At 41.2% G+C, this 144,179-nt stretch overlaps 4 protein-coding genes across 13 annotated transcripts in view; all 4 read left to right on the top strand.

The window, feature by feature from the left end:
* Window positions 1-1,601: 1,601 nt before the first annotated feature.
* Window positions 1,602-90,023, top strand: ATP13A3 (ATPase 13A3). 7 transcript variants are annotated; one of them, XM_042954810.1, is made up of 34 exons: window positions 1,602-1,684; window positions 2,449-2,492; window positions 27,143-27,241; window positions 28,659-28,832; window positions 29,827-30,009; window positions 30,298-30,368; window positions 32,032-32,112; window positions 33,289-33,358; window positions 35,626-35,760; window positions 36,218-36,290; window positions 39,017-39,148; window positions 40,431-40,610; window positions 40,749-40,906; window positions 41,853-42,041; window positions 43,753-43,814; window positions 47,333-47,483; window positions 50,165-50,281; window positions 50,908-50,925; window positions 51,018-51,171; window positions 51,266-51,386; window positions 60,481-60,605; window positions 62,169-62,344; window positions 63,339-63,461; window positions 63,545-63,624; window positions 64,441-64,483; window positions 64,571-64,680; window positions 64,978-65,074; window positions 65,995-66,067; window positions 67,887-68,064; window positions 69,684-69,871; window positions 74,786-74,874; window positions 78,269-78,349; window positions 79,849-79,938; window positions 86,540-90,023. In XM_042954810.1, exons 3-34 carry the CDS (start codon window positions 27,191-27,193, stop codon window positions 86,735-86,737), a joined length of 3,771 nt encoding a protein of 1,256 aa, XP_042810744.1. In that variant the 5' UTR covers window positions 1,602-1,684; window positions 2,449-2,492; window positions 27,143-27,190; the 3' UTR covers window positions 86,738-90,023. The 7 variants fall into 7 exon arrangements, 6 of the variants coding, with proteins under 6 accessions (XP_042810744.1, XP_042810748.1, XP_042810749.1 ...); XM_042954814.1 differs by lacking the exon at window positions 79,849-79,938; XM_042954815.1 differs by lacking the exon at window positions 40,431-40,610.
* A 3,563-nt stretch (window positions 90,024-93,586) lies between these two features.
* On the top strand, window positions 93,587-98,716 carry GP5 (glycoprotein V platelet). 3 transcript variants are annotated; one of them, XM_042903368.1, is made up of 3 exons: window positions 93,587-93,668; window positions 94,207-94,351; window positions 94,635-98,716. In XM_042903368.1, the coding sequence occupies exons 2-3, from the start codon at window positions 94,224-94,226 to the stop codon at window positions 96,346-96,348; spliced, it is 1,842 nt and encodes a 613-aa protein (XP_042759302.1). In that variant the 5' UTR covers window positions 93,587-93,668; window positions 94,207-94,223; the 3' UTR covers window positions 96,349-98,716. The 3 variants fall into 3 exon arrangements, with proteins under 3 accessions (XP_042759302.1, XP_042759301.1, XP_042759303.1); XM_042903367.1 differs by lacking the exon at window positions 93,587-93,668 and having other exon boundaries at window positions 94,142-94,351; XM_042903369.1 differs by lacking the exon at window positions 93,587-93,668 and having other exon boundaries at window positions 94,250-94,322.
* A 36,858-nt stretch (window positions 98,717-135,574) lies between these two features.
* LRRC15 (leucine rich repeat containing 15) lies at window positions 135,575-137,454 on the top strand. Its single transcript, XM_042956152.1, has one exon. It carries the CDS (start codon window positions 135,584-135,586, stop codon window positions 137,336-137,338), a length of 1,755 nt encoding a protein of 584 aa, XP_042812086.1. The 5' UTR covers window positions 135,575-135,583; the 3' UTR covers window positions 137,339-137,454.
* Window positions 137,455-143,594: 6,140 nt separating this feature from the next.
* The window catches only part of CPN2 (carboxypeptidase N subunit 2), a 9,919-nt gene continuing 9,334 nt past the window's right edge, over window positions 143,595-144,179 (top strand). For both annotated transcript variants that reach the window (XM_042955279.1, XM_042955280.1), the window contains exon 1: window positions 143,595-143,669. The gene's annotated coding sequence lies outside the window, so the exon portion shown is untranslated. The remainder of the gene's footprint in view (window positions 143,670-144,179) is intronic.

The raw sequence follows: 144,179 nt of genomic DNA on the forward strand, positions 1-144,179 counted from the left end.
GCCCAGGGGTTGTGAAGAGAGATGTGGACTCACTAGGTCCAGGGCGCTCTACACCACGTGAGGAAATTCGTGGAACCTGTCCAGCACCACACAATTTAGGGGGCCAGGAGTAGCGTGTTCCTGGCTCCCAGGGAGGTGACATCTGCGCCGTAAACTCGGGGGCAGTGTGCTGTCTCAGATGATGTGTCACCATATGTCGCGGAGGGAGCCGGGTAGTAAGTATCCCCTGAGAAGTGTCACCATGTGCTTCGAACCAGAGGCTGAATGCTTCCTGCGACGTATCCCGAAAGTGCGGTGGACCAGGGGTAGGGCGCGTGCCATCCCTTCCCTTTCTCGCGTTTAGGCACCTAAGAGTTCTGTTAGCCGCAGGGCGTAGTAACAATAGTGATGGCCCAGCTTCCCCGGCGCGGGCGCGGTAGGCTAGGGGCCGAGAGACTGCTGGAGCCCCAGGCAGCAGGTGGCGGGGCGCGCTCCCGGCGCGCGTCGCCGAAGGGACGCCGCGAAAACCAAACGCGCGATTTGTATATCCGGCCGGGGCTCTGCGCCGAGATAAAGCTTCTGCGGAGGGAAGTATTTAATTCGCTTCCAGCACCATCGGAAGAAACTCCTTCACGCCGGAGGCTGTGGGGTGGGCGCGTGGGAGCTTTCTTTTGGGTACGCTCCCCAGTCCTCCGCCCGAAGCCGGGTGCGCCGAGCCGGTTGTCAAAGGCGAATTACAGTATTTTGTTTGTTTTTCGATGGGGAGGTGTTGCTGTTAAGGAATGAAAGAGGCCTGGATTAGAGCTAGGATCTGGCTTCCTCTGCATTCTAGCACAAGTTTCCTGCTCGACCTTGACTCTGGCCAAGTCTATTCCAGGCCCCTCACTGGTCCTCAGTTTCCCTGTTCATTAAATGGGAATTTGGACTATGATCTTGTTTTTGCACAGCCAGGGTGGCAAATTCCATCTCCTCCAGGCCAAAAAAAACGCCGTCCTCTATGTGTAGCCTCCTCTCCCCTACACCCAGCTCTTTGGAAGGGTCCTCTTCTCCCCTTCTTTTCTTCGCCCGCCAAGGGGGCTGAAGGGGAGGTGGGCGGGGACTGCCCCATCGGCCCGCCCGCCTCCGCTGGCCCCGCCCCCTTACGTCCCCTCTGCGCCCCTCCGCCCTCGGCGCGGGGATGAGGCAATCACGTGACCTCACATCCGGCGCGGGAGTCCCGAGCTCGCAGCGCGCGCTCCCCCGCCCGCCTGCCCGCCTGCCCGCCGGCTCTCCCCGCAGCGTGATCCGGGCGCCACGGCGGAGGGGAGGGGGGGTTCGCGACGTCGCTGGCGGCGGGAGGCCGTTTCGGAGTGCAGACCGCCCCCCTCCCCTGCCAGCCTCCCCCGCCGCCCTCCCTTGTTCTCGCTCTGCCCCGGCAGCACGCCGCCGCCGCGGGCGCCGAGGAGGAGAGCGCGGACGCCCCTGTGCCCGGCGCGGCCCGGGCCTGCCCGCGGCGCCTCCCTCCCCTCACCCCGAGCCGCAGCGCGCGGCGGCGGCGGCGCCTCGAGCCCGAGCGACCCGCGGCCGCCGGCGCCGGCCGAGGGCGATGGGGCTGGGCTGAGGCGAGGCGGCGGCGGCGACAGCGGCGGGCCCGGGCCCCGGCTCCCCGCGGTCCCTCGGCTGCTTCGGCCGGGAGGCCGGCGAGGAGACGGCGCAGCGGCGGCGGGTGAGTGGTCGGGCTTTCCCGGGACGCAGGCTAGGGGTGTGGGTGGTGGTGATGGCGAGGGGTTGAGGGAGGTGAAGGGTGTTGTCGGGGGTGGCGGGTACAAGGAGGGCTTCTGGTCGGCTCCTCGGGCCGGAATCCGGCATCCCTTCCCGGGGGAGGTGAGTGGGGTGGGGAGCGGAGCGCTAAGACCGCGGAATGTGTGTCTGGGACAGGTGAGGCGAGGAGGAGACACCCACGTTGTGGGTGTGAAGGCCTGGGTTGGACACGCTGCCTGCGGGGCCGGCGAGTGTGTGCTGGGACTTGGGAGAGGGATGGTGGTCCAGCCCTTTTCGAAAGTCCCGGAGATGGTGTGGTCGAAGGGCTGGGCGCTTCATGTGTTTCTGCGGGTGCTGCCCGAAGGGCTCTTGAGTTTGTCCTTAGCCTCCGAGTAGTGGGAGCTTCTTGCCAGTCACCGCATTTTACAGGTAACTGAGTGAGGCCCAGAGAGGAAAAGTGACTTCTGAATTGCTCAAGGCTTCTCACTTTGACTCCGTAAGCGAGCCGCAGAAAAAGCCAGGGTCCTCTCGTCCAGTACTTGCGCGGCCGCGCTCTCTACGGCCTTAACATCTCCCCCATTACCTTCGCATAGTTAGGCTTGGTAGATGTTATGACTCTTTTGAGGGGGTTGTGGCGGAGGGAATGGATTGAAGATTGACAGCTCCGTGCGGGGCTTCCCATTTGGGAAAGCTTTTGTGACAGGTGTTTATCATTTCCTCTTCCCATAGATCTGACAGGAACATCCTTGGATCTTGGTGTCTGGACATAGGAGGTATGAATCACTCACGTAATTAACTCCTTTTAATCGTCAGTGTCTTAGAGCTATATTTAGTGGTTATATTAGTGCAAAATGAATGGGTATGGAGTTGTAAACCTAGAAACAGAATCCTGTGTTGCCTACGTATGATTCTGAACTGAATAAGTAGAACATTTGTGTACATGATGACTATTTTAGATCTATGAGTCAGGAAGTTAGACTTTTGTAAAAATCCAAGAAATGCAGGAAAGTTAAAGATTATTGCAAAATGAATACTGTCTTTCAAAGGCTTTGTTGCTAAAGTGAACGTGTTCTGATTCATTGTCTTTTAAAGAGTGATTTCATAGTTAAAAGTGTTTTACCATTGGTTACAACTCAGCCTCAGCCAAGGCACATATGTTAATTTTGTTTCACTGGAATATATGGGGCAGTCTTTTCTCAGGAGGATTGTTACTTTGCGGAATAGGCTACAGTTGCCAAAATAAATGCATGTGGGCATCCCATTCTGGTTTAGCAATCCTTTTTTTTTTTTTTTTTTTTTTTTTTTTTTTTTAGCAGATCAGTTACTGGAAGTTTCAGGTAGTAAGCCTATTATTAATAATTGTTGTTATGGAAGTTTACTTTTGCTACTCTCCTTGCCTTTGCATCATCCACTGTTAGATCAGGTGAGAGTGAGACAGTTGAGATTTTTGAATGTCGTTAGAACAGCAAAGCTTGTGTTTGCACAAGGCATTGGGTAGGAAAAGTGATGGCACTGGTTGTTTCAATTTATAAGCAGTAGAGTTATAAATGAACATATTGAGTAGCAGTTTATTTTGAAAATACAGTTGACAGGCTTTGATGCAGTGTTCAAATTATGTAGTAAGAGGGCTGATTTCTTTGTCTAGGTCAACCAGGATGCTTTATTTGGGGTATGCCAGATAATTAAAATTTTAATTTGTAGCTGATTTGAGATAAATAGGATAAACTACATAGATAGGAAAAATAGTTTTATAGTAATTAGAACAAAGCTCTGTAAGCCTGAATGTCTAAACATTATCTTCTGATGAGTTTCTACCTGGTTTTGCTTATTACATGTTAGAGCTAAAATACTTGTGTTGGTTTAGTTAACCTTTAATAGTTCTCTCATTTAGGTAGTATCAGTTTCCTGCCTATGTTATAGTTCGAATATGGATTCTTAGGTGGATAATAACTGTGTTGGCAGCTACAACATATTGTAGAGAAAGCATGGACATGGGAAATCATACTGGAGTTTGATTTTTGACTTTTCATAACTAGTTGTTTGACCAGTGCTGATAGTTACTGAGTAAGCTTATTGTATCGTAAACTTTGAATTTAACACTTGACATGAATTAATGCATTTAAACCCTGTTTTACAGATGAGGAAACTTGAGATTCAGAGATGTTAAGTTGCTTAGAGTCACGTACAGCTAGTATGGTGAACCTGGAAATAGAAACTGCTTGTTAAATACAGTAACAGAGTTAGGGTTCTGGCTGTCTTCAAAGTCCTTTGTATTCTAAGTTGCTTAACTTCCTGATCTTCTTCTTCTTCTTCTTCTTCATCATCATCATCATCATCATCATCATCTTCTACTTCTTTTTTTTTTTTTAATTAAAAATGAATACTCATACTTACCTTAACAGGTTTTGAGGATTAACTGAGCACTTGTATTCTCCATTTCCCTCTTGGCATTTCATATACTAAATCAGGTTATGCTTCTGTAACATGGTTTTGTAACCACTTGTGAATATAACGTTTTAAAATGTGAGCATACCTTATTCCCAAGATTAATAGTTGTCCTAGGAGATGGGCTACGATCAGTGATCTGGGGGCATCCTGTGAAACTGTCTTTGTTCTGTATTTTTTCCCAATGGTCTGGGTGATGGTGGAAGTAACTTTATACTTGTGAATGACAGCAAAATGGTTGTAGTTGCTAAAAAACCGAATTTTAAAAGGCTCTTGATTACGTGCTTTATCTCATGCTGGATTCTGTTCACTGGTAAACTTGATAACCTAAACTATAAGTAGTAAGTGGAAGACTTTGTGAATGGAACCTAAATTGAATAGCAGTTAGCAGCTTATCACTTGTTGAAGGCCCGTACTCTTAAACCAATTCACAGTGTTATGTTAGAAGAAGATAATCCAGTGCCTGACATGTACCTGATACATCACCAGAAAGTTTGTTCCAGTGATGGGATGCATTCTGAATGTACTGTAGAGCTCATCTAATTAAATCTGCATCCAAGAGATAGCTGATGGGATTTGATCTTTGGTTTTGGAACATAGTTTGTGTGAAATGAAGCTAACTGGCTTATGGAGAGAATAAATCTGTAGTCACCAAAACCATGTTCTAATTAACCCATCTCACTAGTCCAGGAAACATTCAAGAAACAAGGAAATAATTGTTAGAGTCTTACTTAAATTTTGTTGACTTCATATTTTAAGAGTAGAGAAATAAGAGAAGATCAGAATTAGAACACATCTTTTAAGATTTATTTAAAAAAGTAACAGGTTCTGGGCTTATTGAATGTGGAGAAAAGTAGGTGGTATCTGTAGGGTAGAATGTCCTGAACTTAATGGTAGCTAATGATTATATAAGTTATGAGTTAAAAACATTTGTGTTAGTAAGATTAAAAATAGAGAGGTGATGTGAAATGTCATGAATAAATGGTAATAAAAAACGAGCAGTTTGTAATCACGAGTTAAAAGATGTTATGGAATTAGTAAGGAGGGAGAAGAATGCAATGAAGGAAAGGGAGAGCTGTTCAAGGAAACTTGAGGGTGCGGATTGCTGAGTTTCCATAGAACAGGTCTCCAGAGAGAAATGTCCCAATACCGGATCTGGTAACATCTTAGACCCAAAAGGCTCATAATGGGGCCTTTGTTAGGTCTGAGTGGTAAAATATTAACTCAGGTAGCAAACTTTAAGACTGCCAAATTAAAGGAGTTATGTACCACGAGGCATCTCTCCCAGGAAAGAGGCCATATAGACTTGAAAACAGAGCTCCACAGAAGCAGGTTTCTTTGAAGGTACATCTTTTACCTCTTCCTGTCACCAAAGGCCACTAATGCTGGTATGAACTGAGAATGCAGGAAGAAGTACCCTGTGTTTAAAGTTGATTTGTGTGTGTGGGATGCGATGAATTAAGTGAGTTGTAATCAATCTCTTTTTTAAAACATTGTTTTAATGTTTATTTATTTTGAGAGAGAGACAGACAGTGTGAGCAGGGGAGGGGCAGAGAGAGAGGGAGACACAGAATCCAAAGCAGCCTCCAGGCTCTGAGCTGTGAGCACAGATCCTGATGCGGGGCTCAAACTCATGAGCTGTGAGACCATGACCTGAGCTGAAGTCGGACACTTAACTGACTGAGCTACCCAGGCGCCCCTGAGTTGTAATCAATCTCTGAATGGAAATTTCTCTCTCTTTTGTTGACTCTTTCACTTACTCCCTATGATCTGTTGACACCCAGATTCTAGTTAGGTAAGAAATTGAATTTCTGGGAAGAGTGAGTTTACGCAAAGTAGAATTTCCTGGTTATATGATGTGGAATTTGCTGATGTATGTAGTCTTTTTCTCAGCTTTATTTATTTATTTTTTATTAAAAAAATTTTTTTTAAGTCTATTGAGAGACAGAGCATGAGCATGGGAGGGACAGAGAGAGGGGGAGACACAGAATCTGAAGCAGGCTCCATGTTCTAAGCTGTCAACACAGAGCCCGACGCGGGGCTGAAACTCTCAAACCATGAGATCATGACCTGAGCCAAAGTGGGATGCCTAACTGACTGAGCTATCCAGGCGCCCCATTCTCGGGAATTTTAAATAAAAATATTTGGGTGCACCAGTTGGTGGAGCATGTGACTCTTGATCTTGGGGTTGTAAGTTCAAGCCTTGCTTTGGGTATACAGATTACTTAACAAAATCTTAAAAAAAAAAAAAAAAAAAGAATTGTACCTCTTGTTGGGTGGTGGTATAAAAGACAGTTCTATCTCTGATAGCAAGCTAGATTAATTGACTATTTTATTTAGTTTTTTCTGTTTTCTTCATAAGGCATTTGTGAGTTGGACAATGAAATAATGAAGTGTGAGATTGGAAAACATTAATGCTGAATGGTCACAGATAGGTCAAAGACTAGTCCCTTCTTTTTATAGAAAAGGAAACGTGTCTGGAGAGTAAGTGATAGCATCATAGTAAAGGATCTGGGCTTAGACGGTTTCTTTAGGTAGGGTATTCTTTCCACTCTTTCCTTTGTTCTAGTTACCGGCCCATCTCAAAACTCGATGTGCATTTTTTCTTTTTTCTATTGAGAACCAACGTTAAGGATTGCTTTTGATTACTTGACAGGCTTTTATTTTATTTTTATTTTATTTTAAAATAAGTCATGGAGTAGTTACTACATGTCTAGTGTGCCTTCTTCTAACAGCATCCTTGTTGCTCTGCTTTTTCCCATTTGTGAAAAAGGATGAATAATGCATTAGTTATTAACTTACTTTGATACACAAGACCAATGTTTTGGTTCCCAATTCTTTCTGATCTAAAGAGCTGAGTAAAATGAAATCACCCTTTATGTGGGGGCTTTGGGCCTAAATTCTCATTTAAAAGGTAAAAATCCAATATAGTCAAAATTACCCTTGAAAAAGTCCTTTAGGAAGGCATCAGTTTGAAAACTGATTGTTGACTGACATACCGTTTTTCACTTCCAACAGCCAGTTATTTCTCCAGCTTTTAGGTTATTTTTTTTGTGTGAGCTGGGTCATAATTGGTTATGTGAGATACCTTTGACAGGTGAATGGGACTTTAGATTGGCTGAGAAACAGCAAATTTATAGTCTCCATTGCATGCTCACTCTGGGACAAGGATGTAAAGGCAGGCATCCTGCCACCATTATTTAAAGTTATTTTTTCTCTTGTTTTTCTTTTTTTCCTATAGCACAGATAGTTGAATGAGTGTAATTAAAGGCATATATGATGTGAGTCCACAATGTAAATAATGGAGAAAGAAATTAGATATTTATGAAAATCTGTTCTCTCTCCACGGTTATATTGGGTGTTTTATAGCACACAAAGAACCTAGCATAATTAAAAGGCTCAATAATAACGTTGGAAATATTAGGGGACCATTTGTACTTTGTATAACTCTGGGTTGATATTCAGCTATATTCAGTGTTAGATAATGTCTTCCTTAACTACTAGTAAAATCTGCATTATTTTAAAAGAACTGTAGATGCACCTGGCTGGCTCAGTTGGTAGAGCGTGGAACTCTTGATCTTGGGATTATGAGTTTGAGCCCCATGTTGGATGCAGAGTTAACTTAAAAATAAACAAACAAACAATGTAAGTTGTTAATGTTTTCCTTGAAATTTAAAGTATCTGAACCTAAACATTACTCTTGGGATAGCACAGTAAGAAAATACCGGTCTGATGGCTAAAGATGCCTTGGGAGAGGGTGTTATACATATAGGGGTTAAAATGTGGGCACCAGAGCCACGTACAAGTGACTTTAAATTCCAGCCTCATCACTGATTAGCTCTGTGGTTGGGTTCAAGTCACTTAACCTTTTTTAGTTTCTTCATTTGACAAGTGGAGGTAATAAAAGCTACTGGAGAGAATTGTGAGGATAAGAGCCTCAGTAAATGGTAACACACTATTATTTGTTTAATGTAGTTATGGTTTAATAACATTTAGCATATTCGAAACAAATGTGTGTGTGTGTGAGAGAGAGAGAGAGAGAGAGAGAGGGAGGGAGGGAGAAAAGTGAAGAGAAGGGAACGTAGAGGGGGGATTGAGGATTGCTGCCTTTAGTATTTTAACTGGAGCAGCAGGCAATAATGACATAGTTTTGTATTCAGGCTTTTCATAGTAAAATACCATGATTTTGCATCTTTGGGAACAACATCCTAAAAAGCTCAAGCTGTTAATCTCATGTATCGCTAATGTACATTTTATGTATATTTTTATCTTTCCCTTTCTCTCTTTGGGTGTGTTTGTAGTCATTTCCCCCTATCCTCTGTGTTACTATTACCCATTGTCTGTCCCTGGCCATGTTATAAAATTTAAAAATATGTTTAATTAGGCTTATTTAGTGGAATTTTATGTGATTTATTTTCATTTAGAAATACTGATTAGTGAAATGTGTCTACATCTTTAAAAGGAAGGTTTGAAATTTTATTTTCTTTCTGTGGCCTTTGGATTGATTTCTTTAAATGTGGGTCACTGGTTCTTCAAAGACCAAAGATTTTTCATTCATCTCTAGATTATGCCTTAACTTTTTTTTTTTTCTTTTTAATGTTTACGTATTTTGAGAGAGGGCAGAAGCAGGGGAGGGGCAGAGAAAGAGGGAGACTGGATCTGAAGCATGCTCTGTGCTGACTGCAGAGAGCCTGATGAGGGTCTCGAACTCATGAACCAAACTGCGAGATCATATGTAACCTGAGCCAAAGAGGTGCCATCAAGTTGAGGTGAGCCATCAAGGTGCCCTAATTATGCTGTAACTTCTTAAGCCATCAGTTTTCTAAGCTCATTTGTAATTTATTTTGTCCATGATTTCCTAAAGTTTCTCTTAAAAAAAATTTTTTTTTGCCTTACTGTTTTTCCATGCATAAAAGATAGAATCCTTATTTACATGCCAATTATAATAATGTGTTTCAGTTTACTAAATAAAATGTAAAGTCCTACAGGCAAGTAGCCTAATTTTGTCTGGAGCACTTAATTATTTGAACGACTAGACTAACCTAACACGTTCTCAGTTAAAGTCGATTTTTACTTCAGGGATCCTTTTGATAGGAAAATATGCTTTTTATAGTGATTACTACTGCCTTAGAGTTCATTGATGGATAATTTTGAGCTAACCCATGCTTGTTTTCTGTTCAGTTTTTGGTGAGAAGAACAGGATAAACTGCTTAGTTAGGTTCAAAAGCATCTTAATGTGTTTTTGTCTTGAATCCTTTCTTATCTCTGATGCAGCCCATAGTGAATGACCCTTCCTCATGTTGCCTTAAAAGTATTGTGGCAATTACCAATTATTGTAGCACCTACGTGTTGTGATTTTTATAGGCAGGAAGGAAGGAAGGAAGCTTGGTTAGGGCCTTTTGGTTATGCTCTTAGGATTGTGTTGGCACATCTGATTATTCAGTGTGTTTTAGTCCTGTGTGTGCCAAGCACAGGGCTAGGTGCTGGATATATGTTGATGAATGAGTTCTGCCATCTTAGAGGTGAACAGTCTAGCAAGTGAACACAGTGCTGCTGTGCGGTACAAGCCCAGAAGACACCATTCACATTGTATTGGGAATGGGGCCCTGTGTCATGGCCTTTGGTCTCTTTCAGTAGAAAAAATTTCAGAATCTCCATCACCTGCAAGTTAATCCATATCTGTATCATATCAGACAAGGCCCTTCATCATAGAGACCACCCTGTGCCCCAGTCAGTTTAGGTAACTTGTATTCCTGACATTTTCTAGGATTTCTCACCTTAGTACTTCTTCTTTTTTTTTTTTTAAGTTTTTATTTTAATTCCAGTTACGTAACATACAGTGTTATGTCAGTTTTGGGTGTACAGTGTAGTGACTCAGCACTTCCATACGCCTCCTAGTGCTCCTCATGGCAAGCGATCACCTGTTGAACCCATCCCCAGCTGCCTCCTCTCACCTCAGTACTTCTGCATGTGGTGATTTCTCTGCTTGGATTCCATCCCTCTGTTATTTTCCCTCTTTTTACTGCCTGTTTGCTTGAGGAACTTCACACCGTTTAGGTCTTATATCAAGGGATAGTTCTTCTCTGAAGTCTTTTCTGTCCTTTGCCCTCCTCTCCCTGTTCCTCGTGCTCCCACGATACCTACTTTATAGCAGCACATAACCATTTTGTTTGATACATGTTTGCTTATCGTCTAGTTTACTAGACTTGGCTCCTTGAGGTTAGGAGTTTAATCTTTGTAATCTCCAGCATTTAGCACAGTACTTGGCACATGTGGGCAGTGACATCCTAAAACATGACTTTTTATGAAATCAGAAGTGGTGATAAGCCATAATGATTTGTGCTGGAATGTTACTTTAATATTTAGAGATTTATCCTGAAATGTTAGGATACTTGGGCAACATTGATTTTTTTCAATTAATGTGCCTTTTCCTAAATCAAGCAATGGTCTAGGGTAGATTTCAAGATACTACTGGCTAGGATAAAGACACTGTTTTAAGTTCATTGGAGAACATGTTGGTGAGCCTTTCTGTCTAGAATAATGAAAAATTGACCATAAGTGGTCTCTAAGACAAGCAAAGCTTTTCTTTTTTTAAAATTTATTACTATTTTTAAGTTAAATCCAAGTTAGTTAACATAGAGTGTAATAATGCTTTTAGAAGTAGAATGTAATGATTCATCACTTACGTATAGCACCCATTGCTCATCCCAACAAGTGCCCTCCTTAAGGTCCCTTGCCCATTTAGCCCATCCCGCCCCCCAGCACCCCTACAGCAGCCCTCAGTTTGTTCTCTGTATTTAAGAGTCTCATGGTTTCTGTCTCTCTGTTTTTATATTATTTTTGTTTCTCTTCCCTTACGTTCATCTGTTTTATATCTTAAATTCCACATGTGAGTGAAATTATATTTCTCTTTCTCTGGCTGACTTATTTCGCTAAGCATAATATACTCTAGTTCCATCCATGCTGTTGCAGCTGGCAAGATTTCATTCTTTTTGATTGCTGAGTAATATTCCACAAACAAAGCTTTTCGATCGAAGAATGGGTGACCCATAGGATTGCAGTGGCACTCTGTTTCTGCCGGTAGCACCCATGGCTGCTACCGTGGGAGTGGATGTGGTGATGAAATAAGAACACTTGTGGGAAGCCCAGTCAGGAATACTCTTAGACTTTTGCGTGGGCCAGCTTCTGAATGCTAGAACTACAATGCCCATTCCCTCTCTCTTCTACTTTTTTTTTTTTTAAGTTTTGTTAGAGATTTATCTTAGATTTTCAGCTTTGAGAAGCTATAACTAATTTACATATTAACTTCTGAACAGAATGACTGTTGATGAAGAGGAAGTTGTTGATACTGAAGAACACAGTGCTGTGGGTGGAAGGTGTATAGGGTTACATGAAGTCGGTAAGGGGCCTGGGAGAGGTTATTGGGAGAGTTGGAAAAGGACATTGGGATGAGTATAGGAGCATGCCAAAGACAAAATTTACTTGGTTGTGAAATTTTACCCTTTCTTCACACCCCTTGTCTTGCCCTGTCCCATTCATTCACCTATATTGCTTAGTGCTGGCCTCATTCTCAACCTTTAAGTTTTTAGTCTGTATGTCCAATGTTGTGGGACAAATGTTCTGACACATACAGAGGGACAAAGATGGGAGATGTCCTCTGCTGGAAGGTAAAGGGACACTCAAAGTATGGTGGAGAACATACTTGACCAGGGTCTGGAAAAACTTGTAGGAGTTCTTTAGCCAAACTGTTAGGAAAGGGCATGCTTGGCAGAAGGAACAATGTATGTAAAGGAATGGAGGCAGGAAACGGGCCCTTTGAGGGATTAAAATGTGTTCTATATAGATGGAAAGTAAGGTTTGTAAGAGGTGAATGATAACCTTTGGTGAAAGAAAGGCAGGTGGTGTTGATGGCTAGGCAGGGCCAGATTCTGAAGGATATTAACATGTTTTCCATTTAGTTGTGACTTTGTCCTTGGAGCCCAATTGGCTCTCTCCTCTACTTTACTTCCCCATGGTAGGGAAACACATAGTATTGTGCATTGTAAGACTTTTCAATTTTTTGCTAGTGAGAGGACTACTCAACTTTCTTAATCCAGTATATTTCTTCAAATGATACAAGCAGAGGAAGCTTTTTTTTTTTTTTTTTTTTTTTTTTAAAGTAGGCTCCATGCTCAGGGCAGAGCCCAGTGTGGGGCTTGAACTCATGACCCTGAGATGATATCAAGAGTCAAACGCAAAACCAGCTAAACCACCCAGATACCACAGGGATACCTCTTTTTTTTTTTTTTATTTCTTCTATAATTTATTTTTTATAATTTACATTCAAGTTAGCACATGGTGCAATAGTGATTTCAGGAGTAGATTCCTTAAGCCCCTTACCCATTTATCCCATCCCCCCTCCCACAACCCCTCCAGCAACCCTTTATTCATTCTTTATATTTAAGAGTCTCTTATGTTTTGTCCCCCTCCCTGTTTTTATATTATATTTGCTTCCCTTTTCTTCTGTTCATCTGTTCTGTATCTTAAAGTCCTCATATGAGTAAAGTCATATGATATTTGTCTTTCTCTAATTTCATTTAGCATAATACCTTCTAGTTCCATCCACATAGTTGCAAATGGCAACATTTCATCCTTTTTGATTGCCGAGTAATACTCCAGTGTGTGTGTGTGTGTGTGTGTGTGTGTGTGTGTGTGTGTGTTGTGTACACACACACACGCCACATCTTGTTTATCCATTCATCCATCAATGGACATTTGGGCTCTTTCCATACTTTGGCTATTGTTGATAGTGCTGCTATAAACCTTGGGGTGCATGTGTCCCTTCAAAACAGCATACTTGTATCCCTTGGATAAATAAATACCTAGTAGTGCAATTGCTGGGTCATAGGGTAGTTCTATTTTTATTGTTTTGAGGAACCTTCATACTGTTTTCCAGAGTGGCTGCACCAGTTTGCATTCCCAGGGGATGCCTCTTCAAATATTTTATTTTGGAGGGACTCTAACCAGTTTGGGAAATGCTTCTGCAGACCATGGGAAGCTATTGAAATTTTAAGCAGAAAGAAATAATCATGTCTGGTTTGTATATTGTTAAGAATGAGGAAGACCAGAGAGGGCGTCAGGACCTGAGTTGAGGCAATGTTGATGGAGATAGGGCATGGTGAGGTGGATGTGAGAAAGGTAGAAATGGTAAGACTTAGTGCCTAGTTGGATACAGGTATGGAATAGGAAGGAGTCTAGGATGACTTCCGAAATCCTGGCATGGAGCTTTATGCAAATCATATTCATTTTTTTCTTTTTATTTAAAATTTTTTTTTAACGTTTATTTATTTTTGAGACAGAGAGAGACAGAGCATGAACGGGGGGAGGGGCAGAGAGAGAGGGAGACACAGAATCGGAAGCAGGCTCCAGGCTCTGAGCCATCAGCCCAGAGCCTGACGCGGGGCTCAAACTCACGGACCGCGAGATCATGACCTGAGCCGAAGTCGGACGCTTAACCGACTGAGCCACCCAGGCGCCCTGCAAATCATATTCATTTAAGGAGTAGAAAGATACAATAAAGTTATTGAATTTTAGCTGTATGTAAACATGTATGGTTGATGTTTAAATCTGTGGATCTGGAGCTTGAGAGAGATTAGTGCTGAAAATACTGATTGGCAGCTCTTGGTAGTTTTCACCATAGATGGATCAGTGTTGCCACCCTTGGTCCTTGGGTTATTATAAAGAGAGAAGGCCGGAGAATATTAATTAAGAAGTGGGTAGAGGAAGTGGGGCCTCGGGGAATATTAATAATTAAGAAGTGAGCAGAGGAAGTAGAAACTTGGTAACCCGGCTACCTGCCCCATGACCCAGGCTAGTGTAATATGAAGTATAATTTAGAATTGTGGGAAGTAAAAGGTGTGGGCCATCTTGGGAACCTGGTCAGTATTTTCCTTATGAAAGAGTGTATTTCAGGTACATTTGGCTTTGAAATGAATTTTTGGAAACCAGACCCTTGAAAGATGATACTGTCTGCATGTTAATTCCTTAATTTGTTGGTAAGGTTCTTTGACAGAAGTCACCCCATGCTTGACTTTGTGGGAAAATAAAAAATGCTGATTTTGGTTAAGTGAAGTTTATTTTTTTCCTGTTTTTAAAAGACGATATTGACTGAAAACTGGTCAGTAAAGTAGATAAGGCCTGTAAAAGTGTTTTGTAAACTAAAAATCCCTGTACAGATGTCAGTTACTACTGTTATGGTTGGCATAGTGCCCAAATGCATTGGTCTTTTTTTTTTTTTTTTTAATCCTGAATAGTGGATTACAAAATGACCATAGGAAATGAGAAATTTCAGATTTCTATGATGGTTGTACCATGAGTAAGACCATTATTCTCTTCAACAGCAATTTAAAGTGTTTTTGGAATACTTGTTGAGTGCAGATGTTAAGGGCTTTGCACTTCCTTTCAATGCTGAGTCAACATGGGCAGGTTTCAAGTTGGGGAAAAGGAGTGAAGTGGAAGAAGACAAATTCACATTATTTTAAAAAGATGATCCAAGTACTTACCAATTATAATTGCAAATTAGCAGGATTGTACTTTTTGTACAGAATAGTTTCCTAGTGACTTTATGCTTCTTTTGTGGTCAGGTCTTCATAACGTCTGGAAAAATGAAATGTGAACTGTAGTGTTGCACAGATGATGAGTGAAACTAATTTTGCTTTCTTGCCAACATAATACAATAATCTTGAAGTGAACAACGCTGAGTTAATAAAGAAAAATTATTTTGGAGTTTGCTGTTAATAAGAAAAATGAACATCTCTGGGGTCTGTGTAACTCCTTAACATACTCCTTACAGACTTAGAATGTAATTTCCTGGAACTTTTTCTTCCCTCTGTTTTTCACTTTTTGACTATTCCCTACCCACCCTTGCCTCTTTTCCTCCCAGTTCTTCCTCTCCACTCTGCTCTGTTTAGGTACCTGTCTGTGCACACTATTACTTTTTGTTTCATTGTGCGGGTACAATGTAATCGTTTTGAATAGGTTCAGTCAACAGTTTAAACTCAGTGCTGTACTACCAACAATGTACTTTTGCTCAGCTGAAAGGACATAGTACTATGGAAAGTTGAGACCCACTTCAAGTAGTACATGCAGTGACCACTGCGTAATGATGGTTACCTGCCAATAGCAACTATAAGGTTTTATCTAAGCTACATGTTGGCTTCTGTGCAAAAATGTAGATAATATGAGTCTTAGAATTAAGGAATGTTTAAATTTTATTTTATTATTACTATTTTTTAAGGTAAGCTCTACACCCAGTGTGGGACTTGAACTTACGACCCCAAGATCGAGAACCACATGCTCTACTGACTGAGTCAGCCAGGTGCCCCTCAGTGTTTAGATTTTAAAGAATGAATGTTTAAATTTTAAGTTCACATTGCTGATTGAAATGTCATGCAAGTTTTTAGGGATTTGGATCAATAGCATTACATTTTAGAAGAAATAATCACTAATTTACATTAAAATGGAAGAAACATTCATATATTACTTAACTAAAGACCTTATCTTACCTCTGAATTTAAAAATGTAACTTTTAGTTTGGGCAGTTAGGCTCACTTAGTGTGTACAAACTGTAATTGGAACTCTAGATTTGTCAATTTGTATTGTATTAAATACCAAACAAGTTCTTTAGTGCTTGTTTTAGAATACTTGTTTCAGTTAGGTTTTTCTGCTTGTAAGTACCCCTAAAGCACAAAACTCATATACTCTATTTCCTGAGTTTGAAGAAACTGTTAATGGTAACATGTATGTATATGTACTTGTACATGTGACATGGATTTCTAATTGAGATTGGTGGATCCAAGTGTGGGAATATTAAATTCTGATGTACTCTTGGTTTTCCAAAACAGTAGTACAGATTCACTCTTAACAGCAGTCCATAGGGTGCTCCTTGTTTTTATTTATTTAGCCAGTTTAACGGGCAAGTAGTGTTTTACCACATAATTGTATGCTTTACCTCACCTTGTTCTCTAATAGGTTCGTGTACTTTTTAAAAAAAATTTTTTTTAACAGTTATTTATTTTTGAGACAGAGAGAGACAGAGCATGAACGGGGGAGGGTCAGAGAGAGAGGGAGACAGAATCTGAAACAGACTCCAGGCTCTGAGCAGTCAGCACAGAGCCCGACGCGGGGCTCGAACTCACATACCGCCAGATCGTGACCTGAGCCGAAGTCGGACGCTTAACCTACTGAGCCACCCAGGCGCCCCCGTGTACTTTTTAATTGTTACTGTAGTCCCTTCCCTTACTCCATAACATTGTAAGATCCCTAAATTCTGGTTTCAGACAATTGTGAATTCGGGAGTCATCTTTGTAAAGGCAGTAATAATACACCTGCCTTCTTTTCCCTTCACCACCATTATCATTTGTTTTATGTCTTATTTTTTCATGGAGACACATGAGACAGAAGTTATATATCTATAGAAAACTCTGCTTTCCCAGATTAGTATTTCCAGTGGCACTAAAAAAAAAAAATCTTACAACTTTTCATAATCACTTTTGATCAGCAGCTTCTCTATTAAGGCTAGTGAAAACTGTCAGCCTCTTTCCTTATCAATGTCGGAACATCACCTAGTGGTGAAAGAGTGCAACAGCAAGATGCGTATGGAGGCAATACTCGTGTAGGTCAAAGCTTTCATGGTTGGAATGTATTGTTCGGATTATTACAACTGCTTCATTTCAGTGGGGAAGTTGAAACCAAGACAGGTGAAGGAACTTGCAAAATAGTTCATGTTGAATTAATTGTCTTTTTTGGGGGGAGGGGGTAAAGTTGTATATCTCCTACAATTCCTAGTATAATAATGAACATGGCATATATGGTTACTTAATGCTTGTAGATGGACTAATTTGATTAAATAATTTAGGATTTGCTGCTGTTTATGTTGTGTCACTGGCTACTACTTTGCCTCAGTGGAGCCAAATTGTGGAGGGGACATCAAAATAAATACAAGCAACTCTAGCTTCCTAGAAATGTACTTGTTAAGGGGGCCTTCAAAATGACTACTTTTCTTGCCTGGGGTAAAAAACCTGATGAAGAGAGATCCAGAAAATCTGGAGAATGGTTTGGTAGAGCACCGTGAAGTGCTTTGCAGGTTTCTACAAGTTTCACACCCAAGGGTGGCCATGCATTGGAGAATTAGAACTTTGTACATATGCTCAGCCTTCCTTCTTTCCTTTAACCATATTTTACCATATTTTTATGGTAAAAGCATTAAAAAAGCACCGAAGTCTCTCCCACTCGCTCACCCTGCAATACAGTATCACCACTGGTGGCCACTGTGTCCAATTTATCGATCTATTTGGTTAGGGGTAGATGCCAGTTTTCTTTCTAGGCCTACTGATTCTGCCTATTTTAAATATTCACTCTGTAGGACTGGTCTTATTGCAGTGATCTTGTCTATTATTTACTATTGCCTGCTGCAGCATTTTTCCTAATAGATGGTAAGATTTTGAAATCAGTCTAGCAATTATAACACTTTTGTAAATCTCAGTCCTCGAATGTGAAGCTTTGAAAAGTCACATACGTGAAGATTTAAAGGGAGGTTTGAAAGTTTTAAGATCAAAGTAGCTTGAATAAATTAAAAAAAAAACCTCTCATATAAGTAGACATTTAAAAAATGTAAGCTCTTTATTATGTTGTATGTAAAAGAATTTTTACACATTTCCATTTTTTACAAAGCAAAAGTTAAAGCATAAATATCAATTGTCAGTCCAAAGCTACTTTTCCCCATTTTTACTAAATAAGTGTTTTGCAGTTGACCAATACTCAAAGCCACTATTTTATCTAATGATGACTCTTACCACATGGAATTTCTACAAATAAAAGGGTTGATTTAATGTATTTAATGAAAGTGATAAAAACATACATAGGTATGCTGTAGTGTGGGCTAAGCTGTAACTCTTCATGTTCCTAATACTAACCCGAAGGCAGATAATTACCTTATTTTTCGTAATTATAACTTATTTTGTTTTAGCTATCACATTGTTTTGTAACGTACAAAAAATATAATTATACAAAGACTGCACTTGACAAATGTAAATACAGTCTTGGTTTGGTGTGTTCTGGACACAATGGTCTTTCTTGAGCCTAAACACAGAAACAAAAGCATGTATTATAAGAGAAAGTTCAAGATGGGAAGTGATAAAACGGGTGTTCAGCAGAGCTTTGTTAAAATGTAGCTGGTATCCTTGTAAAATTTCCACGTATTCATTAAATTATATTATGTCATTCTTATTGTTGAGGGCTGACTTGAAGTGTTAGGTTTTGCCCTCATAGAGAGTTGTGGCAATTTGGTTCCTGTAGTTCAGAGATTGAGTTTAAAAAAATCTTTTTACACAAACATTTGTGTAGCTATTAAAATGGAGTAAAGTAAGGGCTTATATGTATTAAGGCTCTTTTTATTTCAAATGTAAAGGGAGAGCTGCTTTTGAGTTTCAGAAGGTTATCTTAGTTGCCGTGGATGCTATGGATTTGACAGTGAAATAATATTCAGAGTGCTGACTGAACTGTTTTTACTTCAGGATCTTTAAAACACCTTTTGCTGAGTGGGCCTTCAAGATGGGTTTATCAAATTTTTATTTAACATGGGTAGGTATGTTTAAGTCTCAGAAAAAAAAAAATACCTATAAGTACAAAGCCAATAGGATGATTCATTCTTTCAACAATGCAAGGTGACCCTTTTGAGTCTTAGTCTTAGTGCAGTTTTTAATTTTTAAAACTGCAGAGTGTATGTTACAAACTTATAAAAAATGTTATGTAAGCATTTCTTTTACTTTTAGAGTAATTCAGTTTTGTGAATTTTGAGTAATAATACATTTTTAACTTTAGTTTTTTTACTTCCATCTCTCTGAACTTGGCAAATACTGAAGTAGAAATTTAAAAATGTGTTCTTCAAAATTGCTTCACTTGAAGTTTTACTCGTTACAGGTCACTTTCTAAGTCACTTTGTGAAATTATATACTTAATAATTCTGGGCACATCTATGGAATATCCTTCAAACCCTCCACACATACTATTATAAAACTTTTGTTCCAACTAATAAATTCAGGTTTGAAGCAAAGATGGCTTAGAGGTTCGGGGATTTCTATGCCAGTTAAGGCCAACCCCTCTTGTTTTAGGAAATGAGATATGACTCTTATCCTAGAGTATTATACTTCAGATGGTTCTTAGTAATTATATAATGTGAAAAAAATCAGTAAACTTACAAGAACTAGCATTTGATTTAGTGAGATTTATTCCTGATAGCTTCACTTTGTCCTGTGCTGCTCTTTTTACTCACAAAAAATCAAGTTCATTGTAAATGCAAGGAAGGGTTTGGTTAAGCACAATAGCCTATAAGCTCCTTGCTATTTAGATAACATCAAGGCTGAGGCATGCACTGTGGAATTGGGAATTCAATGTGCTAGCTAGATATGACTTAATTCAAGAGGAGCTTTACCAGTGGCAGTTAGATGGCAGAAGGGTGTATCTTCCGAAAGTCCATTTAAAGTCCCTGAATATAAAAACCCTAAATTTTAATATCTTAGTCATCTTGAAAACAGTTCAGAAAGAATCAAAACAATATTTGGCAGAAAATTCTCACCTGAATGGATTTTTATGCTTAATTTTATTTTCATTATTAATAGCCAGATTTTGAAAGTGCTGCTGATACAGCAATTGGGAAGAATAATGATATAGTGCTTTTGGTAAGAAAAATTTCTTTAATTTGTTTTCTGTAATCTAAAAATTGACCTGATTAAAAACCATGTATGCACTCTTGCAAACTACCAAAGTTATATTCTGTAAGTTAAATGGATTTTAGAAGTTTGGTATTAATGCTTCAAATGTTCTAATTAGATATATGGTAGAATAGTATTTAATATATATTTTCATCCTTGTAAGCAATATAATTTAAAGTATATTTATAGATTTTTATTTTCATGGAGTCAAAGAAATGTTAGAGGCTTTGTATTATGTACCTGTTTTTAAAATGGAAATATACATTTATAATATGTATATGTTTTAAATGTAAGCTGCTGCAATTTTCTCACTGGATTTTATTAAAAGTTTATATGAAAGTCTTGGTGAAGTCTTGATAATTTCCTATGTGGGTATAGTATGTTTAAAGAGAATAATAATTGATGGTTAACTTTTTATTTAAATTAAATTATTTTTAATATCAACTTCAGTAAAATTGGTAAGACTTAAGAATTTTGCCTTAAAAAGTAAGCTAAATTTTAGAACAATAACAGTTATAAAAAAGAATAATGAGATACAATGGTTAAGAATTGTATTTTTAGATGATTATGAAAACTAGATTGTTATAGGCAACGTATGAAGATGAGATGATGTAGCTGAGTTAGACTGAGGTGAAGTCTGTCAAGATCCATTTGGGGAAAAGATTTTGAGTAGTTGTTAGTACGTGAAGTTAATGAAAACATTTAATATTAATGATAATTCTTTTTCTAAAATTATAAAAGCATGCTTATGCATCTGCTAATACATTCTACATTGAAAAATTAGGATTTCAAAAAGTGGGGAAGTACATCTGTATTTCTAGGCAATGGATAAAAGACAAAAATGAAGAAGAGTGAGAGTCAAAACTTAGCAGTAAGAGACTATGGATAATGCCTGGTACTTGATTGGTCGGGTCAGTGGATTTGAGATTTATAGAAATAGAGTTCTCAAGGTTTATGGCCTTTGGTTCCAGGAATGAATATCTTCTGAAATTTTTTTTCTTTCTAAAAGCTTCAGATGAGTGCCTTTTATTTTATTTATTTAAAAACACTTTCTATTACATTTTCTACACACTAAAAAAGTAGGAAGATTAGGATAATGAACTCTCATGTACCTGTTATGCAGCTTTTAACTCAGCTGTAGCAATTACTAACTCATGCGATCCCCTGATGAATAAGTATAGGTTTTTAAATTTTTACTTTTTTTAAATTTGGAAGTGAGTTCAAACCTGCAGAAAAGTTGATATATTGGTGTAAAGTTGTTCATTAAGTTCCTTGATTATCTTTCTGATATTTGCAGAATCTATAGTGATGGCTCCTTATTCCTAAAATTGGTAATTTGTGTCTTCCTCCTTACCCCTTTGAGTCCAACTAGAAAAATGATCAATTTCATTGATTTCTACTATCAGTTTTATTAATTTCCCTTCAGTGCTTACTGTGGGTGTAATTTGCTGTTCTTTTTCTACTTTCTTCTTCTTCTTCTTCTTTTTTAATGTTTATTTATATTCGAGAGACAGAGAGAGGGAGAGAGAGAGAAAGAGAGCTCTCAGCACAGAGCTTGACACGGGGCTCAAACTCATAAACTGTGAGATCATGACCTGAGTCAGATGCTTAACCAACCAATTGAGCCACCCAGGCGCCCTGTTCTTTGTCTGCTTTCTAAAGGTAGACATGAGGTCATGATTTTAGGGCTTTCTTTTCAGAATTTGAAATTTAGTGCTATAAATAATTTCTAAATACTCTTTTAGCTGCATCCCACAAATTTTGATATATCTTCATTTTTGTTCAGGATATTTCATATTTTCCCTATTGATTTCTGCCTCATGGATTTTTTTCTCTACTTATCTTTCTCTTTTGGTTTCTAATTTAATATAATTTTTTTAAAGAATTTATTTTGTATGACTTGAATTTATGTCTTGGAATATGGTCTTTCTTGGTAAATGTTTGTGCACATGTTCAAAGAATGTATACTTTGCAGCGGAGTAGAGTGTTCTGTAAATATCAGTTGGGACCAATTTGATTGATAGTGTTATTCGGATCTTCTAAGTCCTTTGTGTATTTTGAGGATCTGTTAAATGTATACATGTTTAGGATTAGTGTTTTATGTTAATCAGTTGACCCCTTTGTCATTACAAAATGACTTTATCCTTGGTAATATTCCTTGCTTTGAGATCTACTTTGATATTAATACACTTATTCCAGCTTTAATTTGAATAGTGCTTGCAGGGTATAGTTTAACTTTTAGTCTACTATGCCTTTATATTTAGGTTGCATTTCTTTTAGGCAACATATACTTGCTTATGGCCTTGCTTTTAAAACATAAAACCGTAATCTCCATCTTTTAATTGTTGTTTAGACCATTTATATTTAATGTGACTATTGATATGTTAGGTTTATCATTTTTTTAATGTTTATTTTGAGTGAGAGAGAGAGGGAGAGAATGAATGGGGGAGAGGCAGAAAGAGAGGAACAGAGAATCTTAAGCAGGCTCCGTGCTGTTAGTGAGAGCCCGACTTGGGCTCAGTCTCATCAACTGTGAGATCATAACCTGAGCCGAAATCAAGAGTTGGACACTTAACCAACTAAGTCATCCAGGTACCCTGCCATTGTTCAAATTTTTTAATTTTTTTATTTTAGAGAGAGAACATGTGTGAGTTGGGAGAGGGACAGAGGGAGGGAGAGAGAATCTTAGGCAGGCTCCATGCTCATCGTGGAGCCTGATGGGAGGCTCAATCCCGTAACCCTGGGATCATGACCTGAGCCAAAATCAGGAGTCAGGTGCTCAACCAACTGAGCCACCCAGGCACCCCAATTTTTAAAATTTATTTATTAAAATTTTTTTTAACCTTTATTTTTGAGAGAGAGAGAGAGAGAGAGAGAGAGAGAGAGAGAGAAAGATGAACAGAGAGAGAAGGAGAAACAGAATCCCAAGCAGGCTCCAGGCTCTGAGCTGTCAGCACAGAGCTCAGTGTGGGGTTCAAACGCGTGACCTAAGCTGAAGTCGGATGCTTACCTGACTCAGCCACCCAGGCACGCCCCCCCCTCCTTTTTTTTTAACTTTTAGAGAGAGAGTACGTACACACAAGCAGGGGAGGGGCAGAGGGAGAGAGAGAATCTCAAGTAGGCTCTACACCCAGCATAGAGCCCCATGTAGGGCTCCATCTCACAACTGTGTGAGATCATGACTTAAGCCAAAATCAAGAGTTGGATACTTAACTGACTGAGCCACCCAGCCGCCCCAATATAGTTAGGTTTAAATCAACCATCTTGCTGTTTGTTTTTTATTTGTCTCTCCTCTTGTTTCCATTTTCCTCCTTTTCTTTTTCTGTTACATCAGTTGAGTATTTTTTATGGTTCCACTTAATAACCTCTTGATTTTTTTTACTTGTGACTCATTTATTAAAATTTTTTTTTTTTTACGTTTATTCTTGAGGGAGAGAGAGACAGAGTGTGAGTGGGGGAGGGGCAGAGAGCGAGGGAGGCACAGAATCCGAAGCAGGCTCCAAGCTCTGAGTTGTCAGTGCAGAGCCTGATATGAGGCTTGAACTCATGAGCCATGAAATCATGACCTGAGCCCAAGTCGGATGCTTAACTGACTGAGCCACCCAGGCGCCCCATATTTATTAAAAACATTTTTTTAACGTTTATTTATTTTTGAGAGACAGACACAGATCATGAGCAGGGGAAGGGCAGAGAGAGAGGGGACACAGATTCCAAAGCAGGCTCCAGGCTCTGAGCTGTCAGCACAGAGCCCATTTCAGGGCTGAAACCCATGAACTGTGAGATCATGATCTGAGCCAAAGTTAGTCACTCAACTGACTGAGCCACCTAGGCACCCTATGACTCTTTTATTTTAATGGTTACTTTAGAGTTTAGAGTATACATCTCTAACTTATTACAGTTTACTTTCAAGTGATTAAACTCATGTCTGATGCTTTTCATTCCTTCGTGGAGATCCACGTTTCCATTTCCACTTTTCTACCTGAGGACTTCCTTTAACTTTTTTTTTTCAGGTTTTGTGTCTAAAAGTCTTATTTCACCTTTGATTTTGGAAGATATTTTTGCTGGGTATAGAATTCTCTAAATGGTTTCTTTTTCTCAGTACTTCAAGATGTTACTTAGTTGTTCTCACCTGTATTATTTTTAGTAAGAAATCTGTGTCATTCTTATCTATTTTTCTTTGTATGTAACAGATCTTCTTCCTCTGGCTCCTTTTAATATATTTTTTTAAATCACTGCTTTTGAGCAGTTTGATAGTGACATGCCTTGTTGTAATTATTCAGTGTTTATTTGCTTAGTATTAGTTGGACTTTTGGATCTGTAGGCTTATAATTTTTCATCTAATTTGGAAAAATTTTTGCCCTTATATCATTACATATTTTTGGTCTCTCCTACCTTACATGTGTATTAGGGCTTGAAGTTGTCTCATAACTTACTGATGTTGTTTTGTGCTTTTTTCTCTCTATTTTGTGTTCATTTTTCATTTTGGATATTTCTATTACTTTGTCTTCAGGTTCATTGATTTTTCTTTTGCAGCATTTAATCTGTTAATCCCATCTAGTAAATTTTTCATCTCCGATACTTTACTTTCTATCTTCTAGTCAGCTTGGTTCTTTTTTGTATCTTTCATGTCTCTACTTAATGTGTTCAATCTTTCCTTTTGCTTTTTGAACATAATGGACTAGAGTTACAGTAGCCATCTTATTGTTCTTGTCTTCCAGTTCTATTATTTGTGTCAGTTTTTGGTCTTTTTCTACTGATTGATTTTTCTTATTATGGGTTATATTTTTTTCTTTGCATACCTGTTAAGTTTTAACTGGATGTCGAATATTGTAACTTATTGGGACTAGATATTTTGTATTCTTATAAATCCCTTGAACTTTGTGAAGCTGTTAAATTATTTGGAAACACTTTATTCCTTTAGGTCTTAAGAGTTTTGTTAGGTAAGATCAGAATAGCTTTTAGTTTAGGGCTAATTTGATCCCACTGCTGAAGCAACACCCCTCTGAATACTCTTCCTGATTCCTTGTGAGTAATGAGGTTTTCCACTGTGGTTGGGAGGAACAGGCACTCTTCTCAGCCCTGTGTGAACCCTGATGATTTTTACTCTTAATTGTTTTGGGTGGTGCTTTCCCTGGTCTCCAGTAGTTTCCTCACACCTGATCGGTACTCAGCTTAAGACTTTAGGAGGACTGTCTTACAGATTTACATTGTTCTTTCTCTGTACAGATCTCTTCACTGATAATCTGCCCTGCAAACCTGCCTCATCCTCAGGGGATGCCTTTGATGCCTCCCCAACTCAGGGAGACTGTGGGCTCCCCCTGGGTTCCCTGCAGTATTGGACTATGCCTTATGCATTCAGTAACAATAGTTGATCTTTTCTGTAGGGAAAGAGGTTGGGCTTGCTCATTCTCCCAGTAGTCTATTAGCAGTAGGTTATGGCCCTTAAGAATAACTGCCACCTCAAGTCATATTGATGAATCAGTCTTACCATCGTGGAATGACTCCAGTAGTATGCTTCAAAGCTGTAACACTACCCTAGACTGAGAAGAAATTGTTACTAAATTGCCCACAGGGCTTTGTATGATAATGTGGCTTGTTTTGGAGATGTTGGGCCAGATACCTCTAAGACTTCATTTCCAAGATGGCAGAGTCTTTTTTGTGTATATTACATATTATCACGTATATATGTTACATATAGCATTAATATATGTAACATAACTTATACATAATATATAGTATATATATATGTATGTATAAATACATATATTTATATGTGTATTATGTATATGTATGTATATTTATACATAATATATAGTATATATATAATATATAGTATATATATTATATATATACTATATATTATATGTATATATTGTATATAGTGTATATAATGATATATTATAACCAAAAGTTCTGTGTTATATTTCTGTAGAAATCCCACTCTAGTTAGCCCTGACCCCATCTCCAGGGCTAGCAGAAAGTACAGAAACTCTGAGTGCTCGTGCAGGAGGCATCAGTATTTTTTATTGGTCATTTTGTTGATGACATAAATCAAGAGATTTCATTACTCTTATTTTTACATATGGGATTTGTTTTAAATTTTCCTGTTTAATCCATATCATGTAAACATCAAATAGCTGTTGCTATCTTAGCACAAAATCTTCCTTACATCATATTCAAGTATTTTTTGAGTGCTTGTCATGTGTCAGGCCTGTGTTTACACATTGAATAGATGAGTAGAGAAATGACATCTGGAATAGAGGTAATATTCCCACCGTGCTGTCCAGGGTTCAGCCTAGTCTAAAGCAGTGGCTATTTGGTCTCAAATATTTTTTACAGTTTTGAAAATTAATAACTCTGAAGAGCTTCTGTTTATGTGAGTTATGTCTGCTGATACCATGTTAATTAAAACTGATATCTTTAATAATAACTTAATGAAACATGACAGTAATAAGCTTATTTCATATTAAGTAACATTTTTCTGAAAAATATTTATTTTCCAGAAACAAAGATCACAAGAAAACTGGCATTGTTTTACATTTTGCACATCTCTTTAATGTGTGGCTGTCTGATATTTGAAATTAATATCCTTTCTCCATGCAGGGAAAAAATTTGTCAGTGAGCTCAATGAATTTTCTCCTAGACAGGCATCATAAGTAATCATATCATCAGAATGTTGCCTAGTGGACTTGGACTCAGAATGAGGGAGTGATCTCCAATAGGGGTACAGCTGCCTGAGGAATTGACTCTTGGCCAGGGATTACCATTCATTTAATAGGTGCTTAATAAATATTTGTTGGATGATTAATAATCTTGGGGAGGTGTTGGGGTTGGTTTCACTGCTGATGCTTTATGTCTTCACTATACTTGAAGCAATAAATTGAGTTGGTGTGAAGTACTTTTAGCTGAAGATGGTTAAACTAGATTAGTGCTGTGAGTCTGGGGAATGGAAAGATTCTGTGATTTCTTCTAGAACTTAATTGTTTTGTGCCATGGCTGTTGCTAGTATAAGTTAATTGATGAAATATGCCATGTTTAGTGATAATATGTATCACGAGGACCAGCACCCTATTGAAAATGTCATTAAAACCAGCTAGTACTTTAGTGAGTACTTAAATATCAGCTAAACTTTGATACACGTGTCATGACAAAAAATCTTACAGTATGAAGTTATATAGTCTGCTTAAGATACAGCAGAATCCCCAACATTTGGTTTTCCTTTCCTTCAGTTATCTTCAATTGTTCTGAAGCACAAGACCTCTCAAACCACCGTAGATATGGACAAAGAAGAAAGGAAGACTATCAACCAAGGTCAAGAAGATGAAATGGTAACCAATTTTTATAATTTACTTGTAAAGTGTGAAGAGTTTATCTGTAATTTATTATTCCAGGGAAGTAGAAAAGTACGTTAGAGAGAAGAAAAAAAAAACCAATGCTAAATCAACCTGCTTTCCTCATCCTGAATGTGCTTTTGACTTGGGATTATGTAACATCTCTATTTGTTGGTTTTAGTATAATGTCTGTTTCACTTGTGGATTGTTAATACTAGAGAAGTATGCTTTTTTTATTTAGTAATTTAAGAAGCTACATTAGCTAATACTTGTATATATTCCCAAATATAAGATTTCTAATTTTGATTTATAAAAAAGGCACTCTTAGGGTGCTGGCTGGCTTAGTTAGTATAGCATATGACTCTTGATCTTAGGGTCCTGAGTTCAAGCCCCACATTGGGCATGGAGCCTACTTAAAAAAAAAAAAAAAAAAAAAAAAAAAAAAGGTTTAAAATCAGCTTAATAATAAAAAGCACTTTTCAACTCTTTGTGTGTGGCGGGGGGTGGGGGATGGGATTAGGTTATCAGGTAAAATAAGACACTGTTAAATGTGAATTTCAGATAAATTAAGGAATAAATTTTTCATATGAGCGTGTCCCAAATATTGCATAGGGCAAACAAAAAAATTCATCAATTTTTTATTGAAATTTAAATTTAACTAGGCCCTCTGCATTTTCTTTTGCTAAATTTGGCAGCCCTTGTTAATTATGGTGGTGAGGGGAGTAAACTAGAACAATTTAAATAATTTGGGTCAGGAGGTCAGATTGATCAGTCACAGCAGTATTGAGACAATTAGCTAATTATTTGGGAGAAACATAAAGTTAAAACCTACTGTATCTAAATGCAGTGTGGTATTATGGCTTATATCCTGGAACAGAAATAAGACAGTGGAAAAACTAGTGAAATTCTAATTAGAGACTAGTTTTAGTTAATTGTAATGGGTCAGTGTCAATCTCTTGATTTTGACAAATGTATCAAGTTAATGGGAAACTAGATGGAGGGTATACAGGAACTTTTAATGTTTTTGTAACTCTTCTGCAAATCTAAAATTATTACAAAATTAGAAGTTTATTTAAACAAACCCTACCTTTTAGGGTGCCTGGATGGCTCAGTCAATTGAGCGTCCAACTTTGGCTCAGGTCATGATCTCATGGTTCATGAGTTCGAGCCCCGCTTCAGGCTTGCTGCTGTCAGCGCAGAGCCTGCTTTGGATTCTCTGCGCCACCCCCCACTCCCCCCCGCCCGTCCCCCCATCAAGCTTTCTCTCTCAAAAATAGATAAGGCATTAAAAAAAAAAACAAACCCTACCTTTTATGTGACAAAATAGCGAATATACATTTGGAAGACAAAGAACTTTGGCATTTTTCTCATACACCATGTGATATTTAATTGTGTGATCACTGTATCCTTGCAGGAGATATATGGCTATAATTTGTGTCGCTGGAAGCTTGCCATAGTTTCCCTAGGAGTGGTTTGCACTGGTGGCTTTCTCCTCCTCCTCCTCTACTGGATGCCCGAATGGCGGGTGAAGGCGACCTGTATTAGAGCTGCCATTAAAGACTGTGAAGTGGTGCTGCTGAGGACTACTGTAAGTCAACGTATTCACTTGTAGCTGATCATTTCAGGAGTGAAATAAACGCTTTTGTGTGTACTTCCTTCAAAACAATGTATGAGGAGAACATCACTGCTAGGATATAATCAGGAATACTAATCCTAAAAGCATTTGTGTTAGAAATGAGTTTTACCACAGTGATTAGAATGTGAAGGAATCTTAAAGATGATTATGCCAACCCCTTCCTTTTGTACTCCTTTCTTTTGTAGTTCTTGATGCACTGAGAGATTAAGATTAGATGCTTATCTGTCAGGGTCATCGGCCAGTTTAAGGGCTATGTCAGATCTGTTATTCACTAGGCCAGCTGCCTTTCTACTATGTGATGTTGCTGCATCTAGGGTTTTGTTTGTTTGTTTTTGTTTTTGTTTTGTTTGATTGGAAACATTTCATCAGAGGCTTTAATTTCTAGTCTCAGTATGTTGATGAGTACATTAAAAAATCACTCACGATCTTTCAGGGGATATTGTATTAGTGAAGTATATGGTAAAATGGTGAGCAATGGAAAGCACTTCACGTTGGAGTTTATACATCTTCATGAGCTGGTTTAACATTTAGTAGGAAGTGATGCTTTCTTAATTAGAGATGAGTAAATAATATGTAAAGAATGGGAATTTAAAAATATATTAAAAACTATGGGGCGCCTGGGTGGCTTGGTCGGTTAAGCATCCGACTTCGGCTCAGGTCATGATCTCACGGTCCGTGAGTTTGAGCCCCGCGTCGGGCTTTGTGCTGATAGCTCAGAGCCTGGAGCCTGTTTCCAATTCTGTGTGTCTCTCTCTCTCTCTCTCTCTCTCTCTCTCTCTCTCTCTCTCTGCCCCTCCCCTGTTCATGCTCTGTCTCTCTCTGTCTCAAAAATAAATAAATGTTAAAAAAAAAATTAAAAAAAAAAAACTATATAGGCATTATAGGTATAGGTGTTATGTAATACATGGAATCGACTTTTTATCTTTATCCCTTTCTGTCTTATAAGGATGAATTCAGAATGTGGTTTTGTGCAAAAATCCGCTTTCTTTCTCTGGAAACTCACCCATTTTTGAGTCCAAAATCTATGACTAATAAAGTTGCAAATGGCCATGCTGTTCATTTTACTGAAAATTTGGCTACAGAGAATAGGCATGAGATGAGCAAATATTCACAAACTCAACCACAGCAGGTATGGTGATCTTAGTGTTATAGTTTCTTTAAAAACCAGAATTACTACATTTTATTCTATCGCAGCCTGTAATTTTGTGCTTGCAGTTATTTTTGTTTGGGATGAATATATATGCATGTAAAATACTTATTACTATATATAACACAGTTTAGGTAATACTAGAAGAAGCAGATTGCATTTGCATGTGATCACTTTAATTTTAATACATAATAGATTTGTGTTAGTAAACTTAATGGTTAACAAGTGATGATAGTGCTTTTTGGTGTAACATTTATGTGTGTTCTACAGATTCGTTATTTTACCCACCACAGTGTAAAATACTTCTGGAATGATACCCTTCACAATTTTGATTTTTTAAAGTAAGTATTTTTCTTTTGTTTGGATGCTTTTACGAGTATCTTTAAAATCTTCTAGATGGAAAAGAATTCATTGTAGGGTTACAAAAAACTGAAGAGGTATTTATTGCGTAACTTTTATTCACTTATTAACTCCCTGGTGTTATTTGAATACTTGTTAACCATTTTAGGATAAATCCTACTTGCAACTTGTACCTTGGCAAAATTTACATAAAAGTTTGAAACAATGTGATTTTCCAAATCCACTCTGAGTCTGAGTTCTTTTCTTTTTGTGGGTTCATCTCAAAGTGAATTTTAGAGTACACTTTATAGTCCGTCAGAATATCTGAATTGTCATCTCCCAAACAGAAATTTAACTTTACTGTGTGGGTAAAGATTGAGACATTGTCCAATGTGTTAAGCCTTGAATAGGACAAATTGGAGGAATCCCTTAAAATTTATTTTTTGTGGAGGCTTGAAGTTATGTTAAGTACTGAATTAATTAGGATTCTATTTTTATTGCTATTGTTAAAGTGATTATTATAAACACTCATTAAGTATCATTACTTGAGAGTGCTAAAGGAATTCTTAATATTAGCAATACAAAGAGAATCGCCTTATGAACATTTAAAATATTCATGCCTGGATTTTTTTCCTCAGACACTAAAGAATTGGAATAATCTGGAATAGACTTGGGCATTTCCGCATGCCTAGTTCAGAAGACCATTTCTAGTTAAGAACTATTGCCTTACAGAACACTGCCAGTGAGCTGCCATTTTGTTTTGTTTTGTTTTTAAAAAGACTTGGAGCTGATCCCTGCTGCTTTTGGAGAAGTCATCAACTTCAGTGGAAAAAAGTGTCAAACCTATTTGCCTGGTGGCATTTGCCAGCTGTAGAAGCTTCTAGAATTTAAGCATCCCAATGATAGCAGTTAATTAGGGAGCTTGATTTTTTTCTATCTGAAAAAAATGGAAAAGGATTGGAGATAAATGATGTGTAGGGTTCTCTTTGGAGTTCTTTGACTAGTATCTCAGTCAACATAAGCATAATTAAGACATTTGGGGGGAAAATTAGGTCTGTTGGTTGAATCCAGTTAGAATTGTTACAGATTTTGGACATTGACTGTGACTCATAAATTCTGTACTTCTCTCCCAGGTTTGTATTAGAACAGGGACAGATTTGGATTGATGCTTTTGTAGAAAAAAAATCAGTGAATAGGATTGTTAGCATGAAGCTTAAAAAATTGAAGAGGGAAAATTATATCTATATAACTTAATAATTTAATAATTATAATTTAATTATTAAAAAGTAAAAAAAAATTAGTTTGGGATTCTCAAGTTAGTCATACTTTACCTATAATTTTATTAGTTTAATTAATAGCTCTTACAGCTTTGGTACAGCCTTAAAAGATAATAATATTGTCATACAAACTTGAGTATTAAGAGCCATCTTATCGTGTGATAGATACATTGGCTAATTTAGAATTTGGCACTTTTGAGACTTAGAACTTTCATTATTGGTTATCTTATGAATTTGAGATTTAAAAATTCTCATTCATTATTTCAGTTTTTGTTAGGTTTCTGTTTGTAAGGAAGTCACTTTAAAATCAGGAATATAGAAGAATAGGGCATTAAGACATTTGGATATTTTAAACTTTGTTTAAAGTAAAAACTTTGGATTTATTTAGGGGACTGGATGAAGGTGTTTCTTGTACGTCAATTTATGAAAAGCATAGTGCAGGACTGACAAAGGGGATGCATGCCTACAGGTAATTTTTATCCAACTAAAGTTAGATCTGTTATCAAAATTCCTAAATAAAGTAGTATGTATAGTCCACCCTCTTACCATATAGTTGTACATATTAATAGGTATTTAAACATTATAGACCTAGTAGTTGACAACTTACTGGTATTTAATTGAGTAAGACTGTCTCTCAGTTTAAGAATTATGAAAATGTTGAAACTGGAATTTTGAAGTTGGTTTCCCTGAAAATATACCATATTTTACCCATTCTAAGATACATATTTTCGACATTTTAACATTTCTAAAGTGGGGGATGTGTCATGCAGTGGGTGGAGTGTCATCCTTTACTTGACAAATGTTGTCAACATTTTTATCTTGATAGCACATAAAATGATGGGTATGTCTTATAATTGATAGCAGCTTAGATTTTCTGAAATGTATTGGGAATTGTAAGCATGAGCTCAAAATTTACCACAATGAATATTTGTAAATTGGGATGCATAACCTTTTTTATCATGTTATTCTTTGTTGAAGTATAAGATTATACCAGTGTATTGCAAATTTAAAGATAAATGCTATTTTCAAATTAAATTAGCAGTTTTCTTATACTTCTGTAGCATGTTTTTTTCAGTAGAATATTGAAAACTTGATTTCATTTAGACCCATACTTCATTAAAGGCAAGAATTACTCTATCACATAGAAAGGACTAATAGGAGTTTAAGTGGAAGGATTTAAGCAAGTTTTTAAAAGCATTTTTTAAAAAGTCAGATGTACAGTGTTTTGAAATAAACACTGTTAGTACAGTATTCTCATTAGAAAAATAGTATAGGACCCCTCAAATTTGTTTATTTAGTTTCTTGCAAAAATGAATTGCAATTCAAAATTGTTGAGGTGTATTGTGTTCAAGGATGAAAAAACATTTGCCGACATGGTTATTATAAACTAGTGGGAAAGATACTTGTCACACAAGAAGATCTGAGACAGAATGAAACAACAGTGTAGTTATCCAGTAGTGACTACTTCGATTTAAATACTGTAGGTAGAGAATTGAATTGTGGAAGACAAGTATGTAGAAACATGAATGTTGAAGTTCCAGATTTAAGAGCAATCTGTGGTTTGAGCTTTATCTAATGAAATGCTATCCCTAAATTATACTATTATTGTATAATGTGACACGATTATTATGTTTTCCTGTTGTAGAAAATTGCTTTATGGAGTAAATGAAATTACTGTGAAAGTGCCTTCTGTTTTTAAGCTTCTAATTAAGGAGGTAAGATAACATTTGTGATCAGTAGAGTTGTCAATTTGAAAAGAGCCATGATTTAAGTAATAAGATATTCTTGGTTTTCTGTTTCTTAATTTCTCTCTCACTAGCTCTCTTTCTTTTAACTTGGGAGGTAAAGGTAGTAACTTTGCTAGAGAAATAATTTGGGGGCATGAATTACCGTTTTATTACTTGTTTTGCTTTTTTTGTCTGTACATTTTTTTCAGTTTCAGTGAGTTGCACATCTAAATCTTGACCTGTTTTATAGTTATATACACCTGTCTTTTCTCTTTTCTCCAATTTTTAGATGATTTATCATGTTTATTCTTCACATGATTATTTTGTGGTGCATTTTTGGGAACTAGACATTGTACACTAACTTTGGAATACAAAACGTGACCTGTTGATTGACCATGAGGAGCTTGTACTTTATCCCAGGAGGGAAGTGTGTCAGTAGTTGTTGTAGTGACTGCCCAGTTGTAAGTGCCATTGAAGAGAGGTGAATAAAGGTTATACATGTAAAGGAAGAGAGCATGGGATTTTGCCTGGCAGAGTTAGGCTCTTTAGTCTTCCTTTTGATTTTTGGCTAAAGATCAGGGTTGGGTGAATACTTTTAATAGATATACAGATTGTTTTCCCTCAGTTCCTGAGAGCAGCTGTATTTTGCTTTAGAACATAGCAGAGTGGGGCCCCTGGGTGGCTCAGTTGGTTGAGTGTCCGACTTTGGCTCGGATCATGATCTCGCAGTCTGTGGGTTTAAGCCCCACATCAGGCTCTGTGCTGATAGCCCGGAGCCCGGAGCCTGCTTTGGATTCTGTGTCTCCCTCTCTCTCTCTGCCCCTCCCCGACTCATGCTATGTCTCTCTGTCTCAAAAATAAATAAACGTTAAAAAATTAAAAAAACAAAAACATAGCAGAGTGTAGTGATTGGAGGAGTTAGAAAGCCTGGTTTATAATATGGTTTTGTCAGTAATTAGCTTTGCTCATTAGAAAATCTTTCTTCTCCTTTATCTATAAAATTGGAGTAAGTCCTTTCAAATTATCTCATGTAATTTTGAAGTAAAATGGGACTATATATGTGAAAGTGCTTTGAAAAGTTCACAAGCATCAATTTTAAGACATTTGGGGGAAGTTATTAATGAAATTGATAAAATACTATGATATTTGACTAAATGAAGGCTATTGCCAGGACTGCTTTATCTCTTTTTTTCATTCAGGTTTTATTTATTTATTTACTTATTTAAGGTTTATTTATCTACTTTGAGAGAGACAGAGACAGTGTGAGCAGGAAAAGGGCAGAGGGAGGGAGGGAGGGAGGGAGGGAGGGAGGGAGAGAGAGAGAGAGAGAGAGAGAGAGAGAGAGAGAGAGAGAGAGAGAATATCCCAAGCAGGCTCTGCACCGTCAGCACAGAGCCCGATGCAGGTCTTGAATTCATGAAAACAGTGAGATTATGACCTGAGCTGAATCCGAGTCAGACGCTTAACTGACTGAGCCACCCAGGCACCCCTTTTCATTCAGGTTTTAATCCTTAATTATTTCCTTAGAGAATACAAAATAGTATAAGTTACTGTTTCCTATTTGTCTTCCCTTTAGTCTCCAGTGAACCTTTGACTTACGAGAAAATTGGTATTTGGAGTTCATAATAAGAAACACTTGTTCCTTTTAATTAAAAATTTTATATCCTTTAGTTGCCTAGTAATTATTGGAAGTAAATGTACTTTATTGTTGAAGCAGAATGAAGAATAGCTAAAGACACATTTTTGTCTGTTTCTGGCTGAATCTATATTTGGGTTTGGTATGGGTCCAGATGGATGCAAATAACTTAAATTAAGCTTCTTGAGGCAAACTCCAGTAGTTTAATGGTAAAAAAGTACTATGCTAACTCTTTGGGTTGTATATGTTGCCCTGGGGTATTACAGAGTTTATCCTCTAAGTATCTTGTTGGTTCTTTCTTTTTTTAAAAATGTTTCTTTATTTTTGAGACAGAGTGCTAGTGGGGGAGGGGCAGAGAGAGAGAAAGGGAGACTAAGGATCCAAAGTGGGCTTTGTGCTGAGAGCAGTGAGCCTGATGTGGGGCTCAAACTCCTGAGCTGTGAGGCCATGGAACTGTGAGGTCATGGAACTGTGAGGTCATGACCTGAGCTGAAGTCGGACACTTAATCAACTGAGCCATCCAGGCATCCCTTGTTGGTTATTTCTTAAATGCAAAGGTGGAGCATCTGTATGGTTATAAATACCTCATCCAATTTGACTTAAAAATCTTATTTTTTAGGTTCTCAACCCATTTTACATTTTCCAGCTGTTCAGTGTTATACTGTGGAGCACTGATGAATACTATTATTATGCTCTAGCCATTGTGATTATGTCTATAGTGTCAATTGTAAGCTCTCTATATTCCATTAGAAAGGTAAGTCCAGTTTATTATGGCTTTTACAACTGTGTATTTTGTAGTAACATGTAACGTGTAGAGTAGTACTTGGTACAAAGTAATACTCAATATAGTTATTCTTTTAGTTATATGAATATGTACTCCTTTCCCTCTCTTTTTGTGGTAGAGGAAGGCAGATGCTTTTTAGAGTTAGACTACCACCTGACTGTTTAGAGGCCATAGGGATCTATATGTGCTTATCACAGACTGAAATACTAGAGGGTTGATTCTACCATTCTCAGGACTGTCTCATTAAAATACTTCTTATTTTGTCTACAGCTAATTGAATAATCTTTGAACCTTTTAGTCTTGACATTTTTAATGGCACAGTAACATACATTTACCATATTAACTTATTTTATAACACCTTTGCTTTTAAATACCTTGAAGAGTGGGTTTATATTAGCTAATTTTCACGTCTTACCCTCTATTTTAGCAATATGTTATGTTGCATGACATGGTGGCAGCTCACAGTACTGTGAGAGTTTCAGTTTGCAGAGCGAATGGAGGTAAGTACTTTAGGTAACACTTAGACACATAAATCAATAAAAGATACCCATTAAGCACTAATGACTGAGCAAGACAATGTATTATAAATAAAAAGAAGTGTTTGGATTTGTACTCATCTCTGAGTTTGTATCAAATTCATTCACGTAAAATTGTATTTTTCTTTTTCTATTAATGTAACAGGTACTGTGATAGGCCCCAGAGATGCAGGGGTTACCAAGATGGATATAGTCCTTGCCATCATTTAACTTCAGTCTAGTTGGAAAGGCAGATGATAAATAGTAACAATAAAGTGTGATAAATGCTATGATAAGGAGAGGTCAGGGAATTTAGATATTAGAGCTCATTTACTGTAGGTGTCAGGGACGGCTTCTTGGGAAAAGTGTTTTTAAGTGGTTGAATTAGATAAGAGGTAGGTGAGAAGGTGGTATGATGGGAGTGAGAGAGGGAGAGAAGAGGGTTCTAAGTGCCCAACGTTCTGGAAATGAGAGGGAGCTTGGTCATTGTAATAACTGAAGGAAATTCAGTGTGACCAGTGCAGCAACTACATGATGGCAACTAGATGATGGATCTAAGGCATGTTAAGGAATTTGGCCTCATTCCAAAAGGCAATGGAAAGCCATCGAAAGGCTTAAAAGCAGGGGGGTGATCTGATGTTTGCATTTTTGAAAAAATCATTTTGGCTGCTGTGTTCAGACAGGTTCAGAAGGGAGTGATATCGAAGACACGAAATGGATCAAGGTGAGGGTTGTGGAGATGGATAGAAATGAGATAGGACTGAAAGATACTTAAATGTGGGCATTGAAAGAGATCTGATGATTCATTGGATACAAGGCGATAGAGTGGTGTCAAGCTTGAGGGGGTGGACATCGGTGCCACTTAAATAAGGAACACTGGAGGAGAAGCAGCATTGTAAGGAAGGATAATGGTTTGGACATGTTAGTTTGTCTGATGTGAAGAGGTGTAAAGGAGATAAAGGAGAGGTGGCAGTCTAGCAGCACAAGCCTTGGAGGCAATAGCCATTCTGATTGATTGAGAGTATCAAATCAGTTTCCATTCTCTTGGCTCAGTATACTAACTACATCCAAGCATAAACACAGTTTGGCCTGGCAGGTGCTTTCTTCCCTGTGCTTCCTGGTCACTTGTTGCTTTAGTTGGGAGTATCTGTCTTCTCTATTGGTGTTCATCCTCTTCCTGCTCTGCTGCTGCTGAAGACACTGGGATGTTAGGACATTGCATTCAACTTGGATCTTCCTTATCCCCTTTGTAAACTCTAAGAGATCATTGCTAGTTTGTTTTCTGGTATACCTGAGAGTAGAATTTCAAGTGGCATTAAAGCTTTGGAAGAGTCAGGTTTATTATGCCTAGTATGTGCTTAGTATTATTACAAAGTTGTTTCCTCATGGCTTAGTAAAGTACTCTCCATTTTTCTTTAGAAAGGAAAAGAGTTTTCTTCCTACAGACCAACATCACAAACAGTAGTTTCTCTTCACCCGTCTTTGTTTACAAACTAGCATAACTCTCTCCTGAGCCTAGTGTTAAACCAGAGGGAGGGAAAGAATGAAAGGGAGTCTAAATGTAAGGCAGTCTTCTAGAAAAACCTCCTTTTACTTGGGAAGATCTTGTAAAAAAGCGTTTAGCTAACTTGAACAGTGTACAGATTTCTAAGGAAATAATGAACTCGATAATGTATTACAATGTTTATTTTGTAAATTTGTTTAAAATCTATCTAAAATGTTAGGACTACTTCAGGAATATTGAGAAGGCATTGAAATGTTGAGTAATAAGTAGTGGCAGTGAGAAGAAGAATAGTGTAAAAAATGCTGTTAAAATGGAAAATATACTTGGGTTGTCTGGGTGGCTTAGTCGGTTAAACATTGACTTCAGCTCGGGTCATGATCTTGAGGTTTGTGAGTTCGAGCCCCGCATTGGGCTCTGTGCTGACAGCTCAGAGCCTGGAGCCTGCTTCAGATTCTGTCTCCCTCTCCCTCTCTGCCCCTCCTTTGCTTATGCTTTGTCTGTCTCTCAAAAATAAATATTAAAAAAATAATAAAAATAAAAGAAAATACATTTAAAAATTTCAATGCTTTCTACTATTTCCAAAGCATAATTAATAGAAATTTGAGCTTATTTACCTGTCGCGGGGGATATCATGTGTTGACTCACTATCTGTTCTTTAAGAGGGCTGTTGTTATGAGTGTTGAAGTCTAGCCACCTGTTTAGTAAGAGGGGACTTGGCATCACATGTGTGCAGCTGGCATCCTATCAGGGGTCAAACTACCTGACACACTTAAACACCATGCTTTGTTAGCCTAAGGAATAATAATCTTATTTGTCTTATTTTCTTTTATTGAGATTGGCCTATTTAACTCCATTATATTTTTAACTTATTGAGGTCAGGTTACCTTCAGACAGATCTTTTATTTACTGTATTTGAATTTCAAGTTCAATGATATTCCTTTTTGTTTTTTGCATTTTTTTAAATGTTTATTTTTGAGGAGAGAGAGCTCGCGCGCACATGAGCAGTGGAAGGGCAGAGAGAGAGGGGCACAGAGGATCCAAGCAGGCTCCACACTGTCAGTACAGAGCTCCATGTGTGAGGCTTGATCTCACAAACTGAGATCATGACCTGAGCTGAAGTCAGATGCTTTACTGACTGAGCCACCCAGGTACCCTTCAAGTTAAACAATATTCTATTCAGACTTTCTTCTTCTTTCTTTAAATCCAGAGATAGAAGAGATCTTTTCTACAGACCTTGTGCCAGGAGATGTTATGGTCATTCCATTGAATGGGACAGTGATGCCTTGTGATGCAGTTCTAATTAATGGTACTTGCATTGTAAATGAAAGCATGTTAACAGGTAAAAAAAATGAGTAAAAATCAGATCAGTTTATAATGATTTTAGGATTAAGTAGTTACCGATTAAGCTATTTAACTGTTTTATTGTATCTGTAACTGTAAAATATTGTTTGTTTTCTTTACTCATGTCATGAATGTGATGGATAATGAAGATTTTTTTTTTTTATTTGGAGGAGACTGAATTCTTCATTATACTCAGTTGTGAGACTAAATTATTATGCTGGTATTCGCTACATCTTTTGGCATACTTTTGACATGGGGAAATATTTTACAGTAAGGGAAGAGGAAATAAGTCCTTTGCCTACAGAGAATGGCAGCATATTTACTTCCCTATTTGATGTGTAATAAGTGGGAATGAAGATTTTATATTTTCCTTAAGCTGGTTGGGGCGGGGTCAGGGAGGGGAAGTAGACCTTGAAATGACTTCACTTTGGAAATTCATAATCTGAAGGTAGAACTTTATATCTTTTTATCACTTTACCTTTTTTTTTTCCTGGAAAGAAGTGATTCCTATATGTTTTCAAACTGTTAAGAGTTTTATCTTAAAACATAGTTGCACAAATATCCCTACATACTTGACACCTTTGAAACAAGAAATGTGAGTGGTACAGAGAATTAAGTTTTAATGTGAAAAAGAATTGGCAGTTTGTTGTTGTTTGAGAGAACTACCATACTACTTACTTCTTTTCTCCCTTCCCCAGAGGTCTTTTTTCTTCCCCGCGCGCGCGCGTGTGTGTGTGTGTGTGTGGTGGAGGTTAGGAGTAGGTCTTCACATCTTTGTGCTTTAGGTTGCAGAGTGCTTTCCAATTCATTTTTTAAGGATAAGAGAGCAGATGCTGGGCTATGGCAGCTACCTGGTCTTCTTATCTGAAACATTACAAAATCGTTTCCAAATTATTATGACTCATAACTGACTTTGAGGAATTATTGTGGGAGACAGGACGTGATATTTTTCAACAAGGAAATTGGTAGATAGAAAGCTAATTGAATAAGCTTTGTTATCCACATAAGGTAACTCTTTTTTAATTTTGTTTTTTTAAGTAGTTCTTACACCCCTACATGGGGCTTGAACTCACAACCATGAGATCAAGAGTTACATGTTCTACTGCCTGAGCCAGCCCGGCATGCCATGCATATGAGAACTCTTAATAACTATTGAAACAGTAGTATGATAACATTTAACTTATTTAACAATTCAAGATTTGTGTGTTTGATGGTAATTTCTATGCTTTATTTATTTATTTATTTATTTATTTATTTATTTATTTATTTATTTTTTAAAGGAGAGAGTGTTCCAGTAACAAAGACTAATTTGCCAAATCCTTCAGTGGACATAAAAGGAATGGGAGATGAATTCTATAGTCCAGAAATACATAAACGACATACTTTGTTTTGTGGGACTACTGTAATTCAAACTCGTTTCTACACTGGAGAACTTGTCAAAGCTGTAGTAGTTAGAACAGGTAGAAAACATTTCATCTCTTCTTGCATGGTTTAGCATGTTTGATGCCTACTGAATGTTTAAAAAGAGATTTTGGGAAATAATTCTCATTTTCTTATAAAAAATACAGTCATTTTCTTCTTTAAATTTTTTTTTAAAGGATTTAGTACTTCCAAAGGACAGCTTGTTCGTTCTATATTATATCCCAAACCAACTGATTTTAAACTCTACAGAGATGCCTACTTGTTTCTACTGTGTCTTGTGGCAGTGGCTGGCATTGGGTTTATCTACACTATTATCAATAGCATTTTAAACAAGGTATGTAAATGGGACTCTTAATAGGGTTTGATTCTTAATGATCACAATTCTTAATGGCTGCTAAGGATTTGAAATGAGATGAAGAACTTAACTTTTAATTTAATTTAATTATATGACCCTAGTAGCTGTTACTTTAGAGAGTACAGATATAGAACATTTTCATCTTAGAAAGTTCTTTGGGATAGCTCTGGTTTAGGCGATCTCTTTCTTGCTCTCTTGTGACTTAAAAAAGGGAGGGTGACCACAAACTTACCAAAACCTTTATTTTCTTTTTTTGTAACTTTTGGGATATATAGCATTCAAGTTATTTGTGAGCCCTTGTCAAACTTCTCTTTTCCATCCCTTTTGGAGATGGGCACAGTACAGTGCTTGTAGCAAGTCAGTATTTGATAGATATTGGTTGAATTTTGAAGTGTTGAAGTGTGTGGTGTGTGAAACGTGTAGAGCTCTTAAAATGAAGATTTCCTTTAAAAGTAGCTTATGTTCGGGGCGCCTGGGTGGCTCAGTCGGTTAGGCATCTGACTTCAGCTCAGGTCATGATCTCATGGTTTGTGCGTTCGAGCCCCACGTCAGGCTCTGTGCTGACACCTCAGAGCCCGGATCCTGCTTTGGATTTTCTGTCTCCTTCTCTCTGCCCCTCCCCCATTTGTGCTCTGTCTCTCAAAAATAAATAAATGTAAAAAATTAAAAATAAATTAAAATTTAAATTAAAAATAAAAAAAAGTAGCTTACATTCCATAGTCCATTGACAATTCATTGAGCTTTCTATTTTGCAGACTCAAAAGGGAAAAAAATTGTAAATACTTTTTGGATGTAAATACATACATACACACTTATATATAAAATTGAAAATGGTTTATAGATTCTTCACTAAAGAAATACACACATTAGATTAGTAAATATTTGATATTGGGGAGTCTGACATTTATTTTTGTGTTTATTGTAGGTAGAAATTGGGGTCATAATTATCGAGTCTCTGGATATCATTACCATTACTGTGCCACCTGCACTTCCAGCTGCAATGACAGCTGGTATTGTGTATGCCCAAAGAAGACTGAAAAAAATTGGTATTTTCTGTATCAGTCCTCAAAGGATAAATATCTGTGGACAGCTGAATCTTGTTTGCTTTGACAAGGTTGGTTCAGTTTTATAATCATTCTCAAAGGTTACTTTGGTAGCTTTTAAATATTTAGATTAAGGTTTTCTGTATTCTCTATCAACAAATTTGTACACATTGTATAATGTTCTTCGAATATTCCTCTTTTTCAGCTTATTTGACACATGAATCATTTTTGTACATTCTCATTGCTTTTTCAATTTTTAATACTTTGGGATTGCCCAAATCTGCAATTGTCTTATCATTCATATCCAGAATTATGCCTTATAATAGTAATAAAGATGATCTGATCTTTCTTGTTTTTAACAGAGTAAGCTCCATACAGATGTATTTACTGGAATTTTATTGCTATTAAGTATATATGTTTAGTTGAGGTTTGCTCTATGATTTTATTGAATATTTTTCAAAATTATTAAGGTCACTGATTTCACAATTTTATGTGAAAATGACCAGTTTTGTATACATATGAAATATTCCTTGCTTTGTCCTATAGAGAGTTTTCCTTTCCTCTGCTGAAATTAGTTTTCCTAAGAGTTTTAGGAATTAAATCTTGACCAAAAAACCTTCCATCAAGCTCTTGTTGGTAACTGATAGGATAGGAATAAGATTTTTGTGCATGATCACTATTAAAGGAAAAAATGTGAGACGTACTTTTGTTTTTAAAAAAAAGTCATATCCTGGGGCAACTGGCTGGCTCATTGGGCAGAGTGTGCAACTCTTGATCTTGGGGTCGTGAATTGAGCCCCACATTAGGCATGGAATTACTTAAAAAAAAAAAAAAAAAAAAAGGTCCTATCCCATGACTACATTTTATATTTATCTGTTTGGAAAATTTCACTTATGCTTGTCTTTTTTGGAAACCTTACAATTAAAATTTTTAAGCAGATAACAAAAGTAGAGGAAAGATACAAGTATAAAAAGTCCTCATTTACCCATCACTCAGCTTTGTCAGTTAATCAGCATTTTGTCATTCTTCACTTCATCTGTCCCCTCACTTTGAAGATGGCAGCATCAGACATTCTTTCACCCAATATACCTCAGTTTTATCTCTAGAAGGTGTTAAAAAAAAAAATTAACTGCAGTACCATTATCTTATTCCACTTAACAAATTAACAGTTCTTTAGTATTATCTAATATCCAGTTCATATTCAGCTTTCCCTGCCTTTCTCAAAAGTATCTCAAAATTTTACAGTTTGCTTTTTCTGTCAGAATCCAAATAATGATTGCATTGGTTACAATTAATCTGTAACAATTGTTTTTCTTGCCCCTTACCCTGAATCATCTTGTTGAAGAAACCAGGTCATGTACATCTTGGATTTGGCTGATTGCTTCCTCCTGGTGTCATTTAACGTGTTCCTCTTCCTTTTTTGGTTCCCTGTGTCCTAATGTCTCCTTCCTTTGTAGGGATCCTTGATTAATTGTTGCATTGTTCTGTTTTTTTCATAATACAAGTCCATAAACATATACTTCTACGTATATGCCCTCCGCCCCCCCACAGAGGAACCATATCACAAGGAATGTTCTGTACTCTTTCCCCACTTTAACTGTTTTTCTTGGAAGTTATTTTTTATCAATATACAGAGATCTTTACTAGTTTTCTTTATTTATAACTATATACTACTTTTATTATGTATATGTAGCATAGCTTTTCATGTTTTTCTTTTCTTTTTGGAGGCATTATACTTTGTATATATGTACTTTAATTAATTAATTAATTAATTTTTTTAAGACTGGAACTCTTACTGAAGATGGTTTAGATCTGTGGGGGATTCAACGAGTGGAAAATACACGGTAAATATTAGCTAGAGTTGATAATTTATTAGTTACTTCCTAATATTTTAATGTATGAGATATGCAAACATATACTGAGTAATATTACAGCTGTGTACCCACCACCACGATTAAACGGTTGATATCTTGTCATACTTGCTTCAAATCTCTTTTAAAAGATTTAAAATATTACAGATATTGCTAACATCTTAAATCTATCCCTTTCCATAGCCCTACCATCATTCTGAAGTTGTGTTCTGTTAACTGTCTTTGCATGTTTATATATTTAGTCTACAGACATCTCTCTCTCTAAACAGGACCTATTTGTAAACAAATGTATATGACTGATACAATGTACATGTGTTTTGCTGCTTTTTTTTTTTTTTTTTTTTTTTTTTTGGTGCCTCTTAACATTGTTTTCAAGATTTATCCAGGTTGGTATGTATGGGGTCTAATTTACTAATCTTAACTATTGTTTGGTATTCCATGATATGATCAAATCATATCTGTTCTAAGGGGCAGTTTCATCTTTTTTCTCCCTTTCCCCTTCCACTTTCACAAATGGTGCTGCAATTATAATTCTTACACACAACTCCTTGTGACCATGTAGTTGAAATTCAGTAAACAGCTTCTTGAAAATGTTGGTGCTGGGTTAGATAGTACATGCACGGCTACAGGTGTAGCAGGTACTGATCTCTAAGTGATGGTGCTCCCACTGCCTCCCTCAGTGGGTATGAGATCCTGTTGCTCCAGTTCTTGCCAGACTTGGTATTGTCAGGCTTCTCATTTTTGCCATGGACAGATATGAAATGGTCTTTCATTGTGGCTTTTTGCAGTTTCTTCATTACTTATAAAGCTGAGCTTATTTTCACATTTTTGGAGGGATGGTCATTTAGCATTCTTCTTGTATTGTCACTTTATATATTGACAATGTTTCTGTTGTGTTCTTAGTCTTACTCATTTATTTGAAGTCCTTTGTATTTATTGGGAGGTAATCTTTTTCAGTACTATGCATTGCAAAAATATTCCAGCAGTCTGTCTTGTCATTTTACTTCCTTGTTGCCTTTTGATGGCTTAGTAGTTGTATTTATGTCATTTTTTCCCCCTCAGAAGTCTGTGGGATTGAAGTTTATAGAGTTTGAGAGAGTATTGTTTGGTTCATATAATTTCACAGTTGTTACATCTTCTTGGTAGTTTGTCACATTGTGACCTTATTTAATGCATCCTGCCTTAAATTCCCTTCATCTTGTATTTTTGTAGTTACGTCCCACCTCTGTTACCCGAGGGTATCTTTTTCATCACTTTACTTTTTAATCTTTCTGTGCCATTGTGTTCACATTTATAATTCCAAGTAAATTGGAAATTATTTCTACCATTTCTCGCCCTAGTTCACACATTTTCTCAAATTTCTCTCTCATATTTTTGTACATTTTCTCAGAATTTATACATTTTCATCTTTTACTACTTGTCCTTAAATTATTAAGTCATAGAGTTTCAAGTTCATGGGTGTCTTTACTGGGTTTCTAGCCACCCCCCCCCCCCCCCCCGCCCCAAGAAAGCCATGGACTGTAGGATATTTTTTTGATTATTCTCCTCCCCTCTTATTTATATGTATTTGTTGCACAGTGTTTTATGATTAGGATCTGAGTTTTATGCCATCTGCATGCTAAGATTTACCTCGGTTTATGAACATCTTTGCTAACCATTGCTTCTTATATATCCCATTCTTCTGGAATAAATCACCATCTTCTGCAGCTACATTTGTTAGTGATTCTTTTGTTTCACTATGACTTTTTTTTTGGTTTTTTTTACTTATGTTTATTTACTTATTTTTAATATGAAATTTATTGTCAAATTGGTTTCCATACAACACCCAGTTCACTATGACTTTTGAAGAATGGCATAGCTGTCTAGATTTCCAGGCTGTCACTTGTGTTCTCTTAGTGCTTTGAAGGTGTTATTCCATTCCTCCTGACTCCTTTTTCTTTCTGTTTTTTAGGAATCCTTCTTTATCCTTGATTTCTGCAGTTTCACCATGATCTTTTTATTTGTGTAGGACTTACTTGCTTCTTGATTCCAAAGATTTATGCTTTTCATAAATTCTGGAAATTTTTCAGCTTTTTTTTTTTTTTTTTTAAATTATGACCTTTCCCCCATTCTTTGTTTTCTGTCCATCTGGGAATCCCAGACATAGGTTACATAGGAAATTGCACTTGTTTTTTTTCCAAGTCAGCCTGTCCTCCTCTCCCCCCATAGTGTCTTGTTCTTTTTGTAAGTCTTTAATTTAAAAGTGCCCTTTTTGCATTCTTTCAGATCGCCATTCTATTATCTCAAATTTATGGGATTCTAATTCTGTCTTTGTTATGTCTGTTGAGTCATGGGAATGTTTCCCAGTGCATTTTTAAATTACGGACTTATGCTTAGCAGGAATTTTCTGTGAGATTTCTTTGTGGCTGTGTTGTGGGAGCTCCTCTCTGGAGACTTTAGACTGTGCTTGGGCCAGAGTGGTATCAGTCGTGTCAGATGAGCTTTAATATTACTTTCATAACTTGAGGATCTCTGGACCAGCAGTAGCATGGATTCAAACCCAGATCCTATCCTGACTGGTGTTGTGATTCAGAGTTTATACCCTAAAACCAGACCTCCTGCGTTTGAATCTTTGCTCTGCCACTTGTGTGCTGTGTAACCTTGGCAGGTTACCTAACCCTCTGTTTCAGTATCTCTTCTATGAAATGAGGATAATAAAACCTCTTCCTGTGGTGAGGAGGACATGAGTCAGATATGTTTAAAGTTATTAGAACAGTGCCTAGTGCACGGTAAATATTTTACAGATATTAATGATTTTCTTGAGCTTTGGGTGAGAGAAAAAGAGATCAGCTTATTCTTAGTTTGGATATGTAGGTAAATTATTTTCAGTTTATTGTTTTTCCAAAGATGCTCTTCAAGAGCACTGGCTATCTTGGGTGAAAGGGATCCTCTCAGTTTGAACTCCCCACTTTGTATCTGGCCAGGACTTTGTCTTCCATTCCTATATGGGAATTAAAGCCTGGGTCCTTAGCATACTGGGATGACTCCCCTCCCTTCTTCCTTCTCTCACAGGCAGTCAGCATCACTCAGGTTCATATTCCTCTGGTTTTCCTTTCCTTCCATTTCTGACACTTGAAAATTTCCTTTTCATTCTTATGAGCTTGGTTTTGCATTTAAAGATGATGTGTTACACATTCATTTTGTGTTTTTACAAAAGAGATGTATTCTTACATGCCTATAGGCAGGAATTTTAATTATTATTTAGTATCTAGTATTTTCTATATTGTTATGTCTGGCATAGGTATTCAGAATCTTAGATAAGATGGTATTTTAGTTAATGTGTAATTTACATGGAAGAAAATGTTTTTGAATGCTAAAAACTGTAGTGAAAATTAATGTGCACAGAAATGCAAACGTTTTTATTTCATTTTTTAAAATTATAAAACCTGAGTATGATTAGAATATTTATAGTCTTAGATTTATGAATCTAATTCAGTGTATTTTCTATTTAGTTTTCTTTTGCCAGAAGAAAATGTTTGCAATGAGGTATTGGTAAAGTCTCAGTTTGTTGCTTGTATGGCTACCTGTCACTCACTCACAAAGATTGAAGGAGTGCTTTCTGGTGATCCACTTGATTTGAAAATGTTTGAAGCCATTGGATGGGTAAGTTCAATATTTTAAAGCACAAGTAACTTGAAGGAAAATAATCTTGCAGCAGAAAGATGGTTTCTGCTAGTTGTTTTGATGACCAGTTCATCTTGTACCATAAAGGAACTATGTAACATTGGAGAAACATTTATAATTGTGTAAAAAAGTGTCCGTTTTATTTAAATTAACTCACTCAAACACCCTTAATAGAAGATGATCTTCTCAGGTGCCTGCTTTATGTTTATAAGAGAAAGCAGCTGTTAGCAATTGGGGTAATAGGCCCGAGTCAGAAAGATGATCTTCAACAACAATAATCTGTTGACCATAGGTGAAAAGTATAGCCCTGTGTCTTCATTGTTCCCCATGTTCTACTTTCTGTGTCCACACACACACACACACACACACACACACAGTTTTGTTTGTTTACAGTTTGTTTGTTTTGGCATTGATCATTTTGAGTGCATGCAGTGTTTCCTGGTTACCATTTCACAGTATTGTGTCCTTTTACAGATGCAATAATAAGGTTGTTTTTAAAGTTCCTTCTGGCTTCTGAATTATTTTCTCTGGGTCAGTTTTCTTTCTCCCTCCCAACACTTAATCTTTTTCCTTCATGCCTTTTGTTTTCATGATATATCTTGATGGTACATTCATATTTAAGAATTAAGGTTTGCTTCGATAATTCTGGGTAGCTGCAGTCAGGTTTTTATCCTTGCCCGTATGTGTGTAAGTCTGTTTACTTGAGCTGTGTCTCTTCTGAATGGCAAGGCCGACCCAGGGGGAGCTCGCTGTGTGCTGAGGGTGAGTCCTCATCAGGGGGCATCCTCAGCCCAGAGCTGCAGAGCTGGCCTTGTAGGTTGCCCTCCTCACCCGCTCTGCTGACCCTCATGGTAGCAGCCTTCCCTCCTCTCAGGTAGGTCGTTCATGTCTCTAGACAGTCACCCCTGGTCTTGTGTTTTGTTTTTATTTCTGCTTAGCTCAGCTATTCGGGCTGGTGAAGAATGTCCCTCCCTTGTATGTCCTCTTGTGATTATTCTGGGCTACTGTTTCTTGCACTGCTGCATTCGTCAATACAGTAATCAGTTTGCCTTTTATCTTCATGTTTGAAATCCTTCTTTTTTAATTTCCTATTTACTTTGACAGGATTCTTTCTTTTTTTGTATTTTGTTGATTTTTTTTTGGATGTTTGTTTATTTATTTTTGAGAGAGAGAGAATATCCCAGGCAGGCTCCACGCTCTCAGTGGGACATGGAGCTCAATCCCACGAGCTGTGAGATCGTGACCTGAGCCAAAATCAAGAGCTGTACACTCAGCTGATTGTGCCACCCAGGTGCTCCTGTTTTGTTAATGTTTTGAAAGAGGCAGATGGATGTGTGCATTAGTGTTTGTCCATCTTCTGATAGCCCACAATAAATATTTGTCAAATCTAATTCCCAAAAGGCCTTTAGAGGATAATTTATCAGAGTAAAGCAAAATAAGACTGGTTCATCTTTGATGTTCTCTAAAACTTCTCTCTAGATGAACAGATTTTCAGTAGACTTAGTGTTCTGTTTGTGCATCTTTTAAAAATGGGTTAAATAAGTAAGTTTGTATAATAGCATGTTCCGTTGACACTGAGATGTCTTGATGCTTGATCTTATCACAAACTATCAATGGAATATTTCCACATAACCAGTCACTGCTGTTATTTGATGTGATCGATGCCATATAAGAACATCCCAATTTCAGAGATGTTAAAACGTACCTTAGAATTGTAGAAAATTGGCTTATTGGGCACAGTGCCCTTCCCCATCATTTTCCCATCGATTCCTTCACTTTGAGTCTAATTAATTTATTTTTTCTTGGGTATGTGTACTTCATACAAGTTTTTGTTGGAATTATTTCACCAAAAATAAGTGTTTTTAAATTAAATTTCAAGCACTTAGGGTTAGTAGTATCTTAACCAGAAATGTTCACTCTGAAACACTAAACTCAAGTCTTTGTACCTCAATGTGTGCTTCATCTGGTGGTTCTCCTAATTGTATCTGAGCTCCATATACTTTACAATTTTTTTTTTTTTTTTTTACATTTATCTATTTTTGAGAAACGGGGTGAAACAAAGCGTGAGCAGGGGAGGGGCAGAGAGAGAAGGAGACACAGAATCTGAAGCAGGCTCCACGCTCTGAGCAAGTGGTCAGCACAGAGCCTGATGCGGGGCTCGAACACACAAACTGTGAGATCATGACCTGAGCCAAAGTCGGATGCTCAACCAACTGAGCCACCCAGGCACCCCTGAGCTCCATATACTTTTGAATCCTCTCCTGTTAGCAGAAAAGAACCCTTGGATGATAGACTGAACATTTTTGGAACTGCAAGAATCTTCTATTTTTTTGCAGGAATAGTCTCTAAATCCTACGACAAGTCTTAGTTTTAGGAGCAAAATGAGAAAGATTTTCTCGTTTCTTTATTCCACTTCTCATCTCTGCTTCCCATCTCCCATGGATTGCCAGGACTTTAACTTTGTTTAAAATACATACAAGTTTACTTATACTAACATAAATATAAGTATGCTAATATATTAGTGGTCTCGTAGTGCTCGTTTATTCTTTGGGTACTGACTTTGTTGTCGTTATTACTGAAGATAGCTGTAATGTTTCTTTTAAAAGTAGAACCAGTGAATTGAATTTTATGAAGTAATGTGTTGAATATTTTCCTTTCAGATTCTGGAAGAAGCAACTGAAGAGGAAACGGCACTTCATAATCGAATTATGCCCACTGTGGTTCGTCCTCCAAAACAGCTGCTTCCTGAATCTACACATGCGGGAAACCAAGAAATGGTGCGAAATCACGTTAAGTTGGATAATACTTAACTTAATACTTAAGTTAATACTTAACTGTTAATGTTCATGTTCAGTCCTCATTTTGAACTCTTGCTAGAAGATGAAGTCACATGTCCTTTATTTAATTCTTAGGCAGATATGAATATTTTAGCTGCATTTATCCAAAACTACACATCTGGTGTGTGTCGCAGGCACTCTGTGTAAGACATTGAGATGTAATTCTAATTACCATTACTTTTCCTTACTATTTATTGAACAACTTAGGCCTTGTGATTTAAACAGTGATTAATCCTTTAAATTCCTATGATTTAGCAGAAAGAATATGTGAATGGCTTTATTTTTAGGTGAATTTTAAAATATGTTTCCCCTTAGTTTATTTTTAGTACTTAATATGTTAATATTTTAGGATAACAAAGTATTTGAAAATATTTAAGCACACATTAAAAAAAGAGATAGTAGAGAAGCAATCTTGAAACCTGACTTTGAAATACTCAAAGCTCTTTGCTATTTTTTAGATAATGTTTTGTGCATGTATAAAGTTTTTGTTTTTTTTTTTTAATAACTTGAGTATGTTGATGAATCTAATATGTGCTATTTCTTTATTCTCTTTGTTTTATTTTTAGGAGCTGTTCGAACTTCCAGTAAGTGAAGAATGTTTACTTGTTACTTAAGGATATGTGTTTTAATTCCAAAAAAATAACAAATGCTTTGTGCATCTTTTGAAATCATACAGGCTATTTATGAGATAGGAATTGTTCGTCAGTTTCCGTTTTCTTCTGCTTTGCAACGTATGAGTGTGGTTGCAAGGGTGCTAGGGGATAAGAAGATGGATGCCTACATGAAGGGAGCACCTGAGATCATTGCTAGTCTTTGTAAACCTGAAACAGGTAAGAAATCAACTAGGCTTTGAATGAAATTGTTATTTGTGTAAGCTTGTAGTTGCAATTTTAACAATGGCGTTTATTTTTTCCTTTTTGAAAGTTCCTACTGATTTTGAAAAAGTTCTAGAAGATTACACTAAACAGGGCTTCCGCGTAATTGCTCTTGCACACAGAAAATTGGAATCAAAACTGACTTGGCATAAAGTACAGAATATTAGCAGGTAAGGTGGATGAACAGTCATTCTACAGCTTTTCCGGTAATGTATAGTTTATATGTCATGTACAATAATTTATATGTTGTGAGTAGGTATTAAATATTTATTTTTTATTTAAATCCAAGTTAGTTAATATAGAGTGTAATAGTGTTTTCATAAATAGAATTTAGTGATTCATCACTTAACATATAACACGCAGTGCTCATCCCAACAAGTGCCTTTCTTAGTGCCCATCGCGCATTTAGTCCACCCCCCCCCCCACAACTCCTCCAGCAACCTCTATTTGTTCTTTATATTTAAGAGTCTTGTATGATTTGTCTCCCTGTTTTTATATTATTTTTGCTTCCCTTCCCTTATGTTCATCTGTTTTGTATCTTTAATTCCACACATGCAGAAGTCACATGATATTTGTCCTCTGACTTATTTCGCTTAGCATAATATACTCTAGTTCTATCCACATTGTTGCAAATGGCATGATTTCATTCTTTTTAATCGAGTAATACTCCATTGTATATATATGCTACATCTTCTTTATCCATTCATCTGTTGATGGACATTTGGGCTCTTTCCATACTTGGCTATTGTCGATAATGCTGCTATAAACATTGGAGTGCATGTGCCCCTTTGAAACAGCACACCTGTGTTCTTCGGATAAACACCTAGTAGTGCAAGTGCTGGATCATAGGGTAGTTCTATTTGTAATTTTTGAGGAATCTCCATACTGTTTTTCAGAGTGGCTGCACCAGTTTGCATTCCCACCAGCAAAGGGTTCCTTTTTCTCCGCATCCTCGCCAACATCTGTTGTTGCCTGAGTTGTTGATTTTAGACATTCTGACAGGTGTGAGTTGGTATCTCACTGTGGTTTGGATTTGTATTTCCCTGATGATGAGTGATGTTAAGCATTTTTTTCATGTGTCGGTTGGCCATCTGGATGTCTTTGGAGAAATGTCTATTTGTGTCTTTTGCCTGTTTCTTCACTGGATTATTTGTTTTTTGGATGTTGAGTTTGATAAGTTCTTTATAGATTTTAGATACTGACACTTTATCTGATATGTCATTTGCAAATATCTTCTCCCATTCAGTTGGTGACCTTTTAGTTTTGCTGATTGTTTCCTTTACTGTGCAGAGGCTTTTCATCTTAATGAGGTCCCAGTAGTTCATTTTTGCTTTTGTTTCCCTTGCCTCTGGAGATGTGTTGAGTAAGAAGTTGCTGTGGCTGAAGTCAAAGAGGTTTTTGCCTGCTTTCTCCTCGAGGATTTTGATGACTTCCTGTCTTACGTTTAAGTCTTTCATCCTTTTTGAGTTTATTTTTGTGTATGGTGTAAGAAAGTGGTCCGGGTTCATTCTTCTGCATGTCGCTGTCCAGTTTTCCCAGCACCACTTGCTGAAGAGACTGTCTTTATTCCATTGGATATTCTTTCCTGCTTTGTCAAAGATTAGTTGGCCATACGTTTGTGGGTCCATTTCTGGGTTCTCTGTTGTGTTTCATTGATCTGTGTGTCTGTTTTTGTGCCAGTGTTATACTGTCTTGATGACTACAGTTTTGTAATACATTTGAAGTCTGGGATTGTGATGCCTCCAGCTTTGGTTTTCTTTTTCAGGATTGCTTTGGCTATTTGGGGTCTTTTCTGATTCCATACAAATTTTAGGATTGTTCTAGCTCTGTGAAGAATGAGGGTGTTATTTTGATAGGGATTATATTGAATATGCAGATTGCTTTGGGTAGTATTGATATTTTAACAATATTTTTTTGTTCTTCCAGTCTGTGAGCATGGAATGTTTTTTCCATTTTTTGTGTCTTTGATTTCTTTCATAAGATTTCTATAGTTTTCAGTGAACAGCTTTTTCACCTCTTTGGCTAGGTTTATTCCTAGGTATTTTATGGTTTTTGGTACAATTGTAAACAGTATCAATTCCTTGATTTCTCTTTCTGCTACTTCATTATTGGTGTATGGGAATGCAACTGATTTCTGTGCATTATTAATATATCCTGCAACTTTGCTGAATTCATGGATCAGTTCAAGCAGTTTTTTTGGTGGAGTCTTTTGGGTTTTCCAATAGAGTGTCATGTCATCTGTGATGAGAAAGTTTAACTTCCTCCTTGCCAGTGTGTGCCTTTTCTTTTTGTTGTCTGATTGCTGAGGCTAGGACTTCCAGTACTGTGTTGAACAGCAGTGGTAAGATTGGACATCCCTGTCATGTTCCTGACCTTAGGGGGAAGCTTTCACTTTTCCCCCATTGAGGATGATATTAGCTGTGGTCTTTCATATATGGCCTTTATGATGTTGAGGTATGATCCTTGTAACGCTACGTTCTTGAGATTTTTTTTATCAAGAAAGGATGCTATATTTTGTCAAAATGCTTTCTCTGCATCTACTGAGAGAATCATGTGGTTCTTATCCTTTCTTTTATTAATGTGATGTATTACATTGATTGATTTGCAGATATTGAACCACCCCTACAGCCCAGAAATAAATCCCACTTGATCATGGTGAAGAATTTTTTAATATATTGTTGGATTTGATTTGCTGGTATCTTCTTGAGAATTTTTGCATCCATGTTCATAGGGAAATTGGTCTGTAATTCTCCTTTTTAGTGGAGTCTTTGTCTGGTTTTGGATCAAGGTAATGCTGGTTTCGTAGAATGAGTTTGGAAGTTTTCCTTCCATTTCTATTTTTTGGAACAGCTTCAGGAGAATAGGTATTAACTCTCCTTTAAATGTTTGGTAGAATTCCCCTGGGAGGCCATCTGGCCCCGGACTCTTGTTTGTGGGAGATTTTTGATTATTGATTCAGTTTCTTTACTGGTTATGGGTCTGTTGCAATTTTCTATTTCTTCCTATTTCAGTTTTGGTAGTTTATATGTTTCTAGGAATTTATCCATTTCTTCCAGATTGCCCAGTTTGTTGGCATATAATTTCTCATAATATTCTCTTGTTATTTGTATTTCTGAGGTGTTGGTTGTGATCTCTATTCTTTCATTCATGATTTTATTTATTTGGGTCCTTTCCTTTTCCTTTTTAATCAATCTGGCTACGGGTTTATCAATTTTGTTCATTCTTTTAGAGAACCAGCTCCTGGTTTCATTGTTCTGTTCTACTATAATTATTCTTCTTTTTTTCTTTCAATATCATTGATTTCTGCTTTAATCTTTATTATTTCCCTTCTTGCGCTCACTTTGGCTTTGTCTGCTGTTCTTTTTCCAGCTCCTTTAGGTGTAAGTGTAGATTGTGTATTTGAGACCTTTTCTTCCTTCTTTAGGAAGGCCTGGATTGCTATATACATCCCTCTTATCTCCTTTGCTGCATCCCAGAGATTTTGGGCTGTCATGTTTTCATTTTCATTGGCTTCCATGTACTTTTTATTTTTAATTAAAAAATTTTTTTAACCTTTATTTATTTTTGAGAGAGATGGGGGGCGGAGAGAGAGAGAGAGAGAGAGAGAGAGAGAGAGCGAGCAAGCAGGGGAGGGGCAGAGAGACTGAGACACAGAATCGAAGCAAGCTCCAGGCTCTGAGCTGTCAGCACAGAACCCAATGCAGGGCTTGAACTCATGGGTCTTGTGATCATGACCTGAGCCAAAGTTGGACGCTTAACCAACTGAGCCACCCAGGCACCCTGGCTTCTATGTACTTTTTAATTTCCTCTTTAATTTCTTGTTTAACCCATTCATTCTGTAGTAGGATGTTCTTTAGTCTCCAAGTATTCATAGTCTTTCCAAATTTTTTCTTGTGGTTGATTTCGAGTTTCATAGCATTGTGGTCTGAAAATATGCAAGGTGTGATCTCTGTCTTTTTGTACTTGTTGAGGGCTGATTTGTGTCCCAGTATGTGATCCATTCTGGAGAATGTTCCACGTGCACTCAAAAAGAAAGTATTCTGCTTTAGGATGAAATGTTCTGAATATATCTGTTAAGTCCATTCAGTCTAGTGTGTCATTCAAAGCCATTGTTCCTTGTTGACTTTCTGCTCAGATGATCTGTCCATTGCTGTAAGAAGGGTGTTGGAAGTCCCCTACTATTATGGTATCGTTATCAATGAGTTTCTTTAGGTTTGGGATTAATTGACTTATATATTTGGGTGCTTCCACGTTGGGGACATAAATATTTACAATTGTTAGATCTTCTTGGTGGATAGACCCCTTAATTATGACATAATGCCCTTCTTCATCTCTTGTTACAGTCTTTATTTTAAAATCTAGTTTGTCTGATAGAAGTATGGCTACTCTGGCTTTCTTTTGATGACCATTAGCATGATAGCTGGTTCTTCATCTCCTTATTTTCAAACTTCATGTGACTTTGGGTCTAAAATAGGTCTCTTGTAAGCAGTATATAGATCTCACCGACCTGCTATCAAGCACCCCTCCTTTGTCTCAGGCCTCCATCCACTCCCTGCCTCTACCCTGTCTGTGTCCAAGCCATTTGCCTGTCAGGCAGCACCTCCTTCCAGAGTTTTATCTCAGATGGGGTTGTGTTTCAAAACCCCACGCTTCATACACCACCACCACCACCACCATCACTACCACCAATACCCCCACCCCTGCCCTTCCCTGGCCTGGAGCCACGCTGACTCTTTGGGGGAGGGTCTCACTGAGCAATGGCTGTGTGCCTGCTTGCCCCAGAAAACATTTGTGGGATAGTGCAGTGGCAGAGGTTTAGAGATTGTGGCTGATCAGAACACACAGCCAGAGCCAGGGTTTGCTGTACTCTGGTGTCTCTGTCTCAGTACCAGCAAATGTGACTGCTCTCTGGGGTCCTCTGGGACCTTTGCCTTTGTGAAGGTTGTATGGCCTCTACTAAATGCTCTCCAAGCAAGGGAACCACTTCTCCCCGTGTGGCACACCGACCCCTCAGACCCTGCTGCCTACTCCTGGTGATTTGCCCTGCTTCCTCACCAGAGCACCACCAGGCACTGAGCTCCACTGTTCAATCCTGGTGGTATTGAAACCCTCTCCTTTCTTCCTGTCAGTGGTTTTGGCGGACAGATTTCTTGTTCAGTTTCCTGTGAGTGTTTTCACGCTTTCTCTTTCTCTCCAGCTACTTTCAGGGGAGTGTTTTTCCTACACTCTCCTGATGTGCCGCACACTCCCCCTTTCTTTTTCCTTTCTCTGCAAAAATAGCTCCCTACCCTCTGTGGCTTTTCTCTTTCTCAGTTCGCCTGTCCACACTGTGTACCTGCCGAGTTCTGTGGCTCAAGTTATGCAGATTGTTGTGTTAATCCTCAGATCAATTTCCTGGGTGTGCAAAATGGTTTGGTGCTGATCTAGCTGTGTTTCAGGGACGAGACAAGCTGAGGATCTCCATGCTGCTTAGCCATCTTTCCAAAAACCCTATTAAATATTTATTGAATGTATGGAACTGTACCTTATGCAGTGTTTGTTTTAGGTGATTGAGATACAAGTACAAATCTTTGAAACCCTTCTCAGTTTGTTAAATATTTATTTAGTGCCTGCTATGTGTCAGGTATGTTTTAGGAACATAATTATGTTTGAAAACATAAACATAATTCTATAGTAGTTTGTTTTTCCCAAATAAAATACTTGGTTTTGCCCAGTTGTTTGAACCAAGTATTATTTTGGCCAGAGTAGCATGAGTCCAAATAACTAATTACCACCATTCCCCACCTCCCTGCTTCCAAAGGTCGAATGACATAACCATCATCACGTTTACTTTTCTCCAGTCTTTTCCACTCTTTAATTTGTGTTTCATAGTGCCTCCAGAGAGCTTTTTAACACACCAGTCTCTAGTTGGAATTCTTTTTTTTTTTTTTTTTTTAATGTATATTATTTTATTTTTGAAAGAGACAGAGCACAAGCATGGGAGAGGCAGAGAGAGAGGAAGACACAGATTCCAAAGTGAGCTGCAGGCTCTGAACTGTCAGCACAGAGCCCAACATGGGACTCAAACCCACGAACCGAGAGATCCTGAGCCGAAGTCAGACACTTAATTGACTGAGCTGTCCAGGTGCTCCTCTAGTTGGAATTCTTGTAAATGGCTTCCCATCATCTACTGGAAGAGTTTACTGTTAGGAAAATGTATCAGGAAAGAAAGAAAACAAAACACGCAACACTTAATTTGAAAAAAAAAAAAAAAAAAAGATGAATTACACAAGCAGATAAGAATCAGAAAAGGGCATACAAATGGCCGATGAACACGTGAAAAGGGTAGTACACTTTATTTAGTTCTTTGAGGAACTATAAAATAAAACCACAGTGAGACATCACTTCTCTCCTAAGGTTGGAAAAGTTGAAAATTTTGACAATACCAAATGTTAGTGATGTCTTGGGAAAATTTTAACAACATACTGCTACTACACTATTGTAGATTCATAATAAACATGTGTAGTACCTATCAAAATTTGAATTTGCTTACACAGTTTGACCCAGCAAGTGCGGTTCTAAGAATCCAGATTAAAGAGCTATTTCTGTGTGTGCATAAGGGTCCTGTTTAAATAGTGCAAATAACATAATACCCATAGGGCAATGGCTAAACTATGGGCTGTTAACATTGCTGTTAATAACAACTCCTCCTGCTGTCAAAGTAGAGCATTCCTATAAAATCGTTCCTAAGCTGAAATGGCTTAAAGTGAAGAAACAGTTACAATTAATGTATGTGGAAAAATTTTTGCTTCCAGACGCCAAAAATAATCTCTTTGAAGCTTTTCTTATAGCGTAGGACACATCTTGCTAATTCAGGCACAGAATAAATCAAGGTAGAGTAAGAAGCTCACAGACACAGTTCAAAACTATGCGGCTTGATGCTGAGATGCAGATTATAATCCCCAGGGAAGGAACTGGGGGCACCTCTCTCTCTGCGTGGAAGTGCGCTGCTTCTAAAATGGCTTGCTGCAAAACACATGTTGGACGCTATATTTGCCTCTTACTTTTTTTTCTCGAAAGCAAAACATCTTCAGGTTTCTTTTGGTTAGTGAAAATGAGTAACGTAGGCCTTTCGTAAAAGTGAAATGGCCTAATGTGAACTTTGAAAAAGTGGGAGATCCCTGTATCTCAGGCACACTAAGTGAAAAGAGTAGGATGGTGTTTATATTTGTTGTGCAATCCTGTTTTACCGAATGAGAACTAAGGAGTGGAGTGGCTAGCCCAATAACTAAAAGGAAAAACGGCGTTAGGAATTCTGCCTATTGAAACAATATTTGGGGGTGAAGCATGTTTAAGCATGAACGTTTCAAAAAAAAAAGAAAAGCATTAGCCAGATCTGATGGATATGCATGGTTGGGAGCTACACATGTACAATGTTACGTTCTAATTCTGGTGAAGGGCACGTTAGGCTCTTTCTCTACAGCTTCACCTTTTGCTGGGACCTTTAAAACTACTGATTTGTCTGTAGTTCTTAAGCCTGTCATATTCAGACATCATTGCGTGCCCTTGAGTAGGCTGTTCCTTCTGCCCAGGATATCCTGTCCCTGTTTTTCTCTTTCTCTACTCTCCTTTCACTTGCTTCAACCAAGACCCTCTCTGTATTTCCATCTTATCTTACAAGAGCAGGTTTTGACATTTCTCTCATAGCTTGAACCTTTCTATCTTGAGTTGAATATTGGATTATTCATTCATTAGAGAACAATATTGCCATGACCTGTATCATTTGTTGGAGAGTAAGGAAACCAGTAGCAGCCAGAACCTAGCAGATCATGGGAACACAGCTTGTAGTGCTTTGACCCCAGAGTTTTCACATCAGTACAACTGTGCTCTTTGAAATGCATTTTCAGGCTTCAAGGCTTATTTTTCCTATCACCACCAGCAGTGTCATTTGTATTGCTTCTTAACTGTTCTTTGATACCTTTACCACCCATAGATAAATATAAATTATATTTCAGAGTGTTTTATGTTTTAGAGCTATGTGCTTAAAGCACCTTTATTGAATTTTGTGTAGAAAAACCAGTTGGTTATTGCCAGTCTGAAATTTTGGTTCCTAATCTCAGCCTTCTTTCTCCATTGAAAAAAAACAAAAAAACAAAACAAAACCTATTTCTGTGATACGGTTCTGGTAGTTTGAAATTTCTTAAGAATGCATCCATTTCCATGATAATACACATGTTATTTTTGCATGCATCTCATTGCTTGCATGTCTGTTTTCTCTCTCTCTCTCTCTCATACACACACACACACTCACACACACACACAAACACACACACACCACAACAAAAAAAACGCCTTGAAGAGTACAGATCATACCTTTTCATCTTTGACCTTCCAATGACCGGTAGTACTACTTGGTACAGAGTGGATACTCAACTTTTGAAGGAATTGTGTCCTGATAACTATTGAATATTTGTAAATATTCTCAGAGACCCATTTCCGGGGCCCAAATAGATCTCATTGTCAGACTGCTAATAGGTTTAATATCACACTTCTAGAATCAAGAATTTGATCAAAGGGCACATGGGTGGCTCAATCAGTTAAGCATCTGACTCTTGATTTTGGCTCAGGTCATGATCTCACAGTTCATGAACTCGAGCCCTGAGTTGGGCTCTGCTCACAGTGTGGAGCCTGCTTTGGATTCTCTTTCTCTCTCTTTCCCTCTCTCTCTGTCTCTCTGTCTCTGTCTCTCTCTCTCTCTCTCTCTCTCTCTGCTTGCATGTGCTATCTCGTTCTCTCTCAAAATAAATAAACTTGAAAGAATTTGATCAAGACTTTTCTAAAATTCTTCAAAGACTTGATCATAATACAATATAACCATTGAATGTGCTTATAGTCAAATTTTTTCCTTTTCTCTGGACATTTAAGTTAGGGTATGTCGCGTGGAGGTGGGGACAGTAAAGCATAGATTTATTTATGCTTATTCATTTTGCAGGTGGAATATAAGATGAACATTCCTTAGTACTACAAGTGTTTAGTATCTTACAAAGATAACATTTCCAAATTATCCTTATTCTCACATTTCCAAAGATGAAATTTAATTTCATTTATATCTCTTGGGAATTGTTTTTCCAGATATAAGTTTGAGATATTGAACTCAAACATATTTATGCTTTATTCAACATACAAAATGGTTTGATGTACAATTTATGGGTATTTTATATTGCTTTATCAGTATAAAGAGAACAGATACTGTTTCATTACGTGTTAAAATTTCTTTTTCTGCAGAGATGTCATTGAAAACAACATGGATTTTATGGGATTAATTATAATGCAGAACAAATTAAAGCAAGAAACCCCTGGAGTACTTGAAGATTTGCATAAAGCCAACATTCGCACGGTCATGGTCACAGGTTAGATTTTATAAAAGGACACAGGAAAAATTGAGTGTGACTCTTAGAGTTCAAGTTATATAATGTGGTGGAATGACCAGATAGTTATAAAAGCACATAGTGGCTTCATCCTCCCATGCCCCATTTCAGCTCAGAATATTCTTCAAAGTTATAACTTTGCAATACTCTTTTAAGGGCTAGCAAATTCTATTTATAGAAACAGTAAAATGGTGAAGGGCATACTGTAAAAATTTAGATACTGCTCCTTTTTTGTTACCTCTCTTTAATAATACATTATAGCAGTTATTATATCTTGTGCTATTTGCAGGTTTGTTTTCCCTATTAGAATATACGATTCTAGAGGGTGAAGACAATGTTTTGTTCATTTTGGGGTCTTCTGCAATTTCTAAAACTGCGCCAGATGCATGAAAAATGATTAACAGATATTTGTTAGAATTACATTTTGATGTATAAGAGTATGTTCGTTATCATTGCTTGAATGCATACTAGTGAAGATAGCCATTGTTTGATTTGTTTGTGATTTTTGACTATTCTAAGTGATTCTCCTGGTATTATGCTGTTGATAAATATTATGTAATTCCCATTCCTTAGCTTTGTGAAACTCTGGCAGCTCCTAAGTGTTTTTTCTTAGTAAATAATCATAATTAAGGTAGTCACTTTATGGCTTTATATATTCACTAAGCCTTATATGGAAAGGGCATGTGTACATTTTTGTTTTGTTTTGTTTTAGACTCTGAGATCCATCCAATAGTATACTTATTACTATGTAGCTCAAGTAGATACATTTATTAGCATCCCAGCAATTCCTTGCTTCTAATGATTCCTCCTTGAAAGCACTTTCCTCTTTCTCTGCTGTGACAAACTGTGGCTTTGGTTCCCAAGGGGAGTCACTCTTGTCATAGGAGGATGTCCTTGGAAATAATGTGTGGGAATTGGGGGAAGAAGTAATATTGCCCTTCCGTTCTGGCAGTAATGAACTTCTCATACCTTTGCTGGCTTTTCACATATGTTTATATTTTCTTCTCTTGAGCCTGTCCTTACAGGGCTTCTTTTCAGTTCTTGCCTTTTCACAACGGAGAGGTTCTCTTTATATCTTGTAAAGATTGCATTCTTGTTACCTTCTTTATCTTTTTGCTTTTGTAATCCATTCTTTTTTGTTTTTTTTTTTTTTCCCTGTGATCTTAGGCATTCTTGTACAGACTACCGATCACTCTTGAGTTATTTCAACAAATAGTTTTTGAGCACCTGCTGTGTGTGTGACACGGTGCCAGGCATTGGTGGGTGCTACCAGTGCATGACAAAAAGATTCAGAATGTATCTGACTTTAAAAAGTGTGGGTAAGAGTGGTCTGTTTAGCATATGTGTGCTGGAGTTATTTGAGGCTTCCTTTGAAAAGTATGTTTTGATTTTTGGTATTTTGAAGCTCCAAGTATAAGACTGTACAGGATCCTCATTTTGCCAAGCGTAGTCAGGGGGTAATAGAGATTCTGGATAAGTATTGTTGTCAAGTACATTTATGTTTCCATTTTAATTTTAACATATTGTCAATATTTTGAACATTAGGTGACAACATGTTGACTGCTGTCTCTGTGGCCAGAGACTGTGGAATGATACTACCTCAGGATAAAGTTATTATTGCTGAAGCATTACCTCCGAAGGATGGGAAAGTTGCCAAGATAAACTGGCATTATGCAGACACCCTAACACAGTGCAGTAATTCATCAGCCATTGACTCGGAGGTAATGTCAAGATGATTTTTTCCTTTTGAAGCTTGCTTGTTTGAATTTAGTCTGAAGAAATAAAAAGTGGTGCATTAAAATACAACACAACAAAACATAAATGAAAACAGACGCCTGGGCTGTCTCCTCAGAGATTGATTCATTAGGACTAGGTAAGACCCAGGTACCTCAAATTGTGGATAGTTAGCCAAAGCTGAGAAGCACCATTTTAAAGTATGAGAATCCCAGGTATTTATCCTATTTTAAAAGTAGCGATAAATGATACAAGTGGTCCATAATGTTTCATTCATGCATTATTTCAAACTGAAGCTGATATTTAGCCTTTCTTTATTTGTTTGAAATAAACATCACTGGATGATTACCTTAACATTGAGTTTCTTTTCACTTTCAAAAAATGTTAAACTTTGGTTGTTTTATGTAAAATATCAAATGAAAGAATTTAGTTTTAGATCTTATTTATTTGTTTATTTATTTATTTATATGTTTATTTTTGAGAGAGACAGAAAGAGCGAGCCTGAGTTGGGGAGGGGCAGAGAGAGAGGGAGACACAGAATCAGAAGCAGGCTCCAGGCTCCAGCAGAGAGCCTGAAATAGGGCTTGAACTCACGAACTGTGAGATCATGACCTGAGCTGAAATCGGACACTTAACTGACTGAGCCATCCAAGCACCCCAGAGATCAGATATATTTAAAATAGGATTGGGGCGCCTGGGTGGCTCAGTTGGTTGAGCATCTGACTTCGGCTCAGGTCATGATCTCACAGTTTGTGAGTTCAAGCCCCGTGTCGGGTTCTGTGCTGACAGCTCGGAGCCTGGAACCTGCTTCGGATTCTGTGTTTCCTTCTCCCTCTGCCCATCCCCCTCTTGTGCTCTATCTCTCTCTGTCTCTCAAAAATAAATAAATAAATGTAAAAAAAATTTTTTTTTAAATTAAAAAATAGGATTGTATTACTTGGTTTGGCTGCCTAAATATTGTTTTGAATGTCTTGTACATAGGCTATTCCAATTAAATTGGTCCATAATAGCTTAGAGAATCTTCAAGTGACTCGTTACCATTTTGCAATGAATGGAAAATCATTTTCAGTGATATTGGAACATTTTCAAGACCTTGCTCCTAAGGTTAGTGACTTGGGTTTATGTATGTTTGTGTTCACAAGAATACATTGCGAATAGTATTTTAAAGAAATTCATATTTTTTTCAGTTGATGTTGCATGGCACTGTTTTTGCTCGTATGGCACCTGATCAGAAGACACAATTAATAGAAGCATTGCAAAATGTAGAGTAAGTATTGGTGGTGTTTTATTTTTATGAATTGTAATTTCATTTTCAAACCCAGAAAAGTAACTGATATTTCATGTGTATAGAATTGTCACCTGCAAGATAGGTGATAACTCTAAGTGCCTCTTTACAAGAGGCTCATGTACTCATTTATTTAGCGAAAATAAATATCCACAATTCCTTTTCCAGGTAATATCTTTTAGATAGAGTTCATTTACTCAGCTTCTAGAAGTGACTTTATAGTTTCTGTAAATAATTATGTTTCCAGTTTTAAAGGGAGAAATCTTTGCTGATAACTTTAAAAGTAGGTTACTAAAGACTGTACAGGCCCAAGACCTTTGTTCAAATAATAAACTATTTGCCCAGCTTGTGACAGAAATGGGACAATAACCCAGGTCATTTGACTTGCAAGCTGGTGCTGTTTACAAAAGCAAAATGCCTGTGGTCAGTGTGGTAAAAAGATTCGTCAGTTTCAGTGGGGAGGTCTTGGTCTGTTAGCTGTTCATAATGTATTAGAAAATCGTTTTTTAAAAAAATTTTTTAGTGAAAAAATTTTTAATGTTTGTTTATTTTTGAGAGAAAGAGAGTGTGAGCATAGAAGAGGTAGAGAGAGAGGGAGACACAGAATCTGAAGCAGGCTCCAGGCTCTGAGCTGTCAGCACAGAGCCTGATACAGGGCTCAAACTCATGAAGTGCGGATCATGACCTGAGCTGAAGTCAGACACTTAACTGACTGAGCCACCCCGGTGCCCCTGAAGAAATATTAAGTTAAATGTTGTTTATTTTAAAAAATTAATCAACCTAATTTTTGTTTCTCAGTTACTTTGTTGGAATGTGCGGTGATGGGGCAAATGATTGTGGTGTAAGTATGGTTTTTGTGATTTATAATTCTTTCTCTACCCAAGTCCCATTCACAAAACTTAACTCCTTTTCTTCTTCAAACCATTAGGCTTTGAAGAGGGCACATGGAGGCATTTCGTTATCAGAGCTTGAGGCTTCAGTGGCATCTCCCTTTACCTCCAAAACTCCTAGTATTTCCTGTGTGCCAAACCTTATCAGGTAGCACAAATTGAAAATTTTCCCATTATCTCTTTGTGGCTTGCTCTAATAATGTAGAAAAAAATTATAGAAATGAGCATGAATTTGTTGTAATGGTGTATTAGTATATTCTATACCTTAGTTACCAACTGGTTGCTACTTTTCATCTCTTTCAGTTCTGCTTTGGTTTAGTTCTTTTGGTAGAAAAGTGCTTTGTTGTAGCTGTTGAATGTTGCTATTCATCTGTCAAGATATAATTGTGATTTGGAAGAGGAATTCAAAATGCTTTTATTCACATGCCAACATTTGTTTTCATAGGGAAGGCCGTGCTGCTTTAATGACTTCTTTCTGTGTGTTTAAATTTATGGCTTTGTACAGCATTATACAGTACTTCAGTGTTACTCTGCTATATTCTGTGAGTACCAACATTGCTTATAGAGATGCTGCTTAGTGTTAAGGCATTTAAGCTAAAAAATTGAGTATGTATGCATCTACTAATTATGAAACTTACATAACTAGCATCTGTAAGTTTTCCTTTGGTTTGTTATATTTTGAGTAGCAGATTGAAAATCTCATTGATCTAGAATAGCATTTTCTTTAAGGCTGACAACTGTGGCTAAAGCCTCGTGAATAAAAGATGATTGTATTCTTTTTTTTGCCTTTAGCTCAGATTGGGCGTCTTTCTTAGAACTCTTCAAAATGTCAAGCTGTGACATATTTCAGAATTGTAGTTAACCTTGCGATACATTTTCAGAAAAGGTCAGAATGACAAAAGATGTTTCAGCAGTAGTTTGTAGGACTTTATGCACTTGGAGAAAAAGTGTAAACAGTGATGTCCATAGGTAATCCACTGGATTTTATAATTGAAGTGAGATCACTTTAGAATTTTCTCAAAATTAACATTAGTGACATGCCAGGGAGTCTTTGTGAAAATATCCCTTCTACCTTGTAGAAAGTATCAGGAGGGATGGTGTTAGATATTAAGGAAGCTTTGAGATACTAATTTTCAAGAATGTTGAATATTGTGAGCAAAAGCTTGTGTTTCCTTTTTGCCAAAAGGTTTAAGATTTATATTGAATGAATTTTTAGGAGATGCCTTTTATATTAATAAATTGAATGTTTGCAAACGTATGTTCTATGTCACTAATATCAAAGGCAAATGTGTTTTAATTTTTAAGCAAGTCCAAGTGTCATTTTAAAGTTGTCTTTATCGGGGTTGAGGGGGAGTGCATGGAGGGGGGCAACTGAAACCAAGGGAGGAAAATCTAAAGCCAGGGAAAATGGTATAAAAATAATTTCTGAAAACTAATTATGTTTTAAAAATCACTTCTGTAGATCTTAAGTAACCTAGGAGACTTCCAGTTTCTCTTCATTGATCTGGCAATCATTTTGGTAGTGGTATTTACAAGTGAGTATTTTGCTTTACTATCGATTTAAAAGCATATGAAATTCTGATGTAACTCATTAAACTTTGGTAAATTTATATCAATAATTATAACAGTGCATACTTCTTCAGATTCCCTGTAAATATGTTCTTTTACTACTCATTGTTTTCATTTGCCCTATTTTATTGTTCTCTGTCCATGTTTTTCTGAAATATTTGAGAATAAGTTTGTGTTATCATGCCCCTTTGTCTCTGAATATTGTGTATATTGCCGTAAAACAAAGCCATTCTCTGACATAATTAAACATAGTTATGGTGCACCTGGGTGGTTCAGTCAGTTAAGCGTCCGATTTCGACTCAGGTCATGATCTCACAGTTTGTGGGTTTGAGCCCCGCATCAGGTTCCGTGCTGACAGCTCGGAGCCTAGAGCCTGCTTTGGATTCTGTGTCTCCCGTTCTGTCTGTTCCTCGCCTGCTCGTGCTCTGTCTCTCAAAAACTAAACATTAAAAAACAAAACAAAACAAACCATAGTTATAAAGATCAGGAAATTTAACACTCATACAATATTATCTAACCCACAGCCCATAATCAAGTGTTATCATATATCCAAATAATATCTTTTCTACTTATTTTGTTCCCCTAGTTCTCTAGACCAGGATCTAACCCAGGCTCACAAATTTCATTATCTTTTCTCTTTAGTCTTTTTTTAATCCAGAATATTACATCAGCCCTTTTGTGGGCATCTTGATGTTGACATTTACGAAAGAAGAGAAACCAAATATATGGATGTCTGATGTAGTCTCTTTAGACTTGGGCTATGAATTCTTGGCAGGAACATGGCAGAAGTGATGTTGTATCCTCAGTACAGCATATGAGGAGACACAAGATGTTGGTTTATTCTGGTCTTTGTGATTATATAAAAATAAGTAATGATGTAATGGGATATGACCCATTTAGTCAAATGAATATTCACAAGTTCATATTGGAAATAAATAGGGAGAGAAGGGAAAGCTCTTCCTGAGAGTAAAATGCAAACTAATAAATATAGAAGGAATGATGGGCTTAGACCATGAAAAGACCCTGATCTGATTGATCTGTTAAAACAGCTAATTCTATCCTGTGCATTAGACCAGCATCTCTGGCCTCTACCCCTACGTGCCAGTAACACAGCCACGGTTGTGACAACCAAGAATATCTCCAGACATCGCCAGATGTTCTCAGGGGTCAAAAGCATGTTGGTTGAGAACCACTGGATTAGATCGTCTTTAGTGGATACTAAAACTGGCGAGTGAAAGTTTAATGAGGAACAGGATTTTTACATAGTTTCAATATCTTTTTACAAATTACTTATCAATTATAAAGAGGAATGTTGTGGAGAAACTTGGGGGGCATCACCTTAATAAGTGATCAAAGCCTTTTTTGGTTACGGTTATGTTTATATAGCTTCCAACCTTTGTTAATGTCTTTTTAAGAGGAGAAAATATGTATTATTACTGTAGATTTGCAATTAAAGATTGAGAAATAAATAAATTTTTAGTTGAACATACAAGGATGGTGATTGAGGTTATAGTTTATGTTTAGTATTCTTTTTACCTATACTAGTGTTTCTCTGAATTTCAGTGGGGTAATGTAAAAGTACTCATGAAAAAAATAGTACACTTTTGAAAAAGCCTAAATTGTTTACTTTTACAGATTACTTAAATCTGTATGACATCTGGATTGGGTTTTGGACAATTTTTATAGTAAAGATTTGTTAGAAATAAATTTAAGTTCCTAAATGAATCTGAGTTTTATTGCAACTAATTTAGATAAAAACTCCTCCTGTTTTTCTTCTCAATATAGTGAGTTTAAATCCTGCCTGGAAGGAACTTGTGGCACAAAGACCACCCTCAGGTCTTATATCTGGGGCCCTTCTCTTCTCCGTTTTGTCTCAGATCATCATCTGCATTGGATTTCAATCTTTGGGGTTTTTTTGGGTCAAGCAGCAATCTTGGTATGAAGTATGGCATCCACAGTCAGAGTAAGTTGGTCAGTCCATTTAAAAAATGTGTGTAAGATATGTGTAACATGTATGCATGTAAAAATAAGTTTTAAAATTTATATAACAGTTCACAGGCAGCTTGATTAAATAGTTAAATTATTTGGCTTATATTTGATTATAAATATTATGGTAACTCCTTTTATCTGTAGAAAGATGGTCAGGCAAGGTCCTCATGGTCACTACCAAGATGAGGATATTGGACCAGTTTCTTAATTTGCTAGTGAACTTTGCTTTCCTTACCTGTAAAGTGAGAAAGTTGAAATTAATCACTAGAGTCTTTCCTAAACCCAGAATGTTTGTGTGTCGAACTTTTCTACCCTAAGTTTAGGAGATAGCATTTTAAAACAAACAATAGAAAAAAACTCGTAAAAAAAGTGCCAAGTGCTTCTCTTACTTATAGGTAGAGTGTTCTGTCAGTGACAAATTATGATAACATTATTTTAATTAATCAAACATGTAAGTCATTCACTAAGGTAATTTTGTAGAATTAAATTTTTAGATGCAAACATTTATTTATAGTTTGCTTATAATGAAAGGAGATTGTCTTTAAAAGTTTCAGGAAACTTGGGGCGCCTGGGTGGCTCAGTCGGTATAGCGTCCAACTTCGGCTCAGGTCATGATCTCGTGGTTTGTGAGTTCAAGTCCCACGTCGGGCTCTGTGCTGACAGCTCGGAGCCTGGAGCCTACTTCAGATTCTCTGTCTCCCCCACTCTCTGCTCCTCCCATGCTCATGCTCTGTCTGTCTCTGTCTCTCAATAATAAATAAATGTTAAAAAAAAAAATTTTTTTTTTTAAAGTTTCAGGAAACTTTAAGAAATTTAACATTACTGTTTGCTTATATGTACATATGGACACTGCACATAAAAAGAAATAGATGGAATTGTTCCGGAGTATCTTTCCAGAATTCATTTGTGGCAGATTAACATTTTGTTACTACTTGCCTGTGCTTATGTAGTTAGTGTTTTAGTAATGGGTATTACCTGTGTTTGACTGTCCTGCCCACCTGGGAGTAGAGCTCAAAGAGCACCATACATCGGTGAGAATATTGAGGGTCGTCTAGGTGCCAGGTGCTTTCCTAGGCGTTGACAGAGTCATCCTTCATTCCTTAACAGTAACCCTGTGATGGCACAGGTGGTATCCACACTTATAGGTCAGGAAATGGGCTCAGAAATAAAGTAATATTTCCTCGATTAAGCCAAAAAATTGGTAGAGCTAAGGTCAGACCTAAGGTCTGTTAACCTTTACTGTGTTAAAGTTACTCTCAAAATTTGATTTTTTAAAAAATTTTACCCCAGTATAATCCACATACAGTGTTATATTCGTATCATCCTTAAATTTAAACAATGAGTGGGGCTTATTTATTATGACGTTTCTTCTAGTTTTTTAAACTGATTGGAATGTGACTAAAGAGAAGAGACACTTAACGCTGGTGTTGCCTGTTCCATATATTTTACCTTGGTGTTGTTGGATCTCTTCCTCTAAGCACCACCTTATTTCTATTTATGTTATGATAGTGATTGAGGACAGTGAAGGTAAAATGGGTTACTTTTGGGAAGTGAGTATTGTGTTTAGTAATGTAAACATTTTTTGTGTTCTAGTGCTTGTAATACGACGAGAAGCCTGTATTGGAATTCTTCATACTTGGACAATGAAACCAAACCTGATACACATAATATACAAAATTATGAAAATACCACAGTGTTTTTTATCTCCAGTTTTCAGTACCTCATAGTGGCAATTGCCTTTTCAAAAGGAAAACCCTTCAGGCAACCTTGCTACAAGAATTGTAAGTTTGACATTTGTTGTGATTTCTTTTATCCTGCTTCCTTTCTTTAAAAATAATGTCAGAAGAGTAGAGTTGAAACTGTTCTTTCAATGTGAAATAGGTCTTCATGAATAGAATGAACCTAGTGATTTAGATGTTTACTGTCTTGTTTTGTTCTCATGGGAGCTGCCAGTCTAAAGTTTAAAATTGAAGCCACCCTGTTCTAAACATTCCTGGTTTTCACATCCTATTGCTTCTGGCTCCAGCTTTTATTTTTACAGCGCGTTGCAGACAGAGTTAGAATTAGAAGCAGGAACAGAGGATCTTCAGTTGGAACAGTGGGTATTGCTCTCTGCTGCTGGGCGGTCTGCACAGTGCCAACTGTCTTCCTGTCATTTTTGACACTGGTGCAGACAGTGTTCACCTGCAGTTCTTTCTTTCTGTCACCTCTGCATCCACTGCCGAAAGGGCCAGTAGAAGGGAGTCTTGTGCCAATGTCAAACTTGTCTACCTATGGCAGTAGGAGATAGCATTTTGATTAATCAAAATCGGAGCTTATAGGGAAAAACATCAATTGCCAATTTTTTTAAAAATTGAGAATATACTAATATCTGGGACAACTTAATTTTTTTCATATAAAACTTCAGATATTTGCAATATTATAGAATGAATAGTAGTTATTCTTTGTTGTAGATGTAAAGAAATGCTGTGTTCTACTTGGCAAACTGGTCACAGATTTCGGTAAATTATACCTGTCACGTTAGTTTACAGCGCATTTTCACATTATTTTATTCTTCTACCCTATGTGGTTTGTAGGTCAAGTTTTATTGCTTCATACATTTGGACAGGTTAAGATGATTCAAGTATCAATATTGTCATCTGTTTTTACTTTTTTTTTTTTTTTTTCACAAAAACTGATATTATCTAATAAGTAGAAAGTATATTACTGAGACCATATTGGAAGCATGCTTTGGGACAAAAAGCCTTCCATAGAAGGTCAATCACTTCTTCTAAGAGGACTTTGTAACTAAAGTTAGCTTTAGTTGAGGTGAACTTAGTGAAAGTTGATGTATGTGTTTTAGTTTTAGTTCCATATTTTTAAATTTCAAGGAAATATTTAGCATGCCCAAGGTTAGCTGAAACATCTGTCAGAGAATAATGCCTCCCCCCCCTTTTTTTAATTAAGAAAACTGGTGTTCAGACTGTTTGGTAAGCAAGACAGCTGTGTCAAGAAAGTTAATTTTAGAGGTCTGAGAAAATCCACCATATCCATGCTTCTCCAATTAAAAAAAAGATTGTTTTCCTATTTTAAACGCATCTTTTGTGTTATTTGGAAAACTTCAAAAAACTTAAAGGCTTTGTATTCCCATTTAATTTTGTATTAAGATATTTTATATTCCAATTTAATTTCAAATTCACGTGAATAAAAAATAATCCCAATTGTTGATCACTGGCCTATTTTTGTTAGAACATGTATTAAAAATTGTGGTTTGGCAGAAATATAGCCACAAAACTTTTGTCCTTAATATAAGCAGTTTGTGCATGTCTGTCAGTGGATAAACAGAAGTGCATGCTATCTTAAAACATGCCTGGTAGAAAATAAAATAGGAACACTAAAGTCAACATATACATATTTTGCTAATTTTCACATCTTGTCTCCCTGTCATTGGAGTCTCCTAATCTTGGAGTTACTGATGAATAAAGAAAGAAAAGTAGAAAATAGAAGTGACAGAAATAAAGTCTAACTTTATAAAGGAATATACAACGTAAAGTATAAATATAGTTGAAATGAATGGAGAAAAGGTTAAGGCTTTACTAGAGTTGACATTAGCTTTTCATTTTTTACTGTAGAATAGACAGTTAACAGTTCTTTGCCAGGACTTGCTAGTTGCTGTTCTCTGTATCTAAATAGTAAAATGTATGAAACCTATCTTGAGATTACTGTTTTTAAAAATTAATATCTGTCTTAGGCATTTAAGGCAGTCTCTTCAGAGTTGGGTTTTTTTTGGGTTTTTTTTTTGGTTTTTTTTGTTTTGTTTTGTTCTCTTCTACTGGTTGGATTCTAAATAAAACCAAATTTCAGTCTGTGGTGACCCATTTTCAACTTTAGCTTAGCCCACTTATATTTTCTCCTTTGACCATGCTATCATTTCGAGGGCCATGATGATACAGACTTAATTCTTATACTCTCATTTAACTAGATGTGATTTCTTGGGATTTGGCTTCAGTTTTTGCTCCGGTTTCTTGACCTTTATAACTCCTGCTTGTGACATCCAAGTCCTTTCTCAGTCTGTGAAGACATCACTACTGAACTGCCAGGATCTCTCTTCCTCAGGGTATATGCATTTTTTCCTGTTCATCTGCCAGGCCTGAATTGGTTGGAGCAGATACTTAGAGGCCCTGCAGGATAAGCTGGCCTTTCAAAGATAAGAAGCTGAATAAGAAAGGGCGAGGGGGTGGGGGGAGAGGAGGGAGAATTAGGAATAAAAAGACTTGAAATTTGTGCTTGTGGGTCAGAAGATCCCAGTTCATATTTTTTGAGGAAGGAACAGCTAGAGAAGTAGATATCAGAGTCGTAAACAAGTTTGTAGGCTTATTTATCCTATGTAAGGGTTTATTTTTGAGTCACCATACCAAGGGGAACATAAAAGAAATCCTTCTGGTGCTTGATTTTGTTGCCACATTCCATCAAAATGGTCTGGTATCATCAACAACAAATCTGTGATGCCCTAAGCTGGGACATATTTAATAACTTTAATTTACTTATTGCTTTGCCTTTTAAGGACTAAGTCTGCTCTTTCCTATGGTATCCTCATCATGTTAGTTAAAATACCTTGACTCCAAAGGACTTGTTCCCTGTTCACACAGCTTTGTGGTAGAATCTAAATCTTTAACTTACGGAACATTGTTCCCTGATCTCCAGTTACCACCAACACAGAATTTGTTTTGATTGCTGTCTTCTGGTGAAGAGCATTACTTGTACTTCAGTAGCAATGCCGGCGGAGTCCAGGAGCAGAGAGCACAGTTTACTAGAAACTCTGTACCTCTCAAAAACGAATACCTGATTTTCTCGTTCTTGGTTTCCCTATTGATCTTTCCATTGCGGTGGTTATATACATCTGCCAACCATGCACCTCCCCGTCACATTTCTTTGAATAGTGCCTCTTTTTCTCCCCTGGCTAAACAGAGGAGAGGTTCAACTGCTCATTTTCTGCTTCACATGGAAAATCTTGGCAGATTTTTAGAGGTGTGATCAAAGGTGTGTCTTTCTAGGAGAAAGACAGGAACGTTTGAGAAACACTGTTGAGGTAGATGTAAGACATTTGTGAGCCTGAGTAAAGGAAAACAAAAAAAATTTTTTTTTTTCTGGCAACATGTCAGGAAGTAGATTGCAAATCTGTTTTGCTTATGGCTGTAAAAATGCATTCGAATTTGGAAAACATTCAATATGAGCTATTACTATTTTGAACCAGCTTTCTTTTCTGTCTCCATATCTCTCTGGCATTTGTATTCTGACCATTTCTTGTCCTTTTTCTGAATTTGTCTTTTGTGTGCTTCTGTACTTGAAATTAGTACTGTCCAAACACTTTAACTGACCACAATAACTGTTTGAGTGACTGTGCAACTTATATATTACTTTAGTTGCTATGTTTATTGAATAGAATGTTATGGTTCCTGTTTATAGCTTAGTAGTATGTTTTAAAAATAAAGATCTAGAAAAAAAATTTTTTTTTAATCTAGCATGGACCCAAATTTTTCAGCCTGTTGGTCAGTGACTTATAATAAAAAAAGTGTCCCCACTTTGACATGAATGTTAATAAAACTTCCAGCCCAAGTTGTTAGAACAGTAAATCTAGATATTAATACATGCAAACAATAAATACATATATATAGAACATAATGTTATTTCTACAAAACAATAAATATTGGCTTATAGTTTTGAACTGACATATTAACAGTGTTTGTAAATGGCTCCCACATTTAAAAATAGTATGAGATTCCTCATTTAAAGTCCATAAAATAGGATATTAACTTCTTTACCCAATCTGAAGGCTTCGTGATAAAATTTTGGTTTTACATGGTGTTAGTAAAATTTGAGTTTCAAGATGACCTCAAATAAGAACTTGTAAGTAAATATCCAAACCAAAGAAACAAGGGGAAAAAGTTGGGGGGGGGGTAGCAATATAATGGGGAAAGTTCTGAGCCTTAAGGCTCATTATATGAGAGTATGTTTGTATATTTGCAGGTGTATGCATGTATGTACACGGTTAACAAAATGACCACAAGCAGGGAGTTTTATTTTGGAGTTAGGAAAGTAATGCAAAGTACTCTGAGACTGAATTTACCGCTCCTAGCTACTGCAGCAAGTGGATTAACCCACATTTAAAATAGTAGATACTCAGTTTCTGGGTTTTAGCGTACATTTTCTGTAGAAATATTTCATGGAGGAAGTCATTAAGAAAGTGGGATACACTTAACAGAAATATACTTACAGTCAAATTAGAATGTCTCCATTTAGGATTATAACATACTTAATACTGGGAATAAATGTTATTCAGTATTTTTATATTCAACAATAATTATTACATACATGTTTTAAATGATAATTTCATTTTGCTCTACATAATCTAGTCTTCTATCTGTGAATTATATATTGACTTGGTTATCTTATAAATTAGCTGTCTATCTAGGAGAACTACAAAATGTCTCCTATTTTTATAAATGCTGATTATTTCTATGTCACATAATGAATCCTTTGGGCCTGAATGTTGTGCCGTACTCTAGGAAATAACATAAAACACACATTTTATGTACTTCATCAACCTAAATAGATGTATCCAAAACCAAATTTAGGATTGCCAGTATACCAGTTGTTATTATATGCTTTTTTATTTAAAGGAACTTCTAATTTAATTGTTTTACTTTCTTTTTCAGATTTTTTTGTTGTGTCTGTGATTATTTTGTATGTTTTCATATTACTCATCATGTTGCATCCAGTTGCCTCTATTGACCAGGTTCTTCAGGTAAGGGTTCAGCACATCAATTACTACTGGTTGTCTGAGGGTGATAATACCTAGGATAGCAGTAGTAAGACAGTAATAGAAGATGACACACTAATAGTTCATGAAAGTTACACAGCCAAATAGGACTTCTGGATGTTTGCTAGGGCTTATGATCTACCCCCTCCTTTGTTCTCGGGTTACTGGGGACAGAGACTCAACTCTGAAGGTCTTCCCCCCCGCCCCAGGATCTCTTCTTTCTGAATTTTCTAAAATGCAGTTAAAGTGACCCAAAAATACCCTAGAAAGAATAAAGAACATAATTGGAACATCAGCTTTTATTGCTCTACGTGTTATTTTATGTTTCTTTCCTGTTCCTTCAGTCTTTGCTTCTGGTTCCATTTCCCTGTCTACAAACAAATGTTGCTTGGTCTTTAAAAATAAAAAAACTTTGACCCTGTTATTTGATCTGTCCCTTATCGATCCACTTCTTGAGTAGTCTATACCTACTGCCTCTTCTTCACTGTCCACTGAGTTCTTTTTTTCATTAAAAACTTTATGAATGCTGAAATACCTGTTTTATATAGAAGAAAATGCATACCTATTTAAGTTGTTAAGCGTAATAGTAATAAAATAACACCCATGAGTTCATCATCCAACCTAAAAAGGTAACACTACCAGCATCAGTAAGGCACTATCATGTACCTTTTTCCAAACATTCTGAGGGAACCACTATTCTAATTTTTTGTCTCATTGGCTTGCTTTTCATTATACAATTACCATACTGTATGAAGCCATAGAAGTTTTGCTTGCTTTTGACCTATATGACAATGTTATCTTACTATTTGTATTTTTCTGTGACTTGCTTTTTCCCATTAGCATTATTTTTAAGAGGCATCCATGTTGATACATGCATTTCATTTTCACTACTATATAGAATTCCATTGTAGGAATATATTTTCATGCATTTCTCCATTCTCCATTGGTAAATAATTAGGTTGTTTGTAGTCTTTTCCTGTGTTAACAGTGCCAGTATGAACGTGCAGTACAGGTCCCGTAGTGTATGGGAGTGAGTGTTGACATACCACAGAGTGGGAATGGAGTGGTTTATCCCAGGTACAAGCAGCTGTGTTATTCAACTTGGAAAAGATTGATGATTTATAGTCCTTACCAGCAGTGTATGAGTGTCTGTTTCCCCACATGCTTCATGGAGGGATTTAGATAAGCACTTTAAGCAAAAGAAGAAAACAAAAACCACTTATGTTTCTCCTGCCACATGTGTCTTTCTGCTGCTTCACATCTGTCTTCTTAAGTTCAGTGGACTTGTCCTTTTAATTATTTTGTTCCCAACCTTACTTGACTCTTCAGCAGTATTTGAAAAGTTAGCCATGTGATTATTCTTGAGACTCCCTCTACAGTTTTGTGATGCTGTGCCCCCTTCTGATTTTTTCCTACCCTTATGACTAGTTCTCATTCTCTGTGATGGATTCAGACTCTTCCTGTTCCTTAAACGTTAGTGTTCCACACGTTCTTGTTCTTCTCGCTCGTGTTACTCTGTACATTTGGGTGAGCTGCTCTATAGTGCCAGCTTCACCCATGGTGCCATCTGTGTTGGTCTAGCTCTCACAACTGAGCCTTAGGATTGAATATGCACTGACATACTGAATATTATATGCGTGGTTCACCCATCAATTCTCTGATTCAGCATTTTTATAACTAAGCTTATCATCATATTCTTCCTCAACCCTGCTTTGTCTTGGTTTTTTTAGTACCACCATTTATCCAAGTCAGAAGTGTGTATATGTGTCCTTGTCTTCTCCTTTTCTTTTTAAAGCCAGTCTTTTCCTAGATTCTCTCCATTTTCTTACTCGGAATCTTTTAGCTTTAATCCATCCCATTTGCCACCTAAAAAGAAACCGTTGTTTCCTCTATTCACAAAACTTCTGACACCAGTTGTGTGGGGGTTTTTCCCACACTCGTCTCCAACTCTGGACTCCAACTCAGTATCTTACAGTTCAGTTCTGGCACTACCTGGAATTAGCCAGACCCTACAGGTTAAGGGCTGTGTCCCACAAGAGTGCTCCCCAACGAATTGCAAGTCCCAAGTCATCACCTGTACTTCTGACTAATTAGCTATGAACCAGAGTTCCCAGAACCCACTTCTTAGGTTTGAGAATTTGCTGTAAAACTCAGGGAAACACTTATGTTTATTGGTTTATAATAAAGATTATAATAAAGGTACAAATGTACAACCTGGTTAAAAGGCAGATAGGCCGAGGTCTAGAAAGGTCTCGAGCATAAGAGCTTCTGTTCCTGTGGAGTTGGGGCTGCACCACCCTCCCAGCACATGCATGTGTTGACCGAACCAGAAGCTCTCCAAACCCTGAAGTTGAGGGACATTTTTTTTAAATGGAGGCTTCATTATGTAGTCATTGTCTATTATTAACTCAATCTCTAGTCCCTCTCCCTTCTGTGGAGGATGGGAGAGCGGGGCTGAAAGTTCTGAGCTTCTAATCATGGCTTAGTCTTTCTGATGACCAACCCCCACCCTCAAGCTATCCAGAGCCCACCAAGAGTAGCCTCATTAGAATAAAAAACATGATACCAGGATATTCCAGGAGATTTAGAAACTCTAGGTAAGATATTTCTATTGCCAACATCACTTGGGAAATTAAAAGAGTTTTAAAAGCTCTGTGTTACACAGAAACCACATATATATTTCTTATTTTGTGGCCCCATCACTAGTTTCAGCTTCCATCATCTCTTGCCTTGATCACTATAGCAGTCTCCACCCCTGAAATCTTTCTTGCTGGAGTCATAGGGGGTTTTTCTAAAACCTCTTAGATCATATCAACTCCACAGCACCTAGCATAGTATCTTAGGTGCTCAGTAAATATTTGCTAGTTGACTAAAAGGTGAATGCGTGAATGGAATTTTTTTTCTTTTTCTTTTTTAGACCTTAGAAATTAAACATAGATTTTAAAGTGAAAACGTAGACTGTTTGTTAAATTGATTTGGATAGTCCTTTTATGAATTTGTCTTTATATCAATATGTAGAGTTTTGAATGATACTTCATTATTAGATTGGTATCTGCCTCATTGTTGAAAGACAAGACTTTACTTTAAAAATAGGGACTTGTTAGAAGTTCATGAACCAGTAGAAAGTATGGGCTTTTGAGTCTTAGTGATTAGGATTTGACTCTAAGCTCAGCCGCTTTACTGTATTCTTTTAATCTTGAGTTACACTTTTGTCATCGGAAAAGTGGATATACCTTGTGGCATTGTTAAGGATAGAGTAGATAATGTATGTGAAGGTACTTGGTATATAATAGGAATTCGGTAAATGTAGAAATTATTATATAATGCAGTAATGTTAATTGCGTACTACAATTTTAACTTAAAAATTTTTGTCTTACAGATAGTGTGTGTACCATATCAGTGGCGTATAACTATGCTTATGATTGTTCTTGTCAATGCCCTTGTATCTATCATGGTGGAGGTAAGCACTTCAGATGATCAAATGACTATGTTGCTGTTTTGGGATTCTTGGTGATTTAATACTCCTGGAGGAAGAGGACAGGTGGCAGCATGGAAATCTACCAAGAATCTCAGTTTCATTTTAGTTAAAATCATTTAGCTTTTTCTTCTTGACCTTTTCCATGAACTGAATGTAGTCGTGTTAAGGGATATAACTTAGCTGCACTCATACAGATAGGAGAAAGTAACCAGTGAGATAGCAAAAAGCAGTGATCTTTAGAAGGGAGAGAAGATTGGTGCTCATAGTAAACCAGTGATCATGAAATCACAGTGGGCATGTACCACCAGTGACCTGCGATATACAGTAAAATCTCCCATTGAAGGAAAGAAAGGAGGGAGGGGCTTTCTCCATGAATTGTAGTGAATTTTAATAACAGTTTATCAAAAGTATAAAATAACGACCACTGTGAACTTACCAGCACTGATTGCTGGAACTTCGTACTTGGTAGTTACTTCTAAGTTTCCTCTAGAGGTCTTAAGTCCTCTTTGATCCATTGTATATTTTATAGTTACTCTCCTAGTAGGATTGCCTTTAATTTGGCTCCTATAAAGGGAGCGAGTAAGTTCTCATTTGCTCTTTTTAATAAGATTTTGTCTGTTCTCAGAACTACTATTCTAATTCACTCCTCTAGTAGCAATAGGTGAAATGGAAGAAGGAGATGCAGTTGTGATTTTTAAGTTAAGGGCTTGTTTATGAGGCAGGCTTTTGAACTAAAATTAGGTAATTTGTGGGGAACTGTGTGTGCCTTGGTGATAATTGTTCTCAACTTGGAAATTATGTTTAATTTGTTATCTTTCTAAAAGATGACTTGGTATTTAAATTTGGGCCATAGTGGGCAGCATGGATATTATGGTACTGATCTTTTTAAATTGCCCAGTGAAAATGATTTTCTCTGTTTTATGGACACCAGAAAGTATATCCAAGATACTATATTTTAAAAGCTTTCCTTTTTCTATAGAAGTTCATCTGTTCATATAAATGTTATTTAAAATAAAATTAAAAAAAAATTTTTAAGGGAATCCTCTCATAATTTCTCTTAATTTATTATTCTTGCTCACCGTCAAGAATTATTTATGTTGGACTCTGATGAAGTCATACACATTTATACATATTATGTTTAACTCAGTGAAAATAATTCATTGTTAACTCAGATTATAACCATTATTTTAATATGGGAAAGGCCTGAGGATTCAAATAAAAGCCATATTTTGTGGGAAGTTTAGAGGTCCCATTTTATCAAGAATTTTATGATGATTTATATTTGTTACAAAAGTTCTGTTGTGTAAAACAAAAAAGTTCTATTATACTTTATCCTTTTTCAATATTAACTGAAATTGTATGAAAACCAAGTCATGTTTTTCACTAATGATGCAGCATTGTGTGAGCCTTTTAAAAATGTGCGCATTAATAAAGAATGACTTAGTCATTTTTAATTCTTAACTCACTGGAATATCTCTCAGAACTTCTTCCTTGACATGGTCCTTTGGAAAGTTGTGTTCAATCGAGACAAACAAGGAGAATACCGCTTCACCACCACACAGCCGCCACAGGTTGGAAATCAGCACTTGCTCTCCATTCTTCACGTGCATCTAGGCTCCTTTAGTTGTGTGCTCTGCCTTCTGTAGGGTGGTATTCTGTTGTGTGTCACCTCCACCTTTCCCCTGCGCCTGGCATTCCATTTCCTGTAAGGAGTCCTAGAAAATTCTTGGCAAACATTTGTTACAGGCTTTTCAGGACTTCAGGAATTTCATAAGTCTCTTTTCCATTCCAATCCTTATCTTCTCTGTGTCTGAAGATCTTTTTCTCAGTAGTGAGAGTTCATTTTTCCATTTCTCTCTGGCTTACATGTTTACAGTTTTCATGAGTCCCATTAGAAGCTAAATGAGATTCATGTAAACAAAGTTATGAAATGGGAATTGTTCATGAATCAGAGTCCAGAGAACAAAATTTTGAGGAATTAATTCTGATTGCTTGTCAGCAGTTACTGTGCCTTAATTTTGGGCAGCTCTTTGGCTTTTCCAGACGTATGTCTCTCTTCATTCAGAAAAAATCTCAGAGAGACTGTGCAGATCTTTATATAAATCATCGCTTAGGACTTTTGAGTTTTTAGATCCATTAAGCAGCTTACTATTTGAAAGATACACAAGCTCCATGGTAAAAAGAGAAGAGAAAGAGATGAATAAAACCCATTTCCTAGTGTTTGGATGCTGTAGTCATATACTGTAACCTCTAGTCATGTAGTATATGACTAATACACATGTATGTACTTCTACAACACATAAGGAAACATATAAGGTCCGTCTTAGTTTTTTTAAACTGGTAACCATCGAATCAGCTCTGATCCACTTGTTTAGCTGTAGAGAACTTGACAATACAGTGTCTCCTTGCCTCATGATCTGACCCATTGCTGTTTGTAGGTGCGTGATGGGCTTTTTACATATGCCAAGTCCTAAATCTTCTGCTCATCCTCAGGCAAGAGGAAAGCTGTCAGAGTTCAAGAGGATTCCCTGGCATTTCTGAGTTGGGTCACTCACTTATTTTTAGCCTTCTTTTACCTAAGTAGCAACTTCCTGAACTTTATTTTGGTAGTTTAGTAGGCTCGATGCCCAGAGTAATATCACAGATTGCTTTCTTTTTAAGAGGTCCTGTGGAGTGCCATTTCCTTTTTTAATGCTTTATGACGAAGAGTGAAAGTTTGGTACTAATGGCATGCGTCTGGCTTCACCTTTAGTTCCTTTTTCTCAAAACAGTATAGTGATATGGCTAGAACTGTATCAGGGCTCACGTCCATTAGCGAAATCTCCTCTGTGTCTGAGTTTTTTTTTCCTTTGGGTTACCTCACTACATTACTTCAAGGGGTGGATTTCGGCTCCTATCATCAGTCCTCATATGACATGTTTGCATTGGCAAGGCCCAGGCCAAGGAAAACATTTACATTGAGTTTTCAGCTCTCACTGTTGATCCAGAAAATGCAGGGGTGCCTGGCTGGCTCAGTTGGTGGAGCGTGCGACTCTTGATCTCAGGGTCATGAGTTCAAGCCCCACATTGGGTGTAGAGATTACTTTAAAAAAATAAATAAAATTTTTAAATAAGAAATGCAGATTCTGAGGAGGCATTATATATCCCTATTTAGTCAAAAGTGGGGGGTCATAAGCCTCCTTTAAAATATTTGAATTGGACATTTCTCCTCACTTTTCAAACAAAATTAAATGAGAGACAATTCTATTATTTGCTAAGTCTCTGTTTCCTAGAAATTTGTTAGTATCTGTCCTCCTTATTTTATTTTATTTTATTTTATTTTTTTAATGAATTTTTAAAATGTTTATTTATTTTGAGAGAGACAGAGTGTGAGCAGGAGAGGGGCAGAGAGAGAGAGAGAGGGAGACACAGAATCCGAAGCAGGCTCCAGGCTCTGAGCTGTCAGCACAGAGCCCGATGTGGGGCTTGAACTCACCGTGAGATCATGACCTGAGCCGAAGTCGGATACTTAACTGACTGAGCCACCCAGGGGCCCCTCCTCCTTATTTTAAAAGTCTGTGTCTCTCATGTGGCTTCCTATCTCTGAAGTGTTCAGAGGAGAGAGTGAAAGCAGAAAGTGGTCTAGAATAGACAAGTCCAGCATCCCCTGTGTGTTTGCCACCTTGTTCTGAGAATCACTGAACAGACAACAATTTTAGTCTTCAGTTTCTGTGATTGTGATTAAGAAAGCATTTTTAAAATTGCTGGCTTTAGAAAAGAGTTCTTATAATGTGTTAGCACAGAATGATACACTTTCATCTTCTGACACTTTCAGAATGTGTAATGTGGCTTCACTGTTCATATTTGTGACCCTTCAAGAACCAGTCAGCTAGTTATATTACCATAAGGTCTCAATCAGAGACCACTCTGTTGCTCGCCACCCCCTGTCCCCAGACATTTGATGGTGTCTGGAGACATTTTTGGTTATCACAATTGGAGGGGAAGAGGGGTTGCTACTGGCATGTAGTGGGCAGAGGCCAAGGATGCTGCTAAATGAACATCCTATGGTAGTACGCAGGACAAACCCCTCCCAACAGAGAATTTTTAGTCCAAGATGTCACTGGTGTCAAGGTTGAAGGTGAAAAGAGACTAGAGGTGAGAGTGGCCTGCTGCATCAGGGACTTCTGTGGCTGCCGTAATTCTCCTGTGCCACAAACTGTTGTTCGTGTCTGCCTGCTCTGTGCTCTTTTCTACCAAGAATCACAGGAGATCTTCTCAGACTGCAAGTCCCAACTGTCTATATTATTTCTGGGGGATGAAAAGCCCTATTTCTTCTTTGTCTTCCTAACCATATAGACCCATATAGGTTGAAAGTTTCAAAACCAGAGGCCCTGGACTAGGCTCCGGGTCTTAGACAGTTGGATTGGGAAGTCAAGAGCCTCATCTGGAAATCTCTGATAACCTTTTCTAAAATACCTGATAATCTGTAAGGTACTGTGCAACACCTCCAGGATCCTCCCAAAATCTTAAGGTATTTCTCACTTCACTATATACGTAAAGAAGCAACATTCAGTCAACTTGCCATGGTTAAGCCATCTACTGAGTGACAGAGTTGGGCGTTGAAACCAGGGTTTCTGATTTTAAGAAGAGTTTTCTATAGAGCTTTACCCTGTTTGGGAAGATCTGTGCAGCACATTCTCTTGCTAAGAAGCACTGGTGCATATCCCGTGTCTGGTAAACTGAGGCCACTTAGTGGTAGATGTGGAACTAGGATTACATCATCATGTAGTTTGATCCTGCCTGAGGATTTGTGCCTGATTGTTTTCCTTTTGCGGGGGAAAGCAAGTATTAGTTGTAGTCCTTATGCCACTGAAACATTGTTTGAGCTTACTTAGATAGAATGCTAATTCTGGTTGTCTTTATTTTTATATTCGGGATTGGTATGGAAGAAGACTATTATGAAAACCACAGTATCATTACAGCATTTTTCCCACAAGCATGGCTTTATTCCTTTACATGCTACTCATGAAAACATTTTGTAAAAGACACTGCTGAAAGTAAACTGGCATTGGGGTTCTAGAACCAACAGCTTGGAATGGTCTAAGAAGCAGGAGAATTTTAGCTGTAGATCTTTTTGCAAGTTCCTTGTGGTTTCTCTGTTGGACTGTGGCAGCTTCTTTCCCATCCTTGAGGGATACACTTGGTTGTTTAACCACTCCTTCCAGTTGCTATGGCTACTGTGTTCTCCTGCTTCAGGGACTTATGCCTAGGTGTTTGGGGAGACCCGAGTGCTCATTCTGAGCCCTGTGCTGCTCCACATCTGCCTTCTTGGTGCACAGAGCTGCTTTCTCTTCTTGCTGCCATCATCTCTCCCTTGGTTCATTTCTCATTCTAGCATGCCTGTAGCACCTGTTATTTTCTCTACCAGTGAATTCTGTTGTATTTGAGGATGCATGTGGTATGTTTGTTTCAACTAACAAACCTGTGCTTGCCTATAGTGTACTTCATGCGTATGATATTTGGGGGAGGGGAGGGTACAGGAACAAAATGTTTCCAATTTAAGCAGAAGGGGGATCCCCTAGTGTTTCTTGTGACTTAATTTATTTTTTCTAAATTATAACAAGCGTACTTGTTTTTAATAAGGAAATAGGATTTTTTAAAAAAATATTCACCTTAATGTGGAAGGAGTTCTATTTAATTGTGATTCTATTTGCAATGAAATTTGTTTTAATTTTATTGCTTGCCACACTTTCTACAGGTAGGAAACAGTGGATATAGGTATATATGTGTCTATTTGTGTGTAGTGTATGTGTGTGTGTCTCTTAAATTTGGAGACCCTGGGCTATGATTTTCCTTAACTCAGCGTGCTATGCTTGCCACATTGCCCTTTAACCTGGACGGCTCATCTGGACAGACAAGGCCTATCTTTTCTTGCTTTTTTTTTTTTTAGTCTTTTCTTGTGGTCCTTTAACAGTGCTGTAGGCTGTAAAATAAAAAGTGACAGCTTTTGGATTGATTTAGGAACAATGATCTTTCCTACAATTACATTGAAGAATTAAACACCTTTGGGAAAAGATAGATCCAAGTAGTGAGCCTCACCTCAGGTTAAATGTCAAGGGTTATTGTATATGTGCTTGCATGACATGTGTATGTGGAAAGGAATTACAGTTGACCCTTTAACAACACACGTGTGAGAGGTGCTAACCACCCCCCTCACTGCGCGGTCCAGAATCTGTGTATAACTTTTGACTTCTCAAAAACTTAACTACTGATAGATAGCCTACTGTTGGCCTTACTGATAAAATAAAGTTAACACATATTTTGTGTGTTGTATGTATCATATTTAGATAAAACTTGTGACTACAGAAATCATAAGGAAGTACTGTATTTATCAAAATGTGCATAATCGGACCTACACAGTTCAAACCCATGTCGTTCAAGGGTCATCCGTATTTGTTATTTGGATCACCTTGAGAATCCTATATCTAGTCTCTTCTGTATCTTAATGCCAAATATTTTCTTGTAGACTTGTTTTAAGATGATGATGATAAACTCTTTTTAGCTATGACAGTAAAGACGCTACTAGATAAATGATCTCCAGCATCTACCTGCCCCCCAATCCCCTGCACCTTACTTGTGACCACAGTTTGTGCCTGTGAATTCCTGGTACCAGTGCAGCAACAAACCATGTTTGTTGACAAAATAAACTAGAAGACCTTTAAAAATTTTTTTAAAGTTTTTATTTAAAAAAATTTTTTTTTACTGTTTATTTTTTATTTTTGAGACAGAGACAGAGCATGAACAGGGGAGGGGCAGAGAGGGAGAGGAGACACAGAATCTGAAACGGGCTCCAGGCTCTGAGCTGTCGGAACAGAGCCCGACGTGGGGCTCGAACCCACGAACTGTGAGATCATGACCTGAGCCGAAGTCGGACGCTTAACTGACTGAGCCACCCAGGCACCCCATTAAAGTTTTTATTTTAAAGTCTTTTTGCTGCTCTCCACTGGCCAATTTAGAAACATATGTTTCAAAACCTGTGTTATAGCAAATTTGCCTCTCTCAATGTTGAAGCCATTTGGGTGTTAAAATTAGAATGTTGTCTACCTCCGTTATGTTACACTTGCATTTTGTGAGATTACCTCTGTTGAGATTAAACCTACTCGTAGTTTGATGGCAAAACAAAACAACCTGGGATTTAGATTTTGCTTTGGAGAAGCAACAGCCAAAATAATTAGAAATTGACTGTTGATCTTCAGAGGTGAATATGACCACAGGTCTCTGAATAGTCATTTTAGTTACCTGATTTCAGGTTTAGTTATTTATCTCAAATTTCAATTAAGACCAGTTCTGAGGGCCTATATTGAATTTACATTTTTGTACAATTACTAGGGACTGCTTTCTTGTTCTTCAGAGACTGTTTATCTAAGATCACATTCATTAAAAACATCAGGATTGATCCAGAAGGATTTCAGTGCCAGCAGAGCTTTTTATTACGAAATAATTCTAAGAAGTAGTACTCAGTTTACCTTTTCAGAAGTAATTTTCTGCGTACTTCTTTCCCATAGTGGAACACCAGGGGACACTATAATTATAAAATGAAATTTTTTTTTATGTTAATGAAAGTGTGTTAAGTGATTGACAATAAACATGATATAAATTCTAATTTTGACCTAACAATATTTTCATCGTGCTTCATTTTTTGAAAGGTGACATTCACTAACAGTAACAATAATATTTAACAATGCTTTCTTCCAAAAAATGATCAGGGGCTAAGTTGCCAGGAGGAATGGTATTAGATAATTTGGGATAGAATATGAGGGTCTCTATATTAAATATGAAAAATGTTTTCTTTCTGAATAGTTTAAAGTTATTCTTCATACACTTGATGTTTTATGTGTTATAGAATTATAAAACCCAGATTTGCAATTTTTTAAAAAAATTTATCTGCACACAAGAGGATAGGTACATAAAACTAAATAAAATGAAATTGCATTGATAATTTAAAAAATCTTAAAAAATATGTTCCTAAATAATTGAAAGCTGACCTTTTTTACTTGAGTTTTTTTCATTTGTCATATGCAGAAGTCATTTCCTCTTACTTTTCTGTGTTGATGTACTGTGCTTTAAAAAACTTGTTAAAAACAAGCAGCCCTTAATCTACTAGTGTGTTTTTCCCCCCCCTTATTTTCTTAGGCGTCAGTGGATCGGTGGGGAAAATGCTGCTTGTCCTGGGCCCTGGGCTGTAGAAAGAAGATACCAAAGGCAAAGTACATGTATCTGGCTCAGGAGCTCTTGGTTGATCCAGAATGGCCACCCAAACCTCAAACAACAACAGAGGCTAAAGCTTTAGTTAAGGAGAATGGATCATGTCAAATCATCACCATAACGTAGCGCTGCGTCATTCTCAGTGGTATGCTGGTAGCAGGAGAATGTAATTTCCGGACTTTCCGATCCTGTGCGTCAGAATGGCACCATTTCAATTTATGTCTCTTCTAGTATAGCTGATTTGAGAGGGTTTTTGTTTTTGTTTTTGTTTTTTAAATAAGACAGTTGGCCTTCCAGTTAAATTCTTAATCAGTCTGTAAAGTCTTATGTCTGTATTCAGGAACTACATATTACATATATTTCCAGAATTTTCTTGTTACCCTCAGTGATGCTGTTTAAATAGGGTACAGAAGAAAGTTGATATTTGATAGGTTTTTAGACATCAGCTTCTGAGACTTGGTTAATGCGTTTAAATATATTTTCACAAACCCTTGTCAGAAAAAGCCCTCATTTATTTACCACCCCTAAATTTGTGATTGATAAATAAAATGGGTGTTAATTAGCCTCCAGTGAAAATAGGTAGAAAGCCTGTTTTCATTTGATTCCAATATTTCTTCCAAAGAATTCCATATATACACAGACCAGTTCCCTTTGATAGCCTAGGGGTGAGTTTTATGATGTTGCTTATAGAACAACTCAGGTAATTTCCATTTACGGTTTTATAATTTCTGTACAAACTGCCTGGGTTTTATTTTTCTAATCAGCAAGGTGCTTCACTGCCTTCTTCAGATGTCCCTCAAAGCTATTGAATGGATCTTGTGATCTGTCTGCTGTCAATAGTACGATTTACTTCAGTTAAATGTTGTAGAACCATAGAACCATTTTCACTAGGAAAAAAAGATTATTTCCTTTGGCAATAGATATAGATCTGTCTTTCTAATCTCTCTTCATAGCTGTTTTTTCTCTCAGGTTTTATCATTTTAAAGATTTTTCTTTTCTTCTAGGTTTTTAATTACTTAAAGACAAGATAATAGTGAGTTGTTTGGTTTTTTTTTTTTTTTGAGTTTTTTGAGTTAGACTTTTACCTCCTAAAAATTTTAAGGGTTGATATAAGTCTCCTATCAATAATGAGGCTTAAAAATGAGTGGTTTTGAATGACTGCTACTTTTTCAAAGCAGGATGAACTTGGTGAATTTGTTTTATGCCATTAGATGGCGCCAGAGCGCCATCTGATGGGGTCAGAGCTTATTTTGGATTGGATGTTTACAAAGGAGCATTTTTTGGTTGTAAAAATTTCTGGGGGGAAAAATTGAAATAAAGTTAAGACTAGACATTAATTGAGCCAAAAGAAATGTGAAAAAGATTTTTCGCCTGTTTTATCTGGTTAATGTTTAAATTTTAAACAAAATTAAAGTAACTTTAAAAATGCCTTTCTAGGTAAGATCCAGCAGCTTGGCAAAAGCCCACAGTTACAATAAACAAGGAAACTGATATTGCTATAAAATGGACACTAAACTGCTAAAACTGTGGGACGTTATCCTATGTTCTTCCTTAACTGGTAGCATGCTTGTGCTTTCCACTTCTAGCTAATCATTATTTTCCTGATAGATACGTACCAATTTATCAAATGTTAGCTGGAACTGTAGAACCACACGGTTCTCATTTCTTATGCTGCAGAGACCTGAATGATGTTTGGTAACTATAGGAAAATGTAAGTTACACTCAGGATCACTGTTATTGCTTATTGCCACTGATGAATGATTCTTATAAAAATACAATCGAAGTTTTCCATCAAAAAGTATGATATTAATACACCTTAGGTAAGAACAGTTGTTCCATGAATGATTTTATGAAGCTATGCATCTTAGACCTCTTGAGCTGTGATTTAGCACTGTTTTCTATAGTTACTTATCTCGATCATTTTTTAATTTCCACATTCATTTCTGATATGTATAAGTGTTATTCTTAAGTGATTTCCCAGAATTGTAAATTTTATTATTTGATTTAAATACTGAAGCATATAATTAAAGTAATTGCTAAGTAGCAGCTTAAAAATCCAGTTATCGGATTGTATTTAACATCTTTAAGAGCATGATCATAAAAAGCTATATTTTTTACACCCTTCTTTTTTTAACATTTAGATTTTATAAGGGTTTTATATCTCATTTGTCCATATTGTTTTCAAAGGAATGAGGTTTTTAGGTAGGTGGAAAAGCATTTGTAGGAAGTTACATTTCAACATAGACAAGGTGGGTTGCTCAAGTTGTAATTGATGGTTTCCAGAATGTTATTTGAAGAATGTCTGTGAATCCAGGTGTGGGTCCTACTCAGTGCCATCGATAGACTGAGTTCTCTCTCTGTAGATCACCATGACATAGTAATTTTGATTCTGAATTTCACATTAAATTATTTGAGTGTATACAGACCTAAATTTAAAAATCTGTACATATATTATTTTGATGTATTAAAGATTAATAAATATTGCCGATTTAAATTTTATTTATGCACATACTTAAAGGACAGAAATGTCCAGGAAAGTAATTGTTAAATAATGATATGTAACTTTTTAACTTTTTAAATAAATAACAAGATTTTTAATGTGTGTCTCCCTCAGGGTTGTTTAAAGTTTTTTGTTCTTTTTTTCCTCCCTCAAATATAAATAGTGGTAACTATATGTTTTGTATCTTCTAGCACCAACTGCTGTAAAGCAATGCTGCAAATAATGCTTGAAGAAAAGTGGCTAAGCCAACAACAAAAGAAATACTTTTTATATTAGTTTTATAATTCTTACATTTGAGAGCTTTCCAAATTGCACTTGGATTTAAACAGAACTGTTGCAGTCTTGACTCTTATTTATTTTGTCTCCCGTGTTTGTGAAGATACTGCACAGTTTCAGAGGCATGGTAAATAACATATCATGGTCTATGTATTCTGTTCCCCAGCTGGCTATAGATCCACTATCCAGAGAAGAGCAAAATTCAAGCTTTAGAAAACATTCTATAAGATCTCACGCATGCAATTTTGACATATCTGAAAATAGGTTTTTGTATATTTATGGTGGGAGGTGGTTGGGAACTTTTGACAAAATGTGGGGTGTTAATTTTTGTACAGTCTGTGGGCATTTACACATATTTTTAATGTAATAAAATTTGGTAATTATGTGCACATTAAATTAATAAGATAGTTACTTCCTGTTATGATTTGTGAATTCCCTAAGACTTTGGATTTTTTTAAGTAACTTTATATCAGAAATGATACTGCATCTTTATATTTTTTAAATTGTATTGCTGCTCAAGAATGGTACCCTGATGTCAAAAAGGCATACATTCATAATTGTACATTCAGCACTGTAAATAACCTTATGAAATCTTTTTTGGATTGAAAGCTATTCAAAATAAAAATTTAAATGATTGAAATGACATTTTTTTTCCTGCGTCCTTCTACATTTGTGTGCCATTTAGCTATACAAGTACTGCCCTCTCTGGATCTACTTTCCTACTTAATACTTCTCCATCCCCCCCCCCCCTTTTTTTTAACTTTGGATTTTTGAAGGGAATAAATACCACATCCCACATATTTACCACATCGTGTGTGTGACCATCCTGTGGAAACCCATCTGTCAGATACAATGTAGAATCAAATGTTAACAGCGTAAGAAGGTCTGAGGGAAATAGTGAAATACAAGACTGGAGGCTTATAATCTATTAACAGTTGGGAAGATCAAACCCAGAGCTAATGCCACGTAAAACATGGTAAGTTTGAAGCAAAATGGCAGCTGTGGGTGCAAAAAGAGCATTCCAGGGAGAGAGAAACTGTGGAATTAATTACTTGGTGCTAGAAACCCCAGAGAAGGCAGGGTTTGTGCTGGGCCAGGAGGTCTCTCCAGACGTCATGGGTCCTACAGGAGGTGTGCGTCCTCTGCTGTGGCCCGTGTGGCTGGCTGCGGTGTGATGGATTGAATGGATGGTGTGAAGGTTTAGTTTGAGTCCACATTCTTTCCATTCACTATGGTTTGTGTAGCAAATGACATGTCCCCACAGCCTGTGTGTGGGCACCACCGTCCTGCATGTCTCTATCTTCCCTGTGCGTTGCTTCCAGTTGCCATATTTCGAGTATGTATTGCAGGGAAGGAGGGAGTTGTAGGAGTCTGGATGAGACTGTCAGCGTTCAGAGTGCCCTGGTCTCTGAGTCACCATCCACCGAGGAGAAAAGCCTATCTCATCCAGGTAGACAGAAAGGCCAAATCTTACAGGCCAGGGTGACTTTTATACAGGAGTTGCCTCTTAGGATAGCAGATTTCTAACCTGTTCCTGAATCCAAAATACAAAGGACGCAAAACACTTGAGCCATCAACTTCATTCGTTGTTCAAAATAACTTCTCGGGGCATCTGGGTGGCTCAGTCGAGCGTCTGACTTCAGCTCAGGTCATGATCTCATGGCTTGGGGGATCTCTGTTGTCAGCCTGTCGTCGCAGAGCCTGCTTCAGATCCTCTGTCCCCTCCCCCGCCTGCACTCTCCCCAAATACATATTTAAAAAATACTTCTCAATATCCCATCCAGATTTTCAACGAATGGACTCACAATTTTCCTCTACCGTCTGCAACTTCCATACCCTTCTTGGGCATTCGAATGTCCTGCTCTCTTCAAAGAATTAACACTTGGAGGTCATTCTGATTGGAGTGCTTCCTGGGGAAGTAGGCCACAGAAGCCTACCAGAGTTTGACACGAAGTCTTATGCTGTTTAAAATCTATACAAATCATGTATATATACTATGTTGCCCTTGTTATACATCATTCTGTTAGACATCAGCACTTGCAGCTCTGATTTTTTCAAAGTCCACATGGCATTCCATTGCATGGGTATTTTCATAATTTAGATGACTACTTCCCTGTTGATGGTCATTTAATTTTCTTTTTCTGTTACAAACAACCTTGCAGTGTTTTTGTGCACAGTTTTTTTTTAAGTAGGCTCCACACCCAATGTGGGGCTTGAACTCATGACCCTGAGATCAAGAGTTGCATACTCTACTGACTAAGCCCATAGGTGCCCCATTTTGTGCACAAATCTTAATGAGCATAGACACAGGGTGTATTTTTAGCAGTAGAACTGCTGGACAGAGGATGTATATGTATATTTGTAATTGGTTGATACCGCTAAATTTTCCCCCAAAAGTTTGCTCCAATTTATAGTTCTACCACTGTAGTATGAGAATGTGTGTTTCTTCACACTTCATAAAGTGCTAGGTATTTGCAGTTTTTTAAAAAGGTTATTTCAGTATGGTATTGGTACAGGGGTTATTAAATAGCCCAGAAACAGACCCACACATTCATGAGATGGTTGGTTCATGACTGTGGTAACATTGTTGTTCTAATGGCAGAAGGAATTGATTTAATTATATATAAATGGGGCTAGGCCAGCAGATTATTTTAGTGGGGGGAAAAAAATGGACTCAACTCACACATCATACACAAAAATTAATTCTAGATGGATTAAGGATCTAAAAAGACAAAACTATAAAACTCAGGCATTATAGGAGATTTGGTGGGGGGGGGGAGGAGTGGAGGATTTATTTCAATACAAAAAAAAATCATAAAAGATTGATAACTTTGGCTATATTAAGACTTAATATCTGGGGCACCTGGGTGGTTCAGTTGGTTAAGCATCTGACTTTGGCTCAGGTCATGATCTCATGGTCTGTGAGTTCAAGCCCCACATCAGGCTCTGTGCTGACAGCTCGGAGCCTGGAGCCTGCTTTGGATTCTGTGACTCCCTCTCTCTCAGCAACCCCCCCCCCCCCAACTCATGCGCTTGCGCGCACTCGCTCTCTCTCAAAAACATCAAATTAAAAAAAAAAAAGACAACATCCATAAAAAGACATCATGAAGAAGATGAAAAAGCAAACTACCAACTAATTGAAGATAATTGACATCTATAACTGACAAAGGATTAGTATCCAGATAAAGAATGCCTACAGTTCAGTTTTCTGAAAGACATAAACATACATATTTGCATATAGGAAAATGGGCAAAAGAAAAGCACCCAAATTTTTTAGAAGATGAAGCACAAGTGAGCATTAAAAATATGAAAAGATGGGGCACCTGGGTGGCTCAGTGGGTTACATGCATGACTCTTGGTCTCCGCTCAGGTCATGATCCCATGGTTTGTGGGATCCAGCCCAGTGTCAGGCTCTGCGCTGACAGTGGGAAGCCTGCTTGGGATTCCCTCTCTCTCCCTCTGTGTCCCTCCCCCCGTTCTGTCTCTGTCTCTCTCTCTGTCTCAAAAGTAAATAAACTTTAAAAAAATATGAAAAGATGCCCAAGTTCATCATTAAATGGGGGAAATGAAAAAAACCACCCGGAGACGATTACTTCCTATGAATGGTAAAAATTAAATTAAAAAAATCAATTCCAGGTATGGGCAGAGGTAGGTATGAAGCACAGGAACTGCCACACACTAGGCATCATATATTGGTACAACTACTTTGAAATGCAGTTGGACATTCCTAAATTAAATTGAACATGTGAACACCCTTCAACTCAGTAATGCCACTTTTTAACATATTCTAGAATGTTTTTAGCCTTATTATTTCTAAGAAGAAGAAAAAAATGAGTGGAGCATTGGAGAATGTTCTTAGCTTTATTATTCCTAAATGGGGAAGAGAAGAACTGGAATAAAGAATTGGGACAACATGGCAAGAAAAGGAAGACTCGAAGTGTGGTCCATTTGGGGCATGGCTGCCACAATGAGCCCACCATGTCACTAAATTTTCCTAGCATCACAGAGTCATAATGTGCTATTTTATGGAGAAACTTCTCTCCTGCTCTTATCATTCCTTTGACAGTAAGACTCAGGTTACAAATGGTCTCTTCCGTTTGAAGATATCTGTCATTAAAAACCAGAATATGCCCTCTGAGATAAAGTCCTTTCCATGACTTTTATTCTGGTAAAGTCTTTATCCTCAGGATGCAAGGATACTTCCCTCTTCCTTTGGAAAGTGTTGAATCACAGGCAAAGCCCTAAGCCTTTCAGTTGCTTTGGGGTGCAGCACCATTTCAGGTAAGGCCAAATACTTTAAAAATTAGGGATGGGCAACTGGAGGGCTTGGTTAGTCTCTATACGCACAAGATATATAAAATTTAGTACAAGAAATGATTTGTGTACAATTCCACTTGCGAAACATTGTTTTGGCAGATTAGTACTACTGTGCATATTTCACATGTACTTCAACGCCACGAGTTGGTATTAATTTTTTGTTAAGCATCTTAGGAATGATAGCTCCCTGTCAACAATTCTAGCTCTATGACCCTGGGTCAGTTACGTACCCTTTCTGTGTCTTAGCTTCATCATCCTTTAGCTGGGGTTAAGAATAATAGCTACCTCATAGGGTTAACGTAAGGAGTGAATGAATCAATGTAAATCAAGTGCTGAGAACCATGTATGGCATAACGCGATATATATTACCTGTTTTTCTCACTGTGGCTAAATAGAGGTGTTCACTATTCGAGGGTGTTATTGTTTTAGTAGAATAAGTACCGTGCATACAGCATGAGTGTGGTAAAAGGAATCAGGTGGTGGTTGCTGTTGTTTTTTACAGACTTTGCTGTTCCCTTCATGACTGCTGGTTATAGCCACCCCTGGGTAAAGGCGAGAAGATCAAGGCTCTCTTCGCCTTGGGCACTGCTCAGTGATGCATGTGAGACATTCTTGAATGTGAGAAGAATTATTTTCATCAGTTCTATGTAAGGATTTTAAAGTATTGGCTTTGAAAACGCTTTAATTTTAAGGCTTTAAACTGAGAGTAGAAAATCGGTAGAACAAAAGGATGAGACCTCGCAGTGTAGAATGAAAGTCTTTTCACCACCACCCCCCCCCCCCCGCCCCAGGAAAATCTGCATTTCTAAGAAAAGAGGGATACTTAGTTGTATCTGGGTAACACTTAAAGCCAGTGATAATCCTGGTGGAAGGCTCATGCCTCCTCAGGGTTGCAAGATCCAATGTGAGCGTTTTGTGTGTCGCCTCCAGACCTCCCGCTGCGGCCCTTGCAGACATGCTGAGAAGCGCCCTGCTGTGCGCGGCGCTGGGGCTCCTGCGCGCCCAGCCTCTCCCCTGTCCCCCCGCCTGCAAGTGTGTGTTCCGGGACGCCGCGCAGTGCACCGGGAGCAGCGTAGCGCGCATCGCCGAGCTCGGCCTGCCCGTCAACCTCACGCACATCCTGCTCTTCCAAATGGGCCGCGGCACCTTACAGAACCACAGCTTCAGTGGCATGACCATCCTGCAGCGCCTGATGCTGTCGGACAGCCACATTTCCGCCATTGCCCCCGGCACCTTCGACGACCTGATAAAACTTAAAACCCTGAGGCTGTCGCGCAACAAGATCACTCATCTTCCAGGTGCGCTGTTGGATAAGACGGTGCTCCTGGAACAGTTGTTTCTGGACCGCAACGAACTAAAGGACATTGACCAAAACATGTTTCAGAAACTGGTTAACCTGCAGGAGCTCTTTTTGAACCAAAATCAACTCGCTTTTCTTCCCGCTCGCCTCTTCACAAACCTGGGGAACTTGAAAGTGTTGGATTTATCGAGAAATAATTTGACCCACCTGCCCCGGGGATTGTTTGGCGCACAGGCTAAGCTGGAGAAACTCGTGCTGCACTCGAACCAGCTCGTCTCTCTGGATTCGGGGCTGTTGAGTAGCCTGCGTGCCCTGGTGGAGCTGCAGCTGGACAGAAACCGCATCCGCTCCATCGCACCGGGGGCCTTCGACCGGCTCCGGAGCCTGAGCTCCTTGACGCTTTCCAGAAACCACCTGGAGTTCCTGCCCCCGGCCCTCTTCCTTTATTCGCACAATTTGACTTTCCTGACCCTGTTCGAGAACCCGCTGGAGGAGCTCCCGGAGGTGCTCTTCGGGGAGCTGGCCGGCCTGCAGGAGCTGTGGCTGAACTGCACGCGGCTGCGCACCCTGCCGGCCGCCGCCTTCCGCAACCTGAGCCGCCTGCGGGCGTTCGGGGCGACCCTGAGCCCGCGTCTGAGCGCGCTCCCCGAGGACGCCTTCCGGGGCCTGGGCGAGCTCCAGGTACTCGCCCTGCACTCCAACAGCCTGGCCGCGCTCCCCGGCGGCTTGCTGCGCGGCCTCGGCCGGCTGCGCCGCGTGTCGCTGAGCCACAACCGGCTGCGGGCCCTGCCCCGCGGGCTCTTCCGCAACCTCGGCAGCCTGGAGGGAGTCCGGCTCGAGCACAACCTGCTGGAGACCCTGCCCGGAGACGTGTTCGCGGATCTGCCCCGGCTGGCGGAGGTCCTGCTGGGGCACAATCCCTGGCGCTGCGACTGCGACCTGGGGCCGTTCCTGGCGTGGCTGCGGCGGCACCCGGGCCTCGTGGGCCGAGCCGAGCCCCCGCGGTGCCGCGGCCCCGGACCCCGCGCCGGCCTGCCGCTCTGGGCCCTGCCCGACGACGACCCCGAGTGCCGGAGCGCCCGCGGCCCGCCTCCCCGCTCCGCCGCAGCCCCCGCGGCCCCGGGCCACACAGCCTCGGTGCCCGACAGCTGGAAACCCCGGGCCCCGGCGCAGCTCGTGGCCGACGGCAGTCGCCAAGACCACAGCCTGTTCTGGGGTCTTTACTTCCTGCTTTTGGCTGCTCAGGCCGTAGTAACGGGGGTCATTGTGTTTGCTATGATTAAACTCGGCGGGCTCTTTCGAAAATTAATCAGAGAGCGAGCGAGCGAGCGAGCTTTTGTTTGAGTCAATGGGACAACCTCGCCGCTAATTAAAACGTGGCCAGAGTACTGTCAGAGGTGGCTCGGGGGAGAATCCGGACGGGCTGCAGCCGTCTTCCTCTCCCCTCTCCCTCCCCTCCTTCCCTCCTCCCTTCCTTCTTCCCCCCTCTCTCCTCAATCCCACCTCCCCGTCTCCCTCCTCCGTCCCTCCCCTCAGCAGGCATCCTTGTCTGCCTTACAGGGTGGATTGTTCTCTTAAGCTACTTTTGAAAAACAGAACTCTTGCAGTTCTTTCCTTTGTCCTGTCTTTTTCTCACGTTGTGTGTCTCAGACCCGTGCACTATTTGGGGGAGCGCTGGGTTTCCTTCCTTCAGCGTTTATTTTCGGAGGAGGCCTCCTCTGTGATAGGCGGGAGACAAAGAACACAAAGCCTTCCCACCAGGAGCTCGGCCCCCAGGGACAGAAGCCACGAGGGTCAGTGGTGCCGGCTAAGTGAGGGGCGGCAGGAGGAGGGGACTGGAGCTGAGGGTTGCAGGAGGAGGAGCAGCTCCCCAGAGGTCTAAGTGCCCAGGGAGTAGGGGCCCTGGATCCTCGGAGTCCCTGTCCGTGCCCGGCGACCACTGCTCTGCCCGCCTGTTTGCCTTCTCTGTTTCTCCTTGCTTCCTGCATGGGTGAAGCGTGTCATTGTGACACTGGGTTGGTTTCCATTTCCTGGCACTAAATGCTACCTCATTTCACAAGCATTTATGGAACACCTAACATGTGACAGGTGTTCATGAATTTTAATGATAAGCTTGGTTTCTAGTTTATTATGGTGGCATCACGTTCTCAATTAGTCTTCCAACTGAGGGCCATAAAGCTCTTATTGCTTTAATTGGATGTCTGTGCTCTTGAGAAGCAGTGGTTTAAACATGGGCCGGACAGTGGACAATCGTGGTGTCAAATCCCACCCCCACCAACTGCACAGGGCTTTGGGCAAGACACCTAAACTCCCTAAGCCTCCGGTGTCCTCCTGCCTGGCAAGGGATAAATAGTGCCTGCCTCACAGAGTTGTTGTGAGAGTTAAGGGCAATAAAGCGTGTGCTGACTTCGCCCAGTGCCCCGCATACAGTCAATGCTCAATAAATGTTAGCTCTTATTATTAAAGAGCAAGCAATTATTACTGCTGTCATGATCGCTAAAGAAAAGCTATGAGCTGGTTTCTTCTCTGTGCATTTAAAGGTGAGAGCAAACTTTCTCAGATGGGAGATTACATTCAATCACTTTGTCTTCCCCTTGGTTGGTCTTGGCCCTGGGTAGTCGGACTCTGTGCTCACAGTCCTGAGCAGTAGGTCCTCTGAACACCAACTGTTGTGGAGCCGGAAGGGCTGGGTTCCTGGCGTTGGTAGGCAGACTTCTCCTTCAAGACCAAGTTCAACTGGTAAAGCCTTCCATGACTGCCCAGGCAGACTCAAGTGTTCCCTGTTGTGTCGTGTACTCTCCTCCCGACTACCATGCACTAAGCACCCTCAGCACCCCTGTCCGGCCTGGCTCACCCTTCCCTCTAGGGCATGTGTGTGTTAATGTGACCCCTGCACTGTAGGCTTCTTGGCCCAACCTTGTCTTATTTATTTCGACTGCTCCAAAAACAGAAACTTATCCAAATCATGAAACCCAGACTTTTTGATGGAATGTGAACTCTAGTCCTAACCACTGTGTTCTTGGGCAAGCTACCTAGCTCTCAAAGCCTCTGTTTCTTCACCTGGGGAGTGAGGATAATAATGGCCCATACCATTGTGGCAAGGATGAAATGACCTAATCAAATAGTAAAGCCGGTGACTGGTGCGTATGGAGCTCAACAGAAGTTGGCTATCCTTATGATTAGCTCTTTCAGAACACACAGTGTTCTAACATGCCTCAGGGCCTTTGCATATGTTCATTCATTCAGCAGCTATTTGTGGAGTACCTCCTCTGCACCAGGCACTCTTCTAAGTGCAGGGAGAGAGCAGAGCGTAGAGCAAAGTACACGCTTTACATTTCGGTGTCCCCTCCAACGAAAACATCTCCCTGGAACTCCTGGCCATTACCTTCAAACATTCAGAAGAGTATGGAGAGCAACTTTGGATACCTCAACCAGCTTTATAAAAAGCTGCTATATTTGCTTCAGATATTTTTTTTTAACACAATAAAATATGACAAAGTTGCAAGTGCCTGCCTGTATCTCTTCTCTGTGCTTGTTCCTCTGACCCTCCTTAGAGGTAAGCTACTTAATACATTTGGTGTTTTACATTCTCAGTCGTGTTTTTATACTCTTTACACCTGTCTACAACCTTGAACAGAGGAAAGTAACGCTTTGCCTTTTTAAAAAGTTTTCTATAAATGATGAGACTCGGCATGTTGCATTCTTCAAACTTTTTTCTCTGGGCTCACAGTTTTTTAAACAAGTTTGTTTATTTAATCTCTACACCCAACCTGGGGCTCAAGCTCATGACCCTGAGATCAACAGTCGCATGCTCTTCTGACTGAGCCAACCAGGCGCCCCTCACGTATTTCTGAGATTTATCCATAAGAAACATTTGGCTTTCGTTCATTCATCTTAATAAATGCATAATATTCTGTTGAATGAATTTTCCACAACTTACTTGTTCTATCTTTGATGGACATGTATTCCCGTTGTGTTTTCTTTTTTCTTTTATTCCCCTTATTCCACATCCTCCTCAACGCATGATAATACCATAATTTTGAATTTTTGTAAATCTGATAGGTGTGGAATGGTATCTCATTGTTGATTTATCTTACATTTCCCTGATAACTGGTGAAGTTAACTTACTTTTTTTAATGTTTATTTATTTATTTATTTTTGAGAGAGAGAGAGCACAAGCAGGGGAGGGGCAGAGAGAGGGGGAGACACAGAATCCGAAGCAGGCTCCAGGCTCTGAGCTCTCAGCGCAGGGCCTGACACAGGGCTTGAACCCAAGAACTGTGAGATCATGACCTGAGCCGAAGCCAGATGCATAACTGACTGAGCCACCCTGGTGCCCAAGAAGTTGAACTTATTTTTAAATGTTTAAACTTAAATATTTAGATTCCTTCTTCTGAAAATTATCTGTGCATATACATTGACCAATTTATAATGGGGCATTTTGTCTCTTTTTTTTAATTGATTTGTAGGATTCTTTACATATTCTGGGCACTAATCCTCTGTAAATTGTATGCTTTGGAACTCTCCTTTTGCGGTTTTTGGCTTTTTTCACAGTAGTTATGTTGTCTTTTGTGGAACAGAAGCTTTAATTCTAATCTAGTCAAACTTAGCAGTATAACTTTATGGTTTGTGCTTTTAAAAGAAATTGTTTAAGAAATTCTTCCTACTCTCAAGTCATAAAAGTAGCCTCCTATATTTTCTTCTAAAAGTTGTAAAGGTTTGCTTTTCACATTCAGGTCTTTAGTCCACGTGGATTTTTTTTTTAATGTTTACTTATTTATTTTGAGAGACAGAAAGAGAGAGAGAGAGAGAGAGAGAGCACGGGAGAGGGACAGAGAGACAGGGAGAGACAGAATCCCAAGCAGGTTCTCAGTTCCTTGCTCAGCGAGGATCCCCATGCGGGGCGTGCCATGAGGCTCAGTCTCACAACCGTAAGTAAGATCATGACCTGAGCCTGTATCAAGAGTCTGATGCTTAACCAACTAAGCCAGCCAGGCACCCGGGAATTTGTGTTTTTTTATATGGTGTGACATAGGGAACGAACTGTATTTTTTCCAAACGTGCACGCCATTGCCCCAGCCCATTTGTCACATAATCCATCCTTTCCGCGCCGGTTTGCAAAGCTACCTCTGTCATTTGTCAAGTTTCCCGATGTGCATGGGTTGGTCCCTGGCTTTTGCATGGATCAACCACTGGCCTATGGATCTCATCTTATACTCACTGTATTTATCATCATAGCTTTCATAATTCTTGGTACGGGGTCACCACTCCACCCTGTTCTTCCTTAGAAAAAGTCTCATCCATTCTGGACCCTTTGCAATTCTAAACACATTTTAAGATTAGCATGCCAAGCTCCACTGAGACACCTGCTGGAATTCTGATAGGGATAGCAGTGAATTAATTTGTAAACCAGTCTGGGGGAGGATTTGCATTCTGTACATGGTCTAGTGCAATTGTCTGTAAACATGGTTTGTCTTTCTATTTATTTGGGTCTTTTCTAATCTTTCAGTGAGGTTTCAGAATGTTTTGCATAAGAATCCTGCACAGGGCACCCACGTGGGTCAGTCTGTTAAGCATCTGACTCTTGATTTCAGCTCAGGTCATGATCTCATGGTTGTGAGATTGAGCCCCACATCAGGCATGGAGTCTGCTTAGGATTTTCTCTCTCCCTCTATCCTGCCACCCTGCTCTCTCTCTCTCAAAAAAAAAAAAAAAAAAAAAAAAAAACTTGCACAGATTTTGTTAGATTTATTCCTAATTCTTCTCCCCTTGTTTTGTTTAAAAAATTTTTTTAACGTTTATTTATTTTTGAGACAGAGAGAGACAGAGCATGAATGGGGGAGGGGCAGAGAGAGAGGGAGACACAGAATCTGAAGCAGGCTCCAGACTCTGAGCTGTCAGCACAGAGCCCAACGCGGGGCTTGAACTCACGAGCTGTGAGATCATGACCTGAGTTGAAATCGGATGCTTAATGGACTGAGCCACCCAGGCGCCTGCAATTGGAATACTTTGAATGTTTCATCAATAAATGTGACTTTTATAGCTTTAGTTTACTAAGAAGTTTTTTTTTAATTGTGAGTAGGTGTTGAATTTTAATTTTTTCATCGATTAAGATCTCATATAGTTTTTCTCCACCAATGTGTTAAAGTGGTGAATAAAATTTATAGATTTTGAAAAATAAATTCACCCTTACAATCCTATAAAGTAAACCCAAGCCAAGTCATGCATTTAAAAAATACATGTTGGATTCAGTTTGCTAATGACTTTTATTATCTGTTCATTAATGAGATTCCCTTGTAAAATTTTAAAAAATAACTCTGGGCTGATGGCTCGGAGCCTGGAGCCTGCTTCGGATTCTGTGTCTCCCTCTCTCTCTGCCCCTCCCCCATTCATGCTCTGTCTCTCTCTGTCTCAAAAATAAATAAACATTAAAAAAAAAATTAAAAAAAAATAATATCTTGGACTGATTTTGACTGTATAATCCAAATTATACAGCCTCATAAAGTGGGTGGGGACAATCTCCCTGGGAACAGTTTGTAGAAAATAAGATTACATTTCAGGGCACCTAGGTGGCTCAGTGGGTTAAGTGCACAACTTAGGCTAAAGTCATGACCTCGCCGTTTGTGAGTTCCAGCCCTGCCATGGGCTCTGTGCTGACAGCTCAGAGCCTGCAGCCTGCTTCGGATTCTGTGTCTCCCTCTCTCTCCCTCTCTGCCCCTCCCCATTTGTGCGCTCACTCTCTCAAAAATATACTTAAAAAAAACCAAACTGTTGTATCTGCGATTGTCCTCTTTTTTTTTTAATTTTTTTTTTTAACGTTTATTTATTTTTGAGACAGAGAGAGACAGAGCATGAACGGGGGAGGGTCAGAGAGAGCGGGAGACACAGAATCGGAAGCAGGCTCCAGGCTCTGAGCAGTCAGCACAGAGCCCGACGCGGGGCTCGAACTCACGGACCGTGAGATCATGACCTGAGCCGAAGTCGGCCGCTTAACCGATTGAGCCACCCAGGCGCCCCTGTTCTCTATCTCTCTTTTTTTTTTTTTTTTTCATGCCTACTATTGTTTATATCCACCTTCCTCTTTCTTGATCCAAACTGCAATATTTTTTCTATTTTATTAGCTTTTCCTAAGAACAAACTGGGCTTCGGGACAGCCCTCTATGGTCTGATTGTTTCCTATCACATTCGTTGGCGGCGTTCATCTTTATTATGTCCTTCTTCTGTTTTCTTTGGGTCTGTTTAGTTTTTTCTTCATGACTCCGTAGGTCGGATTCTCAGCCCATTCGTTTTCATCCTTTCTTCCTCGGCTCTCCACCCCTCCCCCTCCCCCCCCCCCCCCCCCCCCCCCCCAAGTACCGCTTTAGCAGCAGCTCCTGTTTTAGGCTGGGGTATTATTAACACTTGGCCTCCATTTTCGTCCACTTCTGCATTTTCTCATTTCCATTATGAGTTGCTCTTTGAACGGAGTTATTTGGAAGTGTGCTTTTTATTCCAATATTTAAATAACTTTCCTGTATTGATTTCTAACTCACTTGTGGTCTGTATGATGCCAATTCTTTGTGTCGAGTTGTTGTTTTTTTAAGATATTTTTTCTTATTTATTTATTTGAGAGAGAGAGTGCGTGCACATGCATGCATGAGCAGGGAAGGGGCAGAGAGAGAGGGAGGGAATCTTAAGCAGGCTCTATGCTCAGCATGGAGGCTGAGGAGGGCTTGATGTGGGGCTCTAACTTACTACCCTCAGATCATCACCTGAGCCTAAATCAAGAGTCAATTGCTTAACCGACTGAGCCACCCAGGCGTCCTTGGAGGTTTTATTGTTAAGTAATCTCTATGTCTAATGTGGGACTCAAACTCATGACCTGAGATCAAGGGTCACACGCTCCCTCTACTGAGCCAGCCAAGCGCCCCTATGATCTCAGTTCTTTGAACGTTTTTGAGACTCATTTTCTGGCCTAGTACATAGGCAGTTTTTGTAAATGTTTCTATGTGCTTGAGGAAAAAAAAATTCTCTTTTAAATCAGGTTCATGGAGTGCCTGGCTGGCTTAGTCGGTGGAGTATGTGACTGTTGATCTTGGGGTCCTGGGTTCAAGCCCCATGTTGGTTGTAGAGATTACTTAAAAAAAAAAAAATAAATAAATAAATAAATAGGGTTCAGGTTATTAAACATCCCTTAAATAAAGCTTATTAATTGTGTTGTTTGACACTTCTATAACCTTACTAAGTTTTAATTTGCTTACCTACAGAAAAAAGTTTGTGAATTTCTTAAGTTCCTATTACAATTCTATCATGTATCTGTCTATCATCTATCTATCATCTAACAGTATATAGCCACATGGAAATTTTAAATTCCTGGTTAACTTAATATTTTGTAAGGTTATTTATATTGTTTTGTCTTTTTAAGGTTCTAAGGTTATTAGGTTTTAAAAAATGTTTTATTATGTAGTGTTAGTTTTTGTCCCTATAGCATTTTCCTTTTAAAGACTATTTTATGTGGGATTGGTTTGGTTTTTTAGCCATAGCAGTTTATTTTGGTTACCATCTCTATGACACATGTTTTTTCATTCTTTATTTTTACCTTTTCTCTTTGGTTTTACTTTAGGTGTACATTTTGTAGGCAGCATATAGTTGGATTTTTCTAAATTTTATTTAGATAATATCTTTCTGTCCATAACTGAAGCTAATCTGTTTACATTTATTTTAGCTGCTCACTGATGTATTGTTACTAAGGAGTTATTCTGTGTTTTCTATTTCCCATTTTCTCTCTTTGCTTTATTGTCCCCCTCTCTTCACACCCTCTGGTGGATTGATAAATTTATATTACTCCCTCTCTCTCTCTCATATACATTGGGTTTTTTTGTTTGTTTGCTGTCTTTCTTTTAGTGGTTATTTTAATGTGCGTAATCAATTATAAAATTAAATTATATAAATTATAAAATTTTCCAACAAATTTTAAAGTATTCAGTCTTCCTTTTCTCTTTCTAAACATGGCGTGGATTTTACTGTCTTCGCTCCCCAGTGAACACACAATTTAACTTTGGGTTTGACCTTTACAAACTTGATTAAAGCTTTAAAAAAATTTTTTTTTAATGTTTATTTATTTTTGAAAGAGCGAGAGAGAGGCAGAGTGCAAGCGGGGGAGGGACAGAGAGAGAGGAAGACACAGAATCTGAAGCAGGCTCCAGGTTCCGAGCTGTCAGCACAGAGCCTGATGTGGGGCTCGAACCCACAAACCGCAAGATCATGAGCTGAAGTCAGATGCTTAACCAACTAAGCCACCCAGGCACCCTGAAGGCTTTTTTTTGGTGTGTGTAATTGAACTTAACCTTCTGATGTATTATGCTTTTTTTTTTTGTAATTGAACTTAATCTTCTGATGCATTATGCATTTATGCTCATATACATTAGTGTGAAACAAATGAAATTTCTGATATTCAACCATTTTAGCCTTAAAAAAAACCACACACACAGCTTTGTGTGATTCAGCTGTATAGTTCCAGCACCATGTAGTTGTTCCAAAGGTTACTTTTGTACTTACATTGCAACTTTCCCGTCTTGGTCCATCAGCTACAGTCTCTCTTGACACCTCTTTCCATAAGTCGCCATCAGTGCTCCAACTTGTCCCACGCCAACTTTTCCTTTCCGCCTGCCAATTGCTGTTAAGAGTGGTGACTTTTAGGGGTGCCTGGGTGGCCAGTTGGTTAAGTGTCCAACTCTTGATTTTGGCTCAAGTCATGATCTCACGGTTTATGAATTCAAGTTCTGCGTGGGGCTCTGAGCTGACCCCAAGGAGCCTTCTTGGGATTCTCTGTCTCCCTCTCTCTCTGTCCCTCCACCCCCAATTCAAAATAAATAAACATTTTTTTAAAAAGTGATGACTTTTATATTCTCTTATTGTAATTAAATTTTTGCTGACTGTTAAAAAACTTGAACATGAATAAAAAAGAATTGATGTTATTGCTTCTTTGTAAAGATTGTTTACTACGGTGTCGGGTAGTACATCGTAATTACACTTCCTTTCTAGCAATTCCTTCGTTTTTCTCGAATTTTGAGAAATCGCTTTAGGCCTGCTACCCAGCTGTTTCCTGGAGCTCCTCTTCATGGCTTTCCTCAGTTGCTTCCACTGTTTCCTAAATTCCACATCTTCCTCTTTCAAGTTTACTCCCTTATTTTGTAACTTCTTAAGAAAGGGGATACAGAAAGTATCCTCTTTTCTGAGTCCTTGTGTAAAACTTTATTCTCCATTCACACTTGATTGCTAGTTTAGCTGGAAATAGAATTCTGAATTCAAATTATCTTCTTCCCCCAAGGTTGCTGGTGAGCATTTGTTATTATTTATAGTTGACTCATTGTTTCTTTTTAGAAGACTTTAGTATCTTCTCTATGTCCTTTATGTTCTGGTTTCAGTATCATGTGCCATGTGTTGCTCTTTATTTCATTCACACTGCTGGAAACATCCAGGTTCTTGGGAGACTGGTGTCCTTAAGTTTTGTGAAATTCTTTTCTAATATTTCTATCTACTAATTATATTATCTATAATTTTTTGTCCTCTCTTTTAATTTTTCTTCTCTTATTTCTTCTCTTTTTAATCTCTCTTGTACTTTCTGGAAACTTCTCAACTCTATCTTCTAACACTTTAATTAAAATTTTAAGTTCTGCAATTGTATTCTTAATTTCCATGATTCTTATTCTTTAATTGTTCCTTTTCATAGACTCATATTCTTGTTTTATGAATGCAGTCTCTTTTGGGTTTTTCTTAGGATACTAGAGTTTACATTTTATAGTTTTTAAAGTTCCCTTTTATTTTCTGAACAGTATGTTTTCTCTGGGATTTGTTGTTGCACTTCTTTGTTGTTTGCTTCCCTTAAATCCTTGTTTGTTGGTTCATATTTTAAAAGTGAGGCAATAGGGGTAGCCAACTTTGAGACTTTTGTACACACAGGCAAGTGTTGTTGACTGGCAAGCTTCACTTTAGGGCCCTGGGGTAGCAAGCTGAGTACTATGCTGGGAATCTCTACAAGCAGGGATGTTTGTGGAGGGTTGTTTTCTCCAGGACCTTATTCTTTAAATAACTTTTTTGTTTGTTTTCTTAGGGATGGGAGTAGAGGCAACTGTTCCACATACTAGCTTTCAAATAACTTCCTGGTTTTTACTTCCACAGTTCATCTCACCTGTCCTGCACTGTACCTGGTGTGGTCAGTCTTTAGGCCTCCATGGGGCTCTGTTAAGGAAAATGGCTCACGCTGGCCGTGGCTTCCTCCTCCTCACCTACAACTGTTCAGTTCAATAAACTTGCTGAGTTCTCCAGTCCACTGATACTCCTCTCCCATTCTCTCTGATGTTGTGGGTTTATACCATTTCAACTCCTTTACGCCCATCTAAGTAGGATCCAAGGAGGGAGAGGAGACAACTGGGTATGATAAATTCACACATTTAACTGAAAGCCCATCCATTTCTAGTTTATAAGTTTCTAGCCCTGGAGCATCTTTGACTGCCCCTGGGCAAAACTGGGTCTTCCTTGTCCTGGGTCCTGGGCTCCTCCTATACTTTGGGGTCCCATAATCCCTCCTACCCCCCTCCCCCCCCCCCCCCCCCCCCCCCGTTATCAATGGCTTCTCTTCCTGGAACCATTGCAGGTTGGGCTCTGAATCTCTACTGACATTGGGACTGACCAAGTCTGTTTGGGGAGAAGTCACTCTGGGCTTCCCAGCCTTTAAAAATCACCATTACTGCTAGGGCGTGCCGAAGGCAGGGAGATTCCAGGACTCACTGCCCAGTAGCTGCACACACCCTCATTAGGCATCTGGAATGTTACAAGATGATTTCATCAACATCATAAAGAGACAAGCATTAATTGCATTCAGTGGCTGGATCCAGAGTACCGGGAGCCTGAGATGCCTTGGGGGAAGAGCAATGAACAGCCTCTGCTTCGTGACACCCTTCCCTCCATCACTTTCTACCCCTCTGTTGGTCCTTCCTGGCTCTTATTACCCCAACACAGATATTGATATTTCCAAGTCCCTCAGGAGACTTCTGTACTCCAGCTACTGACGCATTCTACCAACCTTTATTAAATATCGAATACATTCCTGGCACCATGAAATCAATTTTTCAAGCCCTCACACTGCCTTGGAAGGTAGGTATTATTATCCTACTTTACTGATGAGGAAACTGAGGTCCAGGGTGGGGCAGTAACATATCTGAGGTTATGACTGGCAGATCTGTCATGTGAACCCCTCTCCTAGCTTCAGGCCTAGAGCTTTCCAAGATCCTGACCCTACTGCTGCTTCTGGTAGGGATGGACTCAGCTACTCAACAGGAACCTGTTGACTTGGGGACGCAGGCACTGGGAGCACACTCAAGTTCTTGGTTGTAGGCATCCTGATTCAGGGGTTCTAGTCCCTCCAACCTAGCAGGGGCCCCTGAGAACTGAACATCATTTGTGGCACTCTTGGCTGGTGAGAAGGAGAAAAAAAGAGAAAATGAAGAGAGGAATACAGATACAGAAGAAAAAGACATGGGGAGAGAGGTGGAGGAGAGGGGAGGAATGAGAGAAAGGAACTGGAAATCTTTTTCTTTTCCTTTTTAAGTTTATTTATTCATTTTGAGAGAGACAGAGAGCTCATGTGCTTGGGGAAGGGGCAGAGAGAGGAAGAGAGAGGATCCCAAGCAGGCTCTGCGCTGTCAGTGCAGAGCCTGATACGGGGCTTGTTCCCACAAACCATGACATCATGACCTGAGCCAAAATCTGACACTCAAGTGACTGAGCCACCCAGGCGCCCCAGGAGCGGGAAACCTTAAGTGTAAGCCATCGTTGACAATTGCTGCAGGCCTGGCCCTGACCCAGCAGGAGCGATCCAGAGTCCACAGGAGGCATCCACATGTGGTGGGAACAGAGGAGAGTTGGTCTCAGATGTGGGTCCCAGCCATGCCACCGACTCAGTTTCCCTCACTGGGGTGTTACAACAGTCAAGGACGATAATGGATATATAAATGCACTGTAAACTAAAGCTCTGTTCAGCACTGAGGGCAAGGTGGCTGCCGCTCCATTGCCTCACACCCCAGAGCATCACCAGGAACAGTACTGCCTGACATAGAGGAGACCCAGGGACAAAGGACATCAACAGAGGATGTAGAGAGATACCAAGGATATAGGATGTGTCTTGTCAGCCAGCCTCTTTGTGGCACTGTCCTCCCTCCACAGGCCCCACAGCCCAGAGTTCCTGCCCACCCCTATCCGCTCAATGGCCACAGCAAAGACTACCTGGACGGAGGCTGCCAGAACTCAAGGTCATCTCAGGCAGAAGGCAGAAAGCTGGGCTTCCTTCCTGGCTGCAAACCTCTAGCAATTTATGTTTGCAGGGACACCGAAAGAGAAGCGGAATATGTCAGCACTTCTGCGTTATTGTCTTTTCACGCTCAAGTTCCAATTCAGCCTCAGCTCAAATTCTTCTCAGTTGACTTGTAGCACAGGAGTAGAGGAGGTGGCCTCAGTGGAATTCTGGAGACCATCCATCTTTGGGACTGATATTGTTCTAATAAGCTATTGGCCTCATGACCTGTTCTGAGGCATTTAGGTGGAACAAGGATGAACCTCAGAGAATCTTCTGGATGTATCCAACCCCTGTGTACCATGACCCTCCCACTGCCCAGTACCCATTTCTGGTCCAACTAAGGTAACTCTTGGGCACTGAGAGATCTATTAATGTTTCCAGTGATGACAAAGACAGGAGGGTTCAATTTAAGGACGGTTCTTCTCTGGAGCTGTCAACGGGAAGACAGGAGCTGCCTTGAAGGGTAATGAGTGAGTCTCTAAACCTTAGTGGCAATCAGGCAGAGGCTGGGTCTTTTAGAAAATAAATCAAATAAAGGAAAAAACTCTCTGTGCTTTCTTGTCTCCAGGCCTTGTAGGAGCACATTCTTTGTGTAAGTCCCTTTTCCCTTTTGTGCCAGGGTTGTCCTTGAAGAGCCTTAAAGGATCCATTCAAGTGTAACACGTCTTCCCCCAGGTGGAGTTAGTTGTTTCTGGGGCTGCAAAGATGTCCTGGTCCTAGTCCCCAGAAGCCACGAATACATTTTACCTAACAGGGCAAAGGGACTTTCAGAAGTGGTCGGGTTAAGACCCTTGGGATGGGAAGGTTATCATGAATTACCCAGGGGAGCCCAATGTAATCACATGGGCCCTCCTAAGTGAAAGGAAGGGGCAGGAGGTTAGAGAGAGAGAGAGATTCGAAGAAGCAGCAACACTGCTGGCTTTGAACGTGGAGAAAGTGCCATGAGCCAAGAAAGGCAGGCAGCCTCCAGAAGCTGGCAAAGAAGATCCGCGCATCTCCGGAAAGAACCCAGTCCCACTGACACCTTGATTTGAGGTCAGTGAGACCCATTTTGGGTTTGTGGTCATTTGTTATAGCAGTAATAGGATTGACCTCTCGCGGTTCTCATGCCTCCACGATAGCTTCTAGCACACTTTTTTGTACTTCTACATGTGCTGATCTCCCCAGTTGGGCTCCTTGGGATAAAAGTTATATACTAAATAGTCTTTCTACCCTGGAGCTCTGGGTGCAGGCATCAGCTGGCCTCCAGAATGGGACCTGACAGATTAGCCTCAGCACACACTGTGCTATTGGGGGATTTCACCCCGGACCTCGCGGCCTTTTGCAGAGTTAAATACTCTTCCTTACTGGTGTTTTGGAAAATCAGGGTTTGCCACACGTGTGCAAGTATGAGCCACGGGGTGCCCGTAACTCTGCTTTCTCTGAGCAAGTATGGCCTCCCCGTCTGGGTCTCGGAAGCTTGGATCAGGGTTTAAACACCAGATAACAGCAAACAGAAGGGGCACATGTGTAACGCTTTGAGGTGCTGGCCTTCAACTTCAACGTCATGTTCAATCCTGGGGATCCACAATCCGTCGAGTGGAGAGAGTGGAGTCAGAAATAAGTAGGATGGAGAGGGGCTGGAAGAAGGGCTGAATGCAGTCCTGTGGGAACAGGTTTAGAGAGCCAAGGGGATTCAGCCTGGAAAGGGGAGGATTTGGGGGTCCTGGTCACTGTGTTTAACCAATTAGAGGGTTGGTATAGGGAAGAGGAAGGGATGTGTTCCATATGGTTTCAAGGGATAGGATGAGGATCGATTAGGAAATACAGAGTGAGCAGGGGAGGAGATTTGGGGTGAGTCCAAGAACTTGGCCGGCTGCCATCAAGGGTTGGAGTGGCCCACCACCTGGGGCTGTGAGCTGTCTTTGGAGGAGTTCAGACGGTGTCTGAGCAACCCCAAGATGGAAAGAATCCCAGTGTTTGATAGAGATAGGTGTGAGGCTGGTAAATGCTCATTAAGGTCCCTTTTCCCTCCACACGGTCTGTGATTAATCGACCCAGCCCTGGGTTGAACTGGGTGGATATGGGTGTAACCCTCTGCCCGGGCACTGGCCACTGGAGACGTTGGTCACGGCCTTGTTGAGCTGACCTGTGCTGAGTGGAAGACCAATTTGTAGGCATTGTGTTGGCGTGGGTGCTTAGTACCCTGGGATCCATCCATGTTCTCAAACAAACACGCGTAAAACCAGCTGCCCCAACAGCAGGCTTTTTGCAGCTGGCTGCTCTGGGAAGGGGGCTTCTCACTGGCCCACAGAGGCTTCCTTGGGTTTTGTATTCCCAGATTGCTTTGAAAAATCTCAATCTTGGGTTCCCACATGATCCTGTGCAGGGCTGGCCCCTAGCCAAAGCATGTGTCTGGCTTTCTCACATCTCCTTTTGCCCTCCCTCAAGATACCCAGGATTGCCTTCCCAGGGATCAAATCTTCGCTCTGCTCTTGACCAGCTTGCGTAGCTTTGAGTCCATTTTTCCCCCTCCTTGGGCCTTAGACCCCCATCCATAAAATGGAGGTCTGGACCAGAAAGTCCTTCCCACTCTGATGCTACAGGAACCCCAAATCTACGTCTTGAATCGAATCACTTTCCCTCCCTTGTCCATCCATCTACCTCTGTCCTTTCAAAGACATATCCCTGTCACCTGACCCTCCCTCCCACCCTCAGGCCGTACTTGAATGGCTGACCTTGCTCATCACCTAACACTTAAGCGGCTACCGAAAGGGCCTTTCCTGGGACATGGGAAATCAGGGTAAGTGCCCACTCCTGTGTCCCTGTCCCCATACGCATTCCCACTGCCCTCACCATGCTTTGCAGGAATGCACTTTGGCTGGTTCTCATGACTCCTTGTTGTGGGGAACCCTGGCGAGGTTCTGTCGGAGTCACTCACTCAGTCTGTGCTGGGGCTGGGCCCAAGGCTCCCTGCTGCCTGGGAGAGAAGACGCATCCTCTGCCATTGAGCATGGAGTGTCACTTTTCCTACTGCGACAGCAGGAAACGTCCCGGTTGCTGCAACCCTGCTCTTAACCCCCACAGATGGCCGGGAATAGGCGTTCTTGGAACAATCATGGTGAGACCTGGGTGAGAAAGTGCTCTGTGACCAACAAAACTCTGTGTGAGCAATTACTGAATCCAAAAGGTCCACTGGGCACCCCTGGTCCTCCCCCGGGGGCAGGTCCTCCCCTGGACTTGGTCTCTCCTTAGTAACATCTGCACAGGTGCGTCATGTCAGCAGGTGTATTGTACCTGGGGTCAGAAGTGTTGAGTTCAGGTGCTTCCTGGAGAGACACAGAGAGAGAGAGAGAGACAGAGACAGAGACAGAGACAGAGAGACAGAGAGAAAGCCTGTGGACTCCTGACTTGGCTGTGCCCCTCACTGTATGACCCTGGGCAAGTTCTCCTCCCCTCTGGACTCAGTTTCTTCAGTTTCCTGTAAGTTGAGAAGTTTCCTTTCGATGCCATAGACACCCACACATCCTTAGTGTGGGTGAGATTCTGTGAACTCAAGGATCTTCTCTGCCTACCTGGGACTCCTGGTCCACACTGCCCTGGAGTTGTGGCTGAGGCTGAGGCAGCAGGGAGACTAGGGTGGTCTGAGCAGTGAGTGGATGAGCGGCCAGAAGGGCCATGGACACCCCTGCTTGAGCTGCCCCGAAGCCTCCCTTCCCAAGGTGCCTGTGAGGAAAGTGGGGCTGCTCCACATGCCCGTGAAATGTCACATCTTCCCGAGAATGTCATCCTCCTGACAGGCCTGCAGTGCTGGACTCTTTTTATTTTTTTAATTTTTAAAATGTTTTTATTTATTTTTGAAAGAGAGAGACAGAACACAAGCAGGGGAGGGGCAGAGAGAGAAGAAGACACAGAATCCGAAGCAGAACCCAGGCTCTGAGCTGTCAGCACAGAGCCCGATGCGGGGCTCAAACTCATGAACCGAGAGATCATGACCTGAGTTGAAGTCGCTTAACTGACTGAACCACCCAGGTGCCCCGGCAGTGTCAGCCTCTTAAACAGCCCAGCCCTCTGGACTTGGTTTATAGGTTGAGTTTTGGGATATCACTGAAATGCCCAGTTGAAAACCAATTCTTGCATCTTCCTTTCTTTTGGAGGAATTCTCGTTTTCGCTCAGGTTAACCAGGTGGTTTCTTTGTTGGCCACTTCTTTTTAGGCAACTTGATTTTATAAAAGGTCAACTCCAGTAAGGGTGGGTCTGTATTTTCTGGAGAGAAGCCCAGCACCTCGACAGTGGCCATCTGATGAGGGGAACGATACTTAGGGAGAGTTGGTGGAAAGAGACATGTGCTGTGTCTCACCACTCCTCCTGACAGCCTAAACTCTGTCCCCCAAACACACCAGAGTTGCAGAGGGCTGGGGTCTGGACCGCACATACTGGGCCCTCCGTAGAATTTGCTTCCTATTTTATGGCAATTCCCATTGGCTCATGGAGGAATGTGCTGAGAAACAATGAGCTGAATCTGAAGCGGGCTCCAGGCTCTGAGCTGTCAGCACAGACCCTGACGCGATGCTCGAGTCCACAAGCAGTGAGATCATGACCTGAACCAAAGTCAGATGCTTAACCGACTGAGCCACCCAGGCGCCCCTTTTTTGCTATGTTTTATTTGAGTTACCTCAAATCTTTTTTGGAGCCAGGCAGGATAAGATAAGAAAGAATACCCAAATAGATGGATGGGTGGGTGGGTGGACATACAGTTCTCTGGCATGACCAGGCAATGGATCTACCCAGAGTCACCAGTCTGAGAACCATGATTCTGCCCTAAATGTGAGGAAAAGCCCCCCCAGGAAAGAGGGGGTGGGTGGATCAGAGCAGGGGGAGAGCCCAGGGCACATCCTTATTCAGCCCAGATGCCAGCTCTCTCCTTCTTGTCACTTGTCATCTGGGCCTCCCCTCCATCCTGTTAACCATTATCTGCCTCATTGTAGGTTCCCAGTTATAATAAGCACCATCATGGCACTCCTGTCTTCAAACTCCTCTCCTGTCAGAAACGAAGCCTAATCACTTCCCTTAATTTGCCAGCATGGAAATGGCCAATGCCAGAGAAGACAGTCTGTCATTCCAAGGATCTAGGTGGTGGCTCTCACATGGGACCTAGACTCATTACGATCACGTGGCAGTGTTTTCCCCTTTGGAGCAATAACATAGCTTCATTTATTAGGAGCAACAGCTATTTTATCTGTCTTATTTCTTATGCTAAGGTTGACCAGAAGGCAGTCTTAAAAAGTAACATGTTGTTCTTCTGAAGAACAGAGAGTAATAGTAAGAAAGTGTGGGGTAAGACAGGGAATACTGGATTCTAATCCCAACCACTGTCTGAGACTTTTCTGGAATCAGTTGCCTTTTCTAGAAAAGTACATAGTTAAACTAGATGAAATCTAGGGTCCTTTCAATCCCCATCCTCTTTCTCCCCTCTCAAAAAAAAACCTGTGGTTTTGGGTCAGTAATGGTGTGAGAATCCTGACCACTCTAAGGTGGCAAAAATGTTTCTGGATGACACAGTTTTAAGCAATTGTTTGAACCAAGGAAGAACTCTATTCCTTCTGATACCAATTTTATTTGGAAAACTCTACTGGATTTATTCTTTTTCTTGACAAGCCCTTCAGAAAAGGGGATGTTGAGGGGTGGGGAGAGGCAAAGGCCTGAGACAAAAATGTCTATGAGGGAGTCTGACTTTCTGAACTGTAGCTACTGTGACCTTTCAAAGTATGGGATCGGATAAATGGCCTGGAATCCAACCCAGGCTGGACTTAGAGATTTTCAAAGCAAGAGAGGAGACAGAATTATATAGATGCCTCAGCTTGCGCAAGCCATCCAAAGGGGGTCCAGTTTGAAAGGCTGTCTTCAGGACTTACTGTGGAACTGAGTTCCAGAAGGCTGTGAGGCTCGGCACAAGAGCCAGCGATTGGCCATAGCCTTACCTGGATCCAAGCAAACCACCTCCTACTCTGCAAGAACTTCTGGCTCCCACCCAGCTTGAGGAGACTAGGGCCAACCCCAGGACTCTGTGCAAACATTCTCCAGGCCCCTGGAGACAATTTCCATCCCCAGGACTCAGACCTCACTGGAAATTCTTGTCCGCAGTCCCCTAAACCTCCTAAGGGAAACCTCTCCCTTGTTCAAGACCTGCTTTTACCTTCTTCAACTCCAGATCCACCATCTTGGTTCAGTCTCTGTACGGGCGCCATGGGAGAAGGATGGAAAGAGGGTCTCAATTAGCATTTATTAAACAGCTGTTTGGTCTGGGCACCGCGTGTGGTAGGCAGTGCAAGGAGTTAGGAAAGCTTGCGGTTAGTCAAGGTGGATGCAAATAGGAACTCTGAACAATTTCTGCCTCCCTCCCTCCCTTCCCTTCTCCTTTATCAGATGAGATGAGCCGAAAAGATAGGATTTTTTTTTTTCCATAGAATAACAGGCTGCCATAAGTGGTTATCTAGTGTAACGCCCGGTCCCACTTTACGAATGTGAAAACTGGCACCCAAAGGGGGAAAGGACTTGCTGAAGTCCGTGTTCTGAGCTCCTAGCCTTCCATGTCTTTCTTGAACCTTGAATCTGGCTAAGTGACCTTCTCCCGTTCCTTTTTGGATTGTGCACTGAGAAGAATTTGTAGGGAGATGAGCAAGGCAGGTTTCTCAAAGTGGGGGAGCCGGGGGAGGCTAGGGCTCCCTGGATTGAGCCCACGTGCCCCTGTGTTTCTGTGCAAACTTCAGTCATGTATGTCCTTCAAAACAGACCTGTTCGTTCATGTAATAATTAAGGAAAACACAACAGCTCCTCCAGCACCCGTCTCTGACCTTTAATTAGGTGTGGTGACGCTCCAGCCGTGAGGAGTATGAAGTTGCTAGTTTAATCATTTCAAAGGCTGCTCTGTTTTACTGTGGCATAAAATTTGGAAGTCTCATATTAAAATATGCCAGTAAATGTAACTGGAATTGCTTTAGGCCAAAGAGAACTTTTCCCTTCCTCCTGCAGCCAGCCCCGACTCTTTCCTACCCCCATCTGTCAGCTGTCTGGCCTCAAACTCTCGGAATCCCTTTGAAGGAAAGGGATGGACGGGCTCTTTTTGAAAAACAGTGTTTAAGAAGACACTTGGCAAACTTAACCTGAGTCCGTCTGTACGTTCCGGGACACCCCGTGGCTGGGCTCAGGCTGTTCTGGAGGCTGATGGGATGAGAAGACAGACCCTGGGGCTTCTTGGACCGGGCAGGCTGGGTCTTGATAAAATAAATGAAACAATGACCACCACCCTTCCCGGTTCGCTGTCACCTATGGAGAAAAGTTCAAGTTTCTCAGCCCAGCTTAGAAGGGCTTCATAATCCAGCTCTCTGTCAAAACTCACTCCCTACAAACACAGCATCTATTCTTTGGGCCCTCGCCTAAAATGCCCACCTACCCCCTTCAAACCCTTTCATTCACCCTCAAAGGCCTGTGTCCACCCCGCCATGCCTTCCTTGCCCTATCCTGGCTGAGCAAACCTTTCCGTCCTCTGTCCTTCGTGACTGACCTGGGAGAAGAGAGCATTGCACGCCGGGGGCTAATGCTGGGCAGCGGAGGTCCCTTCTGAGAAACACTGTGCCCTTGCTCACAAGGGCTGGCATGGAGGGCGGGGTCTTTAAAATATGGAGCATTTAAGGAATGTTCACTTCATTATAAAAACTGTCAAGTCATATACGGAAAATGTGGAAAAAAATATAAAAGACAAAATTATAGGGGAGGGAATGATGGCTCACACGCACATCATCCAAAGGCAGGCCAGCCTTCCTCAAAGGCCGGGGACACAGCCGCTGGGCCAGGAGAGCTGAGTTCAGGCCGGAGCAGAGGGGTGCGTTCGGCGACCTGTCCACATGCAGGTCAACCAGGAACCAGCTTAGATTGGCTTTGCGTGTTCTCTATTTTTGATAACGTTTGCACGAAGGCCTAATTTTTCATTTCCCAGAAAAACGTTTCACAAGTTCAACAATGGTCTTCGACTCTGTCCAGCATAATTCAATCTGAGGATCGTTTCGTGTGTGTGCGCGCGCGCGTGTGTGATAAAATCTACGGAACATAAAATTTACCACTGTGACCATTTTTTTGCGCGGTTTGGTGGCATTAAGCGTAGTCACGTTGGAGTGCCACCACCCGCTTTTCAGTCTTTTGGGTGCACCCTTAGAAGAATCGCCGGATCTTAGGGTAGTTCTGTGTTTCAATTCTTGAGGAACAGCCATCCCATTTCCCATAGCAGCGACATCATTTTACATTCCCAGCAGTGATGTACCAGGGCTCCAGTTTCTCCACATCCTTTCCAACCCTTTATTATTTTCCATTTTTTGGATAGCAGCCATCCTTGTGGGTGTGAGGTGGTACCTCACTGTGGTTTTGGGTTTGCGTTTCTCTGATGACTAGTGATGCTGAGCATCTCCTCATGTGCTTGTTGGCCATCGGTGTATCTTCCTTGTTGAAATGTCTGCTCAGGTCCTTTGCCGGTGTTTTAATTGAGTTGTTTGTTTGAAGGTTGCTCTTTCACGTGTGAAATCCTCTCTCCTCCACCCACTGCTTCCAGGCCTGACAGCCTCCGACCAAATAGCCTCCTTGGAACACTCATGACTCTGAACACATCATCATCATCATCATCATCGGGAACAGAATGCGGGGGACCGAGGACAATCTCATGACACTCGTCTTTGCAGAAACATCACTAATAACCAGCTATGGATGGAGATGAGTCTGGCAGCTGTCACTGGGGATTTTAAGAAGGTGACTGTCTGCTTGTTGGCCCCGTTGGTATTATTCTATATATTGTCAGTGTTTCTGGCTTCATTCTTCCACAAGACGTTGGCGTGCAGTACTTGAAATAGACCGAATTCTGCCCCTTTGGGACAAGTAGGAAGATTATAAGGTCCTTTCCTCAAAGACTGCCCTTTTGATGTGAGCTAAAAAGCAACAATCCTATCAGAAGGGAAGGACTGGGAAGGTAGAAAGGCCCTCCCACTTACTGGGCATCTGCTGTGACCAGGACCTGAGTTGGACATTTCCACACATGATTTTTCTTCTAGTCCTTTCATTATTCACATCAGGCAGGTGGTTATCTGAGTTCACACACGGGGACAAAGAGGCTCAGAGAGGTGGATTAACTCGCCAAGGTCCCGATCACTGCCAGGCAGAGGTGGAAAGCACCCTACAAGTCTGAGCCCTTTCTGTGACAGCGAGCACTTCTGTTTCTGCTGCTGGGACCACACCCGAGTGGTAAAGTTGGTGCTAGGAGCCTGTTTCCAGAAGAAGATATCGTTTGCTCTATCTCTGCTCTTCTCATTACCTCCTTCTCTGCTGGACATTTCCATTCAACCTCTGCCATGTTTAATCGGCTGCCATCCTAAAAGCCAGGCCTGGCCTTCCCTCCAATCTTTCCCTCTGGGATGTGTCTCCTCCACCTGCTCCTTCCGCTCCCTCGAAACCACTGACTGTCTTTGTCACAGGCTTCCCGACATCCATGGGCCTCACTGATTTACCACCCATTCTTCTTAAACCCTGCTCCCTGCTGCCCATCCAAACCCTCTGTCTTGCTGCTCCTAAGACCACCTTCATTGCTCTTTCCTGGTCCCTTTGGTTCGCTCTTCTTCCTCTACCTGCCTCAGTAATAAGACGGGGGAGATACCCAGGCTGCCATTCTGAACCCTCTTCTTCTGCATCCAGATCCTTGAGAATCTGATGAAAGTCATGAGCTGCCTTCCTGGAAAAGCATACAGCACATTTCCACATAACTTACAGACAATTTCAGGAAATTCATAGGCTGCAACTTCCTGTCAGTACTTTAGGTGTAGGGAGGCTGCTTTAATGGCTGGGGCTTATGGACTCCAGATTAAGTACCATTGCTAGACTATCTCCCCTTTATGGTTCTGTGGTTTCTTAGAGTTCTGTTCCCACCCAGACCCTTGCCCTGAGCTCAGACCCTGATTTCAGGCTCCGTGGGACAGTCCACATTGTGGTCCCACAGGGCTCAAAGGCAGCCTGTTCAAAATGAGTCTGCCCCCTTGCTTCTTACCACTTCCATGTTCACGAGTCCTCTTAATGTTACCCACCATCTACTGGGTCCCTCAAGCCAAAAACCTGGCTGTTCCTTTCATGGCTTTTTCTGTTATCACCCATAGCATGGACTGCTAATAGCCTACCAATGGCTGCTTCCCTCCTCTTCTACTGTTATAAAAGTTTTAATTAATTAAGTTTTATTTTATTTTGAGAGAGAGAGAGAGAGAGAGAGCAGGGGAGGGTCAGAGAGAGAGGCTAAGAGAGACTCTTAAGAAGCCCACGCTCAGCGTGGAGCCTGATGTGGGACTCCATCCCACAACCCTGGAATCATGACCTGTGCTGAAATCAAGAGTCAGATGTTCAATCGACTGAGCCACCAGGCGCCCCTAAAAGTGTTCATTTATATATGGTGCTCAACTCAAGACTACATTTCCCTTGCAGATAGGGGCAGCCGCATGACTAAGTTCTGGCCAATGGAATATGAGCGGAAGTGATGTGTGTAGCTTTTAGGTCATGCCTTTAAAGAGAAGGACTGAGATGCTTCCTCTCTCCTGCCTTTCCCTTGGCTAGAATATGAACATGAAAGCAGGAGCTAGAGCAACCATCGTGGGCATGGATTGAAGATGGCTGAGCAATTGGATGGATGGGGTCTTGGTCCCTGATATAGTCAAGCCACCATTCCAGGCTTGATGGGAAATAAACATCCGTCTTGCTTAAGCTCTTGCTATGTTTGACTCACTTTGTTATGGTGGCCTAACCTGTATTGTAACAGCCCCACTGTATCACCTCACTTCCCACCATAACCAATCCATCACCGTGTTGTACCAGTTCACTCCTTATTATCACCTCCTGATTCAGTCTCTTTTCTCCATTCTCACTGCCCTGTCTTCGTTCAGGTTTTCATTGCCTCGCATCCGAGCTGTTGCTATAATTTTTTCTCAGGTCTTCTTACCCTCTCCAACCCACACCCCCTCAGTGATCCATCCTTTATGCTGCTGCTAAAACTATCCACCTTCCATATCTGTGCTTCTCAACCTCAGCACCATTGACACCTCAGTCCAAATAATGCTTGGCTGCAGGAGGCTGTCCTGTCCCCTGGAGGATGTCTAGCCTCATCTCTTGGCTGTACTCACTAGATGCCACTTGCATTCTCAAGTTGTGACAACCCCAAATGTCTCCAGATACTGCCAACTGTTCCGCGGGATGGGGAAGAATCACCCTTGTTGCAACCACTGCCCTACACCCATCTGACTACATCTGTCCCTGGCCAAACCCTTCTGTGGCCCTCCATGGCCACCTACAGACTGAGTCCCATTTGGTGAGGCCCCTCATACGTTGGGTCTTGCCTTCTTCCCAGGATGGTGTTTCTCCTAAGCCCTCACGTGCACCCTGCTCTCCACTTATCCTGAACTGTTTGTCACATGCTGGATGTGCCATGGTCTTTAGCGCCTTTCAGACTTTGCAAATGCTATTTGTTCTCAGAGGCCCAAATGCCCACTCATCCTACTGGGTTTAGTCCAAGGGCCTCCTCTTTGGGGAAGCCTTCCTCCCATGGTCCAGGAAGGCTCAGCGGCTCCCTTGTTGGCCCCAACCCATGTATACCTTCCACCTGAATATGACTGTTCCTGTATTTGAGTGCCTCCCAGAACAAATTCACCCCTGTATACTGGCACTCAGCCTGGGCCTGCCACTTACTGAATGCTCCGTTTGCTGAGTGAATGCAAAGCCCCGTGGCGAGCAACCAGGACAGTTGAGGGAAGGGACTACGTGTGGTGTGTCCAAAGGGGCAGATGGCACGGAAGCTTTGGAAGGGGGTGAGCCTGTTCATGGGTCTCAAACATCTGAGGTGATGGCCCCCAGGCCAGGGCAGGCACTATGGGGCCTGAAGACGGGAAGGGAATCCACTGGTGGAGGTTCCAGGAGGTGGGTTTTGGTGTAATAAAAAGAAATGTTTAAAAGTGTAGAACTTTAGGGGCGCCTGGGTGGCACAGTCAGTTCAGCATCAACTCTTGATTTTGGCTCAGGCATGACCTCACAGTTTGTGAGTTCAAGCCCTGCGTCGGGCTCTGTGCTGACAGAGTGGGATTCTCTCTCTCCCTCTCTTTTTCTGTTCCTCCCCTGCTTGTGCTGTCTCTTTCTTTCTCTCTCTTTCAAAATAAATAACTAAACTTCAGAAAAACAAAAGAATAAAATTTTTAATTATCTTTTAAAATAGTTGTTCTAATTGTCCATGAGATGCAATTCAGGAATGTGTTTCTATTTAAATGTAACGTAAGACAACACACAGTTATAAAAAATCCTTATCCATCACTCCCTCTGCTACTGCAGCAGTTCTGTGTGTCCTTCCACGTCCTTGTCCTTTCCTAAGCATTTATACATAGCTATAGACAGAGGTCACATATGTGCATACGTGTGCACACACACGTCTATGTGCACACACACGCGTGCACACACGTGTGCATACACAGACGTGCGTGTTTACATGCACTGAACACACGCACGCACACGCATACATGTGCGTACATACGCGTGTGTCTGTATGTGTGCATGCATGTGTGTGAATACACACACACACATACACATAGATATAAAACTGGATGAAACTTTATCTCACCTGCACTGTTCTTTCTGGTTCCTCCTCATCTGTGTTATGAAAGCTGTTTTATAAAACTGAGAAAACCGACAGAGACTTGGCTGGCAATGTAGTTTTTCAGTCCTGTTGTGAGAAGCTGTCCACAGGAGCGAGAGAGATGGCTGTTGGTCTTTGAGAGTCACTGCTCTGAGAAGCGACCTAAAATTCTTCCTTCAAAGAACAGTCAGGGCTTTGGGAATGAGCTGGAAACCAGGTGGGGCCCCATGGCCTTCTCTGATTCCAGCATGGCTGGGCGCCACCCCCTTCCCCTGGGGACCAGCAGGTGGGAGCAGAGCAGAGTGACCTGGGGAAGAAGAGGGGTGGGGGACAGGCAAAGACAAGAGCCTTGGGTGCTCATTTGAGGCTGATTCCATGAGCCATTCAGTAGGAAAACTGATGTTCTGTACCATCTTCTGGCATCTTGCGTGATCATGATGGGCAAATAGTGACATTGTTTTCCTCATTATGTTTCCCATATATTGAAATATAACTGAGGAGTTATACATATATGTGTTTCCCCCTAAAACCAGGAAGTGCAATATATAAAAATATATATATAATATTAATTATAATATAAGTAATATAATGTACATTAATTATAATAATTTTAATAATGTATATATATTAATCTCTTTTTTTAATGTTTTTTTAATTTATTTTTGAGACAGGGAGAGACAGAGCATGAACAGGGGAGGGTCAGAGAGAGGGAGACACAGAATCTGAAACAGGCTCCAGGCTCTGAGCTGTCAGCACAGAGCCCGACGCGGGGCTCGAACTCACGGACCGAGAGATCATGACCTGAGCCGAAGTCGGACGCTTAACCGACTGAGCCACCCAGACGCCCCTATATATTAATCTCTTAATACATGAAGTATATTTTTCTTCTCTGGCAAATGAAGATGTATCCAATCTTTTTAAATTGGGTACTTGGCATGGGTTTTTATGATACACGGAATCATTGTCTTATGGAAGGACATTCACACCGTTAACACAACCTATTGTTGCAAACAATTCTGCGCTGCGTGTTCTTGGGCATGTAGCTTTGTGCACACATACGATCGTGTGTGGTGTTGCACTGACCGTGGTGGATGGGTTTACACATTTTGAATTTTGATAGCTGCTGCTCTACCAATTTATATTCCCATCAACAGTACCCACATCCTTAGGAGCCCTGAGCGTTCTCCACCTTTTTTATCTTGCCAATTCCCCCCCACCCCCAGGGACTTCATTGTGCAGTCCTGACTTTCCCCTCCCGGAGGTGGACCAAGCAGAGCTATAACTCTGTCTCTTGAGGTTGCTGTGAAGGGCTTTCATGACCCCAGTTCCCTGGGTTCTATGCATATTAACTAGACTTGGGAAACATGCATGGGTGGGAGGGATAGACTTCTTTGAAGCCCTAAGGCAACCCCGGCCCTTCTGGTTCTAGGGGAGGGGAGGGGGGCCTGGAAAGTGAGCTCAGAGGTTTATAGGGCCTGTGGGTGGTGAATCAGGCTCTTACTTTCACCAGGAGATCTCACTTCTGGGGGCTAACTGGGGCCATTTTGCTTTCTCAGTAGCAAAGAACGTGCTGCTCCATGAAAGAGGGGTTCTTGGTGAGCTAAAGCTCATAGGTCCTGTAGCTGGATCCCCAGTCTGGAGAACTGGTCCTTCCTGCATGGGCTACTTACTGTCTTGAAATCCATGTCCTGTCATGAAGACCAGAGAGGATGGTAGGAGTGCTTTGGAAACTGGATGTCCTGTGGACAGCCAAGGGTCCTCCACTAAATCTGAAACTCCTGCCATACTATGCTTCCTGCAGTGTGGCTCTGTGCCTCTACTCTCCTCCCAAACCCTCGGTGTCTCCCTACTGCCTGTAAAGGACCTCATGTTCCTCAGGGAGGCGTCCCAGCCCTCTCCAGGAAGACCTGGCACAAAGCCTAGGCTCAGAGTTTTTGGAGAGCCCCCTCTCCTTGCTCTGATTTAATGGTTTTCCTTAACTCGCTGCTCTCATATTTCCAGATCCTGCTCATCTTTGAAGGCCACCTTCTTCACGAAACTCAAATGCATCCACATTTATCCAACTTATGCTGAGGACCTCACGTCCCTCGACTTCTTGAAATCCTTACTCTAATTTAAACACGGCCACACTCCTATCTGCAAGAGTTAAGTGTGTGTAAGCACACAGTGGGAGGGAAAGCATACAACGCACATCCAGGGTTTGAATTTTGGCTCTGTCACTTAGAGTGTGATCTCAGGGAAGTTAGTTAACTGCCCTGAGCCTTAGTTTTCTTATTTGTAAAACAGGGACAGTTACTCCTACTCACAGGATTATTGGTAGGTCAGTGGCTCTCAGCTCTGTGCGTGTGTGGGCGGGTGGGTGTGCATGCTCTGGCAACATGCATTTTTGGTTGTCTCAACTTGGGAGGGACGCTAATGGTATCTAGTGGGCTGAGCCCAAGGATACTTTAAGCATCCTACGATACAGGCACATCTCACATTTTTGCACTTTTTTTTTTTTTTACAAATTCAAGATTTGTGGCAACCCTGCATCAAACAAGTCTATGGGTGCCATTTTTCCAATAACATTTGCTCACTTCATGTCTCTGTGTCGTGTTTTGGTAATTTTTGCAATATTATAACTTTTTCATCATTATTATATTTGTTGTGGTGATCTCTGATCCGTCGTCTTTAATCTACTATAGTAATTATTTTGGGGATCCACAAACCACACCCACATAGCATGGTGGACTTAATCTATAAATGTATGTGTTCTGACTGCTTCACTGACTAGCTGCTCCCCCCATCTGTCTTCCTCTTTTTGGGCCTCCTAATTCCCTGACCCATAGCAATATTGAAATTAGGACAATTAATTGCCCTCACATTGGCCTCTAAGTGTTCAAGTGAAAGGAAGAACCACACGTCTCTTGCTTTAAATCAAAAGCTAGAAATGATTAAGCTTCATAAGGAAGGCATGCCGAAAGCTGAGACAGGCTGAAAGCTTGGCCTCTAGTGCCAAAGAGTTAGCCAAGTTGTGAATGCAAAGGAAAGTTCTTGAAGGAAAATTAAAAGTGCTACTCCAGTGAGCACATGAATGATAAAAAAAAAAAAAAAAAAAAGCAAAACAGCCTTATTGCTGATATGGCAAATGTCTGAGTGGTCTGGATAGAAGATCAAACCAGCCACAATATTCCCTTAAGCCAAAGCCTAATCCAGAGCATGGCCCTAACTCTCTTCAATCCTATGAAGCTGAGAGAAGAGAGGAAGCTGCACAATTAAAGATTGAAGCTAGCAGAGGTTGGCTCATGAGGTTTAAAGAAAGAAGCCGTCTCCATGATATAAACGTGCAAGGTGAAGCAGGAAGTTTTCCAGAAGATCTAGCTTGGATAATTAATGAAAGTGGCTGCACTAAGCAACAGATGCTCAATGTAGACAAAATAACCTTCTCTTGAAAGAAGATGCCATCTAGGACTTTCATAGCTAGAGAGGAGAAGTCAATGCCTGGCCTCAGAACTTGAAAGCACAAGCTGACTCTTTTGTTTGGTGACTTGAAGTTGAAGCCAGTGCTCAGTTACCATGCTGAAAATCCTAAGGCCTTTAAGAATTATGCTAAATTTGCTCTCCCTGAGCTCTGTAAATGTAATAACAGCACCTGGATGACAGCACATCTGTTTATAACGTGTTTACTGAATAATTTAAGCCCACTGTTGAGACCTACTGCTCAGGAAAAAAAAGATTCTTTTAAAAATATGACTGCTCATGGACAAAGCACCTGGTCACCCAAGAGCTCTGTTGGAGAGGGGAAATGAGGTTTTCATGTTTGCTAGACCGACATCCATTCTGCAGCTCACAGGTCAAGGAGTCATTTCTACTTTCAAGTCTTAGTCCTAAAGAAATACATCTCAGAAAGCTCTAGCCATCATAGATAGTGATTCCTCTGATGGATCTGGGCCAAGTACACTGAAAACCTTCTGGCAAGTCTTCACCATTCTAGATGCCATGAAGAACATTCATGATTCATAGAAGGAAGTCAAAATATCAACATAAACGGGAGTTTGGAAGAAGTTGATTCCAACCCTCATGGATGACTTTGAGGGCTCAAGACTCCCGTGCAGGAAGGAACGGCCAATGTGGTAGAAATAGCCAGAGAACCAGAATCAGAAGTGGAGCCTGAATATGGGACTGATTGTTGCAACCTCTTGATAAGATTTGAATGGATGAGAAGTGGCTTCTTAGGGATGAGCAAAGAGGGTGGTTCCTTGAGATGGAAGAGACTTCTGGGGAAGATGCTGTGAAGATGGTTGAAATGATAACAGAGGATTGAGAATATTACATAAACTTAGTTGATAAAGCAGTGGCAGGGTTTGAGAGGTCTGACTCCGATTTTAAAGGAAGTTCTGTGGGTAAACTGCTATCAAACAGCACCACGTGTTCCAGAGAAATTTTTCGTGAAAGGAAGTGGCAAACTCCGTTGTTGCTTTGTCTTAAGAAGTCACCAGAGGCCACAGTTTTCAGCAGCCACCACCCTGACAAATCAGCAGCCGCCCACACTGAGGCATAGGTTCCTATCAGCAAAAACATTATGACTTGCTGAGAGCTCGGATGATGGTTAGCATTTTGAAAAAAAATCTTTTCTACATTTATTTATTTTTGAGAGACAGAGCACAGTGGGGGAGGGGCAGGGAGAGAATGAGACACAGAATCCGAAGCAGGCTCCAGGCTCGGAGCTGTCAGCGCAGAGCCCGATGCGGGGCTTGAACTCACAGATCGCGAGATCATGACCTGAGCCGAAGTTAACCGACTGAGCCACCCAGACGCCCCTATGGTTAGCATTTTTTAGCAATGAAGTATTTTGAAATTAAGGTATGTACATTGTTTTAGACATGATGCTATTCTTCACTTAATAGACTACAGTAGAGTGTAAATGCAACTTTATACGTTCTAGGAAACTAAAAAATTCATTTGACTCGCTTTACTGTGATACTGGCTTTATTGTGGTGGCCTGAAACTGAACCCACAATATCTTTGAGGAATGCGTGTACCTGGGACAGCTCCCCACAGTAAAGAATCCTCTGGCCCCAAATCTCAGTAGTGGCAACATTTAGAAACCTGGTATAGATAAAATACTGTAGAGATGTAATAAGGTGCCTGTGGGCTCTATGGTTCACAGTAGGTGCTTCATAAATGTCTGTCCTTCTCTCAGCTCTTCACGGGCAAGAAAAGTATCTGATTCATCCCTGTGCGGACCTCGGCAGCCAATGCAGAGTGGCTGAATGTTAGAATCAGGAAGGAAGGAAAGAAGGTAAAGAGGGGATATTTTTATTCTTCCAGGTTCTACAAAAAGGCGGTCGACGGCTCCAGTTTGGGGAGGTGAAGGTGCCTGGGTAGTAAGAGGGAGGGGGTTCTCCGCACAGAATGTTATTTGGAAGGGAGGTTGGTCGTTGAAGAACCAGGGCTGGGAGCTGTGGGGAGATCCCTCCAAGCGGTGCCTGCCCCTCTTGGGCTCATGTCACTTGATGGACAGGGTGCTTTTTGTTTCTGGCTCTGAATCATGGTGCCACCAGTGAGGAGGAATGTGACATGATTCAGGCTGTAGGGCTTGACCATCGCAAGCCACCCAAGTGACTATTTCGGTAATAACACTATGCAGTTTTATATCTTCCTTTCATCGCCCATCTCAAAGCACAGTGCAAACATTAATTAAGGCTCCTGGCATTCCATGAGGCATTGTGTGTAAATATCACTCTCCCCACTGGGCTGAAAAGGTAAACTGAGCCAGGGAAGGGCACGTGGCTCAGCCCAGCGCAGTTCCTGCCTTATTGAGACTGCATCTTGGAGAAGATGCTAGGGTTTGGCTGCCTCCTCACCCCATAAACTGTGACTTCTTTCTCTTCTTCCCCAGGTCCTCTTGGTGATACCAAGAACAGAAATGGTTTCTTGTCCCCCACTAGGGCAGCCGGGAGTGGGCTCCAATGCAGAGGTGAAGGTCACAGGGAGGCTCTCATTCTTAAATATGCCCCTTGACTGCATGCCCCTATCTCTGCGGGGCGGCAGCCAGGGAGCGGAGGATGATACCAGAAGGGAAATGAAACTTTGTTTTTAGGGGGGGACACGGTTGGAGGGTACTTTATCTCTCTTTGGAACTTAAATGCTTTTCTCACCATGTTAACAAATAAGCAAATTGGGTTAGGCACAGAAGAGTGTTCCTTGTATTATTCTTGCAAATTATCCGTAAATTTGAAATTACTTCCGAATTTCAAAGAAAAAGGGAAAAAAAAAATCAATGCTTTTCTACAGCCACGGAGCTTTTCCAGAGCCGAAATGGCCAAGGCAGCGACTGAGTCTCAATGGAGCATTGGAGGCAAGAGGAGAACGTGTTCTGTAAAAAAAAAAAAAAAAAAAAAAAAAAAAAAAGAAAGAAAAGAAAAACACACACACACACACACACACACACACACACACAACTAAATCATGCAGGAGAAGCCCCCGCACCCTGCATCTCCGAAGAGGCTGTGCCCACGGCTGGACCGCCCGCCCGGCCCCGGCCCCTCCCTGCCACCGCGCCGACACTGCCCCCGGCGGTGACTCACGCCCGGACCGTTTAAATACGGGGAGTGCCGGGCCCGCCGCACTCATGCTGCCGCCTTGAGCCGGCCGCGTCCTGCTCTCGGGCTCCCTCTGGTCGACGGCGGGCGGGCGCCGAGCTGCTGGTAAGTGGGCAGGCCAGCCGCCGCGCCCTCCCTCCCTCCCTCCTGCCGGCCAGCGCCCCGGCTCTGTCCCCCACCTCGCGTCCGGCCGGCCGGCGTCCCGGGGAGAGGCTGGCGGGGTGCCTGGGGATGCTCTCCGGAGAGGGCCAACCCCTGCGAGCCTGGGGCCACAGGCCCCCTGCCCCACTTACACTTACCGCCCCATGAGGTCCCTCTGCGGTGCTGCCCAGGTAGTTTTCAGATGCCCCGAAAGTTAACTAAATTATCACTGGGACTGTGCTATTAGGGGAAGAGGTTCTCTTTTTCCAAGGTTCAGGTTATTTTGAACCCGCGTCCTTTCCCCCAGCACTTACTGTGGTGGCCGCCAGTGGCCTGCCTGGCGTGTGGGTCTGTCCAGGACCAGTGGAGGGTTTCCCAGAAGACAGATCTGTCCTCTTTTCCCGGCCTTATCATTGCTACAAAAGTAGCTTCAGCAGAAGTGCCTGCCTAGTTCGGATCTCCAATTTGGATTTCGGCTGTGGACTGAGCATCGTTTCGGGGTCTAAGTTTGTGTGTGGCTTGGGCGGCTGGCAGCCTTGCCCTCTCGCCAGCCAGATGTGTCTGGGGGTGGCCGGGGCTGCTGGCTCTGAGCTGGGAGTCGGGGCTGGGTGTGCATGTAAAATCCTGTGACTGAGGCACCCTTACCCACATCTCTGCTCAAATGTAGAGGCAGGAGTGGGGCCACGGAACCAACTGTGGAAAAGCAGAACTTTTCTAGAGCTTCCCCCCTGTGCTGAAGTGTGAGAGAGCCAGTCTACCTCCAGGGCCAGATGTATTACCTCAGGGCAGGCCGCGATGCTCTTGGATTAAGGTGTCACTCAGACTGAAGGTGCCAGCACCTTCTGGGATTATATCACTGGATCTCCAGCGACTCCCAGATATGCTGGTGCCACCGTCTCCATAATTTAGAAATTCTCTAACGGCTGTCACTTCTTTCACTGCACTGATGGGACATCTGGGGTACAGTCAGGACCGGACAGTCCCATTTGCCTGTGGTCTTGAGTCAGTGGGTGGGCTCGGCAGTGATGAGACAGGCCTGGGAGAGAGGTCAGGGCCAGGGGGGAGCATTGTGAACAGACCCTGCAGAAAGTCAGGGCACTGGAGGCTACCTGGGCTTGCTCCGTAAATGCCGGGGGTGCTGGGCTGCAGATGGGAGTAGTCCCAGATGCCGAGAAATAAGGAGAGATGGGGGAGAAGCTGTCCCCACTCGGTCCTGCCAGCACATGCTCCCGAGGCTGTGATTACACATGGCAAATTGCTTCCCTAAATCCCGACCACGAACGAATGACTATAACTTCTGGTTTCACTGCCTCTTTGGGGCTTTTGGGACATAGGATTTAGAAACTTTTTCCAAGATGCTTTGTTAAGAGGTTCATCCATTTCTGTCTGTTTTGGGTCCCCTGGGTGTCACCCTGAGCAGGGGGCTGTAGCTGGTGGCTTCTTTCATAAAAGCGTCGGTCGTCGGTCGAGTGGGAGCTTCTCCCCTGCTCTGCTGGCAACTTTGTTAGTATCTCCTGCCCCTTCCTGTGAGCTAATTACAGGCCTGCTTTGGCCTCTGCAGGAAGCCCTACCTCCCCTAACCCTGGGGCTGGAAAGGACTTGCTTTTTCTTACTCATGTTCATTTTTAAACAAGTGAAGAATGTTTTGGCTTTGAAGGACCAGGAGAGATGGGGTCAACAATTGAGTCAGGTGGGGGATGAGGGGGTGGCTGGTGTTCCCTTGGGGCTCCAGCATGCTTTGTGTTTGGGGTAGAGCATTCCTAATTTGGGTAAAACCCTGAGGGGGCTGTGTGTTCAGATTATGGGATTAATCCCTTCTGGCAACCCCTTCTGTCCCTGCCCTCTGCTCTTCCAGGCCACTCAGGTGAAATTGAGCCAACATGAGCATCAGAGCAGCCTTAAGGAAGGACATCCTTCAAACAATGCAGGCTGGGAGTAGGGAGGGGTATTTGATCTTGGTTAATAATGCTGGGCAGCTGGAGGGTGGATTGCATGTGAGCCTGAGATCATTTTAGGACAGAGGGAGTAAAGCCACCTCTTCCCCCCTTTCAGGCACTGCCAGACAAGTGGTGGATAAGGTCCTGAAGCCTCGTGATAAGGTTTAGGGGCTCACCAAGCTCTACAGTTAGGCAGAGTCTTGATCTGGATGTCAGGAATCTTCAACTGACTGTGTGACCTTGAACAAGTCCGTTCCTCCTCTGGGCCCCTTAGTTTTCCCATCTACAAAATGACCAGATGGTTTGACAGGATAGTCAAAAGGCCCTGCACCTCCGATGCCCTGGGCTCTAAGTGCTGCTTTTGGAAATAGCCTCTACTGCTACATTCAAATTAGCACAAATCTCAGATTTCTGACAGCGGTGACGAAAGGGCCAGGGAAGGGAATATTGGTAGAGGTCTCTGGGCGAGGTCTGTGATTTGGCCTTCAGCCTCCTTGATCCTGAGTTCAGTCTCTCTGTTCTTGGCAGGAAATGACACAGGTCAGGAGTATGTATCTGAGCTGGGCTAGACCCCAATGAGTGCTTCCTAGTATAGACCATGGACACCTACGTCAGTGTCCCTTGGGGAATTTGTTAAACACTGGAGAGTGTGGGGCCCACCCAGGCCTAGGAATCAGGATCTCTGTGGGTGGAGTCTCGCGAGATCCTGGTTTTACTCAACAGCAGAACGAACAGTAACTATCAATGACATTTATTGGGTACTCATTCTGTGCCAAAGACGCCTCTCAGCGCTTTGTGGGTAGGATTCATTTAATCCCCACAGCTGCAATGCTACTTCTATTCAACAAGCATCCCAGGATCTTCCAGGTGATTTTTATCTACTGATTTGGGGTGTAGGGTGGTTACCCCCCGTTTAGTGCGATGGGGACGTCTGGATGCACTGAGCCTCTCAATCAGTGGCATTAAGCCCGTTGACCAAGCACTGATGAGCAACTTGATAGAGGCTGATACTGGCTGGAGGGGGTGGCAGAGTTGCTGGGGGTGGGGGAAGACAACCCCTCAACAGCTCCAAGCCTGACATCTCCCTCGGCTGGATGGGACAACATGTCACTGCAGGTGAGGCCATGCTTAGGGGAAGACCTCTGTGGGGAGAGGGCACAGACCAGGGAAGGAGATCTTCTCTCGGGTCCTCAGTCTCCCCAGGTGCACTGGAGGGGGTCAGGACCAGAGGCTCCACAATCCCATGAAATGGCTCTTGGCTATTTGAAGATGCACTGATTAAGAAGCGGGGTTGCCCTGCCTGGGAAACTTCTGCAACAAGGTAGACCTGAAAAGATGGGTATGAGTTCCTCAGTCTTGGCATGAAGGGGCTAGGCCAGGTAACGTTGCCAGCCGTTCAGGGTAACCTGCATGGTCTATGGAAGGGAGGGCAGGTGAATGGTGGGGCTTCAGGCCAGATTTCCTTTCTGTCTCCAGTCAGAAGATATCAGAGCTATCAAGGGCCCTTGGAAGTCTTTACAGGAGGCCTGGAGAATGTACCTAAACTCACACTCCAGTTTAACATTAAGACCAGCGTCGCACATCTGTCTCCCAGGCTTTTTCCAGAAGTTTGCTCCGTGGCATTGCAATAAGAAGGCATCTCCTCCCAGGGAACCTCATGTTTAGGGGATGTGAATGATGGTAATAAACCAAAAAAGTGCCAACCCACCAACCAACAAAGCCCAGGGCTTCAACGCTAATTATGTGTTCACTCATGAGTCACAGGCAGTTCTTGCTGAAGAGACTCACAGTCAAAGTGCCTGGGCCAAGTGCTTCTACTCCTGGGGAGGGACCGCGTCAGGGTGTCCGGGTGAGCTGCCTGTCCGTCTGCTTGGCTTACTGAATTCCTGGGCCGGCGACAGACCCCGGGCTGTCCCTCCTCCTAGGACAGGGGCTGGGCTGAGTCGCTGCAGTGACTGAGGACGCCTTCGGCCGCCTGGGGGAGGAGGGTATAATTAGGGTAGCTTTGTGGGTCTTTAACTGGCATTTGTCACAGCTGCCAAGCGGCACCGGGCAGCGTGTGCTATTAGGCTGCTGTGTGCCGGGCTCCTGAGCATGGCTGCAGCACTCGCTGGCTGGCCGGCCCTGCGCCTGTGGCCCCTCCATCCCCTGAGGGCTCTGTAGCTGGGTTGGAGGTGGGCCCTCTGGAGGTCCTTTGGAGCAGTCGGTGCCTTGTGGCGGGAACAAGTGCTGGAAAACAGGAAGCCGCTGCGTGTGGCGCTGGGGCGGACTCCGCAGACATAAGGATTTATAAGAAGGAAAATCTGCAAATTCTTGCAATATTTGTCAAGCTGAGTGTGGTCCATTTTAAACAACAGTGGCTCTGTTCCCATAAGGGAATTATCTTTTCTCTCTTCCTCTCAAGCCGTGAGGCACCCTCCCCTGGCCCTGGGCCCTTCCTGAGACTGGCATGATGCCCTCCCCACCTCTCCCCCGCCCCAGCTGGGGAATGCAGACTCAGGGAAGGTCTGAGATGGCTTCCTCAGAGGGCATCTCATCCCACACCCTCACTTACAGATGGGGAAATCTGACAGGGACTGCCTTGGACTTGCCAGGTTGTGGGCACTTAAGTTAGTCCCCGACATTGGGACCACGGCACCATTTTGAAGCATGGTGAGCATAGAAGTAGACATTAAAAATAAATGAAGCACATCGCATTACCAGGAGCATTTAGAGCTTCTCCTTTTTTTTTTTTTTTTTAATTTTTTAATGTTTATTTATTTTTGAGAGAGAGACAGAGGCAGAGCATGAGGGGGGGGGGAGGGGCAGAAAGAGAGGGAGACACAGAATCCGTAGCAGGTTCCAGGCCCTGAGCTGTTGGCACAGAGCCCGACGTGGGGCTCGAACCCACAGACTGTGAGTACCTGACCTGAGCTGAAGTCGGACGCTTAACCAACTGAGCCACCCAGGCGCCCCATTTTGTTAAGTCAGTCCAGGAGGTAAGTCTTTCACACACACATGTACCAAGGAGATGGGCCAACACCCACACCTGTCCACACAGACCCTTGGGAGCACAGGCACAATTAGCTGGGTATATGGATCTCACATCCTTGCTCTGGACTCAGCCTTAGAATCCCAAAATCTTGGGGGATAGACAGGACATCAGCTGTCATCCAGTTCAATACCCTCCCAGCTGTAGGAATCTCCCCTCCAGCATCCTTTCCAGAGAGTTGGTCTGCCTCTGCTTGAACACTTCCAGTGATGGGGAGCTTACTAACTCCATGGGTTGTCCATTCTGATTCAGACAGTGGTGAGCTGAAATGTGCTCCCCTACAGTTTCTGCACACCACTTTTGACCTCTGGAGCTACAGTAAAGCTGCCTTCTGTGTCCCAGGGCAGTCTTTCATGTGTTCTTGGCAAGTGCTTATAGCCTCCTCCTATCTTCTTCCAGGTATCTATCCACAGTTCCTTCAACAGGTGCTCGGAGGTTCTCATTTCTAGGTCCCCTCACCGTCCTCTTACCCCTCTCTACAGGGCCTTCAAGGGACCAGTTTGTTATTGGCCTTCTTGAAGCTGGGGCACAGAAGCACAGGTGTGGCCTGATGAGGGCCATGTAGAAGAAGACCATCACTTTCTTTGTTCCACACTTAATACTTCTGTTAATGCAGGCTAAGATTGACATTAGTTTTTCTGGCCAGTCTTCTTTCTCTGCTACTATCAATAAAAAGTCTTAAGTCTTTCCCCTGGGGTGGATGTTGAGTCACTTTTCCTGTGCCCCATGTTTAGGCTGTTCATTTTCTACTCTTAAGTTCTGGACCTTCTTTTGTCTATACAAATTTGTGCTTCTGGATGTGTCTATAGCTTCATCGGACCCCATTCCTCTGCATCTAGACTCTGGTGGCCAAGTTTTTCTTTCTTTCTTTTCTCCAACACGTTACATAGTTACTCAAGTCCTTAATGCAAAAATACAACAGGTCGGGGCTTGGATGGGCCGTGAATAAATGAAAAATCAAGGTCTGGGTGGGGAGAGATAAACTTGGGTTCTGTCCTCAGAGTAGGTTTGTTGAGAGGGCAGGAAAAGGGTGCACGGAGTTAAGGCCAGGTTGGGAAGCCTGGATTATTCTGAGTTATGGGCCAGACTTTGGACTCCATGAGTTCAGGAAGAGAGGCTAGAGAAATACCTTCCCCACCCAGCCAGTTTATGCCTCACATGCCATCATTTCAGATTCCTTGCTCTGACCTGCATTGCATTGCATTAACACTCAAAGCACTCACCCAAGAATCTGGAGGTCCCGGATTTAAGCTCCGAGCCTCAGTTTCCCTGCTTCCTTCATCCCCAGAAAATAGTGGGGATGTATGATCAGCCGTTCTTCACCCTTTGGAAGTTAGAGGCCCCTTTGAACCTCAGTTGGAAGTTACAGATACTGCTTTACACATACTCATAAATCTCTAATCCCCTTGAGTAAGATTTCCAAGATTAAAAACACTTTGAGGCCTTCCTGCCTCCATGAGTCTATAGAGTCCAAGTCGTGGATGACCTTGAACAACCGCACGCATTTGCACAACACTGTGCAGGACACCCCCACATCCATTCTTCTGTTTGCTCCTCCCAGCAGCCTCAAGAAGGGGCAGAGGCTATCCTCCCAATTTAACACACGAGAAAGCTGAGCTTGAAGGTTTCAAGTTTCCTTTCAGGTCAAACAGCTAGTTAGTGGTTCTTAACTCTACGTAGGGCTCAGTGCCCACAGCTCATGGCTCCACCACATTGTATACGTTATATATCTAATTATATATATATATATATATATATATATATATATATATATGTACACATATCTGTATATGTATCACTTCTGACTTCTGATCTTAAATATCACCTCTGACCTCAAATATCGAACCTTTCATGGGTTTGGGCTCCATTCCCAGATCAGCACCATGCCCTGTGGGAGCATATGGCCCTACCACCTTTCAGCTCAAAGTGCATCCCAAGTTTTCTGGGACTTACTCAAGGCCACTCAAAGTTTCTTTGTGGAAACTGGAACTAGTACCCAGAAGGTAGACCCCAGGCATTGGCTCCTTCCAGAGAGACAGGAAGTGGCATAGATAATTTCCTTTCACTGGGAAGGGTTTGAATTAAAGCCGGGAAGGGGTACCGAAGGGCCAGGTTGTCAGTGGTGGTGATGGGGCAGGGCAGTGCCGGGAAGTGCCAGGCAGAGGAAAAGCTGAACTTGCCCTCTCGTCCTTTCTGCCAGATCAGCAGCGCATCCTACCTTTGTTGGCTGCTGCTGCTTTCCCAGAAGAGGTCCATGTTTATGGTCTTAGCATCTTCTGCCAGGTCTCATTTCCTATCTGCTCCTCCCGAGGAGGTCATGTTCAACCAGCAAGTTAGTTGCGCTGTGAGGGATACAAGGATGCGTCTGATCCAGGGGGCTGGATCCAGGGTACAACCCAGACAAGATACTGTTCCTGCCTGAAGGAATCTCTGGGGATGAATGATGAACATCCCTGCCCTTGAAAAACTTATTGACTAGAGAAGGACAGAGATGGGGACGCAACGAATTCCAAACGAGGCCAGCTGTGGCATGGCCATAATGGACACTGGGAAGACCACCTGCGTGGGAGGGCAACTAATGCTGACTCACAGAATCTGGGGAAAGCTTCCTAGAGGCGACCGTATTTGAGCTAGACTTGGAAGTATGGGGAAGATTTAGATGAGGACAAAGAGCACTCCGGGTGGGGGAATTGCTTGGCATGTGGGAAAGGTGAAGGGGCTTGCTGACCGGACCGTAAGTAGCATATGGCAGGGCATGTGGTTGTGGGGTTCAAAGGCAAGCCGGTGTTTGGCACCAAAGGTTGACGTGGGCTTAAAACTAACAGCAGTGTTGGTGAGATGACCCTGACTCACGTGTGCTCTCTCCCCTTGCAGAGGCCATGTCGCTGAAACATTACCTTCTTTTGCTGGTGGGCTGCCAAGCCTGGAGTGCAGGGCTGGCCTACTATGGCTGCCCAAATGAGTGTACCTGCTCCAGGGCCTCCCAGGTGGAGTGCACTGGGGCACGCATCGTGGCAGTGCCCACTCCCCTGCCCTGGAACGCCATGAGCCTGCAGATCCTCAACACGCACATCACCGAACTCAACGAGTCCCCATTCCTCAACGTCTCAGCCCTCATTGCCCTGAGGATTGAGAAGAACGAGCTGTCCCACATCGTGCCTGGTGCCTTCCGTAGCCTGGGCTCGCTGCGTTACCTCAGCCTTGCCAACAACAAGCTTCAGGTGCTGCCTATTGGCCTCTTCCAGGGCCTGGACAACCTCGAGTCGCTCCTTCTGTCCAGCAACCAGCTGGTGCAGATCCAGCCGGCACACTTCTCCCAGTTCAGCAACCTCAAGGAGCTGCAGTTGCACGGCAACCACCTGGAATATATCCCTGATGGTGTCTTCGACCACCTGGTGGGCCTCACCAAGCTCAATCTCGGCAAGAATAGCCTCACCCATCTCTCGCCCAGGGTCTTCCAGCGCCTGGGCAACCTCCAGGTCCTCCGGCTGTATGAGAACAGGCTCTCAGAAATCCCCATGGGTACTTTTGATGGGTGTGGAAACCTCCAGGAGCTGGCCCTGCAGCAGAACCAGATTGGTATGCTCTCCCCTGGCCTCTTCCACAACAACCGTAACCTCCAGAAGCTCTATCTGTCCAACAACCACATCTCCCAGTTGCCCCCTGGCATCTTCATGCAGCTGCCCCAGCTCAACCGTCTCACGCTTTTTGGGAATTCCCTGAAGGAGCTCTCTCCGGGGATCTTTGGGCCCATGCACAACCTGCGTGAGCTTTGGCTCTACGACAACCACATCACTTCTCTGCCTGACAACGTCTTCAGCAACCTCCGCCAGCTGCAGGTCCTGATTCTCAGTCGTAACCAGATCAACTACATCTCCCCAGACGCCTTCAATGGGCTGGTGGAGCTGCGGGAGCTGTCCCTCCACACCAATGCGCTGCAAGAGCTGGACGGGAATGTCTTCCGCATGTTGGTCAATCTACAGAACATCTCCTTGCAGAACAACCGCCTCAGACAGCTCCCAGGGAATATCTTTGCCAATGTCAATGGCCTCATGACCATCCAGCTGCAGAACAACCAGCTGGAGAACCTGCCCATGGGCATCTTCGATCACCTGGGGCACCTGTGTGAGCTGAGGCTCTATGACAACCCCTGGAGATGCGACTCAGACATCCTACCACTCCGCAATTGGCTTCTGCTCAACAAGCCCAGGTTGGGGACAGATACTCTCCCGGTATGTTTCAGCCCACCCAGTGTCCGAGGCCAGTCCCTCATCATCGTCAGCGTCAGTGCTGCTGTCCCCAGTGTCCAGGTCCCAGTGATCCCCGAGGTGCCCAGCTACCCGGAAACACCACAGTACCCGGACACACCCAGCTACCCCGACACCACCCCCATCTCCTCCACTACTGAGTTCACCAGCTCCGTGGAGGACTACACTGACCTGACCACCATTGAGGTCACCGAAGACCGTGGTACGTGGGGCATGACCCAGGCCCAGAGCGGGCTGGCCATTGCCGCCATTGTCATTGGCATCATTGCCCTGGCCTGTTCCCTGGCTGCCTGCATCTGCTGTTGCTGCTGCAGGAAGAGGAGCCATGCGGTCCTGATGCAGATGAAGGCACCCAATGAGTGTTGAAGAGGCGGGCTGGAGGCGGAGCTGGGGGACAGTGGGACCACTGGAAGATCTGGGAATTTCATTGTTCCACCTCCACCCCTGGGTCCACAGAGCCATCCCCTGCTTCCTCTCTGCTCCCCAAGAGAAAGGCTCCCCCCCCCCCACTTTTTCCTGACCTGCCTGGTTCTCCTATAGAGAACTACAGGAGAATTAGCTCTTGCAGGGCCTTCTTAGCCACCAGGGAGATCGAACTGGCCATGGCAAAACCCCCCTGGGGTTTCTAATTCATGTCTAATGCACTCGAGAAAGCCCCTCTCCGCAGCCTCACCAGCTCTCCTCCAAGAACAAGCTTCCCTGTGTCCACGGCCCTGCTGGCCTCTGTAGACTCCGTTCTCATGTCTGCTCACTTTGTGGGAATAGTTCTCCCCGGGGGGGGGGGGCAGCTCCTCTCCCAAGTATGATGTAAGTTGATTCCCCTTCCTTCGCTTCCCCCCCACCTGTGGCATGGCTGTCCCCTGTCCCCTGAAATGAAAAGTCTCCCTCAATGTTCTGCTCCTGAAGGCAGGGTGAGTTCTGTCCTCAAAGACGGCTTCCACCCACTCAACTGGCTTCCTGAGAGTGGCCAAGCACCCTGGCTTTCGGATGCTGTGAAAGAGACAAGGAGGGACCATGTCGCTCAGTTCCTGTGGAGAGGGCCGCTGTCAACATCTCTCACGGGATCGTTATCTGGAAAAGGAAGAAGGGCACCAGTGCAATAAGTCAGCCTCGTGGAGAATACTTCTGAACTGCAGACTTTGCTTTGAAAATTTTGGTCCCTTGGGGAATAAGATCATGTAGAATGTCTGCCCCCTAAAAACATTTAAAATCAGCTTATTGGTACTGGATGGAGAAAGCACCCAGGTACCAGGGGGCCCTTATGTTCACCCCTAGGGTTTTTCTCTTTTAACTTTTTATTGAAGTGTAGCATACGTACAGAAACGTGGGAGTGTGATCATGTAGTGTTGGATGGATCTTCACAAACAGTTCATACCCATGTAATCAGCATCCACATCAAGAAACAGAGTATCACTAGAATCTTCAATCCTGGGCTTTAACTGGAGAATAGAGGCTTTTGGAGATGGGTCCCCATGAGCCAAGCCAGCCCCTCACTGTCCTTGCCAGCCAGCCCTTGCAAAGGCCCAGCTGCCAGGGGTGGCGGAGAGGATGTGGGTACATTCTGGCCTAGACAGCAGATGTTATTAGATCCCCATGCCCCAAGGCACCCAGGATGGCCAGGTTAGAGGCATCTCGACTGCAGAAGACCTTTCTCTGCCAGCAAGTTGTCTGCTGCTGATCGGAGGCCCCTCTGCCTGGTCCTTTTATGGGCATGCTATGCCTTATATCTGTTTTTAATTTTCACTCCCCATTTGAGGGAAGTGAAATAGTTCAGAGATGAGATCCTTTAATTGAAAAGCCAAGTGTAATGGAACCCGGCAATCCTGTTAGTGTGGTAAAATCCCCCATCAGTCAGCTAGACACGGATGTTCATCACATACAGCAGGCAACATCAGGGCATACAGAGAGGTCACGCTGGGTCAGGGGGCTCTCTGGGACTCCTTGTGCCTGTGGCCTGGTTATGAGAGTGGAGTTGTTTGGTCCGGGGTTATAATAGTCACGTAAATGCCTGCCTTTGTCACCCTTCCTGCTCCACACACATTCACACTGGTAAAGAAATTTTGCTCAGGGCAACTCACATCTTCGTCTGGACAACTGGTCTATCAGTTGAGAGGTAAAAACAGTGAAATGGAGAATTTCGGGTGCCTATGTCTGCCCAGGAAAGAGCTGCAGCCAATGCTATCACGATTCGGAAACCCTGACTGGCTCTTACTAGTTTCCTCTGTAGCACAAGATGAATGGGAAATCCCGCGAGGCCTTAGCAGCACGGTGCTACCAGGTTCCCAACAAAAAGGGTCCATGAAAGGATGTGCTAACTAGTACACTTAGTAGTGTTATACTCTCTGTTCCAGAGAATCTGGGAGAGACAGGGCTTGTCAAAGGCAAAAAACATCTTCTCTCCAAGGTAAATCTGGGCCTCCAAAATGTTTTCAAAATATTTATAGCAACTAGTGGACAGGTACTGACACTTGCCAGAGCATGAAAGGAAGTGAGCCCAGAGCTTGGGGCATGGGCATCATTCCACTGATGGTGCTGCCCTATTGGATCCTGGGGCCATCAGGGGAAGCTGCCTGCTTTCCTCCAGACAGGAAGCATGGTGTGGCACCGCCTCCGGTGTCTCATTGTACAAGGGTGCAAGTGGGCCAGAGATGGCAGGGAGGTGAGGAAGGAGTCATCTTCATCCAGTGTGTCCCCTTTACCTGACCCTCTGGCTTGCCTGTCCCTTTCTTTCATCAGAGTGGCTTGGATGGAGCCACTGGGCCTCCAATTCTTCGTCAGGCATCTTGGCCTCTGCACCATGTTGTCTGGTCAGGAAGCTACCAGAAAAGCTGGGTGGAGTTTCCTTTCCAATAAGACATTGCATTTGCTCACTTCTCAGCGCTGGAGCGAGCTGCTTTGTCCCCCAAGGCTGAGGTAGGGCACAGGGTTCACTTTAATTTTTCACCTTGTCGGTACTAGCAGCTTCCATTAATGTTAATGTTGCAGGAAAGATAATAAAAGCCAGTTAGAACCACTGTTTAGCGACGATGCTTACTTAAGTGCGTAGATACCCTTTAAAGCACTTAACAAGCATTTTCTTTTTAAACTTCACAGCACCCTTGTGCATAGATACTACCGTTATCCCTTTGAAATGGGTCTAAAATCACTTTCTTCCACAACGTTATTCAGTGGGCTGTGGGTTTCCTTTCTGTCTTCAAACTTTGTACGAGACCTTGTGGCCTGTCCTGCACTTTCATCAGTCGAGAAAATGGGAGTCACTTTCCTGTTGCTTCTTATAGTCCCAGGCATGGGAACCTCATGTGGTAGTGTGTGGACCAGAAGCCTGGTCAATACAGGAAAACATGAAGTTCACCCGTCCCTTACAGAAAAAAGGCCCCTCTCATGGAAACTGTTGGGGCTGTGTGTGTGCTCTCTTCCTCTTTAGGAGTTAAGGGCGCAGCTCAGCTCTCAGGACTCTTCATGGGCAACAACACAAGTTCACAACCCTTCAGATGTCAGTGCGGAGCAGTTTCAGGAATCTGTTTCCAAACTCAGGAAGTTTATGGAGAGCAGACAGCTAGAGATAACTAGGTAACTAGAGCCGGTAACCAGATGTTGGCTGTATCCCAGCCTTTAGCTACAAACCACTCCGAGCTCAGCCCACAGATCCTAGAGTCAGAACCGAATCCAGGGTGCTGGGGAGGTGGTGGTGGGCTCGAGGAAGAAGCCATCACTGGGGTTCGGAGAGGGGGGCCGGACGGGTGCTTCTCCAGGCCAGACTCCTCCCAGCCTGGATCTCTCCCTCACCTACGGAGAGCTCCTTCTCACCAACCTGTTGCCTTCATGCTGCATTCAAAAGTAGATCATATTCGCCTCGCTTAGAGAATCACTGCAAATAATCCCAGGTGCTTGGTGATGCGTTTAGAGATTTCTAGGCCCCCAGGGTTTTATAGAGTGTGAGCCCTGGTGGGCAGGGTTGGGGGTCCAACTTCGCTGGACGCTGCCCGTAACAACCGTGGTGTACAGAATCAACAATAAATGGTATACACAGGACGCCTGTGCTCTCTATGGACGTCTTGGCTAAGGAATCTCACACCTGTTGATTCTACTCCTGTCACATGCGTGCAAGGCTGACCCAGACAGCCCCTGACAGAGAGTAGGTTCCAAGCTGGGAAAAGGCCTTTCGAAAGTGAGGGGGAACAAAAATGGAGTAACAAATGCTATCTATAGGCCACTGTGGCTGGAAGGAGTCTTAAGAATAGGTTCAACCTGAAGAAAGTGAGATCCAAGGGGGAAATGAGTTTCCCATAGTCACCTAGTGAACTTAGCTGAGCTTGGACTGCAGCGGGTCCCCAGACCTCCAGACTGGAGGTTCTTCTATGTCACCAGAGAGGCCACGAAGTCCACTCAGCCTTCATTGACCGTGCACGTGAACACGCACACGCACACACGCACACGCACACACTCAGACTCAGGCGGACAGGACTCTCCTGCACACCACAGGACTCCTATCAGTGCTGAGCACCAGGCTTGGTGAGTCACAGGCTGTCAGAAGACACTAGCTCCCTCCAACATGTCCAGGTGTCCCCAAAACTCGTTCAGGTCTCCAGATTGCAGGGGCTGCCATAGTGGCTGGCATAGTGCTTCAGAGAGGAATGACTCTGTTGTTCCTTTATCCCGCTGCTATGCCCAATAAAGGAGCTTCAAACTGTATTTTCCCAGGCCCTTTTTAGCTCTTAGATCCCTTCTGCCAGGTGTACGCTTGTCCCAGGAAGCTGGACCTGAATGGGGGTCAATAGTGTGCTTGTTGTGCTTCAATGGTTGGCAACGCTTGTTGTCCTTCCTTCACCACTGGACCTGGCCTCTTAGACAAGTTTCTGGAGTTCTGGGTAATGGAAAAAGGGGTTAGAGTCTTTATCCAATTTCCCAGAAGGTCCCTAGAGTTCCTAATGCAAATCTCCCCTTCACACACACACATCAGCCCTCTACCACACCCATTGCACAGATGGGAATGCAAAGACTTATAGAGATAAAATAACTTGTGTGAAGTCTGGTTAATTAGGTGAAGAGCCAGGATTCAAACCCGGATCCACTGATACCCAATTTCTCTTGTTCACCATGATATTGACAAATAGACAAACTCTCTTTCTGCAGATCAGTGTCAATGTGATAAGAACCTATTCAGAGCACAGGGCAGATTGGACTGTTCCCCTAGCCTGGCTGTGAGTCTTCTCCAGAGGTGTCTCCCCTTCATTTACCCCTTGGCCTCTGGCCATTCTTCCAATGTGCCATCTTGCCTCTGTCAGCCTGGGTGCTACGAAGGTGGGTGCTATGAAGGGCGGGTGACTTGGAGGGTGGGAGCTATGGAGAGGGGGTGCTTTGGAGGGCCGGTGCTATGAAGGGTGGGAGCTATGGAGGTCCACAGGTTTTCTCCCCTCTGACACGCTCCCATTTTCCTCTGCCAAAGTGTGGATTTGTAATATGTCTCTATTGAAAAATGTTTTCTTGCTACATTTTATCAGACCTTTGTGGTTTGGCTGATGAAATATTAGTTAATATTTGAAAAGGAGTGAGATAGATATTAATACCATGCAACGAATTTTAAAGTCAACAGTCTGCTTTGAATGGTAGACTGGACATTGAAAATCATCTGAGATTGCTTATCTGGGTCATGCCTTCACCCTGCATCCCTTAAAACATATACATGCTTGGGGCGCCTGGGTGGCTCAGTCGGTTAAGCGTCCGACTTCGGCTCAGGTCGTGATCTCACAGTTCATGAGTTCGAGCCCCGCATCGGTCTCTGTGCTGACAGCTCAGAGCCTGGAGTCTGTTTCGGATTCTGTGTCTCCCTCTCTCTTTGCCCCTCCCCTGCTCATGTTCCATCTCTCTCCTTTAAAAATAAATAAACATTAAAAAAATAAAAAAACATATATATGCTCATATACACCCCCCACCCCCTCCCGCCCCCTCCCCCCTCCCCCCTCCTCCCCCTCCTCCCACACACAGTTTGCCTCATTCTGTAGCCCCTGGATGAACCTTTCTAAACAGGAAAACCACTGCCTCCCAAGGCAATGTCTTTCATCCTTGGCTAGCCTTGTGGTGAAAGCATGCCTCTCCATATTGGGCCCCAATCCACCGCCTTCTATCTTCTCCCTTTTTAACCCAGAAAGGCTTTAGAAAGTTGGTTTATGAAACAAACAGACAAACCAAGGAACCAGCCCACAGCCCTCTTAGAGTGTCTCCTGTCACTGATAGCCCAGCAGATGTCTGTGGCTGGCTGTTTGGCTGAGGTCAGGCTCCCAGCACTGGCCTGGCCCTTCACCAGGAGAGGATGTAGGCGTGGACCCCCGGTCCTAGTCCTCACCTCGGGATAGGCCTATTGGAAACTTTCTAGGGCCTAGTGGATGCCCTGGGGTCCTCCTGCAGGTGCCAGGCCTGGGATCTTAGCCAGATTTTGGCCTCAGTGTGGATCTGTCCATGGAAACAGTTCAGGGTTATTTTGTAATCTTTAGAGGCCTTGTGCCAGATTCTATTCTCCTGTCCTGTGACCCTGGTGACATTCCGGGAACACTTAGGCCACGTGAGGGGAGGAACCACTGCCTGGAACTTTGATCCGTGCTGGCACTGCTGGGTTCATACTGATCACAGACCACACCAGACCCTTCTGCTCCACCAGAAGAGCCAGGGCGGCCGGTGTGCACCTGCTCAGCCCCTCACGGTAGGTCTCCTGGGGTCTGTGGGAACATGGGAGGAATCTGGCCTCAGTCCCGGCTGTGGGGCACAAGAGGGGAAGGCCACTCTCCCAGGTTTCAGAGCATGTCCCCAACTCCAGGCAGGCTGCACTATCCGTGCCCATGGGAGGAGAAGCCCCTGAAGTGCTCAGCTGGGTGGTCAGGTGCTGGCCTGAGGCAAGGCTTTCCTGAGATCAAGGTGACCCAGTCCCTGTGCTCTGGGGGCACATAGTGAACCGTGGGGATAAGCAGACAACCACATGCCCAGGTTTGTCTGGTTCCAGCCTTGCTTATGCCTTGTTAATGTCACCCTGGCATAATTATCCTTAGCTCCTGTTTTAGTCCTGGCTTAGTTGATAAAGTCTATAGTCCCTCTAGGAATAAAATACGTACATAGCTACCTTTTATTGAACATTTACTGTTGCCCAGGTACTGTGTTAAATGCTTTATATTTACTATCTAACTTACGCATCGAATACTAATTTTAACCCTGAGGG

This window comes from Panthera leo, chromosome C2, assembly GCF_018350215.1.
Source record: "Panthera leo isolate Ple1 chromosome C2, P.leo_Ple1_pat1.1, whole genome shotgun sequence".
NCBI classification, from domain to species: Eukaryota; Metazoa; Chordata; class Mammalia; order Carnivora; family Felidae; genus Panthera; species Panthera leo.

Bases quoted from the DNA above. Each gene is read 5' to 3' on its own strand.
- LRRC15 (XM_042956152.1), top strand. From the start codon at position 135,584: ATGTCGCTGAAACATTACCTTCTTTTGCTGGTGGGCTGCCAAGCCTGG.
- GP5 (XM_042903367.1), top strand. From the start codon at position 94,158: ATGAGTGTGGTAAAAGGAATCAGGTGGTGGTTGCTGTTGTTTTTTACA. The intron at 94,352-94,634 runs GTAAGGATTTTA...TGTCGCCTCCAG, and splicing joins ATTATTTTCATCAGTTCTAT to ACCTCCCGCTGCGGCCCTTG.
- ATP13A3 (XM_042954810.1), top strand. From the start codon at position 27,191: ATGGACAAAGAAGAAAGGAAGACTATCAACCAAGGTCAAGAAGATGAA. The intron at 40,611-40,748 runs GTAGAAAACATT...TTTTTTTTAAAG, and splicing joins AGCTGTAGTAGTTAGAACAG to GATTTAGTACTTCCAAAGGA. The intron at 43,815-47,332 runs GTAAATATTAGC...TTTTCTATTTAG, and splicing joins CAACGAGTGGAAAATACACG to TTTTCTTTTGCCAGAAGAAA.